General features: G+C 49.2%; 3 protein-coding genes, 4 long non-coding RNA genes and 17 other non-coding genes across 25 annotated transcripts; 11 read left to right on the top strand and 13 right to left on the bottom strand.

Moving 5' to 3' along the window:
- Positions 1-315: 315 nt before the first annotated feature.
- LOC144307149 (uncharacterized) lies at positions 316-1,301 on the bottom strand. Its single transcript, XR_013374079.1, has 2 exons — positions 933-1,301; positions 316-798 (listed from the first exon to the last, which is right to left on the bottom strand). It is a non-coding gene; the product is annotated as an uncharacterized LOC144307149 (long non-coding RNA).
- A 1,975-nt stretch (positions 1,302-3,276) lies between these two features.
- TRNAE-CUC (transfer RNA glutamic acid (anticodon CUC)) lies at positions 3,277-3,348 on the bottom strand. The gene has a single exon. It is a non-coding gene; the product is annotated as a tRNA-Glu (tRNA).
- Positions 3,349-3,667: 319 nt separating this feature from the next.
- Positions 3,668-3,739, bottom strand: TRNAG-UCC (transfer RNA glycine (anticodon UCC)). Its single transcript has one exon. It is a non-coding gene; the product is annotated as a tRNA-Gly (tRNA).
- Positions 3,740-4,507: 768 nt separating this feature from the next.
- Positions 4,508-4,579, bottom strand: TRNAD-GUC (transfer RNA aspartic acid (anticodon GUC)). The gene has a single exon. It is a non-coding gene; the product is annotated as a tRNA-Asp (tRNA).
- A 1,506-nt stretch (positions 4,580-6,085) lies between these two features.
- TRNAG-GCC (transfer RNA glycine (anticodon GCC)) lies at positions 6,086-6,156 on the bottom strand. The gene has a single exon. It is a non-coding gene; the product is annotated as a tRNA-Gly (tRNA).
- A 1,522-nt stretch (positions 6,157-7,678) lies between these two features.
- Positions 7,679-7,761, bottom strand: TRNAL-CAG (transfer RNA leucine (anticodon CAG)). The gene has a single exon. It is a non-coding gene; the product is annotated as a tRNA-Leu (tRNA).
- A 591-nt stretch (positions 7,762-8,352) lies between these two features.
- Positions 8,353-8,424, top strand: TRNAD-GUC (transfer RNA aspartic acid (anticodon GUC)). The gene has a single exon. It is a non-coding gene; the product is annotated as a tRNA-Asp (tRNA).
- Positions 8,425-9,197: 773 nt separating this feature from the next.
- On the top strand, positions 9,198-9,269 carry TRNAG-UCC (transfer RNA glycine (anticodon UCC)). The gene has a single exon. It is a non-coding gene; the product is annotated as a tRNA-Gly (tRNA).
- Positions 9,270-9,588: 319 nt separating this feature from the next.
- Positions 9,589-9,660, top strand: TRNAE-CUC (transfer RNA glutamic acid (anticodon CUC)). The gene has a single exon. It is a non-coding gene; the product is annotated as a tRNA-Glu (tRNA).
- Positions 9,661-13,447: 3,787 nt separating this feature from the next.
- TRNAG-GCC (transfer RNA glycine (anticodon GCC)) lies at positions 13,448-13,518 on the bottom strand. Its single transcript has one exon. It is a non-coding gene; the product is annotated as a tRNA-Gly (tRNA).
- Positions 13,519-15,048: 1,530 nt separating this feature from the next.
- Positions 15,049-15,131, bottom strand: TRNAL-CAG (transfer RNA leucine (anticodon CAG)). Its single transcript has one exon. It is a non-coding gene; the product is annotated as a tRNA-Leu (tRNA).
- Positions 15,132-15,752: 621 nt separating this feature from the next.
- TRNAD-GUC (transfer RNA aspartic acid (anticodon GUC)) lies at positions 15,753-15,824 on the top strand. The gene has a single exon. It is a non-coding gene; the product is annotated as a tRNA-Asp (tRNA).
- A 785-nt stretch (positions 15,825-16,609) lies between these two features.
- Positions 16,610-16,681, top strand: TRNAG-UCC (transfer RNA glycine (anticodon UCC)). The gene has a single exon. It is a non-coding gene; the product is annotated as a tRNA-Gly (tRNA).
- Positions 16,682-17,000: 319 nt separating this feature from the next.
- Positions 17,001-17,072, top strand: TRNAE-CUC (transfer RNA glutamic acid (anticodon CUC)). The gene has a single exon. It is a non-coding gene; the product is annotated as a tRNA-Glu (tRNA).
- Positions 17,073-18,906: 1,834 nt separating this feature from the next.
- TRNAN-GUU (transfer RNA asparagine (anticodon GUU)) lies at positions 18,907-18,980 on the top strand. Its single transcript has one exon. It is a non-coding gene; the product is annotated as a tRNA-Asn (tRNA).
- Positions 18,981-25,040: 6,060 nt separating this feature from the next.
- Positions 25,041-25,112, top strand: TRNAE-UUC (transfer RNA glutamic acid (anticodon UUC)). Its single transcript has one exon. It is a non-coding gene; the product is annotated as a tRNA-Glu (tRNA).
- Positions 25,113-25,693: 581 nt separating this feature from the next.
- Positions 25,694-25,765, bottom strand: TRNAE-UUC (transfer RNA glutamic acid (anticodon UUC)). The gene has a single exon. It is a non-coding gene; the product is annotated as a tRNA-Glu (tRNA).
- A 5,159-nt stretch (positions 25,766-30,924) lies between these two features.
- Positions 30,925-30,997, top strand: TRNAV-CAC (transfer RNA valine (anticodon CAC)). Its single transcript has one exon. It is a non-coding gene; the product is annotated as a tRNA-Val (tRNA).
- A 508-nt stretch (positions 30,998-31,505) lies between these two features.
- Positions 31,506-36,574, bottom strand: LOC144307277 (uncharacterized). The gene is made up of 2 exons (XR_013374184.1): positions 34,323-36,574; positions 31,506-34,101 (listed from the first exon to the last, which is right to left on the bottom strand). It is a non-coding gene; the product is annotated as an uncharacterized LOC144307277 (long non-coding RNA).
- A 1,520-nt stretch (positions 36,575-38,094) lies between these two features.
- On the bottom strand, positions 38,095-54,959 carry LOC144307429 (uncharacterized). Its single transcript, XR_013374307.1, has 3 exons — positions 54,619-54,959; positions 39,038-39,150; positions 38,095-38,704 (listed from the first exon to the last, which is right to left on the bottom strand). It is a non-coding gene; the product is annotated as an uncharacterized LOC144307429 (long non-coding RNA).
- A 6,755-nt stretch (positions 54,960-61,714) lies between these two features.
- Positions 61,715-80,581, top strand: CFAP126 (cilia and flagella associated protein 126). 2 transcript variants are annotated; one of them, XM_077886766.1, is made up of 5 exons: positions 61,715-61,860; positions 63,235-63,576; positions 64,083-64,259; positions 78,970-79,033; positions 79,550-80,581. In XM_077886766.1, exons 1-5 carry the CDS (start codon positions 61,834-61,836, stop codon positions 79,717-79,719), a joined length of 780 nt encoding a protein of 259 aa, XP_077742892.1. In that variant the 5' UTR covers positions 61,715-61,833; the 3' UTR covers positions 79,720-80,581. The 2 variants fall into 2 exon arrangements, with proteins under 2 accessions (XP_077742892.1, XP_077742893.1); XM_077886767.1 differs by lacking the exons at positions 78,970-79,033; positions 79,550-80,581 and adding an exon at positions 64,574-64,988 and having other exon boundaries at positions 61,724-61,860; positions 63,235-63,297; positions 63,496-63,576.
- SDHC (succinate dehydrogenase complex subunit C) lies at positions 66,554-104,705 on the bottom strand. The gene is made up of 6 exons (XM_077886768.1): positions 104,612-104,705; positions 97,344-97,400; positions 95,672-95,773; positions 86,801-86,862; positions 70,876-71,039; positions 66,554-67,396 (listed from the first exon to the last, which is right to left on the bottom strand). The coding sequence occupies exons 1-6, from the start codon at positions 104,629-104,631 to the stop codon at positions 67,292-67,294; spliced, it is 510 nt and encodes a 169-aa protein (XP_077742894.1). The 5' UTR covers positions 104,632-104,705; the 3' UTR covers positions 66,554-67,291.
- Positions 89,151-95,665, bottom strand: LOC144307216 (uncharacterized). Its single transcript, XR_013374147.1, has 2 exons — positions 94,938-95,665; positions 89,151-89,505 (listed from the first exon to the last, which is right to left on the bottom strand). It is a non-coding gene; the product is annotated as an uncharacterized LOC144307216 (long non-coding RNA).
- Positions 104,706-109,879: 5,174 nt separating the features above from the next.
- Positions 109,880-114,964, top strand: MPZ (myelin protein zero). The gene is made up of 6 exons (XM_077886644.1): positions 109,880-110,065; positions 112,308-112,474; positions 112,879-113,092; positions 113,298-113,433; positions 113,569-113,629; positions 113,741-114,964. Exons 1-6 carry the CDS (start codon positions 109,969-109,971, stop codon positions 113,840-113,842), a joined length of 777 nt encoding a protein of 258 aa, XP_077742770.1. The 5' UTR covers positions 109,880-109,968; the 3' UTR covers positions 113,843-114,964.
- Positions 114,965-121,896: the final 6,932 nt, after the last annotated feature.

Below are 121,896 nucleotides of genomic sequence, written 5' to 3'. Positions count from 1 at the left end.
AGTTTTCCCTTTTTAATATGGATGCTAGTCATGTTGTATTAGCAGCCCTCTCAGCTCCAGTATAGACTCCAGGAAGACCTCATCCTAAGTGATTACATAGAAAACACACATCCTATTTCTCTTTCTTTTTTTTTTTTTAATTTTTAAATATTTTATTTATTTATTCATCAGGGACACAGAGAGAGGCAGAGACACAGGCAGAGGGAGGAGCAGGCTCCATGCAGGGAGCCTGATGTGGGACTTGATCCCCAGTCTCCAGGATCATACCCTGGGCCAAAGGCAGCGCTAAACCGCTGAGCCACCCGGATTGCCCTCTTTTTTTTTTTTTTTAATATTTTATTTATTTATTTGACAGAGAAAGAGCACAAGCAGGGGCAATGGCAGGCAGAGAGGGAAAAGCAGGCTCCCTGCTGAGCGTGGAGCATGACACACAGGGTTTGATCTCAGGATCACAACCTGAGCGGAAGGCAGTCGTTCAACCAACTAACCCACCTCCGTACCCCTTTTTTTAACATACTATTTGTATTAGTTATCTTTGGATAACTTATATATTGTTACAAATGGAGTGCATGTTATATTACTCCAAAACTTAGCAGCTTAAAAGAAGAAACATTTATTCGATCGCAGTTTCCCGAGTCAGGAGTCCAGAAGCAACTTAGCTTCATGGATCTGCTTCCCAGTCCTCAGCTGCTGACCGGCCTGCAGTCATCTGAAGCTTCAACTGGAATGGAGGACCCAATTCACTTGGCTGGGTGCTCCAACACCTTTTGTTCCTCCCACTCTGGGCTACTCCATAGCCTGCAGGTGCATCATCAGAAAATGTTAACTGGCTTCCTCCAAAGAAGGTTATGAGAAAGAAACAGACACACAGACAGAGCCCAAGATTGAAGCCACAGTATTTTCTAACCTCATCTTGGAAATGACATACTTACATTTTAGCTACGTGCTGTTATTCACACGGACAAAAAAACCCCATACAGTATGTGGAAGGATTGTGGCCAGCTTTGAAACCAAGAGATGGCGATCTACAGAAAGGGTCTGACTACCACAAAAGAATAAGTGACATATATACATTTTTACTCATGTTTTTAAACAGCTATATTGTGTTATGTATGTCATAAACAGGCACATAGTAATGAATATTCGAAATACTGCTTAGTTTTCTAGAATACAAATAATAAACTAATGAACATACAATTTTTCCTGCAAAGTGCAAACATTGAGTAATAGAAATTGCTAGAGTAAAACTGTTTGACAAATAATAAAACACATTTAACATTGATCCAAATTTTTCTCTAAAAATTTTTTTTTTTTTTAAAGATTTTATTTATTTATTCATGATAGTCACAGAGAGAGAGAGAGGCAGAGACACAGGCAGAGGGAGAAGCAGGCTCCATGCACCGGGAGCCCGACGTGGGATTCGATCCCGGGTCTCCAGGATCGCGCCCTGGGCCAAAGGCAGGCGCCAAACCGCTGCACCACCCAGGGATCCCTCTAAAAATTTTTAATTATAATTTTATTCCCCAAAATTGAATGGCATGGAACATTTTATCACAATCACCACTAATACTACATTGAAATATTGCAAATAGATTATTCTCAATATACCTTTACCTTGGGAGATATTTAGGTCTCTTTTCTCCAGGTAGAGAAGGCACCTCCCACGGGAAAGTGTAACTTATTTTTTTAAGTAAAATCTATGCCCAAGGTGGGAATTGGACTCATAACATGGAGATCACTATTACATGCTTCAGGGAGCCATCAGGCATCTCAGAAAAAACAGAGAATATGTGATGAACTAAAACTATGACAAACTAGGAGGCTCTTTAATAGAACACATGATGAAAGATGAACAGTGGAGTGTTAATACTAAGACTAATATAGGTACATTATGTACTGCTTTACCCTCACTGGAATAAGAAGAGTGACACTGAGGGTCATAAAACGCGAAAAATATACATCTCATGCTTTAGACTACAACGAAATCAATTTTGATCAGGGCTTTGCTCTCCCTAAACTGTAAAAAAAAAAAAAAAATACATGAGGGCATACCGTTAACTTTTGGAGCTAAAATGAATTCTTCATTCTTGAGAGTATACATCCCAAATAGACCCAAGAGACCTTTATGCAAACTTGTATTACTCACTAAATAAAATCTACTAATTTGATTAGAACACCTATACGAGACAACGAAACGAATACAGAAGTAGAGTAGCATGCGTTGAATCCAGCCAAAGGCCTAATGGTAACACCTTCCAGCAGCATCCAGCTGGGGCGCCGGCCACGTGGGGCTGGGGCCGGGGCCGGGGCCGGGCCGGGGGCGTGGGGTGGAGGAAGCTGTGTCGGGGAACACGCCTGCCCCTCTGCCCCAGGATTCGGGGTAGCGGTCGTGCAGTTGGACTGACCCGGGGCCTCCAAGGGCACCCCGTCTGTCCCCCGGGTGCCTCCGCCCCCTCCCACCTGCCCGGCCCGCGGGTTAGCCCCACTGGCCTCCTGCATCTATCTCCCTGCTCTCTGGCCTCCACTGCCTGGTGGTCCGGCCACCGGGACACGCCCACAACCGCTTTCCAACCACCGCCTGCCCGGGCGGGGGCGGCGGGGGCCGGCGCTCTGCTCCCATCCCCGCCCAAGCCCAAGACCACCACCCACGTGCGCCGCCATCGCTGGCGGTTGCCGGGCCGACGGCCGAGAGAAGGCACCGGGGGCTCCAGCAAGTGACCCCCGACTCAGAGAGAGACAGGTGGCTCACCCTCCCCACACCCGGCCCCCTCTGCCTCGGCCCGCCGCCCCCACATGCCCCCAGCGCGGCCGCCGCCAAGTAGCACCTCACCAAGGAGCCAGCGGGGGGCCGGGGGTGGGGGCGCTGCGAGCCGCCACGACCTTTCTCCCGGCGGCAGGGGTGCTGCGGGAGAGTCCAAGCACCCACGGAGGCCCGAGGCGCCCGGCCTGTCGGTGGCCTCGGCTGGGGTCGGACGGCGTCCGGGACTGTCGGGCCTGGGGCGGAGCGAGACGGGGAGCCAGGCGAGCGTCCGGGGGAGGCGGCCGCGAGACGCCGAGACCTCCAGTCGGCCCACCTGCCGGCCAGCCAGCCAGCGAGGCCAAAAGGCTTGGGCCGGCCCGACGGAGCCCGCCAGGCAAGCCAGCCTTGGGCTCGACGGGGCGGGTGGCCTCGTGCGCACGCGCAGCCTCGGTCAGCTCGGGGCCAGGGAGACGCACGAGCGAGCTTGGGCTAAAAGGGGTGTGCGGCGGCGGTCTTGCGAGAGGAAGAAGAAAGGCTTCCCTGACCGGGAATCGAACCCGGGCCGCGGCGGTGAGAGCGCCGAATCCTAACCACTAGACCACCAGGGAGCGTCAGGCTGCGCGCCTGGCCCGTGCGCCCTGGACCCGGCGCCTCCCTCCCTACCGCCCACTCGCCTCTGCTTGGCCTCCAGGGCCCCCGCCGGGCCACGCGCAGCCGCCCGCCGGCCCCGCCGAGCCACCCGGCCGGACCGCCCGCCCGCCCGCCGCGCCGTCAAAACGCTGCGCGCCTCCTCCTCCTCCTCCTCCTCTCTCTCTCTCTCTCTCTCTCTCTCACACACACACACACGCACTCAGCGTCGCGCCCGGCTCCCGGCTCCCATCGGGCCTGAGCACCGGGGCCCTGGAGCCGCGCAAAACGTTGGCCAGCTGCGTTGGCCGGGAATCGAACCCGGGTCAACTGCTTGGAAGGCAGCTATGCTCACCACTATACCACCAACGCTGCACAGCCCGGGCCGCCCCCGGACGCCGGCCCAGGCTCCGCACCAGCGCCTCCTCGCCCTCTCGCCACCGCCTCCGCCGCCTGCCGCAGCCCTGCCCCGACGTGCCGGCCGGCCGCAGCTCTGCGCCGTCGCGGGCGCCACCAGCGGCCGCCCGGCGCCCCACCCGCGCCACCCCCACGCAGCCCTGGCTGCTCCGCAGGCACGACCGCCCGCCGCCTCCGCCGCCCGCCTCTGGGGGGCGCTCTCGCCGCCCTGCGGCTCCCGGGCCCTCGGCTGCCCGCCGGGGAGCCCCGCCCCTTGCCCCCTGCCCCCGGCGCGCGCTTCCCTTCCCTTCCCTTCCCTTCCCTCCCGCCACCCGCGCCCCGCCCCGCCCCGCCCGCACAGTCGGCCCGGCCCCCACGGCCACCTCCACGGGCAGCCCGGCAGCCGGGCAGCTATCCGTCGCGTGAGCGAGGAGCCCGTGGCGGCCAGCCTCCCGTCAGGAGGTCCCGGCTGGGCTGGGCCGAGCCCGCACGCGCCAGGGCGCCAGGGCGCCAGGGCCGACGAGGAAGGGCAGGGGGTGCGGGGGGTCGGGTCGACGGCGGGCAGGACGGGCCCCCGCGGTCGCCCCGCGCCTCTGGCCGCACGGGGCCGGGCGGAGGCACGAGGGAGGAGAAGGAGGACAAGGAGGACAAGGAGGAGAAGGAGGAGAAGGAGGGCCCTGGGGGCCGGCGTACGTTTGGGCAGCGCGGCGGCGGCGCCCGCGACCAAAAGAGGGCGTGTCTCGCCTCCCCGTCGGGGAATCGAACCCCGGTCTCCCGCGTGACAGGCGGGGATACTCACCACTATACTAACGAGGACGGCGGCGGCGGCCGCCCGGGCGCCCGACCCCTCTCCGCCCGCCCGCCCGCCCGCCGGCCTGCCTGCCTGCCCACGCCCACCCGGGCCCTCGACGTCCCGCGCGCCCGTCCTGCCAGGCGCCCGCCACGTGCCCCGGGCCACGGCCCACCCGGCCCGACCCCCCGGCCGCCGCGTCAGCGCGCACAGCAGTCCCCCGGCCCGACTCGGAGCGTCGCGCCCCCGGACCCGCCACCGCCCCCGCACAGCAGCAAGGTGCTCATGGGGGTGGGGAGGTCCCGGAAGGCCTTCGGTGCCACCGCCGGCGATGCCCATGTCCGAGCTCTGGACCCGGTCCTGCTGCTGCTGCTATCGCGGTGGTGGTGTGCTGGTGGTCCTGGGGCTTGGTGGCGACTCGGTGCTGGTGGGGTGGTGGTGAGGGAGGGTGGAGGACTTCAGGGCCGTGGGCCATGCTACCCGTGCCGGTGTGCTGATGGTGGCCTCGGTGGTGGCGGTGACCGCGGAGGACTTCAGTCTGTTGGCGATCATGCCTACGCTGGCCTGCTGGCGGTGGGCACGTCCCGCTGCTGCTGCTGCTGCTGCTGCTGCTGCTGCTGCTGGTACAACTGCTTCTGGCATGGTGGTGGTAGTCCTGGTGCTGGTGCTGGTGCTGGTGCTGGTGTGGGGATGGTGGTCCTGGGGGTTGGTGGTGGACCAAGTGCTGCGGGGGTCGTGGAGGCCGGGCGAGGGGGGGAGGTGACCTCCGTGCCCTTGGCCGTGATGCCCATGCTGGTGCGCCGCCGTTCGTGGACCCGACGTGCTGGTGACAGCCGTGGCGGTGGCGCTGTCCCTCGAGGCTGGGTGTGCTGGCGCCGGTGCTGGCTAGGGTGGATGGACCTGGTGCTCGCGGTGACTTTAGCAGTGGGGAGTGGCCCGTGTTTGAAGGAGACCGCGGCCAGGTGGCCATAGAGAGCATCCCGGGGCTGCCAACGGGAGGATGTCGGGCCGTGAAACGGGGCTCCCTGGCGCGCTCCAAGGAGTGGCTGAGGGCCCCTCCAGAGGAGGGGTGGCAAGATGGTTGGTGGTCGGTCGACGTGCAAAGAGAGGAGGGTTTGGGGAGTGTGGGTAGAATGAGCCATTGAGGGAGGGAATGTGAAAAGCATGGAGGTGGGCTGTGCCCGGGCGGGCGCGGGCGGTGCTTGGAAGCATTGCTTGAAGTGACGTGGGTGAGCGAAGCGCCGTCCGGGTCAGGGTCATGGAGAGAAAAAGGGCAAGGACAACGTGGGGCCGGGCAAGGGACCTGGGCCACGTCGGGCGGCAGGGGGCGGGCAGCCGGGTGGAGCGTGGCGGCCAGGGCTGGCGGCCACGGGCGAGAGACCAGAACAGACAAGTCGGCAGGGGGAAGCGGGGCGGGGCAGGAGGGCAGGGCCCCCGGCGTGAGCACAGCTGGTTCAGGCTCAGGCCCTGTGGCTGGAGCGCGTGCGCGAGGAAGCCGGGCGCGCGCGCGCGGCCAAAAGGGGGCGGCGCGCTGCATGGGCCGGGAATCGAACCCGGGCCTCCCGCGTGGCAGGCGAGAATTCTACCACTGAACCACCCATGCACCGGTGGCGGCGGCCACCAGACGGCTTCCCCAGCGGCGCTCGTCGGCGTCCCGGCACGGCCAGTGGTGAGCACCCGCTGCGCGGGGGCGGGCGGCGGGCCCGCGGTCTGCAAGACAGGCTCCGCGCCCGTGCAGATGCGCCGAGGGCTCGGGCTCGGGCTCGGGCTCGGGCTCGGGCCGGCGCGCGGCGCCCACGGTCCCAGCGAGGCCCCGAGGCGGACTCGGCTCACCCTGCGCCCTCTCTCCCTGGGGCGGGGCCGCCGCCAGACACTGTCCTGCCGGGAGGAGCAGCCTGGCCAAGCCTGACCCGCGCCCGATTCCCAGGCAGCGCGGGGCGTCTGTGGCCGGCGCAGCTCAGCGCGGACCTTCCCTTCCCTCCCGGCGCCCCCCCGAAGGCCCATGGGCGGATGGCTCTCCGGCCCGTGCAGTGCGCGCCGGCGGGGGCCGGCTGGGGCCCGGAGCTCGGATTGTGTGCGCTCCCGGGGTGCCGCGGGGTGGGGGGGGGGGGTGGGTGCGCGTGTGTGCGTGTCGGCGTCGGTGTCGTCGTCGGAGATGGGGGCCGCCGAGTAGCGCCCAAGCCAAGAGGCCAAAGAAAGGCGTGTGAGCTCTGCCCGCAGCTCTCCGTCGGGGCCGGCTGGGCTGCGGTGGGGGTGAGGCCGGCAGGTGCGCTTGGGCGGAGCGGCCGCCGGCTGGCTGGCTGGCGGGCGGCGCGGTGAGGGAGCGCGCTGGCGTCCTGGAGCCCCGGCCCCGCAGCGGCTTCCGGCGCGGAGGGGGCCCGGGGAGGCAGGGCTGCCTTGCGCTCAGGGCTCCCCGGAGCCACCACGGCGGGGTGGACCCCACCCCGCCCCCCCGGGCCAGGCCCAGCGAACGGGGCGGGGGTCCCGTCTCTGGCTGGCGCGCGGAGGGCTCGGCTGCCCGCCTGGCGGGCGTGTGGCCGTGGTGAGGCCTCCGGGTGGCCACGCCTCGTGGGCGCCCCGGGGACGGAGGGGGTGGAGACCACGGAATGAATGGGGGCCGGCGGAAAGGACAGGCCGTGGGGACCCCGCGCTCCCGGCGGGCGGGGGGAGGTGTAGGGCGGGGCTGGGAGAGCGAGGAGGCGAGCGAGGCGCGCCCCTCAGTGGGAGCGTGGCCCGGCCCGCGCGGGGCTGCCGGCATTTCGGCCCGCGGCTGGCCTGCAGGGGGCGGCGGCGGGAAGGAAGAGGGCAAACGGAGCCCCCGGAGAGCCGTGCCGCCGACTTGCCGAGTTGCCGAGGCCCGCGGCCGCCGTGGGATGAGGAGGAGGGAGAGGCGCGGGAGGTGGCGGGGGAGGGAGGGCGCGGGGGCGCCAAGCCTGTGGCCGGGAGGGCCGAGGCGCTGCAGCTGCGTGGGTCCCGGGCCACGTGTGCCAGGGCGCCGCCAGCCCGCAGCCCGCAGCCCGCAGCCCGCAGCCCGCAGCCCGCAGCGGCGTGTAAGGCGGGACAGACAGGGCGTCGTCCAGGCCCGGGTGCGGAGAGCCCGCGTTGGGCGGGCCAAAAGGTGGGCGTGTCAGGAGTGGGATTCGAACCCACGCCTCCAGGGGAGACTGCGACCTGAACGCAGCGCCTTAGACCGCTCGGCCATCCTGACGGCGGGCCTGGGCGCGCCGCCGCTCGCCTGGCTGGGACCCGGCGCCGACCCCGGAGCTGGCTGGCGGCCGTGTGGGTGCGCGACGGACGGACGGACGGACGGACGGGACTCGCGTCCCGGTCGACGAGGCCAACGGCCCGCCGACGGACTCTGCTGGCGCCGCCGCCCTCGCCGCGGTCCTCGCCGCCGCCCCCTCCCCCTTCCCGGGGCGCGCACCCTGCTGCCGGCGTCCGGCCCCCCGCCGCCCCCGCCGCCCGCCGCGGCCCATCCCCGGCGCGGGGCCTCCGGCTCGCTCGCGCAGCCCTGCTTGCCGTGTCGGGCGTCTTCTCCCGCCGCCATCCCCGCGCGGCTGGGCGGGGGCGGCGGCGGGTCCGGGGGCGCGACGCTCCGAGTCGGGCCGGGGGACTGCTGTGCGCGCTGACGCGGCGGCCGGGGGGTCGGGCCGGGTGGGCCGTGGCCCGGGGCACGTGGCGGGCGCCTGGCAGGACGGGCGCGCGGGACGTCGAGGGCCCGGGTGGGCGTGGGCAGGCAGGCCGGCGGGCGGGCGGGCGGGCGGAGAGGGGTCGGGCGCCCGGGCGGCCGCCGCCGCCGTCCTCGTTAGTATAGTGGTGAGTATCCCCGCCTGTCACGCGGGAGACCGGGGTTCGATTCCCCGACGGGGAGGCGAGACACGCCCTCTTTTGGTCGCGGGCGCCGCCGCCGCGCTGCCCAAACGTACGCCGGCCCCCAGGGCCCTCCTTCTCCTCCTTCTCCTCCTTGTCCTCCTTGTCCTCCTTCTCCTCCCTCGTGCCTCCGCCCGGCCCCGTGCGGCCAGAGGCGCGGGGCGACCGCGGGGGCCCGTCCTGCCCGCCGTCGACCCGACCCCCCGCACCCCCTGCCCTTCCTCGTCGGCCCTGGCGCCCTGGCGCCCTGGCGCGTGCGGGCTCGGCCCAGCCCAGCCGGGACCTCCTGACGGGAGGCTGGCCGCCACGGGCTCCTCGCTCACGCGACGGACAGCTGCCCGGCTGCCGGGCTGCCCGTGGAGGTGGCCGTGGGGGCCGGGCCGACTGTGCGGGCGGGGCGGGGCGGGGCGGGGCGGGGCGCGGGTGGCGGGAGGGAAGGGAAGGGAAGGGAAGCGCGCGCCGGGGGCAGGGGGCAAGGGGCGGGGCTCCCCGGCGGGCAGCCGAGGGCCCGGGAGCCGCAGGGCGGCGAGAGCGCCCCCCAGAGGCGGGCGGCGGAGGCGGCGGGCGGTCGTGCCTGCGGAGCAGCCAGGGCTGCGTGGGGGTGGCGCGGGTGGGGCGCCGGGCGGCCGCTGGTGGCGCCCGCGACGGCGCAGAGCTGCGGCCGGCCGGCACGTCGGGGCAGGGCTGCGGCAGGCGGCGGAGGCGGTGGCGAGAGGGCGAGGAGGCGCTGGTGCGGAGCCTGGGCCGGCGTCCGGGGGCGGCCCGGGCTGTGCAGCGTTGGTGGTATAGTGGTGAGCATAGCTGCCTTCCAAGCAGTTGACCCGGGTTCGATTCCCGGCCAACGCAGCTGGCCAACGTTTTGCGCGGCTCCAGGGCCCCGGTGCTCAGGCCCGATGGGAGCCGGGAGCCGGGCGCGACGCTGAGTGCGTGTGTGTGTGTGTGAGAGAGAGAGAGAGAGAGAGAGAGAGGAGGAGGAGGAGGAGGAGGCGCGCAGCGTTTTGACGGCGCGGCGGGCGGGCGGGCGGTCCGGCCGGGTGGCTCGGCGGGGCCGGCGGGCGGCTGCGCGTGGCCCGGCGGGGGCCCTGGAGGCCAAGCAGAGGCGAGTGGGCGGTAGGGAGGGAGGCGCCGGGTCCAGGGCGCACGGGCCAGGCGCGCAGCCTGACGCTCCCTGGTGGTCTAGTGGTTAGGATTCGGCGCTCTCACCGCCGCGGCCCGGGTTCGATTCCCGGTCAGGGAAGCCTTTCTTCTTCCTCTCGCAAGACCGCCGCCGCACACCCCTTTTAGCCCAAGCTCGCTCGTGCGTCTCCCTGGCCCCGAGCTGACCGAGGCTGCGCGTGCGCACGAGGCCACCCGCCCCGTCGAGCCCAAGGCTGGCTTGCCTGGCGGGCTCCGTCGGGCCGGCCCAAGCCTTTTGGCCTCGCTGGCTGGCTGGCCGGCAGGTGGGCCGACTGGAGGTCTCGGCGTCTCGCGGCCGCCTCCCCCGGACGCTCGCCTGGCTCCCCGTCTCGCTCCGCCCCAGGCCCGACAGTCCCGGACGCCGTCCGACCCCAGCCGAGGCCACCGACAGGCCGGGCGCCTCGGGCCTCCGTGGGTGCTTGGACTCTCCCGCAGCACCCCTGCCGCCGGGAGAAAGGTCGTGGCGGCTCGCAGCGCCCCCACCCCCGGCCCCCCGCTGGCTCCTTGGTGAGGTGCTACTTGGCGGCGGCCGCGCTGGGGGCATGTGGGGGCGGCGGGCCGAGGCAGAGGGGGCCGGGTGTGGGGAGGGTGAGCCACCTGTCTCTCTCTGAGTCGGGGGTCACTTGCTGGAGCCCCCGGTGCCTTCTCTCGGCCGTCGGCCCGGCAACCGCCAGCGATGGCGGCGCACGTGGGTGGTGGTCTTGGGCTTGGGCGGGGATGGGAGCAGAGCGCCGGCCCCCGCCGCCCCCGCCCGGGCAGGCGGTGGTTGGAAAGCGGTTGTGGGCGTGTCCCGGTGGCCGGACCACCAGGCAGTGGAGGCCAGAGAGCAGGGAGATAGATGCAGGAGGCCAGTGGGGCTAACCCGCGGGCCGGGCAGGTGGGAGGGGGCGGAGGCACCCGGGGGACAGACGGGGTGCCCTTGGAGGCCCCGGGTCAGTCCAACTGCACGACCGCTACCCCGAATCCTGGGGCAGAGGGGCAGGCGTGTTCCCCGACACAGCTTCCTCCACCCCACGCCCCCGGCCCGGCCCCGGCCCCGGCCCCAGCCCCACGTGGCCGGCGCCCCAGCTGGATGCCGCTCGGAAGGCGTTCCCCTTGGCGCCTTAGCGCCCACCTAGGCAGGAGAGCCTGCAGCCCTGTCTCCGCCCGGGTGCGGGTCTCCTGGCGCCGCTGCTCCTGCAGGTGAACCGCAGCGCCCGGCCTCCTTCCTGCCAACGCTTGCACGCCGGCCCTCCAAGGCTTTGCTGTGTGTCCAGAGACTGTCTGTCTCCGTCGGAGGCGCAGAGGCCGGCCCGCGCTCTGCGTGAGCCTTCCGCGGCTCGCTGGCTGGATTGGGCCACGGTCGGGCGGCGGTGGAGAGGAGCGCCCGTGGGCCTCCGGGTGCTTCCCGTCAGCACGGGCAGTTCCCTCAGCGCCCTCGCCTCTCCCTCTGGCTGTATGGGTGGGGGTGGGGGTGCGGGGAGTCCGCGACGGTGGGGGATAGCGCGGGACGAGGGTGTTCTCCCCCGCGCGTCGCCTCCCACGGGGGTCAGGGCACAGGCGCAAAGCGTCCCGGAAAGAGGGGAGGGCCAGGAGCGGACCGAGCCGGGCAGTGGGAGAAGGAGTACCGGGTGTGTGCGTGGAGTGAGGGCCCGGGACGTGTGGCGCCGGCGGGCACTGGCCGAGAGTGGGGCTGGCCACTGAGGCAGGGTGTCTGCGGGGGCTCGGGTGCGGCAGGGCACCCTGCCCGGCGCCTCTCCTGCACCTGTGCACCTGTGCGGGCGGGCGAGCTGTGAGGTAGGGGACGGGACACGCTGGGCGTGTGCCTGAGGAGCCTGTGGGAGACCGGGACTGCCGGCCTTGAGTGTAGGACGTGGGTGTGGGGTCCAAGGGGTCGGTGGTAGATGGAGGGTTTGAGCCTGGAGGCTGGAAGGAGCGGCACGTGGCACGTGGGGGTGGGTGGCGGTGGGGAGTGGGTCCCGGTGCCAGAGGGCTGGGAGACCCCGTGGTGGCGGTGGACGGCGGCGGGAGAGGTGCCGGGAGGCCGCTGGGCTGCGCTGGGCTGCGCTGGGCTGCGCTGGGCTGCGCTGCAGGGTGGCCGGGCAGACGAGAGCGGGTGAGCGAGCGAGCGAGCGAGCGAGCGAGGTGCAGGGGGCGGGGGTGGCAAGCAGGCAGCTGCGCGGCGGCCGGGCGCGAGGCAAAGAGAGAGAGAGAGGGAGGGAGGGAGGGACCGGGTGTCGGAGCTGTTCCCACGGGGTGAGGAATTCCACCGCCCCGGAGATGACCATTCCCCGTCATCGTCATGGGGACCACCAGCCACGTCTCAGGTGTCAGGTGTCGTCCTGGGCTTGAGATTCAGGGAGGCCAAAGGGACAGACGCAACGCACGATCATCGACAAATGAGGACTGGGAAAGGAGGGCACGGGGAGGCGGGTGACAGGGGTGGGGTCGTTCGGGCAAGAGGGGCTGCTGGGGGTGGAGGGGCCAGCGGCGCTGGTACTCGTGTTGCTGCTGCTGCCGCCGCTGCCTCCGCCGCCGCCGGTGATGGTGGTGGCGAACTTTGGCGCTGTTGGTGACGGCGTCCCCCGGGGCCCCGGTGTAACGGTGGACTCGGTGAGCGATGGGGGTCGGGGGTCCGGGAAGGCCTTCGGTGCCGCCGCCGGCGATGCCCTTGCCCGTGCGCTGGCCTCGGTCCTGCTGCTGCTGCTATCGCGGTGGTGGTGTGCTGGTGGTCCTGGGGCTTGGTGGCGACTCGGTGCTGGTGGGGTGGTGGTGAGGGAGGGTGGAGGACTTCAGGGCCGTGGGCCATGCTACCCGTGCCGGTGTGCTGATGGTGGCCTCGGTGGTGGCGGTGACCGCGGAGGACTTCAGTCTGTTGGCGATCATGCCTACGCTGGCCTGCTGGCGGTGGGCACGTCCTGCTGCTGCTGCTGCTGCTGCTGCTGCTGCTGCTGCTGCTGGTACAACTGCTTCTGGCATGGTGGTGGTAGTCCTGGTGCTGGTGCTGGTGCTGGTGCTGGTGTGGGGATGGTGGTCCTGGGGGTTGGTGGTGGACCAAGTGCTGCGGGGGTCGTGGAGGCCGGGCGAGGGGGGGAGGTGACCTCCGTGCCCTTGGCCGTGATGCCCATGCTGGTGCGCCGCCGTTCGTGGACCCGACGTGCTGGTGACAGCCGTGGCGGTGGCGCTGTCCCTCGAGGCTGGGTGTGCTGGCGCCGGTGCTGGCTAGGGTGGATGGACCTGGTGCTCGCGGTGACTTTAGCAGTGGGGAGTGGCCCGTGTTTGAAGGAGACCGCGGCCAGGTGGCCATAGAGAGCATCCCGGGGCTGCCAACGGGAGGATGTCGGGCCGTGAAACGGGGCTCCCTGGCGCGCTCCAAGGAGTGGCTGAGGGCCCCTCCAGAGGAGGGGTGGCAAGATGGTTGGTGGTCGGTCGACGTGCAAAGAGAGGAGGGTTTGGGGAGTGTGGGTAGAATGAGCCATTGAGGGAGGGAATGTGAAAAGCATGGAGGTGGGCTGTGCCCGGGCGGGCGCGGGCGGTGCTTGGAAGCATTGCTTGAAGTGACGTGGGTGAGCGAAGCGCCGTCCGGGTCAGGGTCATGGAGAGAAAAAGGGCAAGGACAACGTGGGGCCGGGCAAGGGACCTGGGCCACGTCGGGCGGCAGGGGGCGGGCAGCCGGGTGGAGCGTGGCGGCCAGGGCTGGCGGCCACGGGCGAGAGACCAGAACAGACAAGTCGGCAGGGGGAAGCGGGGCGGGGCAGGAGGGCAGGGCCCCCGGCGTGAGCACAGCTGGTTCAGGCTCAGGCCCTGTGGCTGGAGCGCGTGCGCGAGGAAGCCGGGCGCGCGCGCGCGGCCAAAAGGGGGCGGCGCGCTGCATGGGCCGGGAATCGAACCCGGGCCTCCCGCGTGGCAGGCGAGAATTCTACCACTGAACCACCCATGCACCGGTGGCGGCGGCCACCAGACGGCTTCCCCAGCGGCGCTCGTCGGCGTCCCGGCACGGCCAGTGGTGAGCACCCGCTGCGCGGGGGCGGGCGGCGGGCCCGCGGTCTGCAAGACAGGCTCCGCGCCCGTGCAGATGCGCCGAGGGCTCGGGCTCGGGCTCGGGCTCGGGCTCGGGCTCGGGCCGGCGCGCGGCGCCCACGGTCCCAGCGAGGCCCCGAGGCGGACTCGGCTCACCCTGCGCCCTCTCTCCCTGGGGCGGGGCCGCCGCCAGACACTGTCCTGCCGGGAGGAGCAGCCTGGCCAAGCCTGACCCGCGCCCGATTCCCAGGCAGCGCGGGGCGTCTGTGGCCGGCGCAGCTCAGCGCGGACCTTCCCTTCCCTCCCGGCGCCCCCCCGAAGGCCCATGGGCGGATGGCTCTCCGGCCCGTGCAGTGCGCGCCGGCGGGGGCCGGCTGGGGCCCGGAGCTCGGATTGTGTGCGCTCCCGGGGTGCCGCGGGGTGGGGGGGGGGGTGGGTGCGCGTGTGTGCGTGTCGGCGTCGGTGTCGTCGTCGGAGATGGGGGCCGCCGAGTAGCGCCCAAGCCAAGAGGCCAAAGAAGTGTGAGCTCTGCCCGCAGCTCTCCGTCGGGGCCGGCTGGGCTGCGGTGGGGGTGAGGCCGGCAGGTGCGCTTGGGCGGAGCGGCCGCCGGCTGGCTGGCTGGCGGGCGGCGCGGTGAGGGAGCGCGCTGGCGTCCTGGAGCCCCGGCCCCGCAGCGGCTTCCGGCGCGGAGGGGGCCCGGGGAGGCAGGGCTGCCTTGCGCTCAGGGCTCCCCGGAGCCACCACGGCGGGGTGGACCCCACCCCGCCCCCCCGGGCCAGGCCCAGCGAACGGGGCGGGGGTCCCGTCTCTGGCTGGCGCGCGGAGGGCTCGGCTGCCCGCCTGGCGGGCGTGTGGCCGTGGTGAGGCCTCCGGGTGGCCACGCCTCGTGGGCGCCCCGGGGACGGAGGGGGTGGAGACCACGGAATGAATGTGGGCCGGGGGCCGGCGGAAAGGACAGGCCGTGGGGACCCCGCGCTCCCGGCGGGCGGGGGGAGGTGTAGGGCGGGGCTGGGAGAGCGAGGAGGCGAGCGAGGCGCGCCCCTCAGTGGGAGCGCGGCCCGGCCCGCGCGGGGCTGCCGGCATTTCGGCCCGCGGCTGGCCTGCAGGGGGCGGCGGCGGGAAGGAAGAGGGCAAACGGAGCCCCCGGAGAGCCGTGCCGCCGACTTGCCGAGTTGCCGAGGCCCGCGGCCGCCGTGGGATGAGGAGGAGGGAGAGGCGCGGGAGGTGGCGGGGGAGGGAGGGCGCGGGGGCGCCAAGCCTGTGGCCGGGAGGGCCGAGGCGCTGCAGCTGCGTGGGTCCCGGGCCACGTGTGCCAGGGCGCCGCCAGCCCGCAGCCCGCAGCCCGCAGCCCGCAGCCCGCAGCCCGCAGCGGCGTGTAAGGCGGGACAGACAGGGCGTCGTCCAGGCCCGGGTGCGGAGAGCCCGCGTTGGGCGGGCCAAAAGGTGGGCGTGTCAGGAGTGGGATTCGAACCCACGCCTCCAGGGGAGACTGCGACCTGAACGCAGCGCCTTAGACCGCTCGGCCATCCTGACGGCGGGCCTGGGCGCGCCGCCGCTCGCCTGGCTGGGACCCGGCGCCGACCCCGGAGCTGGCTGGCGGCCGTGTGGGTGCGCGACGGACGGACGGACGGACGGACGGACGGGACTCGCGTCCCGGTCGACGAGGCCAACGGCCCGCCGACGGACTCTGCTGGCGCCGCCGCCCTCGCCGCGGTCCTCGCCGCCGCCCCCTCCCCCTTCCCGGGGCGCGCACCCTGCTGCCGGCGTCCGGCCCCCCGCCGCCCCCGCCGCCCGCGCCGCCCCCGCCGGCCGCCGCGGCCCATCCCCGGCGCGGGGCCTCCGGCTCGCTCGCGCAGCCCTGCTTGCCGTGTCGGGCGTCTTCTCCCGCCGCCATCCCCGCGCGGCTGGGCGGGGGCGGCGGCGGGTCCGGGGGCGCGACGCTCCGAGTCGGGCCGGGGGACTGCTGTGCGCGCTGACGCGGCGGCCGGGGGGTCGGGCCGGGTGGGCCGTGGCCCGGGGCACGTGGCGGGCGCCTGGCAGGACGGGCGCGCGGGACGTCGAGGGCCCGGGTGGGCGTGGGCAGGCAGGCAGGCCGGCGCGCGGGCGGGCGGGCGGGCGGAGAGGGGTCGGGCGCCCGGGCGGCCGCCGCCGCCGTCCTCGTTAGTATAGTGGTGAGTATCCCCGCCTGTCACGCGGGAGACCGGGGTTCGATTCCCCGACGGGGAGGCGAGACACGCCCTCTTTTGGTCGCGGGCGCCGCCGCCGCGCTGCCCAAACGTACGCCGGCCCCCAGGGCCCTCCTTCTCCTCCTTCTCCTCCTTCTCCTCCTTGTCCTCCTTCTCCTCCCTCGTGCCTCCGCCCGGCCCCGTGCGGCCAGAGGCGCGGGGCGACCGCGGGGGCCCGTCCTGCCCGCCGTCGACCCGACCCCCCGCACCCCCTGCCCTTCCTCGTCGGCCCTGGCGCCCTGGCGCCCTGGCGCGTGCGGGCTCGGCCCAGCCCAGCCGGGACCTCCTGACGGGAGGCTGGCCGCCACGGGCTCCTCGCTCACGCGACGGACAGCTGCCCGGCTGCCGGGCTGCCCGTGGAGGTGGCCGTGGGGGCCGGGCCGACTGTGCGGGCGGGGCGGGGCGGGGCGCGGGTGGCGGGTGGCGGGAGGGAAGGGAAGGGAAGGGAAGGGAAGGGAAGGGAAGCGCGCGCCGGGGGCAGGGGGCAAGGGGCGGGGCTCCCCGGCGGGCAGCCGAGGGCCCGGGAGCCGCAGGGCGGCGAGAGCGCCCCCCAGAGGCGGGCGGCGGAGGCGGCGGGCGGTCGTGCCTGCGGAGCAGCCAGGGCTGCGTGCGGGTGGCGCGGGTGGGGCGCCGGGCGGCCGCTGGTGGCGCCCGCGACGGCGCACAGCTGCGGCCGGCCGGCACGTCGGGGCAGGGCTGCGGCAGGCGGCGGAGGCGGTGGCGAGAGGGCGAGGAGGCGCTGGTGCGGAGCCTGGGCCGGCGTCCGGGGGCGGCCCGGGCTGTGCAGCGTTGGTGGTATAGTGGTGAGCATAGCTGCCTTCCAAGCAGTTGACCCGGGTTCGATTCCCGGCCAACGCAGCTGGCCAACGTTTTGCGCGGCTCCAGGGCCCCGGTGCTCAGGCCCGATGGGAGCCGGGAGCCGGGCGCGACGCTGAGTGCGTGCGTGTGTGTGTGTGTGTGTGTGTGTGTGTGAGAGAGAGAGACAGGAGGAGGAGGAGGCGCGCAGCGTTTTGACGGCGCGGCGGGCGGGCGGGCGGTCCGGCCGGGTGGCTCGGCGGGGCCGGCGGGCGGCTGCGCGTGGCCCGGCGGGGGCCCTGGAGGCCAAGCAGAGGCGAGTGGGCGGTAGGGAGGGAGGCGCCGGGTCCAGGGCGCACGGGCCAGGCGCGCAGCCTGACGCTCCCTGGTGGTCTAGTGGTTAGGATTCGGCGCTCTCACCGCCGCGGCCCGGGTTCGATTCCCGGTCAGGGAAGCCTTTCTTCTTCCTCTCGCAAGACGGCCGCCGCACACCCCTTTTAGCCCAAGCTCGCTCGTGCGTCTCCCTGGCCCCGAGCTGACCGAGGCTGCGCGTGCGCAGTTGGTTTATATTTGGAAGGCTATTTGGGGCTGCCGTGCACCTCCGCCAGGATATACTCCCCCTTTCTCTCACCCCTTATGCCAGTTTCCTTTGCGAGTGCTTCTCCAGCCAAATCACACACCGTCCTTTTGTGAAGTCTGCATTCCATTCAGATGTGTATTCTATTACCAGTATGTAACACGTCCATATACTAGGTTTGTCTTTCCCTCCCTTCCGTGTTCTGTCCTATATTTGACGACCTTTTGGAAGGCTACTCCCTTTGGAAGAATGCTCTTTTTTTTTCCGTATTTCACTCTACTTGTTATTTTTGTGGCCGTGCTGGCAGGAATCAAAAATTCCTGTTTTTTTAGGTGATCCTGCAGAACACTCCCCGACTGCTTAGGCATTTAGCCTCTTGTTGTGGGAATGTCCACTCTCATAGTAATACCTATCTATATTCTGAAACTAATGGGTTTCTTTAGTATAGGATGTTGATCATAAGACCCTGGTAAGAAAATGTAAAGAGAATCCAAACTCTTTTGGCCCGTGCCCAGTGGTCTGCTGTTACCCCTGTGCGTGTAACTAATTTGGTCTGTGATTTTTTTTTTTTTTTATGAAAACCTTTGATTCAACCCCAAAGGTGTCCAGGAGGAATCAATGTGTTTCAGTGTTACCTGCTTCAATGTCTAGCATAGAAACTCCGTGCTACTATGTTCTGTTTTATGAAGACGACTTTGATCAGGTTTTAGAAGCAGGATGAACTACCTTGTTTACATTTAGCAAACTGTCCATATTAAGTGTACCAGTATTGGTGTTTTTCTGAGTTTAAGCATGTGTAATGGACGATCTGGGCTTCTTTAGCCAGGCGTCTCCGAATGGCAGCATCTACCAGTGGAAATGCCAGAAGTTTTGGTAAAATGCAAATGCCCTTGCTGTTAAAAAAAAATCCTGAAAAGTTAATGTTCTTACAATGTCATAGAACCGGTCAAATTACTTTTATTACTAAAAGTTATTTCCCTGATTTAGAGTAACTTGCAGTTTGTTTTCACATTTCAGTGTAAAAATGTATGGTTATACTCATAAATTAGTAATTCTCTATGGAGTTCCAGAGCCCCTTTGGCGATGGTTTTGAATCACTATGAAGGGAGTACTGGTAGGTGTTCAATCTACCCTGTATCTCAGGTCTCCAGATGCTGTTTTGCCTCCCCACGGAATATTTAGGACTGCTCGAGAGTCACATTCAGGAGGAACTTTGGACATCACTGTCGTTTTTAAGTTAAGTATTTTAATAAATGCTGGAACAGCTGGGTTTAAAATTCACAAAGAGGTAATGTGACTGATATTCCTAAAAGCTTAGGGAAAGAAGAACATCAGGGTGGTTTCCCAACCTGGGATGTTAGTTCAAATCAGCCGCAAGCTGTTTCCCCAGCACTCCCCCTCCCTGTGCCGGTTCCTCTCCCTCCCACCATTCTCAAGTTCCTCCGGTGCTGAATTTGGTCTCCTGTGCAGGTCTCAACTTTGGGAGAAAGAAGCGGCCACTGCCTGCTGGTGCCAAGAAATTGGGAAGAAAAGAAGCAAGGACCCTAGTGTCGCACAACTGGGGTGGTTTAATGATCTGGCTTTTAGAACCACACAACTGGGATCTACTTGCAATCTCAAGGTGAAAAAAAAAAAAGGAGTCTCACAGGTAATACTAGTGTCTCATTAATAATCTATAAATACGACCTGCAAGAGCAGGCAGAAAGGCGTAGTCTCTGTGGCGCAATCGGTTAGCGCGTTCGGCTGTTAACCGAAAGGTTGGTGGTTCGATCCCACCCAGGGACGACTGAAGTTTCAGTTTTCCTTTTTTTCCTATTAAACATCAAAGTTCCACTTCTAATCCAATATTCTACGAATCAGTTAGTAAAAGAACATCTAGTAAGATGTTCTCTAGTAAGAGATATTCCCCAGGTCCTGCATCCCATGAGATCAGGAGCTATCTACGGCCAAACTAGAGACACGGTACTTCTTTTCCTTCTGGAAGCTAAACCTTTCATAGCTGTATTTCTGCAGAATTCCATAGCCAGTGGGCCTCTGCAAATGAGTGGTGCTAATACTAAAATCAGTTAAGGCTCTTTCACATCTGTTTATTCTTGCAGCGAATGCTAAGCTCCTGGAGAAATTCAATGATCCCTGGACAAGTTTAAAAGGGATTAAAGTTTAGCATTTCATGCATTGATGTGCTCTAATTTGTCCTACTACCTACTCATAGTTGGGCACTGCCCTTATACATAGGGCTACAGTGAAGGTCCTAGAAATAATCTTTTAAGGGCTTTGCCTGTGACTCCCAACTCTTTTCCTTTCGTATTACACTCTTTTGATGATCCTGTCAACTTTCAAATTTGTGTCTCCAGAACTTCTCCGAATTCTAAACCCAGCCACGCGTCCACCTGCCTGCCTCATGACCCCTTCCTTAGGGTCATCCTCTTCCTAACTGAGTCCAACTTCTCCCCAGTCCCTAGGCAGGAGTCTTTTCCAGGATTTCCACTCCTAGGGAATTGATGGCAGTGCCATCACCTTTAGGGAAAACAAGCCAGATAGCAACGAGACTTCCTTGACTTCGCCCAGCAAATCCATGGGTCATCAGGTTCTTGCTATTTTAACTTCTTTGCCTTCCCTTCCACTGCCAGTTTCCTTGGGAAGTGGACCCAGCTCAGCCTGAAAAGTCCTGGTTTAGTATGAGGTACGTGTTGCCAGAACTCGGGTTTTGGTTTGTTCCCACTCGAGGGAACTGCAGGGAGCTGGACTCCACTTCAGCCAAAGCCGACTTTTCATCCTCTCAGATGTCCTTCTTAGCTCAGGAGTCAGGACAGGAAGACCATGGAGGGGAAACTCAGTTGGCTCAGACTTTCTTCCAGAACGCTTTTAGAAGAACAAAATCCTGCCTTGTCCCTAGTCTCTGCCTATGTACCTGTTATTCATCTACTTGTTTATGCACACACGCGTTCATTCATCAAACATATGTTGACAACTGTCATGTGCCGGGCACTCTGCAAGGACCTGCAAATAAAATGATGAGCAGAAAACAGATACAGTTATCATATTTATTCAGTTCATAAACCGCTTTCTATAAGGCCTGACGACAAGAACTGTGTGATCCAGTTGTGCTCTCTGGGAGAATTTCTAGTACAAAGGGGGCTCCCTGGTCCCTGATTCTTTCTCCTGCCGTTTACAAAGCTAGGGAGGCTAGAGAGCTATGCCATCCACTTGCCCTGTATTGGCTGAAGGGAATTGGCTTGGGGGATCATCCAAACCTGTTGTGCTGCTGGTTTTCAGGCTCAGGAGAGTAGAGCAGGGCCTTTGGCTGCATAGAATCAAGCTCCCCAAAGTGCTGCAGTTACCTTGGTGCTTGGCCACAAGTCATTCAATAGGAACTGCCAGTCCATGACTCTACCCGATGTTTCTAGTGTCATGAGTTAGACTTTCTGCTCTCAGGTTGAAGCTTGGTGGTTCACAGTACCAAGTGGTTCACCCAGATTGCTGTCCTTTGAGCCACAAGCTTCGTTCCTTTGCCCCCAGAACTCCCGTGTTCTCCATTCTTTCGTAAGCTCCTTATCTCCTTTCTGAATAATTTCTGGTATACGTGAGGCTCCTTGGGCAGTTTCTTTCTGTCTGTCTGTCTTTTTTTTTTTTTTTCCTTTTTTTTTAAATCTTAAGCAGCCTCCATGCCCAACGTGGAGCCCAATGATGCGGAGCTCCAACTTATGACCCTGAGATCATGATCTGAGCTGAAATCATGAGTCAGATGCTCAACCAAATAAGCTTGAACAGTTTCTTCTTGGACAAAAGACTTTTGTTGCTCGCTTCGGCAGCACCTATACTAAAACTGCTCAAAAGACTTTTGAGTAAGAAATGCCTGGGTGACTCAGTGATTGAATGTCTGCCTTCAGCTTGGGGCGGGATCCTGGGATCCCGGAGTTCCAGAATCAAGTTCTACATCGGGCTCCCTGCAGGGAGCCCGCTTCTCCCTCTGCCTGTGTCTCTGCCTCTCTCCTCTCTCTCTCTCTCTCTCTCTCTCTCTCTCTCTTTCTCGGTGTCTCTCGTGAATAAATAAAATCTTTTTTTTTTTTTAAATGTAAAACTCAGTAACAGAAAAATATAGGAATCTCAAAGGGCTTTGTTGGGGTGGAAGGCAGACAGGATATTGTGAATATTCTGGAAAGCGAATCCAACAACCCAAGGTCTGCTGTATAGCAAGTTAATGGTCATCTATTGTCATCTAGGAATCTGCATTGCTAATGACTTAAGACTTTGTCACAGAGGGGAGAAATTTAAAGACTCAGAAAGTCTCCTTAAAAGAGAATGGTGTGATCACTTCCCTACATTTTCAATTTATGGCACAGGTTAAAATGAAGAGACTTCAGTGAAACTCCAAAAAGTGTATACAAAATTGTTCCACCTTCTTTTTAACAGTTTATTGTTTAACATACAACAACCTGCCCATATTTAAAATAGACAGTATGATGTTTTGACATAGGTACACACTAGTGAAGCCATCATTGTAATCGAAATAATGAATATATCCTTCATCCCCAGAAGTTTCCTTATAGCTTTCGATAAGGCTTCCCTTCTGACCCTCACTAAGTCATGCCCCCACTGACCTGTGCATCTTGAGCAAATACTAATCTGCTCATGGTCACTGTAGATTAGTTGGCATTTTCCTTTTTTTTTCTTTTTCCTTTTTTTTGAACATTTATATCCATTTATTTGGGATAGCTGGCATTTTCTAGAGTTTTACGTAAATGGAGCCATATAGTAAATCCTCTTTTGTTTGGCACCCTGAGACTTTTTAAACTTTCATCATTCTAGCACATGGGTAGTGTTATGTTCATACCCACTAGGATGGTTATCATTTTAAAAATAACAACAACAAAAGAAAATAAAAAGTGTGAGCAGGAAGGAGAAATTAGAACCACCAAGCATTGCTGGTGAGAATGTACATGATCCAGCAATTTCACTACAAGGTATGTGCCCAAAATAGTTAAAACCAGATACTCAAAACTAGTCCTTGCCCACGAATGTTCAGAGCTGCACTGTTCACAGCAGTCGGAAGGTGGAAACAACCCAAATGTCCATCAGTGGATGAATACATTAACAGCATGTGGCACATACATAGGGTGCAATATTATTCAGCCATAAAAAGAAATGAAGTACTGATCCATGCCACAGCTTGGATGAACTCAACAGTACACTAAGTGAAAGAAGCCAGAGACAAATCACATAGTGTGTGATTCCATGCATACGAAATATCTAGAGTTAGTTATCTCCAGAGGAACAGAAAGCAAGCTGATGGCTTCTAGGAGCTGGGAGGAGTGTGTATGAAGGATCGCTTCATGGATGCAGGGCTTTATTTTGGGATGCTGAACATGTTTTGGAACTAGACAGTTAAGGTAGTCACACAGCTTTAAGAATGTACTAAATGCCACTGAATTGTTCACTTTAAAATAGCTAAACTTAAAAAAAATAAAATTAAATAAATAAATAAATAAATAAATAAATAAATAAATAAATAAATAAAATAGCTAAACTTAGGGATGCCTGGGTGGCTCAGTGGTTGAGCATCTGCCTTCGGCTCAGGGCATGACCCTGGAGTCCTGGAATCGAGTCCCGCATCGGGCTCCCTGCATGGAGCCTGCTTCTCTCTCTATGTCTCTGCCTCTGTGTATGTGTATCTCTCATGAATAAATAAATAAATAAAATCTTTTTTAAAAATAATAAAAATAAAATAGCTAAACTTATATGCATAAGTTTAAATTTTAAAAAGATAACTCAGCATGGTCCCTGAAGTCCAGTGGTCCGCAGGTTTGATCATAAGTCAGTATATTGGTGGTTCAAGTCCCCCAGGGGAGGTGTGTTGCTAACCTACTCTTCCCCAGCCCTCCTGCTTCTCTGCCAGAAGGGACTTTTTCCTTCTTAATTCATCCCTGTTTTGTGACCAGATGAGGCATCTTTGCTTTATACCCAGTGAGGGCAAAAGCTCTGAAAAAACAATTACCCTAAACTGAAGCCTACCTAACCAAGGCGGCTTTCTCTTCTGTGTGCTTCATATAAGGAGCCGCCTTCTGGGACATTTAATTTTGTGTGTCAACTTGACTGGGTTGTGGGGTGCCCAGATATTTGGTCAAACATGATTTGGAACGTTGCTGTGAGGATGTTTTTGGCTGGGATGAACATTTAAATCAATAGATTGAATAAAGCATATTGCCCTCCCTAACGTGGGTGGGCCTCGCTCAATCAGGTGGTGGCTGGAAGAGACTAAAAATACCGCCTGCTCTCTCTCCAGTAAGAGAGAACTATCTGCTGGGTTGCCTTTGAGCAGGGACATCGGGTTCTTCCTGCTTTGGGGCTTTTCCTAGGTCTCCAGCCTGCTGGCCTTGATCTTTGGGCTTGAAATGCAGTAGCAACTCCCCTGGTGCTCAGGCCTTCAGGCTCCAACTGGAACCAAGCCATCAAACCGTCATCCCTCCTGGGTCTCCAGCTTGCCAACCCACTCTGCAGCTTGGGACTCCATAATCACGTGGTCTGCAGAGACAGCTACAGGTGTACAGTATGTCTTCTATTGGTTCCGTTTCTCTGGAGAGCTCTAAGACCCGTCCCACGCGGGTCCCCTCTTCTCCTTCCTCGCATTAAGTCCTAGCAGAAAATCTGAGGGCTCTTCAGATTACAGGAAACGGAAACAGCCTCATCATTTTTTTTTTTTTAATTGGAAACATGCTACTGAATGCAATTTTAAGGAGAAAATGCATACCTGTTAGCCCACTACCTTAAATCCACGTGGGAGCTGCTGCTAGGGCTGCTGAGGTGAAAACACTCCCCAGAGGACTTGTCCATCCTAGAGGGAAAGCCATGGAGGTTAGTACGGGAAAACTGTATGCTTAAGGAATATGCTGGGTAGGAAAAGTTCCAAGCTCATTCCCAAGGGTGCTGTGATTCAACTAGGGGTGGGGTCTGGGGAAAGGTTCCTGGTGGGTGGGATGGAGGAAGATGACTCAGTTTGGGAGAGCATGACCTTGGCTCCAAGGTGTGGGGCGAGGGCCTCTATACAGGAGTGGGCCTGGAAGCTCGGAGAAGTAGGAGCGCCTGGTATTTGTAGCTGTGGGGAATAGTACAAAGGGAAGGCCGCATACCACATTAAATAAAATTTAATATTTTAAATTTCTCAAGCTAGGAAAGAGTAAAATACAGTAAGATCTTCCCACCCACCTTGACAAAAGTAGGTCTTAAAGGACCTATGAGGCCAGATGTGTATTTAGAATCCGATGGACTCAGCTCTGTGCCTGAGCACCGGGCTGGGGGAGGACCCTCCTCTCAATTCTAGCTCCTTCCAGCAGGGAGAGTGGTCTTGCGCACCCGTACGGGCACCTCACCTCCCACTACCAGGCTCTGACCCCTGCAAGCAGCCCTTTTTTGGCCACCTGCTGATCCTTCCCAGCTCACACATGGTGGGGGTGGGGGTGGGTGAGAGGGCATCCTAACCCACCCCTGCAACACTGCCGGGGGGGGGGGGGGGGGGGGGTTGGGGGGGGGGCCACTCTAACCAAACTTCAGGCCTTTGCGAGGGTCATTCCGGGTCCCACCTAACAGCATGGCCTAGAGGAGGGGTGCAGCGAAAATGTAGGAAAAATTGTCCTCTTCCCTGGCTTGACTTGTGACAGTCTTTCTTGTGGCCTTTCTGCCACTTAAAGTCTCCTTCCAGCCCCTGACCCAAGTGGCAGTCACAGCATCCAGCACCACACCCGCCCCCTCAAAACACTTTCCAGACATTTCTAAAGATCTCCAACAGGTGCCTGCATCATTCTCAAGATCCTATTCCAAGAGACGCGGCCCTGGCGTCCCCCACACCCCTCCCTGGTGGTCTAGTGGTTAGGATTCGGCGCTTTCACCGCCGCGGCCCGGGTTCGATTCCCGGTCAGGGAAGCTTGTCCTTTTTCCGCCCCACAAGTGGGCGGGGCTCCGGATTCTCGCCCACAGGTCAAGCTCCGGTCGTATGATCTGCTATTTTAGTAGGATCGGTCCTCATCTATTTACCATAGTTCCTGTCTTACAGGTAAAGCGAACTAATTACCGTATAGAAATATATTCTGGTTTTTACAAAAGACCAAGCAGCAGAGGATCTGGTAAAATCACGTACGTTGTCTCCACCCCTGGAATGTGACTTAAGGTTTCCCTGAACGTGGGGGGGGGGGGGGGGGGACACATGCCTCCATTGCTGGGAGCCTGCCTGCACCAGCCAAACCCTAAGAGCTGTCACAGTCGTTTGACACAACTCCCTTGTGTCGGGTAGAAATGTTCTCCTAGGAAAAGAATGACTCTTATTTTCCAACAAAGGGGGGCCGAGGCAAGTTTGAATCCCCACGAGGACTTTCTCATTCTTCACAGGGCCCTTGTCCCTTCAACACCGGTGACACGACCTGAGGGCCTCGGGAAAGAGCCTCGGTTAAAACGGAGTCACTCGGAGCAACAGTAGAAGGTGGCGGGTGAGCAGGAAGAAAACAGGCTTCCCTGACCGGGAATCGAACCCGGGCCGCGGCGGTGAAAGCGCCGAATCCTAACCACTAGACCACCAGGGAGGGGTGCCTGGTGGGGTCCGGCAGCACCTTGTGACAAAGGATCTTAGGACCCAGTCAAGCCTGCGGTAGAAGCTTCAGATGTCTGAAGAGTATCCCGGAAATTTTAAGTAATCTTGAACGTGTTCCTCCTAACTGGAGTCCAGAGGGGCAGTGGAGCCTGCGTATGAGCAGAGAAGCTACTGGGAATATTCGTGAACACCGTCCTTGCTGCCATTTGCATGTAGCGTTTGCTAGTTGGTTGCACACAGAATTCCAGAAGGACCCGGGAGGCAGGCAGTGGGCGTCCCAAGACTTGGTGGAGCATGAAGTGAGCCCCTGGCCTCCGTGAGGACCTGCCGGCCCAGAGGCCACACTGGCCAACCCACGCAGAATTTGCTTCCAAGGCAAAAAGGAAAGGCCTTCTAAGAAAAACCAAGGCCAAGGAATGCTCTCCCAGCCTGTCTCAGTGACTTCCCGGGTTAGCCAGCCGCTGGGGGGCGGGGGGGGGGGGGGGGGGCAATGACACAGGAGGAAAAGCAAAGTGAGCACAGGCCAGTGTCTTCTCCTTTCCGTCCTTCCTTCCTTCCTTAGCAGCAAGCCCAAGGGAGGAAACGGCGTAGAACGTGCCCGCTTAGAAGTAAACCAAACCCAGTGGGTCAGCTCTGCGCCTCGGCCCGGCCGGTCTGGTCGGGACAACCACCCCTGCGGCCCCAGCGGCTGTGAGACGGGGACTGCGTGGTTCAGTGGTGCTGCCTGAGTTGAACGCTTTTATATGTGACCTGTCAACTAAACACAAATCCAGACTTAGAAAAGGAGAGACTTCTCGAAAAGGAGGGCATGGCCCCAGCTCAGAAATCTGCAAATGTCTCAAATCAAACAGCACAGGGTGATTCTTTCGCAGGGAAGGGGAAGCAGAGCTTAGCAGAAACTTTTAGGGGGAAGTTGAGGCAGTGGGGGAGAGAACAGAGCGTGATGAGAGCAGCTTCCCAGGAAATGGGTTTCGCTTCGGTCAACGGAGAGTCACAATAAGCTAGTAAATGGGACACGCTCTGCATATTTGCTGGATCTTGGGGACACGCCACGGCCCGAGGGCCTGTGGGGAGGAGAGAAGCTCCACGACGGTTAACTCAAGCTAAGGCAGAGGCTGAGAAATGGGCCCTGCCCTTCTGATGAGAACTGGTAAAATCCACGCTAATTATTTTAATGTTTCTTTACATAGAACGACATTAAATAGCAAATAAAAAGCCACCCCGACGAGCTGGGAGGGAAGGCTCAGGAAGGGGAGAAGCTTTACGTTTCACTGCCCCTAGCAGCACATTTCTGCTGACGGGCTCGTCTCCCACTGAGCCCCACAGCGCTTGTCCTTGTCGCTGATCCGAGGACCAGATGGTAAGTTGAGTACAAATACATTTGCATTTTCATGGTTTGAGGCTTCTTTCTCAAGCGTCCCAGCTGGAGTGGGAGGCTCGGTTTGGTTGGCCATCCTCCCCGTCCTGCGTCTCGAGCAAGCGGCCGAAGACCTGCGGACACCCGGGCTGCACCTGCCAGGCAGGCCTCGGCTGTCCCCCAGGTGATTTTGCCTGTGGGACAGGGGACAGACGTCCACAGACGGTCGGTTCTCACGATGGCCTGCTGCCCTCTCCTCCGGCGGGAGCCCAGCAGGGCAGGCCTCGCTCCAGAGCCTGCAGTTGGATTTTGCTGCCCCGTTGCTTCTGCAAGGCCGAGCCTCACCCCTGCTCGCCCACTCCCACGCGGGGCCCGGCAGCCTCACCCCTCCCAGCAACCTCTGCATCCACGGTGGGAAGAGGGGCTGGCTATGACCCCCAACCACAACCCTGGGGGCGCAGGTGGCCTGGGCGGGGGAGGGGCGGAAAGCCAGCGATGTTTCTGACGTTCTCCTCCACCTGTCACGGGGGCGGTAGCCTGGAGCTGGGGCACAAGAGCAACCAAAGCCCTGTAGCTCGTTGGTCTCCTTCCTCATTAGCGAGCGTAGTGGTGACTCATTCCCATCTTATTCCCATAAGAGACCAGGGTTTAGTAACTCCCGGCCACTGAACTGATTTGTTACGTCACTGCTTCTGCTTACTCCTCTTATTTCCAAGCTTACACGTAAAATCAAGCAGTTAGTTACCATATAGGAATACACCCCTGTTTTACAAGAAATCCAAAGGGATGAAGAGTGGCATTCTGATCCTGCAAGCCCGGTGGGGTATTTGCCTGGCTCTGGACTTGCCTGCCAGGTGCCAGCCACCAGGGGGAAGACCGAAAGGATAAAATTCCTGGGCCGCCTAGAACTCCAATTTTAACCATTTTAAGGATTTCAAAGTGAGAGAGTTTCATAGTTACTTATACTGTGCTTCCATTGACATAGATATGGACCTAAACCTTTCTAGATTTAGCAGATATCTGAATTGCTGTGCATGTTTCCGAGTGAAAGTGTAATAACAGCTCAGTGACTTTCCGGGGAGGAGGAGCATTCTGGAATCACTGGAAGGACATCTTAAGTCTCCACAGCCTGCCTGGACCTCAGGTGCTGATCAGCCCAGCAACCGGGTGTTTGACTCTGCCCTTTGTCTCTCTTGAGAATCACAGCTAGAAGGACTCACATTCTTTTTTTTAACATTTTATGTATTAAAAAATTTTCTTAAATAAGAAAAAAAGATGTTATGTATCTATTCATGAGAGACACAAGCAGGCTCCACTGCAGGGAGCCCGATGCAGGACTCGATCCCAGGACCCCAGGATCATGCCCTGAACTGAAGGCAGACACTGAACCACTGAACCACCCAGGCTTCCTATGAACTCACATTCTTAATTCACACCTTTGAGTAAAGGATCAGCATTCTTACTTTTAAAATATATTTCAAAAGAAATGAAATATATAATATATAATGAAATATATTAAAAAGAAATGAAACGGGCTCGCAGGAGAGGTTGCAGAGAGGCTGTTGACATCAGGCTAAGGTGCTCGCGGATGGGAGCCCCCACTGCACCCCACCCTGACTGCCCCCTCCCTCAGCCCAAGGGTCCCTCCAGCCAGCCCAGAGTCCACTTTAATTTTTTAAGACTTTATTTATTTGACAGAGAGAGGAAGAGAGAGCCAGAGAGCACAAGCAGGGGGAACAGCAGAGGGAGAGGGAGAAGCAGGCTCCCTGCTGGGCTGGGAGCCCAGGCCCGGGGATCATGACCTGAGCCAAAGGCAACCGCTCCACCGACCGAGCACCCAGGCGCCCCTCAGGGTCCCCTTTAATTCTTGACTCAGGGCTCGACTCGGGGTGAAGGAAGCAGTGGCCTTCCCTCCGGCTGGAGCGGGGCTTTGGGAGAGATGAAGCAAAGTTCTGGGCTCCCGAAGTGGCGGTGGTGATTTCCGAGTCTGGCTTCTGGAATCACCCACGGCCGACCTGCTACAAGGCTCGGGATCACAGCGCTGGGGCCGGGGCGGTGGCAAGCTGGGTGCTGGGCCCAGCAGGTGGCCAGCACCTGGGTGAGACTCACCTGGGAAGCGGAGCAGGCGAGCACCTGGGGTGCGGCTGGTTGGCCGCCTTCGCCTTTTATCCAGCGCTCGTTGGTGCCATCCTAGCCCCGGAAGACCTTTCCTGAGCCGAGTGTCCTGCTGAGCTCTGCGCTTTGGAGTGACTTCACCGTTCTCCAACTTTCTAAGCCTTAGTTGGGTCTCCGCTGAGAGCCCCAACTCCTCCGCACCCCCCCCCCCCAGAGCCCCCGCATAGGTAATATGATCTTGTGATTTAACAAGAAACGCACACCTGGGTCTTCATGCCAGGCCGGCGGCCAGGACTCCTAAAACCTCTAATTTCCTAAGAAATTACACCTAAGGAGAGGTGCTAGGACGCTCTTTTGTCCTAACATTGGTTCTTAGACCTGGCTCCTGGCACAGAGCTCCGAACCCCGCGGAATTTCCTGGGTGGGCGCGTGTTCTTTTCTGACGAGGGGACTCCTGGGGGCCCCTGGAGAGCTTCAGGATGGGGCCTAGTCCCCAGAAAAACCATGATGGTTGGAAGCTTGGAAATGTCAGCGACAGCCCCCCTCCTCTGGAGAGAGGATAATGGATCGTTCCTACCTGATGAGGCCTCCCCAGAAACAGTCCCTTAGGTAGGGGCTTGGCGGGGCTCCGCGGTTGGGGACCACAGGGCGGTGCTGGGGTGGGGGTGGCCCACACGGAAAGCCCGTGCCCCCCCCCCCCCCCAGGCACCCGACCCAGGCCTCCCTCCAGGCCCTTCCCGAGTCGCCACCGGTATCAGCCCCAGCAGGCGGCCGAGGGAACCTGCGCGGCCCAGCTGGTCCGGCAGGCGCAGGTGCACCTGTGGGGCCGACGCCGGCGGCTCCAGGGTCAGCACCGCGCTGCCGGCAGGGCCAGGGCGCCGGGGCCCAGGCGGGACCCCCCACGTCTGGGGCGCAGACACCGAGCGTGAGGCGTGAAGGGGACTCGCGGGGGAAAGACACGGGAGGCGGGACGGAGGCGTCCTCCGCAAGGGCCAACACCCAGTGTTCTCCTTGTCTCGGACGGAAGCCGCTTTTCCGCACCCGGCGGAGCCGGCGCCGGCCCCCTGCTTCCCCCCTCACCCCCGCCCCCCGCCCCCCGACCCGGGGCGCAGCCGCGGGGCCCGGCGAGGAGCGCCGTGACGGCCGAGGCTGCCTGCAGGGGGCGCCGGCGGTCAGGCCCGCGGCCCCCAGCGCCCCGCAGCGCCCCGCTCCCAGCACCGCCCCCCAGCGCCCCGCGGCTCCCAGCGGCCCCAGCGCCCCCCGCAGCCCCCAGCGCCCCGCGGCTCCCAGCGCCCCCCAGAACCCCCCGCAGCCCCCAGCGCCCCGCGGCTCCCAGCGCCCCCCAGAACCCCCCGCAGCCCCCAGCGCCCCGCGGCTCCCAGCGGCCCCCAGAACCCCCCGCAGCCCCCAGCGCCCCGCGGCTCCCAGCGCCCCCCAGCGCCCCCCGCAGCCCCCAGCGTCCCGCCCCCAGCGCCCCGCGGCTCCCAGCGGCCCCCAGCGCCCCCCGCAGCCCCCAGCGCCCCGCGGCTTCCAGCGCCCCCCAGAGCGCCCCGCTCTCAGCGCCCCCTCCAGCACCCCGGCCCCCCCGCGCCCCGCTCCCAGCACCCCGCGGCTCCCAGCGCCCCGCGGCCCCCAGCCGCCCCAGCCAAGGCCGCTGCGCAGGCGCCCGCTGCCGGCCGGTTTCCGTAGTGTAGTGGTTATCACGTTCGCCTCACACGCGAAAGGTCCCCGGTTCGAAACCGGGCGGAAACACGCGTATGTTTTGGCCGCGACGCGTCCTTTTCCGGCCCCGGAGAGCGAACGCACGCTGGCCGCGCAGAGAACGAGCCCCCGCTTGCAGCCGGACCCCCGACGGCCGGGTTCCCGGTCAGACTCCGCCCGGTGCCGGTCCCTTCGGCGGGGGCCGCGGCGGACGCGCCTCCTCCGGGGAGTCGGCCGGGCTGGCTTTCCCCGAGGACGGCCCGCAGGACAGAGGAGCCCTGCCGCCCCCTCCCCCCGCCCCCACCTGCCTTTACTGGTTTCTCTTCTCCGTCTGAGCTTCCACCCGCCCCCGGTCCGGGTCCCGGTCCCCAGCGGTGATGGCCCTTCTCGGTCTCCGCGGCCTCTCCCCACGGGGACTCCGTACGCCGTCGGCTCTCGGTCAGGTGGATGCAATAGGGTTTCCTCTAATTAGTCATTGTCACTATCCAACCCCGTCCTCCCCCCAAATGGGCAGTTTGCACACACACGTCACCAAAGAAGACAGATGAGAGGCAAAGGATCACACGAAAGGTGTTCACCATCGTTTATTAGGGGAGCACAAAGTTCAAACACGCTGGACACGGCCAGGCGGGGGGACAAGGGCTGCCCCACCCGGGAGCTGCTCCCGGAGCCTGCAGGGGAAGCCGCGCTCCTGCCCTGCTGCTGTGAATGCAAAATCCACTTGCAGCTTCTTTACAAGTTAAACTCCTACCATAGGTCTCAGCCATTCTAATTCTTGGTATTTACCAAGTGGAAAGAGAGCACCAGGCACAACCCAAAGGCCATTTAACAGGTGACAGTGAACTGTGGTGTCCCCTGCGACAGAGTGCCGGTGACCCTCCGCCCCCAGAAAAGGGAATGAACCCTTGACACACCATGGCTCTTGAAATAATTATGCTGGGTGAAAACCCAACCAAAACCAGAGCGCTGTGTGACTCCATTCATATAAAACTCTAGAAAATGAAAACTATAAAGACAGAAGCAGATCCAAGGTGGCTCGGAGAGTGGGAGGTAAATGTCAGGTGATGAATTAAAAGGGGCCCAAGGAAATTTTAAGGGGGGAAGTGATGAGTATGTTCATTGTCTTAATTGTGGCTAGCCTGTGGCTCACTGACCATCATGGGTCACTTCCTTCATAAAAAAATATTTTTAAATATTAAAAGCCTTTAAAAATATGCCAATATAGGGATGCCCGAGTGGCTCAGTGGTTGAGCATCTGCCTTTGGCTCAGGATGTGACCCCGGGGTCCTGGGATCGAGTCCTGTGTCGGGCTCCCTGCATGGAGCCTGCTTCTCCCTCTGCCCATGTCTCTGCCTCTATCTCTATGTCTATCATGAATAAATAAAATCTTTAAAGAAAAAAAAAAGAGAGAGAGAAAGAGAGCAGCACATGAAATGGGGGAGGGGCAGCAGGAGAGGGAGAAGCAGATTTCAGGCAGAGCAGGGACCCTCACTAGGGCTCCATCCCAGGACCCTGGGATCATGACCCCAGCCCAAGGCAGACACTTAACTGACTGAACGATCCCCCCCAGCGCCCCCCCAGTGCTAATTTTTTAATACATTAAAAAATTAATGTATTTTAATACATTTAAAATATGTATTTTAAAGTTTTTTTATTAAAAAAGTTTGTACAAGGGGTGCCTGGCTGGCTCTGCTGGTAGAGCATGTGATGCTTGATCTTGAGGTTATGAGTTTGAGCCCCACACTGGGAGCAGAGATTACTTAAAACAATTTTTTTGGAATTAAAAAAGATCTTTTTAAAAAGCTTGTATGAAACAAAAATATATATTCACAACATTAAATAATTTTTGAGTGGACCTCAGGTACAGTGCTAATCTCATTTCGCTGTGCTCTATCCACCTGGATGGGTACAAAACTTTATTTTTCTTTTCTCTTAATTTTTTTTTGCTTATCTCTATTCCCTCTGCCCAGCCCCACTGTTTGATATGTATCTTGGATTTGTACGTATCCTTGTAAAATGTGCAGTGGTTCTGTGTGTAATTTCTGCACCGGGCACTGTGACTTTATGACCTACTCATGTTGCTGTCTGTACATTTAGACTTTTGTTTCTAACTGCTGTAAATATTTTTATAGTGGGCATCCGCCCATTTTACTTTCCTTTCCCCCATGCACTCCCTGCTATGACAACCAACACTGTCATATGTCCTCTAGTAAACGCAGATTTATAGAGTGCCTGGGTGCCAGGTATTTTTCTAACCTTTGGGGATTCAGTCACGCCAAAAAGAGAGACAAAAACAAATCCCTGACAGCATGGAGTTTACGTCTTAGTGGGTGAGACTGAGAATAAAAAAGATAAAGTATATAGTATATTCAGTGATGATAAGGAGTGAGGGGGACTAGAGAGCAGCAGGATGGGACACTGGTGGGGTGCATGGGTGTGGGGGGTGGTGTATGGCAAGTTTTAGATACATGGCCAAGGAAGGGCCCCTGGGAAAGTGACTTTTGAATTAAAACCTGAAAGAAGGGGCACCTGAGCAGCTTGGTCAGTTAAGTGTCTGCCTTTGGCTCACGTCATGATCTCAGGGTCCCAGGATCAAGCCCCTGAAGCCCTGTATACCTGCTCCTCAGGGAGCCTGCTTCTCCCTCTCCCTCCGCCTGCTGCTCTCCCTGCTTGCGCTCATGCTTGCTCACTCTCTCTGTGTCAAATACAGTAAAATAAAATGTCAAAACCTGAAAAAAGTGACGAAACTAGCCCAGATAGGTGGGTGCCCAGCTTCCAGGCTGAGGGGCAGGAAGTGCAAAGGTCCTATGGCAGGAGCTGCTGCATTCCAGGAGAAGCAAAAAGACCCCTGGGACTGTATCAAGAGAGAGCTAGAGGGCAGTAGAACGCCTTGTAAGATGTGAGAAATTTGGCTTTCGCTTTGCAAGAGGTGAGAGCAGGGGGAAATCCATATCCCTGCGAGGCACAGCAGGGCAGAGAGAAGGGATCCGAGAAAAACATAAACTACAGCCAACCAGCAGTAGGCAAGGAGTAACTGCAGCTCCTCCGGTGGCCCTGCTTCAGTCTTACCAGGAGTCCCAGGTGGCTGACGGCTCTCCCTCAGCCTTGCTCCAGACCAGCTGCTCTGGCACTGCTGGGTGACCACTAGCTCCTTTCTGACCAGATGCCAGAAGGTTGGGGAAGAGAAGGGGGCGCATCAGAGCTTTGCGGACCTTGAACGGACTCCCTCCCTGCTGCTCAGAATATTTCAGGGCTTTATGGAGAGTACGAAGAGTTAGTAGGGTGACAGGCCTGCACCACCCCGACTGGCCAGGAGCTTCCAAAGCCTGATCCTTGGTGGGACGCAAAAGGGAAATCCAGGGACAGGGAGACAGACCTGGTACCCGGGAGCAAACGAGTCCGTGACTTCCCAGGGGGGTTGGAGGTAAGCTCATAGCACTGTGGTCTTCTCACCCTGCTCCCTTCTCGGCTGTCATGTGGGGCCCAGGCTGCTGTCACCCCAGGTCCGAGGAAAGTAGGATGAGCCTTCTGAAGCGTTTCAGGATAGAATCAGCAAGGCTTGCCTAAGAAATAAGGAAATGCCTGGGTCACAGGCGTTTGGGGCCTGAGCGCAGTAGTCGGCATGTTAGGCTCTAACAGGAGACCTAGAAGCCAGCAAGGAGGAAGCCACCTTTCACTACACAGCTATGGGAAGGTCACAGGCCTGTCCTGGAGCCCTCCACAGGAAGCCGGATCAAGCCAGCCGGGCCTACAGTGGAGGATGCCACTGATGAGGGAGCAGAGGGAGCTGAGGACAAAGCGGAGGCTGACCCCCCCATCCCCGCAGGTGGGGTGTGTGGGACAATCCCCAGGCACTCCGGGCTGCCCTAAGCATTTTAGCCATAACCTGGCTCCAGAAGGAAACGCAGATAGATACCCTTAAATGTCCCAATCACCTGCAGCCCAGGGGCAGAGACTTGAAGGGGCAGAAGGCCGCGTTTCTCCGGGAAGAACCCAACTGTCCTGAGGCTAAGGCCTGGCTAGAGGGAAAGTCAACCTTAACAATAGCAAGGCCTCCAGGGTCCTGTAGGTCCTCTTTACCATATGAAAATCCCTTTGAAGCCTCCCCTTTCCTTACCTCCCCCAACTCCCAAGTGTGTCACCAGCCTAGCTCATCACAGCAGGTGGCAGCTCTCTGTGCCCAGTGGGACCTGTCCCCCTGCTTTCATAAAACCACCGCCACTGAGCACCAAAGACGTCTCAAGCTTTCCTTCTTGGTTGTCGGGACCTCACCCCACCACACCTCACCTCTGTTCCCAAACTACATCACTATGACTGAAACCCCTGACCAACTTCGGAAGAAAAAGGGGAGAACCCTGCTTCCCACCCCAAGTAATGCATATTCCATCCCCTAGTTAACAACTGTCAACAAAAGATAGGAACCCAACCACCAGGGCATGCAGCGTGCTCTCTCTCTCTCTCTCTCTCTCCCTCTCCCTCTCCCTCGAGCTTGGCCGCTCTCATATCTCGAGAATGTACTTCTCACTTTAATAAGTTTTCCTGCTTGTGTTATCCGTCCACTGTGCTGTGTGTCTGTCCTTGAATATGTTGTTGTGACAACACCAAGAACCTTTGACAACGCCTTCAGGTCTGGCTGGGTGGAGGTCTCAGGGCCCAGGGGCTCCCAGTTCACCTGCAACATGCACCACTGTGACCTATTCACGGGGGCCCCAGGGATCTCCCACTGATGCAAAAGCAGCGTTGGCTTTCCGAGAGGCCACTCTACCCAGGCCAGTAATCCTACTCAAGCTTCGGGACTTCGGGCAAGAGCTTCACACGCTGCTGGGAAATGGGCTCTATCTGGCCAAGTCAGGAGTGTCAGGCATCACCATCCTGCCCAACTCCAGTTAGAAGACGAGACAAGCCTCTCCCTTTAGTTTAGAAACAGCCCATGCATAGCGAAGGCCAGGAATGCACCTGTAATTCCCATAGTTGGGCCTTCTGCCTCAACTGTCAAAAAGCTAGAAGTACCTTGAAGGCCAACCACAGAACTCTGCATAGCACCTAGCTTTTGGACTCCTTCAGGGGCTCCAAGTTATGTTAATTCTAAAAGACTTGGGTGTAGGGTACGTGGGTGAGGGAAAATGGAGAATATATAATAAGTATGTGATGTGGAGAACAAAGGCAAAAAGAAATGTAGATAAAATTAAGTTTCCTTACAACCTGCAGCCCATTGACAAATCCTGGACCGAGGCAGTGTAACAGTCTCCCAAGAACACCCAAACTTAATGTTAAGGCCTTGTTGGGGTGGGGGGGACCTCCTTACCTTGACAATAGCCAGGCCTCCAGGATCCAGTGAGTCTTCTTTAACATAGGAAAAATCCTTTTGGAAACCTCCCCCAATCCCAAAGTATAAAATGATTGCTGCTCACAATCCCACAGCAGCTCTTTCTGCCCATGGGTCCTATTCTGTGTTAGAATAAAACCACCTTTTTACCCCAAAAATGTCTCCAGAATTCTTTCTTGCTGGTTGGCTCCCAAGCCCTCCTTCGAGCCACAGCACGCACATGTAAACATCCACATGTATGAATCACCCACCAAGTACCTACAGGAAACTGATTAACTGTGGTTGCTTCTGGAGAGGGGACGGGGCGGGGCGGGGCGGGGGCAGAGCCGGAAAGGAGACTTACTTTTCGTGCATATACGTCGAGGTTTGGACTTTTTTTTTTTAAAGATTTTACTTATTTATTCATGAGAGAGAGAGAGAGAGAGAGAGAGGCAGAGACACAGGCAGAGGGAGCAGCAGGCTCCATGCAGGCAGCCCGCCGAGGGCCTCCATCCCGGGACCTGGGGTCACGCCCTGGGCCGAAGGCGGCGCTCCACCGCTGAGCCCCCCGGGATCCCCTGGACTTGCTTTATTACGTTCACATAGTAGCTACTAGAGAATGTTAAAGTGTTTTTAAAAATAGAGGAGGGGGGATCCCGGGGGTTGGGTGGGGGGCTCAGCGGCTTGGAGCCCGCCTTTGGCCCGGGGCGTGACCCTGGGGACCCAGGATCGAGTCCCGCGTCGGGCTCCCTGCATGGAGCCTGCTTCTCCCTCTGCCTGTGTCTCTGCCTCTCTCTCTGTCTCTCTCATGAATAAATAAAATCTTTAAAGCAAAACAAAAAAAAAAAACCATTAAATATCTTTAAAAAATAATAGAGGACAGGGCAGTGCAACACAAACTTCAAGTACGGTAAAAAGACGCGAGACGTCATGAAGAATGAGCAGCCTCGTCAGGTCAGGGTGACAGGGGTCACCTTTCACCACAAAGACAAACCGGGGCACGTTAACGTTAACTCGTGACGCGGGGATTCGCCTTCCTGGCCCGGGACGCGGCCCTGCACCGGAGCCAAGCCCGCCAGCCTACCCGGACATCTCGGAAACTCCAAACCCGAGGTGCAACGCTTCAGGTTCCGGAAAGAGGCGAGCCGGGGCGCCCCGTTAGTCCGCGAAGAACCAACGACCGCGGGCCCCGCCTCCCCCGCCTCCCCCGCCTCCCCCGCCTCCCCCGCCTCCCCCGCCTCCCCCGCCTGCGGATGTCCCGCCTCCCTCACCTCCAGTTACGACCGGCCCCGCCTCCCGTCTGCGGATGCTCCGCCTCCTGATAGGTCCGGGCCCGCCCGCGCAGGCGGATGTCCCGCCTCCTGTTAGGTCCGGCCCCGCCTCCGCCGGCGGAAGTCCCGCCTCCCGTCAGGCCGGCCCCGCCCCCGCCGGAGGAGGCCCCCGCGCCCGCTCGGTTGCCCGCGCCAGAGGTTGGGAGGCTTCCCGTCAGTGAGGCTGAGTCACGACCGGAAGGCGGGAAGAGCTGGTGTCGGTTCCCGGCAGCGAGGGCCTGGTGACGCGGTACGGGCAGCGCGGCGCGGAAGGGAAGCAGAGCGGAGCCGGGCTGTCGCGGGCGGGGAAGAGGGCGCATCCTGACCCGCCGCCCGCAGCCGCTCGCAGGTGCCCGCAGGTGCTCGCAACCGCCCGTGGCTCCGGCGCCGGCCCCCGGCCTGCGGAAGACCAGAACCGCTCGGACCCCCTGTGTGTGCTCCCTGGGACTCTAGGGTAGGACGGCGCCGCGGTTCGCCACAGCTGGGAGGGTCTTGAATTGGCCAATACGCTTTTTTTAGTCATAATAATTAATTTTTGTTTTATTTTGTATCGGATTATGATTTACAACGTCATTTAATCATTTTAACAATGTGAGGAGATAATCACCATCAAAATGCAACAGATGAAGAAATAAAGTTGTGACCCGTACCTGAGATTCCATTCTAGATGCAAACCCAGGTCATTTGTAGATTGTCCACAAGTCCCTTTTTATTTTTTATTTTTAAAGATTTTACTTATTCATGAGAGAGAGAGAGAGGCAGAGACACAGGCAGAGGGAGAAGCAGGCTCCGTGCGGGGAGCCGGATGTGGGACTCGATCCCAGGACCTCAGGGTCACCTGAGCTGAAGGCAGACTCCGAACCACTGAGCCACCCGGGGCCCCACAAATCCCTTTTTAAATTGGATCATCACGGCCCTGCAGGGAGCCTGCTTCTCCCTCTGCCTGTGTCTCCGCCTTCTCTGTTTCTCATGAATAAATAAAATCTTAAAAAAAAAAAAAATAGTTGAGAAAAGGGAGAACACCCAGCCATCCAGGGAATCCAGCCACACTGGGAGTTTGGAGGAGGAGGAAGAGAAGAATGGATTCTGAAGAGACTGAACCATCACCTTCCAAGGAAAGGCGCTGGGACCAGACAACGCCTTCTGTAAACAAGGGAAGGAGAGAATGAGACAAAGCAGCCCGTTGGGCAGGGCCTGAAACTAGAGGAAAAGACTAGACAGCAGCTAGGTCCCAGGGGTCAGCCACAGGCCCTGAGCTTGCCTCCCTCCCTCTGCTCCCATGACCGCTCCTCATGCACCTAGATTCCGCCTTGAGGGTGTTGACCCAGTGTTGTGATTACTGCTGCGCAAGGAGCCACTCCAGGGTCAAGAATCGGGAAAGAATAGAATGGGGACAGTTTCTCTTCGGAAATCTCTGGGACTTCGGCTGGAAGACAGAGCCTTAGAGATGATTTGACAGGCTGGCGCTGGCATTACCTGCAGTCATTCACGGGCTCGGAGGTTATTCTGGCTGTGGGCTGGGATCCACGTGGCCTCTCCATAGGTCTGCTTCCTCACATCAGGGCGGCTGGATTCCAAGGGAGAGCATCCTAAGAGATGGCAGAGGAGAACATCTTTTTTTTTTTTTTTTTTTTTAACTTTGTGTTACTTCCATCTTAGTCACAGACCCACCCAAATTCAAGAGGAGAGAATATAGGGATCCCTGGGTGGCGCAGCGGTTTAGCGCCTGCCTTTGGCCCAGGGCGCGATCCTGGAGACCCGGGATCGAATCCCACGTTGGGCTTCCGGTGCATGGAGCCTGCTTCTCCCTCTGCCTATGTCTCTGCCTCTCTCTCTGTGACTATCATAAATAAATAAAAATTAAAAAAAAAAAAAGAGGAGAGAATATAGATTCCACCCCACATTGGGAGGAATGTCAACATCACATTTAAGAAGAGCATGTGGAAAAAAAAAAAAAAAAAAAGCATGTGGGGGGATCCCTGGGTGGCTCAGCGTTTTAGTGCCGCCTGGAGCTCAGGGTGTGATCCCGGAGACCCGGATCGACTCCCACAGCAGGCTCCTTGCATGGAGCCTGCTTCTCCCTTTGCCTGTGTCTCTGCCTCTGTGTGTGTGTGTGTGTGTGTGTGTGTGTCTCATGAATAAATAAATAAAATCTTTAAAAAAAAAAAAGAATCTCGGGGTCAGCTCGGCTGGTTTTTGTTTTGTTTTGTTTTCTTTTTTAAGCTGGGCAGTTCTGATGGGAGTTTGGCTTGAGCTGTAACAATCAAGATAGCTTTAGGCCTCTCTCCATGGCGGCCTCTGTCTCTGGCAAGGTGACTAGACCTCTTATATGCAACGGACTTCCAGGAGAAATGTTCCAACCAAGGCAGACAGGAGCCACAAATCTGTTAAGGCTTGTACCCCAGAAGCTACATATGAGGGCTTCCATCCCATTCTAACAGGTAATCAGGGCCAACTCTGTTTCAAAGGGAAAGGAAATAGACTCCACCTCTTCAAGGGTGGATGCCCAGCTCACATTGCAAAACAGTTCCTGGGATGGGAGATATTGATGTGGTCTCTTTGGAAATACAATCACCACTACTATGCAAAACAGGAAGGAACTGAGAGATCTTAAATTAGGTAGTTAGATTTTCCCCTGTTTCTCCCCATCTTGTGGGACAGAGGCTTAGGAACAAGGTTGGACCAGTTATAAAATATGCTACCTTCCCCCCACACAGATATATTTGAGGATAAAGAGTAAATTGTGAGCCAGTACATATGTCGAAATATTAGCCTGCACTAGAAAGAGCCTTGGTATTAAGAAATAAAATTGAAGGGACACTTGGGTGGTGGCTCCATCGGTTAAGCGTCTGCCTTCAGCTCAGGTCATGATCCTGGGGTTCTGGAATGGATCCCTGCATTTAGGCTCCCTGCTCCACCAGAAGCCTGCTTCTCTCTCTGCCCCTCCCTCAGCTTGCGCTCTCTCTCTCTCAAATAAATAAAAATCTTTTATTAATAAAAATCTTTTAAAAAAGAAAATTGGAGAACAAATTTGGATCAGGATGGGAAATAAATTTTGGTTTTGCTACTAAAGCTTTTGTACCTGTATCTATCCATCATATCAGCGCTTTCTGTGACTTAACAAACACCTCAACATGGACCAAATGATCAGGTGAGACTGAAGCCTAATTCACTGTTTGTTTCCTTTGCTCTCATCCTGGTTCAATCCACCACCATCCCTCACCTAAGCCACTGCGGACGACTCCAAATGAGTGTCCGTGCATGTACAGTTGTCCTCTTCCAACCCATTCTCCATTTACATATCTTTAAGATACATAGTTAAGCACTCGATCCTAAGAATATACTTTTAATGCAAAAAGAAAAAATTCACATAACTTTCTTGTTCGGGCTTTCGCTGTAATATTTTCAGATCCTTATAGCAGGAAGAAACCTTAGAGACCAACTCTTATTTTAAGAATGAGGAAAGTGAACCTTACAGAAACTAAACAAGCAGCTCAGAGGCACAGCGCTTAGTAATTGGCACAAGATGGAACATGACTCTTTTTACTCATCACATTACCTTTCAAGTAAAGAGGGAAAACACATGATAGTAATAATACCTTATATTTTTATTTTGTTTAAGTTTTATTTAAGTAATCTCTACACCTCACGTGGGGCTTGAACTCATGACCCTGAAATCGAGTGGCACACCCCACCGACGGAGCCAACCAGGTACCCCAATACCTTATACTTTTCTAACCCATATTTATACTTTTCAAAACTCTTTTAAAATCTGATTTTATCTTTACAGCGACCCTGTGACATCAGCAGGGCAGGTGGTTTTATCCTCTACTTGTAAAACTAAGACAGGGAGATACTGAGAGATTCGGTGACTTGTCTGAGCCTCTAGGTTGGTAATAGATTTGGACCTAAAAATACTGGTTTTCATCATACTCTTTCATGGTCTTTAGATTTTTTTCCTTAAAAAAAGTGTTTTGTTTTTAAATGTGCTTATTGTAACCAGTCAACACAGAAATGTATGGTGAAACTTTCTTAAGCAAGAATAACAAAACAAAAAGAGAAATCATAAGGGAAAAGACATATTTAGCTACCTTTAAAAAATTAAGACTAGGGATCCCTGCGTGGCTCAGCAGTTTATCACCTGCCTTCGGCCCGGGGGCATGATTCTGGAGACCCGGGATCGAGTCCCACATTGGCCTGCTTCTCCCTCTGCCTGTGTCTCTGCCTCTCTCTCTCTCTCTCTCTGTTTCTTTCACAAATAAATAAATAAAATTAAAAAAAATTTAAGACTAAAGATAGCATACCATAGAGAAAAAAAAAACTAGAAACACACTCTGAGAAATTTTCCAACACGTATGACTAATAGAGTATCTCTAATACACAGAGTACCTACAAATTGATAAGAAAAAGGAAGAAAATGAAAGAAAAATGAGGAAAGGATATGAATAGGTAATTTGTAAAAAAAGGAACTCCAGGTGGCTAATAAACATGTGAAAAGGTGCTAGTAGCCAAGAGACCAGAAATTAAAAGAATACTGATGTCATTTTTCTTTTTATTTTCCCTGATATATCATTTTTCACTCATCAGACTAATAAAAAGAAACGAGTGATAATATTCAGAAACTTGAAGGATGGAATAAGGCACTTCGTTGTGGGTGGGACTGTAAGTTACTATACTATATTTTTAAAAAAGTAATCTGGCAGTAAATACTCAACATAGACATATTCACTTTTGTCCAGCTACGCCACCCTTAAGAACCTAGCTTACTGAGACAAAATCATAAGTACGTGAGGCCAAATGTAGAAAGATATGTTACAACACTGTAGTAGCAAAAAAGTGGAAATATCATGAATGCCCATCAGCAGGGCAATGACTGAGTTCCAGTATGTCTTCCCGCAGAATATTAGACAGTTATTTCGAAGAATGGGACAAATCTATATATACCTGTCGTTCTATCTTACTGAGCATCTGTGATCCCCTTTGGCTCTTGAGCCTCTGAACCTACTTCCTATGTTTGGAGGACTCCCACCCACTTCCTCCTTAGAAGATACAGTTCCCTCCCACCGTAAAATACTCGATATTCATATTTCTAGTTCCCACTGCAGCTGGAAACTCTGCAGTTTAGATGCTGCGGTCCCGCATCTTGAATTGGGAACAGGTGAGGAGAAGCAGCAGGGAAGACGGGGAGTGATTCCTGATCAGGGTTATCCAGTCTCTAGAGGGGACAGTGACAGTGGCCTGATGAGCAGCGTGCAGTGTCCAGCACCCGGTGCTGACTACGTGACTTGGATGGCCCAGTGCAAAATGAAAATGCAGTGCCCCTTGTTCAAACATTCTTGGGAATTTCAGGATGGAAACCGCAGAGCATCAAACCGAGAGCATGGCCTTCCTAAGTGCAGGGTCACAGGTGACTGCACAGCTCACACGTCCCTGGAGCCAGTGGGGAGAGTATCAGAGTCAGACATGCAAGCCGCACTGGTTGTGCCCAGTGACAGTGGCAGTTCAGGGCACCAATTCTGCAGGATAATCAGGAACAACTTAAAATTGGGGCGCCTGGGTGGCTCAGCCGTGAAGCGGCTGCCTTCAGCGCAGTTCAAGGCTCCCTGCTCAGCAGGGGGCCTGCTTCTCCCTCTCCCTCTGCCCTCCCCCCTGCTTGTGCTCTCTCTCTCCCAAATAAATAAATAAAATCTTTAAAAAATAGAATTACAATATCATTTAGTAATTCACTTCCCGGTATTTATCCAAAGAAAACACAAACACTTATCTCGAAAAGATGTTTGTACTTTCATGTTCACTGCAGTATTATTCACGATAGTCAAGATATGAAAACAACTGAAGTCCCCAGTGATGGATGAGTGGATAAAGAAGATGTGGGGTGTGTGTGTGTGTCTATAATGGGATACTACTCATAGAAAAGAATTAAATCTTGCCATTTGTGACAACAAGGATGGGCCTTGAGAACATTATGGTCAGTGAAATGAGTCAGAGAAAGGCAAATACCATATGACAGCACTTATATGTGGAGTCTAAAAAACTAAGCTCATAGCAGATTGGTGGTTGCCAGAGGCAGAGGTTGGGGGTGGGCAAAAAGGGTTAAGGAGATCAAGGGGACAAACTTTCCATTATAAAATAAGTTCTAGGGATGTGATGTACAGTGTGGTGACTGGACTTAATAATATTGTATCGTCTATTTGAAAGTTCCTAAGAAAGTAGACCTTAAAGGTCCATACAAGAAAAAAATTGGGGGGCACCTGGGTGGCTCAGCGGCTGAGCGCCTGCCTTCAGCTCAGGTCATAATCCTGGGGTCCTGGGATCAAGTCCCACATCAGGCTCCCCACAGGGATCCTGCTTCTCCCTCGCCTATGTCTCTGCCTCTCTCTCTCTCATGAATGAATAAATAAAACCTTAAAAATTTTTTTTTTTCTGTAACTACATATGGGGATGGATTTTAACTAAATATTGTGGTGATCGTTTCACAATAAACAAATACTGAATCATTATGTTGTTCAACTGAAACTAATGTAATGTTATATGTGAACTTAAAATCTAAAATGTCGCTCTTGTCCTTTTCCAACTACTTTAAAAGAGTATATAAATTATTTTCTTTCATTTAGAAAAATGTAAAAGTTGAGAGAGTGAGAAACTTAATAATTTGTGTAAGGCCATAACCAGTTAATTTTGGAGATTAGAATTTAGGTCTTCTGGCCATAATTTCAGGGGTCTTTTTTTTTAAGTTAAAATTTTTTTTTAATTATAGAAGGAAATATTCAGGCCAGGAAATACAGTTTTTATTCTGAGAAGTTATATGCCCAATTAAAAAGTATATTAATCTAGAAGTGGCAGGGGGGTGGATTATATCAGGGAACTGTTTCTGAAACCAAATAATCATTGTTTTAAAGTTGCACCTAGCTGTGCTGCTGTGGACAAATTGTTTGACTTTCCTGGGTTTCAGTTTTCTCCTGTGTAAAATGTACTAATACTATCCTCGTTTTGCTGTGAGCTCGTCTAGCATGATGGTCAAGAAAGAATTCTGGAGACATTTGACGGCTGCAACTTAGTAAGTTTATTTGGGTGGCACCGGGACAGGACCCATGGGCAGAAGGGCTGAGCTGTGGCTGTGAAGCTGGCGGTCACAAGCCTAGTGCTCCCGGGGGAGGGGACGTGCAGGGGGCGTCAGATCCTAAGGGTTTCTTTGAATGTCTACTTGGTGAAACTCCTTTCGCAAGGTTTCTCTGGTGCCTGTCGCTCAGCCTGGTATTAGCCATCAGTGAAACGTGCGGGCAGTGGTGAGGCCCTGGTATATTTTAATGGCTCGAAAAATGATGCAAATGATCAAAGTAGTCTGATCCAGACTTTTTAAGGAAATGACTGACCCTGTGCCTGGTTCCTGACGAGAGGAAAAGGAAGGGGTAAAATTCAGGAGCGCTTCGAGGCCTGAATGATGACTGCGTGATGTGATGTCCGATGCAGAAGGAAGAACCTGGAAGCTCAGAGAGGGGCTCAGGGCAGGGCCGGGGGCTAGAGGCTCTGGCTGCAGGGTCCCGGCCCGGCTCCCTCCCTGGTGGCCCTCAGCCAAGTGCACAGCACGCACGACTTGTTTTTCCTCAATTTTGTGTTGCGGTGAAATACACAGAACGTAAAACTTACCATCTGGGCCCTTGTGACCCGTACAGTCCCGCGGTATTAGTGATGAGGGAGCAGAGGGAGTTGAGGACAAAGTGAGGCTGACTCCCCTCCCCGCAGGTGGGGTGTGTGGGACAATCCCCAGGCACTCCGGGCTGCCCTAAGCGTTTTTAGCCATAACCTGGCTCCAGAAGGAAACGCAGGCACCCTTAAATGTCCCGATCACCTGCAGCCCAGGGGCGGAGACTTGAAGGGGCAGAGGGCCCGTTCCTCTGGGAAGCTCCCGACTGTCCTGATGTTAACGCCTGGCTAGAGGGAAAAGGACCGTAAGGTGACAATAGCAAGGCCTCCAGGGTCCCGTAGGTCTTCTTAGCCACATGAAAATCCCTTTGAAGCCTCCCCCTTCCTTTCCTCCCCCAACTCCCCAGAACGTCACCAGCCGTCACCAGGCGGCAGCTCTCTGTGCCCGTGGGACCTGTCCCCTGTCCCCAGGCTTTCATAAAACCACCACCACTGAGCACAAAAGACGTCTCTGGGGTCGTCTGCTCAGGACACCACACCTCACCTATATTCCAAAAGGACATCATTAACTACGTCCATACAATTGAATAACCGTCACACAGAGGGGGGCGGGCAGGGGGAGCGGGAACCCTAAGGAGGCTCCGCGCCCAGCCTGGGCCCCACACGGGGCTTGATCTCATGCCCCTGAGATCCCAGCCTGAGCCACCATCAAGAGTCGGATATCTAACTGCCACCCAGGCGCCCCCGCCACCAGCCTTCTGCTTCCCGCTCAGGATTTTGACTGAGCACTCACCGATGCCATCATTCCCGGCCTGTTTCACCAGGTGGCCTGTCCTCAGGGCTCACCCACGTTGCGACAAACACCAAACACCCGCCTTTTTAAGGCTGAGTAACACTCCACTGTATAAGGTTCAGAAGACTTTTTGTTATATTAAAAAGTACGATCTGAAAAAAAATCGTGATCTGGGGGCGGCCCCCTGCGAGGCGTCTTTCCACCCGCTTCCTCCATCAGGGTGCTCCCCGCTGATGGGCTCCGAGAGAATATGTTGCATTTTGCACCCGGGAAGGGCTACCACAGCTAGTGAGCCCAGGGTCTTCCCTACAGAATTGTCTGGAAATTCATCTTTTATTTATTGTTGAAATTCACCTTTTAAAGAGAAGTGAAGGCAGGACAAAGAAAGGTGTGGGGGGATCCCTGGGTGGCTCAGCGGTTGAGTGCCTGCCTTTGGCCCAGGGCATGATCCTGGAGTCCAGGGATCAAGTCCCATGTGCATGGAGCCTGCTTCTCTCTCTCCCTGTGTCTCTCATGAATAAATAAATACAATCTTTAAAAAAAAAGAAAGGTGTGGGGATGGGTGGAACTAATTATTCCAGGGTGCAGCTGCCTGGACGCATTCTGCAGCTAGCTAGGGCCAAAGAGTGAATTCAGGAGTTAGATGTTACAGGACCAGAAAACGAACTTAGGAAACCTGCCTGTTTTTAGTGTTTATTTCTTTTGGATTCCTATTGAAAACTGGAAAGAGGATTGGAGATGCACGCTGAGGCGGCCGCTCCCAAGCTTCTCACCCAAGGGCGAGGCCAGAGTGACGGGGTGGGGAAGGAGCCTTCCACCCTTAGAGACCCGACTCCAGAGGGGGGAGTTGGCTGCTGAGTAAGTTCCCAGGAGGTGAGGTCAGAGGAGACCTGAGAGTGGCCAGGACGCGGGGATCCGCCCATCGTTGCCCCCAGGGGCCACTTTCACAGTGGCCGAGGCCCGGCCCTCCCCACCAGGGGCCCAAGCGGCCGTGCCAGGGCCTTTCCCCGGCCCAGGCTCTGGGAAGACCAGGCTTTCGCGCATCTGATCACAGCATCTAACCCGACGTCAGCGCGGCTGCGGGCTCCCGGCCAGCACACCTCACCAGGTTCCCCAGAACCCCTATCGTCCCCTGCACTCCTCCCCAGGGCTTCTCCCCAGGTGACGTCAGCGTGTTAATCACCTCCTTCAGCCGCAGGCGGCGGGCACCCTCCACCCACAGGAAGCCCAAGTTCCTCCCCTAAGTCTTCCAGGCTCGGCGCCTCCCGGGTTTCCCGTCCCTCTTCCTCCCCAACTTCTAGAACCTGACCCTGACCCTTTGCTCTCCCATTGCTCAGAATCTTCCATCCCACCCTCTGCTGGGGACCCCACTCCCTACGTAGTCTAAGGCGGGAGGCGGGAGGCGGGAGACCCCGCGCGGCGCAGGGCGTCGGGGCCGCAGAGCCAGCCTCCGCCAGGGGGCGACCTCGTCTCGCGAAAGGCGAGGGCCCTAAGCTCGAGAGCAAGCCGAGGCGCTAACTCCGTTATGTAGCTTCTGCCTTGTAGCCAACTCGCTCTCGCTCTCTCTTTTTTAAAAAAGATTTTACTTATTCAGGAGAGACACAGAGAGAGGCAGAGACCGAGGCAGAGGGAGAAGCAGGCTCCACACGGGGAGCCCGATGCGGGACTCGATCCTGGGACCCCGGGGTCACGCCCTGAGCCCAAGGCAGAGGCTCCACCGCTGAGCCAGCCGGGTGTCCTAAGTCTCCTTTTTTAGATAAACGAGAGCATACTTTTCATAGTCTACACCTCACTTTATTCACTTGAAAGTTTTCTCTTGATTTTGAAAGTTATTATTATTTTTTAAGGATTTTATTTATTTATTCATGAGAGACACAGAGTGGCAGAGGGAGAAGCAGGCTCCATGCAGGGAGCCCTATGCGGGGCTCCATTCCCGGTCTCCAGGATCATGCCCCGGGGCTGAAGGCAGGCGTCAAACCGCTGAACCACTCAGGGATCCCATGAAAGTTATTTCTTTTTTTTTTTTAATTTTTATTTATTTATGATAGTCACAGAGAGAGACAGAGAGAGAGAGAGAGAGAGAGAGAGAGAGAGGCAGAGACATAGGCAGAGGGAGAAGCAGGCTCCATGCACCGGGAGCCCGACGTGGGATTCGATCCCGGGTCTCCAGGATCGCGCCCTGGGCCAAAGGCAGGCGCCAAACCAATGCGCCACCCAGGGATCCCGAAAGTTATTTCTTGATGATCATTCCATAGTAGCATATTCCTCATTGCCTTTTTTTTTTTTTTTTTTTTTGGAAGTCGGCTCTATGCCAAGGTGGGGCTTGAACTCAAAACCCTGAGATTGAGAGTCTCATGCTCTCCCGACTGAGCCAGCCAGGCACCCCCTCACTGCTTTCTACAGTTGCATAATACTCCCTTGTGTGGAGGTACCATAGTCTTATTGACAGAAGTTTAGGTTGTTTCCAGCTATTACCGTGCTACATTTAGTAACATTCATTCCTTTGTGTCTGTCTGTGTGTGTGTGTGTATATGTGTGTGTACACACATATATCTATTTTATATATATATATATATATATATATATATATATATATATATATATATAATTTTTTTGGAGTATCTTTGGGATAGATTTCTAGAAGTGGAATTGATGTGAGAAGCAAAGACGAAAGAGAATTTTTCTTACTGGGCGCCTGGGTGGCTTAGTGGTTGAGTGTCTGCCTCCAGCTCAGGTCGTGACCCTGGGGTGCTGGTATGGACTCCCGCATCCGGCTCCTTGCATGGAGCCTGCTTCTCCCTCTGCCTGTGTCTCTGCCTCTCTCTCTGTCTGTATCTCTCATGAATAAATAAATACAATCTTTAAAAAAAAAAAGAAAAGAACATTTTTGTTACTACTTACAACCCTTTGACAAGTCCTTGAAACAGGCAGTATGACCTGCTGGGGACTCAATTGTCTCCAAGTTAATACTTTGCTAAAGGCAAAATGTAATCTTAGCTTAACATTATCTCTCCCACCCCCCAAGATTTTGTAAGTCTTCTTTAAACATACAAAAATTCCTTTGGAAACTTCCTTTATCTCCACCTTCCGAGACATATGTTGGCGATCATCCCCCAAGCATATGACCCACTGATAGACATCTGCAGGGTCTCCTGACTAGTGTTTTATTAGACGGTAATAAATTGCCTTCTCCTAACAACAGCTAACTCCCTTGGGATCCTGGAAATCTTGCTTCCAAAATTCCTTAGAGACTTTCATTATCCCTAAGCCCCTCCCCACTCGCAATATAGTCGGGTCACTCCTCTGGACCCTGGTGCAGCTCTTTCTGCCCCGTAGGTCCTATCCCCTTGCTTTAATGAAACCACTATTTTGCCAGGCGCCTGGGTGACTCAGTCAGTTAAGCATCTGCCTTTGGCTCCGGTCATGATCCCAGGTCCTGGGATCTGGCCCCTAGTTGGGCTTCCTGCTCCCTTCTTCTTCTCCCCCTGCCCTTCCTCCCACTTCATGAACTCTCTGTCTCTCAAATAAATAAAATCTTAAAATAAAAAAAAATTTTAAACCACCATTTTGGACTGATGTCTCAAGAATTCTTTCTTGGCCATTGGCTCCAAACCCCAACCATTTCCTACAACAGAATTGCTTAATAAAAAGGTAATAAAATGGTATTGCTGGTTGGGCCAGCTGGATATTGCCAAATCCCTGTGGTAGAAGTTGTACTCGTTGCATTTCCACACTCAGCATATCAGAGTGCCTGCTTCCTCACAGCCAGGCCAACAGAGTGTGCTATCAACAGTTTAGATGTACGCCAATCTCAAGGGTGAGATACATATCTTCATGTCATTTTATTTTATTTTATTTTAAAGATTTTATTTATTTATCCATATAGACACAGAGAGAGAGAGGCAGAGACACAGGCAGAGGGAGAAGCAGGCTCCATGCAGAGAGCCTGACGTGGGACTCGATCCAGGGACTCCAGGATCACGCCCTGGGCTGCAGGCAGCGCTAAACCACTGCGCCACCGGGGCTGCCCCTTCATGTCATTTTAATGTGCATTTTTTTAAAGTTATGAACAATGTTGTACATTTTCATATCGTTAACAGCAATTTATTTCTTTTCCTGAGATATGCCTGATGATAACGCTAGCCCAGTTTCTTTTTTTTTTTAAGATATGCTATTTTTTTAAAGATTTTATTTATTCATTCATAAGAGACACAGAGAGAGACAGAGACACAGGCAGAGGGAGAAGCAGGCTCCATGCAGGGAGCCCGATGTGGGACTCGATCCCAGACCCCAGGATCACATCCTGAGCTGAAGGCAGAGGCTAAACCACTGAGTCACCCAGGTGGCTCATAGCCCAGTTTTCTATAAGGTTTATTAGGTTGTTTTCTTCTGTATTTTTATTTTTTAAAGATTTTATTTATTTATTCATGAGAGAGACACAGGCAGAGGGAGAAGCAGGCTTCCCCCCCCCCCAACCGCCCCGCCGCAAGGAGCTGGATGTGGGGCTCCATCCTGGGACTCTAGGATCATGCCCTGGGCTGAAGGCGGCGCTAAACCACTGAGCCACCAGGGCTGCCCTAAATTGGAGTTTTCTACAAAATTATTCATTTAATGTAATTTTTCAAATATATTTACATGGAATATCTTTAAAATTTCCTCTTCTGGAACACCTGGATGGCTCAACGGTTGAGCATCTGCCTTTGGCCTAGGGCGTGATCCTGGAGTCCTGGGATGGAGCCCCACATCGGGCTTTCTGCGTGGAGCCTGCTTCTCCCTCTGCTTTGTCTGTCCCTCTCTATCTGTGTCACTCATGAATAGATAAATAAAATCTTTAAATTTTTAAAAAAAATTTCCTCTTCTGTGTCTCTTCACTTCTAATTTCATGTATTTGTGCCATTTCCCTTTTTCTCGAGTAGTTTAGCAATAAGTTAATTTTATTTTTCAAAGAAATGGGTTTGGAATTTATTAGTGTTACTTTTTTTCCCCCCTCCCAAAAAATACTTTTATTAAAAGAAAAAAAAAGTCATTACAAACAACCAAAAAACAAAAACAAAACCCACCACAAAACCTGCCTTTCTTTTAAATAACTCGGCATAGAGCGGTTTGGTTTCCACCCTATTGCACGTGGTCCAGACTGGTTATGAATCAGGAGACTGCTGGGACTGGGATCTTGCCAAAGACGCGGGGGCTCGACCTTAGACCTTTGGGGGATGGAGGGGAGGAGGCCAGCCCCTCCTGCCCCCTTGAGGTGCAAGAGGCAAAGTCTGAGTCCCCATAGCAACCAGGCTGCATATCCCAGTCATCATCTGATATTACTGTTATTTTTGTTGCTGTTTTCAAACCCATTGATCTCTGCCTTTCTTTTTACTCATTCCTTCCCTCCGTGGTCACTGGCTTAACCTTTTTTTCCTAGTTTCTTGAGTTGTAATATTTATTCATTTTTACTTTAATTCATATAGATATTTAATATCGTAAATATTTCTCTGATAGCTGTTTTAACTTTTCTCATAGATTCCAGTTTTCATTATTACTATTTTCAAAAAATTCTACAATTTGTGTTGCATTTCTCCTTTGAGCCAGGAGTGGTTTAACAGCATGTTTTTACATTTCCTGTTAGAAGAGCCCTTTCGGTTTGTTGTTGTTAATACCCAGTTATATTACATTGTGGCCAGAGAATACTATTCATTTTATTATTTTTTTTCCCCTTGGAATATACTGAGACTTTTTTTGAGGCCTAAAATGTGAATGTGCTATGTTCTTGTGATTTTGTGAATGCTTTAAAATGCATTTGGAAAAAAAAAAGCATATTCAGAGTTTAATACACACTAAATTCATCTTATTTATTATGTCGTTTAGGTTTGCTATATACCCTGATTTCTTTTTTTTTAAAGATTTATTTATTTATTTATGACAGACATAGAGAGAGAGGGAGAGGCAGAGACACAGGATGAGGGAGAAGCAGGCTCCATGCCGGGAGCCCGACGTGGGACTTGATCCCTGGACTCCAGGATTGCGCCCTAGGCCAAAGGCAAGTGCTAAACCACTGAGCCACCCAGGGATCCCTATACCCTGATTTCATGTTCACTTCATCTTTCTAGATCTGAGGAATCTGTTACAGTCTCCAGTTACTGGTGTGCTTCTATTTCTCCTCGAATTAGATTTAATTTTCTCTTCTTTCTTAAAATTGCAGCAAAAGTTTTTCTCTTAAAAACTTTTGGTCAGAATTATCCTTTCTTAGATCATTAAAATTGCAATCCCTGCTTCAGTTAAAAGCAACAACAACAAAAAGACTCTCTGGTACATTTTTATTTCAGTCATTTATTTTTAGCTTTCCCGATTCTTCTCATTTCAGATGTGTTTCATCTACACAGCACACTGCTGGGTTTTGCTTTGTCAGTCGATGTGAAAGCCATTAACAGGCGTAGTAAGAGTCCTTAAGATATTTATTGATGGAATCAATGTTTGACCTCAGATCTGCCTGTTTCGTGTTATATTTTTATTTTATTGTTTTAAAGATTTTATTTATTCATGAGAGACAGAGGCAGAGACACAGGCAGAGGGAGAAGCAGGCTCCATGCAGGGAGCCCGACGTGGGACTCCATCCCGGGACTCCAGGATCACACCCTGGGCTGAAGGAGGCGCTAAACCGCTGAGCCACCCAGGATGCCCTATTTTTTAAAAGATTTTGTTTATTTATTTGAAAGCGAGAGAGAACCCAAGCAAGGGGGGAGCTGCAGAGGCAGAGGGAGAAGCCCCTGACAAGGGGCTCAATCCCAGGATCTGGGGACCATGACCTGAGCCAAAGGCAGATGCTTAACTGACTGAGCCACCCAGGCGCCTCCTGTTATATTTTTATATATTAAGGTCTTTCACCATGTGATCTATTTCATTTGTTTCCTCCTCTCCCCTCCCCCCCTTTTTAACATACCCTCTGGCACTTAGGAAGAGTTTGTATTTTTGGTTAGTGGTTACTGTCAGGTTTAATCGGATCGGTAGTGAAATGGAATAGAGAGGCCAGGCAGAAGTAGGTCGAAACAGGCTTTTAGTGGGACGCCTCTCGGGCGCAGTTCCGCGGCCCCCAGGGGAGGGAGAGAGCGAGAAGCCACGGGCCGGGCAAGTCGCACCCAGGCAAACCGCAGGGTCTGTGAAGAGTTTTCAGCGGGAAGATGGGGGCAGGGCGGCATTCTGATTAGGGCAAGGGTTACAGGTCTTGTAAGCCAAGTTAGGGTAGGGCAGCAAGGCAGCGTAGGCGGGAAGATGTTGGGGCGGCAAGGCAGCGTTATTGGGAGGTTGCTGGCCTGGGGTCGGCCGTTTTGAGGTCCCCAGTCCCACCAGCCCAACAGTTACCTTTATCCTAGGACTTTTATACAATACATAAGTTCTCTTTTACTATTGTATGTGTGAGCATGTGAGAAGATAGATAATATGTATACTGGTCTCTGCCCCTCCCATCCCTGTTCCTGGCAGAGATCCTAAAACCCTTGTAATTTCTTAGTGAGAAGAACACCAGGAGTGCCTTTTGCTCTGATCTTTGGTCGCTGGCCCTAGTTCCAGACACAGGGCTCCTAAATCCTTTGGAATTTCCCAGGTAATAGGAGTGTCTTTTGTTCTGAGGCAACTCTAGGTGGGCTCCTGGATGGGGTCTGGTCACCTGATTAGAGGACTGGAATTTCCAGCCCTACCCCACCCCCCACCCCGTTCTCTGGAGAGGAGGGGCTGGAAATGGAGTTAATGATTGATCACGCCTCTGTTGTATTTGGGATGCCTGTATCCTTCATCTTATCCTTTTATAATAAACTGGGAAACTGAAAGTAAACTCAAACTCCTCCTTGAGTTTGATTAATTGGCTTGAGTGGCTCACAGAACTCAGGAGGGAATCATAAGAACCTCTCACTTACAGGTAGCAGTCTGAAGCACAGGTCACAATCTGGACTTAGCAATTGACACTGGAACTGGGGGTGGTTGACGGGGGACAGCCTTGTGGGAATGAGCCCTTCGCCTCAGGGACCTGACACGATCATCTCTAGGTGGACTGTGTCAGAAATGAGCTAAATTGTTGGACGCCCAGGTGGAATCACACAACTGCTTGGTGTGGAACCCACACACACATCTGGTGTCGGCAGTGCTGTGAATGTGGTAGCAGTGTGTTTGCAAAACTCCTAATATGGAGAAACAGCAGACCAATCTAGGAATCTCTCTCTCTCTTTTTAAAATATTTTATTTATTTATTCATGAGAGACACACACACACACACAGAGAGGCAGACACAGGCAGAGGGAGAAGCAGGCTCCATGCAGGGAGCCCGATGTGGGACTGGATCTTGGGACTCCAGGATCACACCCTGGGCAGAAGGCAGCCGCTCAACCACTGAGCCACCCAGGCGTCCCTCTCTTTTTTTTTTTTAATGTCTTGCTGAATACTTTTTATAACCTTTAAAGTGGGCTCTATGTTCAACTTGGGGCTTGAACTCACAACCCCAGGACAAGAGTCACATGGTCTAGCAGCCAGGCACCCCAATCTAGGAGTCTCTTAATCCTCCTCTTCTTGCTCTCCTCCCGAGCAAATCCCTTCTAGTCTTAGTTAACATCTGTACCTGACAATGAAGTCTTAGTCTACTCACATACTCTCCCTGAACTCTCCTCACCGCTGTACTAGATTTCAGGGTTGCCAAGAAACCTGGGAACATAAAAGAATACATATTAATGGTTTCTGGAGATTCTATTTCAATACACGATAAAATAATAGTATCGTTTTTCAGACTTTATGGCCACCCTCCATGTTGTCCAAGCACCCAGGTATCATGTTACAGTTTCCATGACAGCCCTCGTTTATTCTTAGTTATGCAAATAAATATAAATTTAATTATCACCACTAGTGAGATACTGAAGTCTCTCTAGTCATTTTGGTTGTATACAACTCATTCTAGGTTCTGCAGGAAGGGTTCTGATCTAGAATATTCTTCTTTTAAGCTGTGTGTGTGGGAGATATAATAGCAGTTCCCAATAGAGGGGAAGAAAATAGAATCAGAAATTCACAATAAAAAAAAAAAGGAAATTCGTAATCTCTAGAGAAGTTTTGAAGTAGTTTCTGTACTTGCAGCCATCCATCTCTTTCCTGCTTGCTGGGTACAGAACTGTACTGTGTGTAGAACTCTAAGGGAATATACAGAAGCCACGGAACAGGGATTGTTCAGAGTTGGGCTAGTAACTTGGTCAGAAGTACATGTTGCTGACTTTTGGCTGTTACAAATTAGAAAGCACCAAATAATGTGGTTTTTTTAACAATGCAAATTTTGAGGGAGAAGTTGTTCTAGAACCCTTTATTTATTTATTTATTTTATTTTATTTATTTATGACAGATACAGAGAGAGAGAGAGGCAGAGACACAACACAGGCAGAGGGAGAAGCAGGCTCCATGCACCGGGAGCCCGATGTGGGATTCGATCCCGGGTCTCCAGGATCACGCCCTGGGCCAAAGGCAGGCGCCAAACCGCTGCGCCACCCAGGGATCCCTAGAACCCTTTAATATCTGGGAAGGAGTATGGGCTGAAAGCAAACAACTTAGAGATCTAATTGACTCTATCAAGACTCCGAAACTTGCCAGAGAATTTGACACGTGGCTGGCGGGGTTGTAACCTCTTTGGACGACAACTGGGAAATGTCTATGAAAATGCAGCACCTGGGCAGCCCGCGTGGCTCAGCGGTTTAGCACCACCTTCAGCCCAGTGCATGATCCTGGGGATTGAATCCCACTTCAGGCTCCCTGTGTGGAGCCTGCTTCTCCCTCTGCCTGTGTCTCTGCCTCTCTCTCTCTCTCTCCCTGTGTCTCTCATGAATAAATAAATAAAATCTAAAAAAAAAAAAAAAATGCAGCATCCTTTGGGTGCCTGGCTGGCTCAGAGGATGGAGTGCACAACTCTAGACTTCAGGGTTGTAAGTTCAACCCCCATGTTGGGTGTAGAGGTAACTTAAAAATGTAATACCCTTTGTATAATTTTATTTCTACAAATTTATCCCACAAGTATGCTCACAAAGATGCAAAACAACACATGTACAAAGTTATTCATCTCTGCATGGTTTCAACAACTAAATGTTCAACAACAGGATACTGATTAAAGTGTAACACACTAAAAAACAAAACAAAACAAAAAAGTCTAACATATCATCTGCATAATACTACCCAGCTATAAGAAGGCTTTTTACTCACTAATATGTAATGCTATTCAATATATATGTGTGTGTGTGTGTGTGTGTGTATATATATATATATATATTTTTTTTTTTTTAAGATTTTAAGTAATCTCTACACACAATGTGGAGCTCAAACTTACAGCCCTGAAATTCAGAGTCACATGCTCTGACCAAGCCAGTCAGGTGCTCCCAAAATATATCTCTTAATCTTAATGTAAGTAGCATGGTATGTTATAATTTGTGTAAAAGGTAACAGGGATGAATAAAATATATGTTTCTATTTATTATTTCTATTTCTTGTATAGGCATACAACCTTTGAAAAAATACACAAAAACTGGTAACTGGTTGTTGGAAAGTTATTACTTTTTTTTTTTTTTTTTAAAGATCCACTGGTTCAAAGCAAAAGCAGGAAATCTTTATCTTCTATGGTCTTTCTCCACTCAAACTGACCAATATTCTTTTCCTCCTTCTCATTCTCTATGACATTAGTAAGACTGACTAGTTTGCAAAAAAAAGTACAAGCCCAACTTAGATATCCAAGGGTGATGGTTGCCAGCTAGGAAACAAATCATGCTGGCTGGCTTGCAGAGAATAAAACACTCCAGTGAAAAACAGATGGAAAAAAAAAAATGTCTATTCCTGACCACATTCTACCTTCCACATTGTAGGAACCTGTAAGGCCCAAACTATACTTACTTTTGGGATCTGTTATAAATCTCCTATATCTTTATAATAAATTCCCCCTTTTCTGTTTAAGATAACCTGAGTAAGTACCCCTTTTTACTGGGTGGTCTTGAGTGATGCCAAAAGTACTGAGCACTCACTATGCCTCGGTATCCTCTGGGGCATGTCACAAATGTTTAAGGCTCACAGACAACTAAGACTATCCCCATTTCACACCCTAAGGGAATTGAGACGAGAGACATTAAGTCACTTGTCCAAGGTCACACATTTCAGCAGAGCTAGAATTTAAACCAGGCAGTCTGACTCCTAAGTTCATGCAGGTGGTTGCCCTCGATGAGGTACAATTTATACACTACCTATAGGTAACAAAGTACACTTGTAATTCAATGCAGATGATCATAATCCAAAAACAAGATTTCCTGAGGTCTAATTTCAGGCATCAGAGAACTGAAGCCAAAGATGAGAATATCTTGAGGCATGTTTTGTGAATGGGACCTTTATGAGGCTTTCCAACTTTGAAAAGGTTGAATCTGGTCTAATGAAAGACCATCATCACCATCATCACTGGTGCCTGAAGGCAACCAATCTAAAGAAAGACTAAACTTGAATACAGTTTTATTAGAAGCTTGAAATCGTCTGTTATTATGATCTACAATTTCCTAGTGTTTATGAAATTCTAACTAAAGAATTCACACAGGACCAAGCCAGGATTGGATTTTAAAGAGACAACCTAAAATAAGCACCTCTCTCCCAAGAACAATGGGTTAGAGGATCCAGAAACAGATCCAAATAAATTTTTTTTAAAGATTTTTACTTATTTATTCATGAGACATAGAGAGAAAGAGAGGCAGAGACACAGGCAGAGGGAGAAGCAGGCTCCATGCAGGGAGCCTGACGTGGGATTCGATCCCGGGACTCCAGGATCAGGCCCTGGGCTGAAGGCTGCACTAAACCACTGAACCACCCAGGGATCCCGCAGATCCAGATAAACTAAGGAATAATTACATTGAAGGTGGCATTTCAAGTCAGAGGGGAGTAGATGGTTTATTCCATGAATGATGCTCAGACAACTAGTTAGGCATCTGGAGCCTGATCTCAGTCTAGTCACCAAAATAAATTCTAGGGGGAACAAAAATTTAAATATAAAAACAAACTGCATGCATTATTATTATTATTTTTTTTAAACTTGTGTTTTTTCTTTTTTTTAAGATTTTATTTATTGATTGATGAGAGACACAGGCAGAGGGAGAAGCAGGCTCCATGCAGGGAGCCCGACGTGGGACTCGATCCCGGGTCTCCAGGATCACGCCCCTGGCTGAAGGTGGCCCTAAACCTCTGAGCCACCGGGGCTGCCCATGAATTATTTTTTTAAACATTGGAATTTACAAAAAGCCATTCAGGGACACCTGGGTGGCTCAGCGATTGGGCGTCTGTCTTTGGCTCAGGTCATGATCCCGGGATCCTGGGATCAAGTCCTGCATCAGGCTCTCTGCATAGAGCCGGTTTCTCGCCCTGCCTGTGTGTCTGCCTCTCTCATTGTGTCTCTCATGAATAAATAAATAAATAAATTTTATCTAAATAAAATCTTAAAACAAAAACAAAACCCAAAAAGCCATTCAAAGGATAAGATCCTGAAGCAAAGAAAGAAAGAGCAATAAATTTGACTACATAAATATTAAAGACATGTCCATGGTGGAAGAAAAAAAAAAAAAGGCCACAAACAAACAAAAAAATTAAATGACAGATACACTGGCAGGAAATGTTTGCAACATGTTTGACAAAAGTACTAATTTCCAAAAAAAAAAAAAAAAAAAAAAAGTACTAATTTCCTGAATATACAAAGAGTTCAATGAACAGATTAGCAAAAACAATCAACAGCCCAAAAGCAAATGGCAATAGACAGAGAAGGTTATTTTTAGGGGAAAAAAAAAAAAGAAATAAAAAAGCTCATAAACATATGCAAAATAATAAAAAACCCACAGAACTTAAAAAATGCACGTTTATTTTTTTATTTTTATTTTTTTAAAGATTTTATTTATTTATTTATGAGAGACAGAGAGAGACAGAGACAGAGACAGAAGCAGAGGGAGAAGCAGGCTCCATGCACGGAGCCTGATGTGGGACTCGATCCCAGGACTCTAGGATCATGCCCTGAGCCAAAGGTAGATGCTCAACCACTGAGCCACCCAGGCGTCCCCAAGAAATGCAAGTTTAAAACAATGCTACACCATATTTTACCTCCAACATAACAGACAATATAGTGTAATGCTTAAAACCGAAGGCTCTAGAGTCAGAATACTTAGGATTAAATCCTCACTCTACTCCTGTGTATGTTCTAAAGTTTCCTTGCCTAGAGTGGTCATGAGAGCCAAATGAGAAAATGTAATAAAAACCAATTAGAACCGTGGCTGGCATATAGTAACTATGTTCATTCTTATTCAGATTGACAGAAATAGTAAAAACAGGAGTAGTGGTGGAAACAGAATAGAGGACCAGGCCTTCTCATATACTGTCAGAAGATGTATAGCCTGGCACAGTGTCTTTGGCAACTTGACACTGTCTACTTGCATTCTAAATTCCCTTTTAGAAATGTATCCTATCGATCACATATGTTCCTAAAATTATATACATATCAGGCAGCCTGGGTGGCTCAGCGGTTTAGTGCCACCTTCAGCCCAGGGCGTGATCCTGGGGACCCGGGATTGAGTTCCATGTTGGGCTCCCTGTATGGAGCCTGCTTCTCCCTCTGCCTGTGCTCTGCCTCTCTCTGTCTTTCATGAATAAATCAATAAAATCTTTAAAAAAATTATATATCTATATCTATTAATAAAGATATACATGCATATATAGTTTTTCACTGCAAGAATGTCTGTAACAGAGGTGCCTGGGTGGCTCAGTCCATTAAGTGTCCTACTCAATTTTGGCTTAGGTCATGATCTCAGTTTCAGGAGATCAAGCCCAGTGATGAGCTCCCCACTCAGCAGAATCTGTCTCCCCTCTCTCTTGTTCTGCCTTCCCCCACCGCAGCTCATGCACACACTCTCTCTCAGATAAATAAATCTTAAAAATAAAGAGAGAGAGAATGTCTATAACAGCAAAAGACTGGAGATACCCTAAATGGCCATCCAAATGGCCATTATTTATAATACAAATAAATACACGATAGTGCATCCTAAAATGGAAATGGAATAATATACTACCATGAAAAAATTTCCCAAGACAGTCAAAAAAGCAGTCATAAAACAATGTGGATATCCTGCCAGTGTTAGTGTTAGAATGCATGGAATACTTCTGGAAAGCGACATAAGAACATAGTAAAAGTAGTTACTATAGGAACAGCAATTAGCAATCGCCCCTGAGGGGCAAGACTGGGAGCTGAAGTCAGAGATTTGCTTTTTATTAAACATCCTTCCATAAAAGTACAACTATCCCCTCCCCACCCGATGTACATTACTTTTTCCACTAAACAAAAACTAGGTGATCTTATTTATTTTTAAAAGATTTATTTATTTATTCATGAGAGACGGCGGGGGGGCAGAGATACAGGTGGAGGGAGAAGCAGGCTCCATGCAGGGAGCCTGATGTGGGACTCGATCCTGGGACTCAATCCTGGGACTCCAGGACCACACCCTGGGCCAAAGGCAGGCGCCAAACCGCTGAGCCACCAAGGGATCCCAAAACTAGGTGATTTTAAAAAATAAAAATGCAGTCACCAGGTAATGTTACAACTCTATCAGAAAAGCACACCAGCTGAAGACAGAAGTTCCGAGAGAAATGCTGGTTGCCTGACTATCCCTGTAGCTTTGAGGACCACAATGAATACCCTAGAGCAGAGTCCTCGGGTCTGCAGGCTATCACTGTAGAGTGCCGAGAACCACAAGGAGGAAGCACACAAGTCCTGTTTCCAGATCTCGCATCTGTTATCCCGATGTTAACTACCAGGGCCTCCAGAACAAGCGTATGCAGGTGTATGGAGTGTCTGAGCGCTGAAGTGTAGGAGTGTTCTTATACTTGGTGTGTGTTGGGATGATGACTTTGAGGGGAAAGGAAGGTAGAGGGACTAACTATCCCTTGTGACGGTCTGTTGGTTCTCAATTATTTCTTTGAACAACTTATTTGTTTTTTCCTTTCACCTTAACATCTCATGTATAAATAGATTTGCAACTCATAAAGTAGTTTCACTTTCTCATTAATTCTGACAATCCAGGATATGGATACAATAATGCCATTTTAGAGGAGTCTTGGAGGGGTGGCCCAGTCCCATGAATACTAGGTTTGTGTCCTGGCACCACCACTTGACTCTCCAAATCAGGAGCTTTCCATACCATGGCTTCTCCATCCCTGCCCGATCTCTCGCCACTAGATCCTACTACTACCTCATCCCTGCCAACACCAAAGCAGTAAAGCCTATAAATTGAGTCTCACTATACTAAGTACCCACTATGCAATGGTATGGACTAGACAGCTCACACTTTATCTCCTTTACCCTGTAAAGACAGGCTCTATTATCTTCACAATCTAAATGTGTCCACAGAAGTTAGAAGGGGAGCCAACTGTTTAATGTCACACAGCTCCTATGTTACTATGCCGAGTGAGGACTCAAACCCCAGCGTCTGGCTCTAAAGTCCGCTATACATGAAAGCACACTGCCCCAGAAACAGCTCTTAGTGTTCCATAGTTTGTTGAGATGGTTAAAGACCACAGTCAAAGACAATCTGTAAGTTCCTAAGTAGGGTAAGTTATGCTATTAAAAAGACAAGGCTGCTCTTCAGCTAATTTTCTCCTGTTGATTTACTTTGTCTTTCACATCTCTGAAATGAAAACAAACCTAAATTTCAAGGGAAAGGTTGGGGCAGTGCCATCCAGGAAAGTGAGACAAGTAAAGGGCCGGGCAGCCCCGGAAGGCCCGCCTTCTGCGGTTGCCAGGCAACAGAGGAAAACAGCAAAAAGTGGCAGGATCATGGCCACGAACTACAGTGCCAACCAGGTAAGTCCTTTTTCCATCTCTAACGTTCAGTTTTGCCTTTTAGATTTTACCTTTGGACTTCCCTTCCCAGAAGATTCTGATTATTGAATGAATAGCTGAAAGTGGGGTGAGATAATATTTTTCACGTCCTTAGCTCCTCAGGGTAGAGAGGGCCCACGGACAAATGAAAGGTATCTCACGGTTAAGTTTGTAGGATGGAAACGAGAAACCAGCAGAGTTTTTTCCGTAAAGGGCCAAAGGATAAGTATTTTATTTTTAGGGCCAAGTGACAAAATTAGAGATGTAGGTACAGCAAGAGAAAATATTTTTCCAAAAAATTGACAAAATTCAAAATAGCATAATTGTAATTTTTTGTAATACTAATGAAAAAAAAAAAGAATTCTTTTGGGATGAGAAAACACTTCACTTTATTGGGATACAAAGCTACTGTTCTGGGCAGCCCCAGTGGCGCAGTGGTTTAGTGCCGCCTGCAGCCCAGGGAGTGATCCTGGAGACCCCGGATCAAGTCTGTCAGGCTCTCTGTATGATGCCTGCTTCTCTCTCTGCCTCTCTCTCTCTCTCTCTCTCTATGAATAAATAAATAAAATCTTAAAAAAAAAAAAAGCTACTGTTCCTTTTTATCAAATCAGTTGCAAATATTCATCTATAAAAACCATTCTTTGCTTTCTCAAGTCATCCCAAGACAGACAGGAGGATGGATGTGGCCCATGGGCCACAGTCTGCAGACCCGTAGTCTACACCAGGGCTGCCCAACAAAAAGATAATGAGAGTCATAAATGTAATTTAAAATTTTCTAGTAGCTACATAAAAAAAATTAATTCTAATAATATATTTAACGCAGTAAGTCTAAAATATTACTTCAATCTTTAATCAATATTTAAAAAGTTATAAAAAAGATGTTTACATTTTTTTTGTATTAACTCTCCAAAATTACAAAGCACCTCCATTGGGACTAGTCACATTTCAAAAATTTTTTTTTTTTAGGTATTTATTTATTTATTTATGATAGTCACAGAGAGAGAGAGAGGCAGAGACACAGGCAGAGGGAGAAGCAGGCCCCATGCACCGGGAGCCTGACGTGGGATTCGATCCCGGGTCTCCAGGATCGCGCCCTGGGCCAAAGGCAGGCGCCAAACCGCTGCGCCATCCAGGGATCCCAGGGACTAGTCACATTTCAAATGTCCAACAGCCACACGTGACAAGTGGTGCCATGTTGAACAGCATACATTTAGGCCAAAAAATTACATCCCTTCTATAGTGAGTTAAAGTCTAGCTTGGCTCTATAGGCCTTTTGGTCCTCAACTCTAAAGAACTGTGCCTCGTCATCATTTCCTGGGTATGAGGCCTTTGAACGTCACATCTTTCTCTCCACAGTATGAAAAAGCTTTCTCTCCCAAGTATCTGCAGAACTGGTCTCCGGCCAAGCCAACAAAAGAGGTATTGCATGTGCTCCTGCGGAGCCAGTATCTGATTCTTCCCACCATATCTGTAACTCACTGGCACCTAATTTCTTTAGCCTCCTCTAAATTCCCATATCCTTCTCTCCCTCAGCCCTTAGCTCAAATCCCTTGGACACCTATTCTCTCCTTTCTATTCCATTTTTCACAAGCACTTCTCTCCTCACCTCCTCCTCAGAGAATTTCTTCCCAAGAAGGCTACACTCAGATTATCGCCAATGATCGTGGTCATCTGTTGCCTTCAGTGCCCCGGTCCAAGGTGAGATACTGATCCCCATTCCTACTGGGGAAGGTAAAGAACTAGGGCACAGAATGGGAGTAACTGAGATGGAAGGTCTGCAATTTAGCGCAGCCACTATCCGGAAATTAAAGTTCAGTCTCATTCCCATTACAACGTGACTGCTCCTAAACTTCCAGCCAGTTTATCCAATATAATAAAGTTGCGCTTAGCACCCAGAATTCTTCAAACTGATGAATGAACACCTTCACATGATGATAAGACTTCTGCAGGGGGCACGCTGCCAGACTTAGCCTAGGGACACAGAATTTAAGTGAAGCCAGCAGAGCTAATGTGATGCAGAAATTAGAGTGATCTAAATGAGGAAGGGGGTAAAGGATGAGTGGGGAGACTGGGAGCCCGTTTTCAGTCTGATTTCAGCACCACACATCACAAGGTCGAAGGGTGGGAGGAAGAGAACACATCTGCCAATAGGTCAGCACTGGGAGTGAGATGCTGGGTGAAGAACCTCGTCGTCTTCCTTTTAGGAGAGTCCCTGGGGATCTTTCATGGGCACCTGGCAAATGCCTCTGAAGGTACCCCCTGCTCGGGTGACCCTGACCTCCCGTTCAGTTGCTGGTGCTGCCTCCCTCACCAAATGGATACAGAAAAATCCAGATTTGCTCAAGGCCTCCAATGGGCTGCGTCCTGAAATCTTCGGCAAGGTAAGTATTCCTCCCACCTAACCTCAAATCCTATTATCTGCATTTCTTTTCAACCTCAGAAATGCCTCTGGTTATGCCACCACTATTCCAGCAGGGGGAACCTCTACCCAGCTCTGTCTCACCTTGCCTAGTCCCCATCCGCTGACCCAAAGAGATGAGCTAAGGACCTATTTCCCTCACAGCACAAAAATGACTGGATCTGTCCTTTTGTCCATGGATGGTACAGGGAGATAGGGAATTGGAATTCTAAGATGGACTGGAAATGATCTAGGCCGGACCAGAAACATGATAGTCTCTTCCACTCTACCCAACAGCCTCATGATCCAGACGGTCAGAGGAAACTTGGGAAGTCTCTTACAAAGACGGTACAACAAGCACCAAGTCCAATCATAATTCCAAGCTCTCCAGCTGCAAACCTCAACTCCCCAGACCAACCCCAAAGCTCACACCCCTCTGCAGGTCACACTCCAGGTCCCCAAAGCCCAGTTAGCTCTCTTAAAACCCCACCTGGATGCCCGTGTACGCCAGAACACTGGGCAAACCCTAGTTCAGCTGAGGTCCAGAGATACAAACTTGGAGCTCCAGAAGCACCGCAGGACCACACTGAGAAAAAGCTGTCTAGAGACTGAGTGAAGTCGGCCAGACCTCCCCGTGAGGAATGTAGAACAGGGAAAGTATAGGGTGGGAATAAAGGCAAACTTGGAAAATAAACATCATTTGTTGAATCTATTACTGATTGGAATGTTCTCCTCCTGTTACGGCTGCCTCTTACAACCCATGACTAGGAGGTGGGTTGGGGTAAATAAAGTAGGAAAAAGATCATGATGGGGGCTCAAGGTGGAACATGTTTTTACAAGGACTGAGTCAGTTTTGCTCCAAAAGTGACCAAGACTAAAACTATAGCAAAAGAAACCTCCCAAAGAACCAGTTTCTTACTCTCAACCCCTCATTTTTCATCCTGAGCATGCACAACTACAACTTCCAAGTCAGAAATACAATTGCTTATTAGAGTATGCATGTCTGGAAAAGATGCGGGAAGAGGAGGTATGGAAAGTCAGCACAAAAGACACTACCCTCATCTCTGACTTCACAGCTGATGACAGAACAGAGGGCAGACCAACTAGAGTTATGAAAGTAAAACTCAAGCAAAAGTACCTATGTATGTAGTTTGAAAACTGAAGATACAGAAGGGATTAGAAGAAAACCAGAGAGAGATAGTAAGTAGTTATTCAGGGCAGAATAACAACTATGAGGACCACTCTACCCCAACCCCAATCACCCAAATGGTAAGAAGCCGCCAAAAAGGTAAGAAGTTCCCCAACCACTTCCCAGCTTCCAACATCTGCTTATCATTCTCCTATTCTGTGTCTTCCTCGCGCTGGCTGTTCAACTGCATGCCCTTGCCAAGCTTTTCCCAGCTCCAATGCCAAAGTGTTCCCTTGCGAACACTTGTCCCCTACTCCAAGGAGAGGCACGGAGGACTTAGGGTTTAAGCTGGAAGAAGGCTACAAAGGCTTCCCAGGGCTAGTCTAGCAGAAAGGGAGAAGTGATCATCATGTAAAGCCAAAGACCACTTGGGGGCCGTTGAGGAAGACGGCTGAGGTAGCAGGTCCCCATGGCCTTAGCTTTCAGGAGGTCTTCTTGTCCAACTGCCACTAATTACAGTCATCATTCCTCCTCTCTAACCCACAGCTCTAACCGGTTTCCCAACAACTCCAGACAAGATCCATCTGTTACCCTTGAGATTCCAAAGACTATCAAAGCAGCACTCCTGCCAAGGTAGTTAGGGATTTAAGAGGCTGGCCCACGGGGGTTTTAAAAGCAGCAAGTTTCTCCATCAAATTACAGATTTTTGCCAGGTCTTCAACATCCCTCCTCTCTTATCTCGGCTCTCCTTTCTCTTCCAGCCTATATACTTAGCTCATCATCCCTTAGCTGCTACCTCCACTGGTCCTCTGGCTCCCTTACTGGATCATCATTTGCTGGACTCTACCCTGAGGTCTATGAGCTGTTCTCACTGGGATTCAGGACCCTGTGATAATGCAAAGCTTTCCACATGCTTAACCTCCTTTCTCTTGCTCCTTCCTTCTGAGGCTTCTGCACAATATTCAATCTCTGGTTACTTGCATTTGATTCCCTAAAAATTGTTCCAGTGGTCAGCTGCAGGACAAGCTGTTTCCCTCCTGAGAAAGGTCAGAGTGGGAGATGAAAATGCTTAGGACCAGAGGAAAAAGGGAGGAAACTGGCTCCTCCCCAACCACGATTCTCTTGGTTTCTCTAGATTTCAAGGAGAGTCAAAGACAAAATGAGTATTTTAATTCAGTTTCAGAAACAGATGTCACATGAATTTGGATTAGAAAAGAGCCTTGTTTTTCCAGAAATGCAGGGGGAAAAAATAACCCTTAATAGATTCAATATAATTTTCTGGATCTTCCCTTTGCTCTAAAAGCTATATATCTTCTCCCCAAACCTGCTTTAAGAGTCAACTGACCCTCCTGATCTCCCTCTAGCTGGGACAGGGTCATTCCCCTCCACCCCCATCCCTCTTCTTTCAGCCACACTGTGTGGGTGCTGAAGACCCTGACCAATGAACAGAACTGTCCTTTAAGCTAGCAACCCACAGGCAGTGGCACCCACAGCCCCACTCCCAGTCCCCACGGCAGAGGCCACAGAGCTGGCATTGTTTCCACTGTCACAGGAAGAAGGAGCCAAAAGCTGACTGTCAGCACAAATCAAGGCCCAATATGGAGAGAAAATGAGGGCTTCGAGGCCCAGAGTAGGCTGCAAGCTAGGGGCAGGAAAAGGGAAGTTTTGAGTCATTCCATCTTCAGAAACAAGGGAGCAAAACTGGACCCTTTCCCGCTGCTATAGTTCTATTAGGTACTGTTTCCCTAAGCTCCAAGGGAATATGCAAGCACAAAAGGGTCTAAATAAATCAGGAGAATTTTGCCTTGGCTGGAGAAGAGAGTGACAAACAGGAAGATAGGTCAGTGAATCATTTATGGGAAGACAATGCTGGGAACTCCAGCTCTTTACATGGCTGCCAGCCCTACAGAGGACAGCACAGTAAGAACCAAGACAGCCACTCCAGACTGGTACAGCTGGGGAATCTTCAGGCCTTTCCCTAGGTCCCATATCTGCAGAAAAAAGAAAAGAAAAAAAAAAGGAAGAATTTCAGCAATCAGCATCCAGGGTACTCTCCTTTCTAAGAAAGGAGCTCCACCTCACGGAACGGGCCACTCCTCCCTGAGTGGTTCTAGGGAACAGCACTTCAGCACCCACCTTCACCTTTCCCAAAACCCACAACACGGTACCCACCACCCTCACAGTGACAGGAAAAGGTATACATACAAAATATAGCCCATACATATAAAAGCTTCCAGACCTAAGAGATAAAATTCCCTCATGATAACACAACCAAATCAATGCTTCCCTAAGTGTATTCCTCCACAAACTAGTTCCTCAGAATGCTAAAGGTGTTATATGGGGGAGAAAAGCTTCAAGGTCAAATAGATTTAGTAAACATTTAGCTGGGATCCCTGGGTGGCACAGCGGTTTAGCGCCTGCCTTTGGCCCAGGGCGCGATCTTGGAGACCCGGGATCGAGTCCCACGTCAGGCTCCCTGCATGGAGCCTGCTTCTCCCTCTGCCTGTGTCTCTGCCTCTCTCTCTCTCTCTGTGTGTGACTATCATAAATAAATAAAAAATTAAAAAAAAAAAAAACATTTAGCTGCAAGACAGGAATATAAGATACATGATGATTTCTCAGATACAGTCAGGCACAGACCTCCCCTCCCACCACTTGAGAAGTAAGAGCTATCAGAGAACTAATATTCTAAAAACAAAAACAACAACAACAACAACAACAACAACAAAAACCCCTCTGGGATCTATAACACTAATTCCCAATTTTGTTTGACAGTGTATTTATAGCAAAAGTTCATGAAAGAATAAGCAATATTTGCCATTAGTATGTGTGCTGCATTCTACATATTATATGCTATTAAATTTCCGGGGTGTGTGTGTGTTTTAAAGTAAGCTCTACGCCAAATGTGGGGCTTAAACTCATGACCTCAAGATCAAGAGTCATATCTCTACCAACTCTACCAGCCAGCCAGGGGCCCCTAAATTCCTGGTTTTGTTGATAACAACCCACTAAAAATTGATTTTTTTTTCTACCCACTACATCAAAACCAGGGTTTTAAAAACACTGATCTAGCTTCTCTTGTGCTCCACGGATACTAATGTATTATACTCTAAGTCATTAAAAGATCCCCTAAGGCAAAAGTAGAATTTTTAGGTTCTATGCTTTCCACACTTGACTGCCCCAATACAACACAAATGCCCACACTTCGTGTTTTTGTTTTTTTTTTTTTAAGATTTTATTTATTTATTCATGAGTCACAGAAAGAAGTAAGAGACAGGCAGAGGGAGAAACAGGCTCCCCGGGGTAGCCCAATGTGAGACTGGATCCTAGGACCCCAGGATCCCACCCCAGCACACTTTGAACATTAAACTAAAGGAGTAATTAAGAGAAAAGTTAAGAGGGCAACCCGGGTGGCTCAGCGGTTTAGCGCCACCTTCAGCCCAGGGCGTGATCCTGGAGTCCCGGGATCAAATCCCACATCAGGCTCCCTGCGTGGAGCCTGCTTCTCCCTCTGCCTATGTCTCTGTCTCTTTCTCTCATGAATAAATAAAATCTTTTTTTTTAAAAAAAAAAAAAGAGAAAAGTTAAGAGCTAGAGGGAACGAGGATGGGGGAGTAAGGAATAAGCCTCTACTTAAGTTTAGATTAGGAGTCTAGGAGATTCCACTATAGAGCTATTTGGCTTATACAGGCACAGTGTTTTACCAAAAAAAATCAAGTCCTACTGCCTGGTGGTGATGGGGAGGTACTGTCTAGAATGCCAGGGACCCTGTCACTTCCCACTCCTCTATATCAATTCTGACCAAGTTCAGAGGGGCAAAAGCTAGGACTGTCTATCATGGAGAACAGATCAAATCCTGTCCCACACTCAGAGCCAGTACTTGCTACAAGAAAAAATAAAAGCAGATTCAAGGGCTTAAGAAAAGCCTTTAGGCTCCTCACTCTTCTCAACAAAGAGATTGCCATGACAGGCAGGAACCCAGGCAGAAAACCTTGAGTGAGTTCTGAGATTTTGCAAAACCTCTTCCCCTCCCCGCCCCCTCCCTTCATACCGAGACAAAAGCAAATATATGGCCAGCCCCACTAGAGCCAGGATGTGAACAGAGGAAGCTGATCAGCTGATTTTCATTAGAGGATTTGTTCTGTGGAATAAGATGTCATTAATGGAAATGCCCTCCCTCTCCATCCCCTCCCGGAGGGAAGTGAAGTCATTGTGAATCAAACTGAACATTGCCCCAGGGAACAGCTATAGATACACTTAATTAAATAGGTCATTTCATCTCTCACTTTTCTGATTCCATTAAACTGTTTATTGGACCAGAATGAAATTCCGAAAGTGCTTGTCTCTGGATTCTGATGTGGAAGTTATAAAGGTCAGATTAAGGCAACAGTATCCACCTCCCAGATGGCTCATGTTAGGAAGGGACTGAAGACAAGACAGAATGGAATCATAACTCTGTTCTTGGGAAAGAAAGCAAGACTAAGGGTAGGGAGACCACAAAACATGAAATCTTAAAATGCTGGAGGAGGGACTGATCTCTAACCTGGGGTAGGCATGACTGAGCTTTAATTCCTTTTTAAAGAGAAGGAAGGGCCCCTGACTCTGACTCTTGGTGATCAGGATCTCAGGGTCCTGGGGTCCAGCCCTGTCTAGGCTCTGCACTCAGGACACTCATCTGCCTGTCCCCATCTCTCTGTTCCTCCCCACGTGCACAGGCGCCACATACACATGTACACACTCTCAATCTCTCTCTCTAATAAATAAAATTTAAAACAAATAATAACAATTTTTTTAAAAGAGAGAGAAAAGGAGACACTAGTTTTGAATTGACCCAAAAGTCACATAGGAGGCAGCACGGACAGTTTTCAGGCCAGTGTTTTTACTTTATCCTTTATCCAAATACTCCTTACCCCCAATATTAAAGTCTGGGATCCTAGGTACCCAGTTGCTGATAAAATTGGCCCCATTCTCTCCAAGAGTTCAACAAAACCCAAAAGCAGTTAACACAATCCAATGTCAAGATGACAAAAGTTAATATATATGGCTCCAGCTGCACTTGTCACTCTGGGTTGACAGGAATGTTATACTGAAAGCAGTGACCACCTAGCTCAGAAGCCCAGGGGCTAGCATAGAGCCTGACACATAGTAGGTACAAATTAATTATCTAGTCAATATGCCTTCTATGTCAGTGGGATGACCTGGCTTCAGGGGTCTCTTTTAGTCTCTTAAAAACGGGACAGTTCAAACTGAGACCTTGCAGGTAATGACCAGACCTACACCCAGAGCTCAGCTGGACACCAGCAGGGCTGTCAAGAAGCGCACATGGGTCTAGTTTAGCTTTCCCCAACAGGCCCCTGAGCAAAGGTCCAGACAACAATAGGGGCAGCATAAACCCAGGCAATGAAGGAGAGAATCCTACACCCCCCTATACCCCCTTCGCCCAGAAAATGTATATCCACAATTAACTTACCAAATGTCGGATCCCATTCCAGGTGTGATACATGAGAGGGAAGACAAGTGCAAACTTGGCTGTGTAGATCAGAGATGGCCCCAGGCACAGGGACTTCACAAGTTCCAAATGAGACTCAAAGTTTCCAGGGACCAACAGGGCAGACAAGCCAAAAAGAGAGACCCCTGAGGAGAAAACCAAGTAAGCCCATTATAGCTGTCCACCAGCTACTACTACTAGGACACAAAACTGGGTTTTATAGGGCAGCCCTGGTGGCGCAGCGGTTTGGCGCCGCCTGCAGCCTGAGGTGTGATCCTGGAGACGGGGATCGAGTCCCACATCGGGCTCCCTGCGTGGAGCCTGCTTCTCCCTCTGTTTGTGTCTCTGCCCCTCTCTCTCTTTGTCTATGAATAAGTAAATAAAATCATTAAAAGAAAGAAAAAACTGGGTTCTATGACGTGCCCTGGCACCTCATAGGATTCTGACCCATGTATCTTACATTTGCCATACATATTAGCAGAATATTCTTCCTTTCATCAATTCCTCTCTACAAAGACTTCACCTGCCACTTTAGAAGCCACCTTCTGACTGTACCTACATTATCATCTCAGTAAGAAAAAGTAAAAACAGTATATTCAGTCCAAGGTAAAGACTGAGAAAAAATTTTAAATCATTCAAATCTCTACCACATACACAAAAAACGTAACTCAAAATGGATCAAAGACCTAAACGCAAGAGCTAAAACAATAGAACTCTGAGAAGAAACCATAGGAGTAAAATCTTCAGGACCCTAGATTAGACACTGGCTTCTTGGATATGTTGCCAAAACCATCGTGACAATAGAATAAATTGGACTTTAACAAAGTCAAAATTTTTCGTGCCGCAAACAATGTCATTAAGAACGTAAAAAATGAATAAAAGGCAGCAGAGGGACCACAGTCGATGGTAGTGTAACAGTAGGCATGGTGACAGATGGTGGTTGCAACTGTGCTGGGCACAGCATAACTTACAGAGAAGCTAAATCAGTATGTCCTACACCTGAAACCAACGTAACATTGTGTATCAACTATACTCAGACTGTGTGGTAAAAAGACAACACAAAGTGAGAGAAAATATTGCAGATCATATGTCTGTAAGGGATGTGCATCCAGAATATACTAAAGACTTTTTCAATTCAAAGATAAAAAGACGGCAGCCCGAGTGGCTCAGCGGTTTAGCGCTGCCTTCGGCCCAGGGTGTGATCCTGGAGACCCGGGATCGAGTCCCGCATCGGGCTCCCTGCATGGAGCCTGCTTCTCCCTCTGCCTGGGTCTCTGCCTCTCTCTCTGTGTGTCTCTCATGAATAAATATTTTTTAAAATAAATAAATAAAATTAAAAAAACAAAGATAAAAAGACAACCCAATTTAAAAATGGGCAAGGATTTTAAATAGGTATCTCTCCAAAGATAAATAAATAAATAAATAAATAAATGGCCAATAAGTATATGAAAAGATGCTCAACATCATTAGCTATTAGGGAAATCAAATCAAAACCATGATGAAAAGTTACTTCACACCTACTAGGATGTTATATCTAAACATAAAATTATGTGTACTTATATGAGATACATACATTTATATAAATATCAAATGTGTTTAATATTTTTTTTAGACAGAGAGAGAAAGAGAGAGAGAGAGACCAAGCCATTTTGGAAAGCAATCTGGCAGTTTCTCAAAACATTAATAGAATTAGGGTGCCTGGGTGGCTCAGTTGGTGAAGCGTCTGCCTTCAGCTCAGGTCATGATCCCAGGGTCATGATCCATGGGCTCCCTGCTCAGTGGGGAGCCTGCTTCTCCCTCACCTCTATCCCTTTCTGCATGGCGTTTACTCTCTTGCTCTCTCAAATAAATGAATAACGTAAAAAAAAGAAAAATTTAATAGAATTGACATATGACCTAGCAAATGGACTTCTAGGTATATACGCAAAAGAAATGAAACATAAGTCTACACAAAACCTGTACACAAATATTAATAACAGCATTATTCACAATAGCCAAAAATGGAAACAACTCAAATACCCATCAATTTATGAGTGGTTAATTAACTGTGGGACAGCTGTCCAATGGAATATTATTCAGCAGTAAAAAGAAATGAATACTAACACATGCTACATACAACATGGATGAACTTCAAAAACATAATGCTAATGGGATGCCTGGGTGGCTCAGCAGTTGAGCGTCTGCCTTCAGCTCAGGTGGTGACCCCGGGGTCCTGGTATCAAGTCCCACATCAGGCTCCCTGCGGGGTGCCTGCTTCTCCCTCTGCCTGTGTCTCTGCCTCTCTCTCTCTCTCTCTGTGCGACTATCATAAATAAATAAAAATTAAAAAAAACAAAACAAAACAAAAAAACAAAAAAAAAAACAAAACAAAACATGATGCTAAGTAAAACACACCAGTCACGGAAAACCACATACTGCAGAATCTGCTTACATGAAATGTTCAGCCCAGACAAGTCTCAGAGACAAAGTAGGTAAGTGGTTGCCTTGGGCAAGAGGATTGGGAGGAAAATGGGGAGTGAATGCTAATGGATATGGGGTTTCCCTTTGCAATGATTAGAATGTTCCAAATCTTATTGTGGTAACTGTTGTGCAACTCTGTGAATATACTAAAAAACCACTGAATTATACACTTCACTCAAGAAATTTTTTTTTTTTGAGAGAGAGAAAGAGAGGGAAACATGAATGGGGGAGGGGCAGAGGGAGAGAATCTCAAGCAGGCTCCATGCCCAGTGCAGAGTCCCACACGTAGCTCGATCTCACCACCGTGAGATCATAACCTGAGCCAAAATCAAGAGTCAGATGCTTAACTGACTGAGCGACCCAGACACCCTGAATTATATACTTTAAATAAGTGAATTGCATGGTAGGTGAATCATGTCACAAAGAACTGTTAAAGAAACAATCTTTACCACAATGACTGCTACCTAGTTTCCACCTCTACACATTTCTACCAGTAAGTGTGGCTCATTACAGAGCAATTCTGAACAGCAGGGTGAAGAGCATGGCTTTTGAAATATACAGGATTATTTTAACAAGTATCTAATTTTCCATTTCCTCTCAAGGCAGCAGAGTGATCAAATTGTGACAGCTCAACACTCCAAGGAATTTGTTGAAAGTCAGGTTATTGAGATGGCTATGCAAACTCTTTCCAAGATCCTAAAGAACATGAACTATTTATAGTAGTAGTAGAGGGTGGAAAACAGCATGCACAGAGTATAACTTCTAGAGGTCCGTTCAGTTCTACTGCCGTCCAGTGAGGCAACCATGCACTCCTGTATTTCTTTCACAGGGATTTACTGAAAGCATTCTTTGTACTAAATCTGTACGGAATCTGTGGAAGGGAAAATGAAGACCTGGTCTTTGCCCTTGAGGAGCTTACAGTTTAGTAGGAGAGACACTTAAGTAAATCAATTACAGTCCAAGGTAAGGTGCTAGAGGGTACTAGCACCATAACAAAGCCCTGTAACAAAGGCATATGTGTGCACAGGGTGCTGGAGAACAGAAAGTAGTAGAACAAGCAAAATCCATATGGTAGGAGGGGAGAGTATTCTGAAAAGCTTTTTCTCAGGGGTGTACTTTAGTTAAGTTTTGAGAAAAGGGATTATGGGGTAAGGAAATGGGGAGTGGCAGGACACATCAAAGAGGGCCTTATATGCTAAACTACAGAGTTTAAACTTGATCCTACCAGTCAAGGATGACAGATTTCATCCTGGTGCCAAACAGCTCATCTCAGTACCAACCCATATCAATTAATAATAGCTATCTAAAGTATTCTGAGACATCCAGATGGCCAACGGATACATGGAAAGATGCACAATATCACTAATCATCAGGGAAATGCAAATCAAAACCACCATGACATATCATATCACATTAGTCAGAATGGCTAGTATCAAAAAGAGAAGAAAGACCAAGTGTTGACAAGGATGTGGAGAAAAAAGAAACCTTGCACACTAAGAATGGGAATGTATGTAGTATGGAGGTTCCTCAAAAAAATTAAAAATAGGGGATCCCTGGGTGGCTCCCCGGTTTAGTGCCTGCCTTTGGCCCAGGACGCGATCCTGGGGTCCCGGGATCGAGTCCCACGTTGGGCTCCCGGCATGGAGCCTGCTTCTCCCTCTCCCTGTGTCTCTGCCTCTCTCTCTCTATCATAAATAAATAAATAAATCTTTAAAAAGAAAAAAAAAGGAATAAATTTGAGACTGGAATCCAGCCTAACCTATAAAAAAAAAATTAAAAACAGAAACACCATATGATCTGAAAATTCAACTACTGGATATTTACCCAAAGAAAACAAAAACACTAATTTGGGATGCCAGGCTGGCTCAGTTGGAGGACTCTTGATATCAGGATCGTGAGTTAAGCCCCATGTTGGTTGTAGAGATTGCTAAAAAAAAATAAATAAACTTTAAAAATCCCACTAATCCCTTATATTTATGGAAACATTATTTATAATGGCCAAGTGTCCATCAGTGGATGAATGGACAAAGAATATGTGGGAGTGAAGGTGGTAGGGGGAACAGGTGAAACAGATAAAGGGGATTAAGAGATACAAACTTCCAGTTATAAAATAAATAAATCACAGAGATGAAAAGTATAGTACAGGGAATACAGTTGGTAATACTGCAATGACACTACATGGTGACAGGTAGTGACTTCACTTATCCTAAACACTGACTAATATATAGAGTTGTTAAATCAATACTGTACACCTGAAATTAAAAAAAAAAAAAGTGTTACAGTGGGAAGGATTCTTAGACTGCATCATACATAGAAACAATGGCCTGCCCTGGCCTCAGGAGGGGATGGTTACTTGGGTCAAAAGTGGCATTCCTAATGGGACTGGTAAGTCATCAAGAGTTTTATTTATTTACTTATTAAGATTTTATTTATTTATTCATGAGAGACAGAGAGAGAAGCAGAGACACAGGGAGAGGGAGAAGCAGGCTCCCTGCAGAGAGCCCGATGTGGGACTTGATCCCAGGACCCCGGGGTCACGACCTGAGCCAAAGGCAGACTCTACTCAACCACTGAGCCACCCAGGTGTTCCTCACGTCCAGTGTAACACTTTTTTTTTTAAGATTTTATTTATTTATTCATAGAGATGCAGAGAGAGAGAGAGAGAGGCAGAGACACAGGCAGAGGGAGAAGCAGGCTCCATGCAGAGAGCCTGACGTGGGACTCGATCCCGGGTTTCCAGGATCACGCCCTGGGCTGCAGGCGGCGCTAAACCACTGCGCCACCGGGGCTGCCCCAGTGTAACACTCCTGATGAGGGACTAAATTAAAAAAATTAATGAAATAAACAAAATCTTAAAAAAAAAAAAAACAACTGGACAGTCATATGGTCAGATATGCCCTTTGTAAAGGTCAGCCTGGCAGCAACAGGGGAATAGGTGAGAGGAGTCAGTGGAGGCAGAAAGTCTGAATAGGATGCTGTAATAATTCCAAGTCTCCAGCGGATGAAGGTGATGGCTTGACTGAAGATAGTAACAGGGAGAATAGAGAATGGAAAATTCAGTACAATTTGAGGATATGGGGTAAATGAACTAAGTCAAAGACTGTGGTTTTGCATGGGCTACTAACGAGATAATGCCCTTCACCTATACAGGGAATGAAGGAAATGCAGGCTGTTTTTAGTTTCATTCAGTTTAGATTTGTCTGAGGACTGATGTTGATCACTGTACAGTATCGCTAGGCTGGAGGGACCCAAGGAACATCACGTGAGGATATGCAATACGCAGCTGGCTAAAGATGTAAAGCTAGCTGGGCTCTGGCTCCTGCATGTGAGCAATGAGTGAGGTTTAAAGCATGGATGGGGCAACCAGGGAGGCAAATCCACTTGACTATGAAGTCCTCAAGGGCAAGGGCCATGACTCACTCATTTCTGTAACCAATAACCACAGCATTTCACACAGTGAGCAGCACAAAGCCAATTCTCAAGTCTACTGGGTCGAGGAGTACAGCTGGCAACGTGGGACTTGCGACTTGAGACTGAAGTGGGGGCCACCTGTGGTGTCTGTGCTAACTCTGAGTAGTGAGTATCAGCACCACATGGAATTGGAGACATCCAGCTGCTGTCTGGAGAACTGGAAAATCTGTTGTTAAACAAATGTTGAGAAACATGCATTTAAGAGATGCTCAGTGGCTCAGTGGTTGAACATCTTTGGCTCAGGTCGTGATCCTGGGGTCCTGGGATTGAGTTCTGCATCAGGCCCCCCGCAGGGAGCTGCTTCTCCCTCTGATTTAGGTCTCTGCCTCTCTCTGTGTCTCTCGTGAATAAATAAATAAAATTTTTTAAAAAAAGGAAAAACATGCATTTGGTGTCAGAAGTGTTGTGAATAAAATCAGTTCAGGAAAGAGCCTTTTTTGAAAGAACAGAGAGGCAGCCAGCCAATAAGGTCTCTCTTGTAATTACGTCTGGATTAGAATTTGTGTAATGATCCCCAGATCTCCTTGACCCCCCAGAGACATCATTCATTTATTTTTTCCTGACTACAAAAACATTGCAAAGAACTAAACATACAGAAACATATGGTTTAGAAAAGTTCCCCATAATCTCACTGCTCAGAAATAACCATTTTGTGTATATCCAGAGACACTGTCATTTTATTTATTTTAGTACCCAACTCATCAGAAAAATACACCTCTTTCAAATGTAGTTATTGCTACAGCCATCGTTTACTTAAAATTTAAGTAATTAATCTTCATAACAATCTGAAAAATTAGTACCACCTTCGTTTCACTAACAGCTGAAAAAAAATGAAGTTCAGAAACATTAAGAAGTGTATCCAAGTGTACTGAGCATTAAGTGAAGGGGCAAGGATTCGAACACAAAACCCAGATTCTTTCCACTAACACTTTTTTCTTAAGCGCATATAAACTCCTGACTCATAACTGTTCTTTTAGACTTGCTGGTGCTTCCATCAAAAAAATACTGATCTTGAAAAAACTGGCTTGGGATTATACAGTAGAATGGTGTTGAGAACAGCTTTTTTTTTTTTTTTTTAAACATTTTATTTATTTATTCATGAGAGACACACAGAGAGAGGCAGAGACACAGGCAGAGGGAGAAGCAGGCTTGCTGCGAGGAGCCTGATATGGGACTTGATCCCAGGACCCAGGGATCATGATCTGAGCCAAAGGCAGCTGCTCAACCACTGAGCCACCCAGGCCCCCAGTGTTGAGAACATCTGATTTATTTTGAGACATTCTTTTGCTTTTGAATGGATTTAACTAATTGACAAAATTCTGTAACATTCATTGAAGCAAAGGCTGAAGACACTGCTGTTCACATCCTGGGATTTCCATTAGTTCTGACTCTGGGAGGTTATCTGACAGTAGGTGGTATTATTCTAAGATGAGGCAGTCCTATCAGCCTGGCCTTCCAGAGGTTAGGGTTGCTCTGAGGGTCTATTCCTGGGTCTCAGTGGTCACACTGCAGTCACATTGGGTGCCCAGATCAAGGCTGACTCTGTGTGCACATCTAAGGCACGTGTGTGGCTGCTGAAGTTTCAGAGCTGGAGGTTTTGCCCTGAAATTCAAAGAACAGTAGAGGGGCTCCTGGGATCTTCTAACTTTCTATCTGTCCAATTGTCAAAGATCCTTGAATCCTCTCAGGTCATATCTTCTTCCCAAATCTTCTCAAACTATCTTAGTTCATAGTATCTCAGTGTTCTCAGTAATGTATTTCAGGGTGCCCCTAAGCTAAAAGATATACCTAACAGTTTTGTTTCTTAAGTAATCGATTCAAGCAACTCAGATGTATGCCGTGCTGGGTACAGAACAACATATCCAACCTTGGGTATCAGACTGGACAGGAGCATCATCATTTCCTGTTCCACACTGACCTCCAGGCTGAAGAATCAGCCCTTCAGTGTGAGCCTGTTTGAATGCATAGGCAAACCTACCGCTCAGGCAGTCAGCTTCTTTCCTGGAAAAGCCAAAGCCTTACATACAGACTTAATAAGTAATTACTAGAACGCTGAAGTGGCTGTTTTTTTTTCCTCCTGGGCTTTTCGTGAGATGGGCCATTAGTCACTAATTCTCAAAATGTGATGTGTTATGTATCCCTTAGGAATCGTGGTCACTGAGGGAGGATAGAGGAAGTAGCAAGAATACAACCTCTGGGGCCAGGCAATGTGAGTTCAGTCCCCACTCTGACACTAACCAGCTACTATAGCCTCACTTCCTCTTCTGCTTATATTACTACCCCTTTTAGATTATGAGAATTAAGTACTAGATATGAAGTTCCTAATACAGGCCTGGTGGTGATTATTATTTAATGCTTGGATATTTAATTCCATGCCATTTAGAAAAATATCATTTGTAGTTGGAAATCTCATTCTCAGCCTGTCCTACTTCGCACTGCTACACCTCTGCCCTTGCACTACACTAAGATGAAGCTGCCAGAACCCACGGTCGCCAGAAGAGAAAATGCTTCTCAGAAACATTTTACTTCTTCTCAAGGGAGGAACGCTCCTAACCCTGCCCCACTCCAGAGGCTTCGGGGAAGCCACTAACTCGACTTAACATGATGAGATTACTGCAAGGACACTTCAGATATAAGAGCAATTGGGTATTGTCACCCAGAATTTGAATCATTACTTGGACAGCTCCACCAAGGCTCTTTCACATGTTTTCATTTTCATTTGCAGTGACATCTGCAGGGGCTTGCTGGGAAGAAGTGCCTGAAAGAGCTCATGATGGCTCCTGGAAGTGGCTGCAGGATATCCTGACCGTCTGCCCCGTTCTGTATACAGCACTTTACTGCAGTGGAGCAGGCTGGAGCTGGTCCTGGCAGCCAAGTGAAGAAAGCCCCATTTAATTTGAGCAATTAGATAGAACAGCTTCAGTGGCTTTATATTCCCGAATTATACTGCTTAGCTGTTAGAGGGTCCCTCCTCAGGCTCTGTGGTTCTAGGAGGAGAGGCTATTGCCCGCTTCCCGGTATCCTAGATATTAATTTGGTTTCCTCTCATAAATTTTTCACTTGTAATGAGGAAAGCTTTGGCCAGTCACTTTTGATTACATTAACTGATTGGTATTCCTTGTTCAAAGATGTGATTCGATAAGAAAATATATATTTGTTTTTTTCCCCCAGTTCCAGGCACATAGATCCTGAAAGCTTTGGAACCTCTAGAGTGATTAAGTATCTTTACTATGCTGGTGACATATGACAATGACTGGTGGCTGGGGGCCTCTAGATAGCTTCAGGATGAGGGCCTGTTGACAGAAAGATCAAGGCAAGATTGAGGGTTAGAACTTTCATCCCTATCTCCCCATCCCCACCCCTCACATATCTGCAAAGGAGTGGCTGGTGATTGAGCTAATGGCCAACAATTTAATCAATCTTGCCTAGGTGATGAAACCTCCATAAAAGCTCCTGAACTATAGGGTTTGGACAGCATTCAGGCTGCTGAACACATGAGGTACTGACAGGGTGGTGTTAAAAAAACAACAAAAAAAAGAACCCCAAAAAACCACAGGCCTAACATGACACTTAGGCCAAATCAGCAAACCTAACTTAATGTCTAACTTAACTGCAGTTTCAACTCTCCAGGAGTGTAACCTTTAACCAGTCAACAAGGAAATTCCTGGTCAATACTAGGACATTTACTGATATATACCTTCCACTCGCCTTAGGAGGGTAACCTTGCCTAAACAATGCATTCCTTGTTAATAAATAAATTAAAAATAAATAAATAAATCCCTCCCTTTCTAAAGATTTTATTTTTAATTAATTGCTATACCCAACATGAGGCTCAAACTCACAATCCCAAGATCAAGAGCCTCCTGCTCCACTGACTGAGCCAGCCGGGAGTCCCTGTTTGTTTTTCAAGATTTTATTTATTTATTCATGAGAGACACAGAGACAGAGGCAGAGACAGAGGCAGAGGCAGAGGGAGAAGCAGGCTTCCTGAGGGGAGCCTGATGTGGGATTCACTTCTAGGACCCTGGGATCACACCCTGAGCTGAAGACAGACGCTCAACCACTGAGCCACCCAGGCGTCCCTGTTTTTGTTTTTTTAAAGATTTATTTATTCATAAGAGACACAGAGAGAGAGAGACAGGCAGAGACACAGGCAGAAGGAGAAGCAGGCTCCGATCCCAGGACTCCAGGATCATGCCCTTGGCCAAAGGCAGGCGCTAAACCGCAGTCACCCAGGGATCCCCCCATTTTTGTTTTATAAAGCCTTCTCTCTACCTTTAAAAACTTTGTCTAGCTCAGCTGAGCATCTCCTTGCTAGATGGGATGCTGCCCAATTCATGAATCAATGAATAAAACCAATTAGATCTTCATATTTACTCAGCTGCATTTTGGTGTTATCTAACACCAGAAAGGGCACGGAAGCTCCATGCACACTCCCCGCTCTCCTCCCTTATACCTTGCCCTACATTTCTCTTCCATTTGGCTGTTTTGAGTTGCTCTGGTGAGCTATTCTAGCAAATTATCGAGGAACCTGAGGAAGTGGTCATGAAAACTCTGATTTATAGCCAGAATTAGATCTAGTATTTAATTTCTCATGATCTTTTTTTTTAAGGTTTTATTTATTTATTCATGAGAGACACAGAGAGAGAGAGAGAGAGAGAGAGAGAGGCAGAGACACAGAGAGAGGAAGAAGCATTCTGGACCGTTCTTATACCCACCAGAGGATACTATATACTTCACTCATAGCTGCATTCCTCTAAAATGTCTGCTACTTAGCATCCATCTGTTCTTCTTCTAAACTCCTTATTTTTATTGTTGTATGTCCTACACCTTGGTCATTGCCCTCCTCCCCACTCCTTCCCACCAGCCTCACTCACGCTACAGCTTAGCCTAGCCCCCTCCCATTCTCAAGGTATTTACCTGGTTTCATCTAGATTGCTACAATATTAGTCACTGTAGAAAATCATGAGTATTTTAATCCCTACAGCATCCAAGCAATGGACGAGTGTTACTGGCCTTACCTTTCTATGTTTTATTTATTTTTTATTTTTAAACAATATTTATTTACTTAGTTGAGAGAGAGAAGAGAGCACAAGCAAGGGAAGAGGGGGAAGCAGGCTTCCCATTGAGCAGGAAGCCCAGTGCAGAACTCCATCCCAGGACCCTGGGATCATGACCTGAGCCAAAGGCAGATGCTAAACCAACTGAACCACCCAGGCTCAGTTTTAAAGAATTGTTTATAAAGTTCTATTTCTGTTTTTCCCCTTTTTTAAGGTGGGGAGAGGGGCAGAGGGTGAGAGAGAATCTCCAACAGACTCCACACCCAGAATGGAGCCTGACCAGGGGCTGGATCTCACAACCCTGAGATCATGATCTGAGCCAAAACTGAGAGTCAGATACTTAATTGACTGAGCTACCCAGGCAGCCCTATAAAGTTCTTCATTAATAAATTCTTTTTTTTTTTAAGATTTATTTATTCATGAGAGACAGAGAGAGAGAGAGAGAGAGAGAGAGAGAGGCAGACACAGGCAGAAGGAGAAGCAGGCTCCATGCAGGGAGCCTGACGTGGGACTCAACCCCAGGTCTCCAGGATCACGCCCTGGGCCGAAGGCAGGCGCTAAACTGCTGAGCCACCCAGAGATCCCCAATAAATTCTATTTTAAAGTCAAACTAGTGTCATCAAACTTTTTGGTTCATTATGTTTTTTAGGATTTATATACTGGCTACAAAATCTCTATAGTTGGAATAAATACCTTATCATGGATTTGTCCTGGCAGCTTAATTTATTACTGGAACAAATGAGAACAGGAACTTTTTTTTTTTTTTTAATGTAAGCTGTATGTCCAATGTGGGCTTGAACCCACAACCCCAAGATCAAGAGTCATGTGCTCTACTGACTTAGCCAGCCAGGCACCCTGAGAACAGGAACCTTTTATGACTTCCAACAGTCTACAGTCAAGTTCCAACCTCCCTATGTGGCAAAGTTCTTCACTGTCTGGCACACTCTCAGCCTAACCTTCTGCTACCTCTCCCATAGACACTATTCTCAACATCAGACCCAGTCATCACTATCTGGTAACTCTGGATCCTTCCCAACGCCTAGGCCTCTGCATAAGGTAGTTTCTCTGTTGAATGCCTTCCTCTACCTCCTCTTCATGAGCTCTTAACTCATCCTTTCAAGCTCTCCAACTGCTCCAGAAATGACCTCTCCTCAGGGATCCCATAACTCTATTAAAAAGTTACCACAGGGGTACCTGAGTGGTACAGTCGGTTGAGTGTCCAATTCTTGGTTTCAACTCAGGTTGTGATCTCAGTGTCATGGGCTGGGGTCATTGGGCTCCATGCTCAGTGTGGAGTCTGCTCTCTCCCCCTCTCCCTCTGCCCCTCCCCACCATGCTCTCTCTCATTCTCTCCTCCCCCTAAAATAAATAAATAAATATTAAAAAAATAGTTTTTCTTACTCCTTAGATTCTTCTGCCCTTGATGGTAGAGGCTATTACAATCACTATCTAATTTCTAATGCATAGCAGGAGATTAATTAGAAGGCAGGAAGAATGAACAGTTCTGAAATGATCACCATGAGCAAAATGATTTACGTGGGCATATTCATTTAGTAAACAGAGATCCAAGCACCTATTGAGTGCTCACTAGAGGGTACAAAGGGGGAAGAAGACAGATGCAGTCCCCACTCTGTGAAGAGTTTGCAGTCTCATAAAAGAGACAGATTTAGGTGGCTCAGTTGGTTAAGAGGCTGCCTTTGGCTCGGGCCATGATCTAAGGGTCCTGGGATCGAGCCCCACATTGGACTTCCTGCTCAGCGGGGAGTCTGCTTCTCCCTCTCCCTCTGCTCCTCCTTCTGCTTGCGCTGTCTCTCTAGCTCTCTCTTTCATGAATAAATAAAATCTTTAAAAAAAGACAGATTTATAAAAAGTAAGCAGACAAAATAATTACAAATATGTAATAAAAGGGTAGCCCGGGTAGCTCAGCGGTTTAGCGCTGCCTTCAACCCAGGGCCTGATCCTGGAGACCCTGGATAGAGTCCCACATCAGGCTCCCTGCATGGAGCCTGCTTCTCCCTCTGCCTGTGTCTCTGCCCCTCTCTCTCTCTGTGTCCCTCATGAATAAATAAATAAAATCTTAAAAAAAAAAAAAAAGAACTAGAAGCAGAAGCTCCTTTTTCAGAGATGGTGGTAAGCAAAGTACTGTTTAAGTTGACAATTCTGTTCCAATCTAAAGGATAAAAAGGAACTAACCATGCCCATTGCAGAAAAGGGTAGGGGCAGACATTTCAGATTAAGGGAACAAAACATGCAATGGCTCTGAGGTGAAAAAGAGTTTTGTTCGTTCAAAGGAATTCAAAGACCAGGGCAGCCAGAGCACAGTAAGCAAGAGGCGACAAGGCAGACATGAGCTTGGCAAGGCCAGATCATGCAGCACACTTTTGGCCATGGTGGAGATGTGAATTTTAATCTAAGTGCCAAGGCAAATACAGTAATAGGATGAATCTAAGTGTGAGGTGATTCAATTTATTTTCAAAAGGTTTTTGTTTCTCCTGCTGTTATGTGAAAAAGAGATTGGAGGAGAGCCCTAAGAATGCAAAGATCACAGGTGCTGGGATTGACTTCATTTCAGGCCAAATGATCCAATTCTTCTCACCATTTGGTCCAGTGCATATCATCTTCTAAGAGATTGTTGCCATTCAATTTATCATGCTTCTTATCCCTATTTTCATAAGTCAACATTCAGAGTATACTTTCTTGAAATTCCATCAATTCTGATATAGGCATTATTAATATGCTTATATTAAAAGGAATAAACCAAGGTTTAAAGAGTTGACTAAGTTGCCTACATCATCCAATCTAGCAAAAACCGGTTCCCTTCCAGTTTTGAATAGATCTTTGGGGGCGCCTGGGTGGCTTGGTTGGTTAATTGCCTGCCTTCGGCTCAGGTCAGGATCCTGTAGTCCAGGGATCGAGCTCCACAAACTGGGGAGCCTGCTTCTCCCTCTACCTCCCCTTCACCCCACCACAGCTCATGCCCTCTCTCTCTCATTCTTTCTTTAATAAATAAAAAAAGAATCTTAAAAATATATGAACAGACCTTCAGCATTTGAGGGAAACATGAAAACTACTACCATATGTAAACAACAGACACTACATTCCATCATAGAATTAGGGGACAAGGTTAGGGAAAAACTGGATAAATATCGATGAATACAAGGTCATTCAAGCAGGTCAGATAGAAAAAATAAATAATTATTAAGTACACTTGTAAAAGAAAATATATTAACTTTAGCTATGTTTGGCAAACTAATACTTTGTCATTATAGTCTATTTAAGAGTCAACATCTTTTTTATCACTCAATGGTGATAAATACATGGAAATAAAAAGGGAATCAATCAATTGGACTTATAAATAAAGTGCTCCTGTTCTTCCAATGGTTTTTAGGATTAAATTTGCTCATCAATACCACCAAAATAAGCATAAAGTATCCATCTAACAATTATAAAATTCTAAGCAAGCAGAAATAAAGTAATAATGAGGGGCAGCCCCGGTGGCGCAGCAGTTTAGCGACGCCTGCAGCCTAGGGCGTGATCCTGGAGACCCTGGATCGAGACCCACGTCAGGTTCCCTGCATGGAGCCTGCTTCTCCCTCTGCCTGTGTCTCTGCCTCTCTCTCTCTGTGTCTCTATGGATAAATAAATAAATAATCTTAAAAATAAATAAATAAATAAATAAATAAATAAATAAATAAAGTAATAATGAATTTACAGCTAGAAGAGCCTGATCTTGAAATGTATTGTATTGGGATGCCTGGGTGGCTTAGCAGCTGAACATCTGCCTTCTGCTCAGGGAGTGATCCCAGGGTCCGAAATTGAGTCCCACACTGGGCTCCTTGTGGGGAGCCTACTTCTCACTCTGCCTATGTCTCTGCCTCTCTGTGTCTCTCATGAATAAATAAATAAAATCTTAAAAAAAAAAAAAAAAAAGAAACAAAGAAAGAAATGGGCAGCCCGGGTGAGCGGTTTAGCGCTGCCTTCGGCTCAGGGCATAATCCTGGAGACCCGGGATCAAGTCCCACATTGGGCTCCCTGCATGGAGCCTACTTCTCCCTCTGCTTGTGTCTCTCATGAATAAATAAAATCTTAAAAAAAAAAAAAAGAAATGTATCAGATTATTTCATTCCAAGTGGGTTTCAAACCAGAAACTATACACAGATTCCCAGGCAAAAGCATTCTTTTTTTAAAAAAAATTTTTTATTTATTTATGATAGTCACAGAGAGAGAAAGAGAGAGAGAGGCAGAGACATAGGCAGAGGGAGAAGCAGGCTCCATGCACCGGGAGCCTGATGTGGGATTCGATCCCAGGTCTCCAGGATCGCACCCTGGGCCAAAGGCAGGTGCAAAACCGCTGCGCCACCCAGGGATCCCCAAAAGCAATCATTCTTATACCTGGATTCCATCATCTCTTTACCAACCAAAGGAATGATAATATAGGAATGATAACATCAGACCTTAGATAGGAGTTCCTACTCCTACTAGATTATCTTATCAATAAAACAAATCTGATTTTGAATGGTAAAGACATGGTCTAGATAATTTCTGACAATGTCTCAGCAGCAGCTCCCTAAATACAGGGTCCCTACACTTGAGCCACCAGTCCTGCTGATGACCACTTCAGTAAAAACACTGTCTACAGGACCCCAGGGGGACCCTGAAGAATAGTATACAAAACAAAAATATGTCCACATTTCCAGTACAAGCCAAGAAAAAAATTTAAATATGGCCGATCCTCTCATTGTGGAAAGATGCATCAGATCCCAAAACCTGATTATAATCTGCATACTTACTACCTGTTTTAAACTCTACTACTGAAATGGATGTACTAAGACCAGCATACAATTCATACATTAAGTAAATAGACATTTATGTCTGTGTGTGTGCACACGCACAAAAATAAATACACATGTACATACCTGCACTCAAGGCCACACCAGTACCACGGTGGCAAATGGACATTGCCATGGGAAGAGACCAACTGCAAAGAAATACACAAAGGCAATTAAAGAAAGGAAAATATGACACCACAATAGAGAGTCACGAAAAGAACATAAATCACTTTGGAAATAGGCACGATTTACACATAAAAACAAAAATAGGTTTTGCATTCTTGTGTTTCCACTTTGTAGTCTGAATATATTAAAATTGATTTATTTCCAGAGAAGCACCCCACCCTTTAACCAGAAGGAATCAATCACAACTAAAACTCCTCCTTTGCCAAGAATTAACATGGGTGGGTCAAAGACACCAAGTAAAGTTACATCTAGTTAGAAAATAATAGAATACAACCACTTGTGTCCTTCCTTGCTCCTGTCATATGACTTAAGTAAAAGGAAAACGAAGTGAGTTTTGTCAATCTAATTTCATAGAATAAATAGTCACCCTTGAATTCTTTCTTATTATGTGCCCATAAATATTCACAGTGAGCACACCGTTTATTCCCTAATAAACTACCTATACCAAACTTTTAAACCCAATTTTCCTGGGTTTATTAGTAAATGTTTCTTAATCCACGGTAGTTTCAAAATACTTTGTCATCAAACCCCTTTCTAAATCATGTTCTGAATCATTAATTTGCCAAAGCATTTCCATAGAAGGACAACTAACACTGCTATATTCTGGACCTAGTTCTCATGCTCGAGAGGATTGGTTAGTGAAATGGAAAGAACGAGAGTCTTTGGATAAAGTTAACACTCATCCTGGAAAGTCAGCTTAGATAGGAAATGCTGAGCATAATCAGACCATATTTTCAAACACTCTAAAGCAAAGCTACTCAAGTAGGTTGAAAAAAAATCTCAAAAAGAAATTCTAACTATGAAACGAAAATGGTCACAGTAAGAAAGGAGTAATGTCCAAAGAAACCAAAAAAAACTGGCTAGACACCACTCTGCTTAACTCAGACTTAACAGGATAAATATAAAAGGCGGAAGAAGACCCAGATAACAAAGGACAAGCAGAGAACAATGACATAATTTGGTTAGATAAATCAGGAGACTAAAACCCAGAATGAGCTGAGGCTTGCAAAAATGTCAAGGACAACAAAAAGGGGCTTTTAAAATTGTATTCAGGGAAAGAAAGCCTCCTAACCGGGATGGACAATTTTATGTTAATAGATGACAGAGTACAAAGCAGATTGCTCAACTATTTTATTTGTCAAAGAGAATGATTATCAGACTGAAAAAGAGAGAACAAATATTGATTTGAGAGAACTGAAAAAAACAGAGGTGGGGAAATCGTAAGACATTGCTTAGCATTCCAAATGGACTTAGGGCTCGTGGCCAGCGAATGAAATCCCATGACTGGAAGAGCTACCAGATGAAGCGTGTGCACTGCTCTGGCATTTAGAAATACTGAAGTGGAAAATGGGGTTGAGACAAGAAACCGCTGGAGTCAAACATGACCCTAATTTTCAAAAATGGTTACAACCACAGCCTTGGGTCAGCTGAGTGCTGAGTAAGGTAAAGGAGATTTTATTTCCTAAACAACCACAGTACTATTTCTAGTCCTCCATGACCTTCCAGAGTCTTGTCACTCTTTATCAGGCAGGTAAGTATTTAGCCTTCATGATTGATTGCCTCAAGAAAGAATGTAACAGAACTGACACCGCATGACTTCCAAATCATACTGTCTCAGGCTGTGAGGAAGCCCAAATAGCCCTATGAAGAGCACTTAGGTAGCAAGGTTCAGGCGGAGAGAAAAGGATGGTGCCCCTAACAGCCAGGCTCAAACCCAAGTCATGTGAGTAAATGGATCTTCATAAATTCAGCCCCAGCCGTCATGTTTTCTAGCTGAGACCTCGACATTACAAAGCAAAGACAAATAATTCCCACTATTTCTTGTTCGACATTAGGTAAGAGTCTAGTATAGAGGGCAGCCCCGGTGGCGCAGCGGTTTAGAGCCGCCTGCAGCCCGGGGTGTGATCCTGGGGACATGGGATTGAGTCCCACGTGGGGCTTCCTGCAGGGAGCCTGCTTCTCCCCCTCTGCCTGTGTCTCTGCCTCTCTCTCTCTCTCTCTCTCTCTATGAATGAATGAATGAATAAATAAATAAATCTTAAAAAAAAGAGTCTAGTATAGAAAATCAAGACTGTTTTAATTCACTTACAGAAAAGAATCACTAAGAACCACCAAAATCTTTCCTCAGGAAAAAAGATTTTTCAGGACATAATGAGATCCCTTTGAACACAGATTAGATCTTACTCAACTCTGTATTTCCAACTCCTAAAAGAGTATCAAACACACTATGAGCAATCAACAGATACACTGATTTGAAATATATTAATTTTATTCCCTTTTTTGATTGTCAGTAGAATGTTAAAGAAAAGCTAGAGATATACGACATATGAATTTAAGCAAGTGATTTAACCATATTGCAAATGATACCATCAACAAAGTAAAAAGCATTTCTCCAGGGAAGATATACAAATGGCCAGTTAGTTGACAAAAAGATGCTCATCATCACTAATGATTACAGAGGTGCAAATCAAAACTACAATGAGATACTTCTTCATATCCATTAGGATGGCTATTATTTAAAAAAATAATAATAATAACAAATATTGAGGAGGAGGTAGAGAAATTAGAACCCTTGTGCTCTGCTGGAACATAAAACAACACAGCTCCTATGGAAAAAAGGATGACAGGTTACTCAGAAAATTAAATAAAGAAAACTCCTATATGATCCCACAGTTCAGTTCCACTTCTAGGTATATACTCAAAAGAACTGAAAGCAGGGACTCAAAGAAGTATTTGTACACCGATGCTCACTGCAGCATTATTCACAATAGTGGAAAGGTGGAAGCAACACAAATGTCCACGGACTCATGAATGGATAAGCAAAATGTAGTATACACATACAACAGGGTATTTATTCAGCCTTAGAAAGGAATGGAATTCCAACACATTCTACAACATGGATGAATCTTTGAGGACATTGTGCCAAGTGAAGTAAGCCAGACACAAAAGGACAAGCATTGTATGGTTTCATTTTATGAGGTACCCAGAGTAGTCAAATTTATTAAGAGAGAAAATCAAATGGTTAGGGGCTGGATCTGGGGGCAGAGGAGAATGGGAATTATTGCTTAATGAGTACAGAGTTTCAGTTTAGGAATATAAAAGGGGGATCCCTGGGTGGCGCAGCAGTTTAGTGCCTGCCTTTGGCCCAGGGTGCGATCCTGGAGACCCAGGATCGAATCCCGCGTCGGGCTCCCGGTGCATGGAACCTGCTTCTCCCTCTGCCTGTGTCTCTGCCTCTGTGTGTGTGTGTGTGACTATCATAAATAAATAAATAAATAAATAAATAAATAAATAAATAGGAATATAAAAGGATCTGGCGATGGATAGTGGTGATGGTTTATATAGGTGAATATACTTAATGCTACTGAACTGTGTGTGCACTTAAAAATGGTTAAAATGGCAAGTTTTATAGTTTTATATTATGCATGTTTTACCATTAATAAAAAATGTTAAAAAAAAAAAAAAAAAAGAAGTAAAAAGACAGCCCAATTTAAAAAATGAGCATAGGGGGTGCCTGGGTGGCTCATTCGGTTAAGCATCTGCCTTCGGCTCAGGTCATGATCTCAGAGTCCTGGCATGGAGCCCCATGTCAGGCTCACTCCTTAGCGGAGAGTCTGCTTCTCTTGCTCCTGGTCTGTGCTCTTTCTCTCACTATCTCTGTATCAAATAAATAAATCAAATCTTCAAAAAAAAAATGAATAAAGTAAAATAAGCATTATTTAAAAAAATTAAAAATAGGGCAGCCCCGGTGGTGCAGCGGTTTAGTGCCGCCTGCAGCCCGGAGCGTGATCCTGGAGACCCTGGATCGAGTCCCATGTCAGGCTCTCTGCATGGAGCCTGCTTCTCCCTCTGCCTGTGTCTCTACCTCTCATTCTCTCTTTGTGTCTCTATGAATAAATAAAATCTTAAAAAAAAATTAAAAATAAAAAAATGAGCATAGGATTTGAATATTCCTTTCTCCAAAGAAGATATGCAAATGGCCAATAAGTACATGCAACGATATTCAAAATCAATACATGTCAGAGATTCAGTGTGCTTAGATTTATTTTATATGATTCAAGGTAAAACTAGAGCCATTGGATAGAAGATGGAAGTTGCAGCAACTTAATAAAAGAAGAGTCTTTCTGATGATAAGAGCAGTTCCCAAACGGGAGATGGGGTAGTGAGTTTCTTGTACACTGGAGGTGTACAAGCCTCGGCAGACAACCACATGAAAATACTGTAGAAGATATTCGCTTATTTGGCACAACAGTGGCTTTTAACCTTTTTTTTTTTTTTTTTTTTTTTTTTTGGTGAGCAGCACCTTTAAATGCAAAAACGCAATATATAAAACAGATCAAAGAAACTCTGGTGACCCAAGCAGGGGTGCCTACAGTGCCATCTGCGTGTTAGCCAGCCCCACACAGCTACCCACAAAAGCTTAGTGGACTATGCAAAGCCCCAAGGAGCACTCAAAACCAATGAGATTGATGATGAAATTAAGTTTTATGGACCCTTCCAACTCCAAGTTTAAAAAAGTTTTTTTATTTTTTTTTAAGATTTTATTTATTTATTCATGAAAGACACACACACACACACAGAGAGAGACAGAGACACAGGCAGAGGGAGAAGCAGGCTCCATGCAGGGAGCGTGACGTGGGACTCAATCCCGGGTCTCCAGGATGATGACCTGCGCCGAAGGCAGGCACTAAACTGCTAAGCCACCCAGGGATTCCCTAAAAAAGTTTTTTAACATCCTTTTCAGTGGCTCTTGTTTTCCTGATAACTTAAACCCTGCACTATATGTTTGCTTTGATAAACTGACTCAATTTATTGAGAGAAAAGAGTATTTCAGAAGGTGCTAACTTACCCATTTATTTTCATGCCTCTTCCAAACAACTTTAAAAGTTAGTAATAGAAAATATGATTCCATAAAACATTAATCAGACATCTTTCCTGGATATATGACCTTGGAAACAGCTCTGTGTTCCCTGATGCTATAAGTGTGTCTAGAGTCTCATTACTCCAAGAGCAAAGAAGGTAGTGTGGAAGACTCAAGCCCACCATCTTATTACCATTCATTATGTGACCCAAGAAAAAAGGACCGGGCTTTAAATATAGATTCAGAATAACATAATAGTAAGTTCACCATTATCATACTCCCCCAAATCTTTTCTCTCTTAAAGAAAGTTTTATCATGAAGTTGCAAGGATTAAGGTCACTTAATTAGTCTCCTGTTTTAGTAGAATGTCCAATTTCTGCAATCAGAATTATTTCTGGAATCTGGCTTGGAAAATATCTAAAGGGTTGTGGTATTTGTGGAGGTGGTTAAAAAATGGCCAGCCTCCCTGGCCAGAACCCAAGGAAAGAGGGTAGTGGAGCTTAAGGAGCAGCTCAAGAGGGGTTTTTCTTTGCAAACACCAGCACAGCAGCTATCAATGCTACTTCTGAGGACAACAGATAAGCAGCTACAGATGCATCTATGCACCTGTATATACTTGCATACACATACATCTTAGATCTACTGAAAAGGCCTGGAAGCAATGACATCCGGGTAGCAATGAACACATCCAGCGCCCAGATCTTTTTTTTTTAATTTGGGCTTTTTTTTTTCTTTTATTTATTATTTATGATAGTCACAGAGAGAGAGAGAGAGAGAGAGGCAGAGACATAGGCAGAGGGAGAAGCAGGCTCCAAGCACCGGGAGCCCGACATGGGATTTGATCCCAGGTCTCCAGGATCGCGCCCTGGGCCAAAGGCAGGCGCCAAACCGCTGCGCCACCCAGGGATCCCTAGCGCCCAGATCTTGATTTCACAGGAGTCTTCTTGAAGAATTCCTACTGGCTAAGTGTGGGACAAATTGAACATCAAAATAAAGGAGAGTTACAGTGTAACTCCTTGGGCAAATAGGAACTATGAAATAATAAGTATGTATATACATTGTCTCTGTTCCTGGTTCCTGACACAGAGCTCCTAAAACCCTTATAATCTCCTGAGTGATAGGGAGTGCTAGGAACATCTTTTGTCCTAATATTTGGTCTTTGACCCTGATTCCTGACACACAGTTCCTAAATCCTTTTGAATTTCCTGGGTATTAAGAGCGTCCTTTGTTCTACTGAGGTGAATGTGGATGGAGGCTGGTTACCAGAAAGACTGAGTCACGATTAGAAACTTGGAAATTTCAGATCCACTCCCTCTTTGTCCAGGGAGAGAAGAGGGGCTAGAGATTGAGTTAATAATCAATCCTGCCTCCCTGATGAAGCCTCCATAAAAATCCCAAAAGTAATGGATTCAGAGTTTCCAAGTTGGTAGATAAACCCACATGTCAAGAGGGTGGTACAGCCCAACTCCATGGGGATAGAAGCTCCTGTGCTTGGAACTACTCCAGACACAGAGGCACCTAAATAGGTACCTGGTTGTTTATCAGTATCATCTATAATATCCTTATAATCAACTAGTAAAAATAAGTAAACGTTTCCAAGTTCTATGAGCAATTCCAACAAATTATTGAACCTGAGGAGGGGGTAGAGAGAACCCTTGATTTATAGCTGGTCAGTCAAAAGCACAGGGCCTGCAAACTGGCATCTAGAGTGGGGGCCAGTCTGGCAGGACTGGCCTGTGGGGTCTGCACGGACTCCAGATAGTAAGTGTCATAAATGGATTACTAGACACTCAACTAGTGTCTGGAGAGTTGGAAAACTGGTTGGTGTGGGAAGAAAACCTCCACATATTTGAAGTCAGAAGTATTGAAAGCAGAGAGGAAACAATCCTGTTTTTCCTTTAGTTGGTGTCATAAGAGTAGAAATGAGTTTTTCCTTTTAGGAATCTTTGAGTCTATGCTGATAAAGAAAGCAAATTTTATCCTATTTATTTGTTTGTTTGTTTATAAATAAATCTAGAAGGTATGATGGGATTAGGAGAATTATAATCTGGCAACCAACATAGTAATAACTGACTCCTAGTAACAACTAATAAACATTGATGGTAAGTATCATCAATAGATGGGGGAGTAGAAATCTCACCACAAAATAATTAACAATTAATAAACACACTATCTTTGTTCATTAACTTTATAGATGGAGAAACCTAAGTAGACATTTTAACTAATGATAAAAGTCAATGTTGCCAGGAATGGGATAAATCACTCCCATATGCAGTTCCTCCCAACCCATGCGCTGAAAAGAGCATACCTCTGCTTCAGAGATAGTACTGCCCAACATGCATGAATCACAAGAAAATGTCAGGCAAACCCAAACAGGAACATTCTAAAAATGTTAAGGTCATGAAAGATAAAAAGACTGTTCCACGCTGAAGGAGATCAAAGAGTTAAAGAGACAACTAAATGCAATACATGATCCTGGGTCGGATCCTGGACCTAGAAAAGACATTTATGAGGACAAATGACATGTGAATGGGATCTGAGGATTAGATGGTAACAATGGGCCAAAGTTAATTCTCTGATAGTGATGGCTGTACTCTAGAGTGCCCTTGAATTTTTTTTTTTTTTTTTTTTTTTAATAGAGGGAAGGGGCGAGGAGAGGGAGAAGATGAGAAAAAATCCCAAGTAGCCTCCAAATCCAGCACAGAGCCCAATTCAGGGTTCAATCTCATGACCTTGAGATCAGGACCTAAGCCAAAATCAGGAGTCAGATTTTTAAACAACTAAAACACCCAGGTGCCCCTAGAGTGTCCTTGAATTTAAGAAACATGCACTCAGGTATTAAGAGTTTGTAGGGATCCCTGGGTGGCACAGTGGTTTGGCGCCGGCCTTTGGCCCAGGGCGTGATCCTAGAGTCCCAGGATCGAATCCCACGTCGGGCTCCTGGTGCATGGAGCCTGCTTCTCCCTCTGCCTGTGTCTCTGCCTCTCTCTCTCTCTCTCTGTGTGACTATCATAAATAAATAAAAATTAAAAAAAAAAAAAAAAAGAGTTTGTGGTAGGCAGAGTAACAGCCTCCCTAAAGATGTGCACAGGAATGTGGAACCTTTGAGTATTTTACCTTAAATGGCAAAGTGGAATTTAAAGTTGCAGACAAAATTAAGTTTGCTAATAAGCTCACCTTAACCCAAGGAGACTATCCTGGATTATCTGGATGGTCCCAAATAATCACAAAGGTCCTTAAAAGTGAGAGAGGCTGGTAGAAAGAGGGAATCAGAGAAGAAATGTGACAAACTGGGTCGAAGTGGTGGGAGGGAGAATGTCACTCAACATTGCTGATGGGGAAAAGAAGCCACAATCCAAGGAACTCAGAGTAACCTCTAGAAGCTGCAAGAGGCAAAGAAAAAGATTCTTCCCTTGAGCCTCCAGACGGGAATGCAACCCTACCAACACCTTAATTTTAACCCGGTGAGACTTGGGTCAGACTTCTGAACTATGGACCTGTAAGACAATAAATGTGTTGTTCGAAGCCACAAAGTTTGTGATAACTTGTTTACAGCAGCATTACAGGAGTCATGGAATATCATCTCTGCACTTGATCTTAAATCATTTGGACATGTTAACAAATTGGGAATGTGCATAAAGACATATAAGAATTCTGTGTATTGTTTTTATAACATTTATGTACATTTGAAATTGTTTCAAAATAATTTTTTTCAATTGATAGGAAGTACATTTTGACCCACCAGCATTTTCCAAATGGCACTTCTGCAGGATGAATTACCCTCTAAGGCCAGAAGACAGAAAAAAGTCTTCTTATAAAAAAGGCCTAAGGGAAATAATCAGGGAGGCAATGGTCCAGCTTCCAGAACCTTCAACTATTACTTCTAAACTCCCTGGTTCCAGAGACCTTACCTGTAGATAGTGATATGGGGAGACAGAGGACGGTTTAAATCAGTGTTCTTATTCCAGAACCTCTCCATCTCTTCCTTGGCTGTGGTTCCCAAAGGAACAGCACTAAAATAAAACCAGAAGACTTTAAAATGATTAAAAGTAAACTTGGCCGAAGTTTTTACATAACAAAAAGTTAAATAAAATAAGCTAAGCTCTAAGCTGGGCTGGATGAACCCACCGCATAAGGAAAACATGTTCATCTACTCCCCTTGTCTGTATGCCAAGTCTGACTCGTTATTAATAACCTCAATCACCCAGTGAGGTCATACCAGAGGAGAACTCTTCTTTCCAACCCCCAACATACAAGGCCTGAAACAGAAGCTCAACTTCTTTCATACTGCACTGCAGAGCAACTACAATATTTCAGAATCATTTACATAAATGGATCACTCTTTCCCAGACCACAGGTGCTGTGCTGTCTCATACATCACCACCTGCTCTCATCTGTTTTGTCAAGACTCCCTTTCAGGTTCTCAAAAACCAAGAACCGGATCAGCTCAGTACTTCTGAACAGTTTCTTGGTTTCCCTGGATTGAAGCCAAGTGTTGAACATAGCTGTTCAACAATTCATTAGCTGTCTGTATTAAATGTGATTCCATCCCCCTCCAGAAAATATAACCTACTCAGAGTTTACTTATTAATTACAGAAAGAAAAAAAAACCAGTAACTTCATAGTGGGAAAAATACCTAGCAGATATTCCTTTATTCAAATGATCACATGCCCCCTGATATGACTATAACAGAGAATATAACATCACATATTACTCCTGCTGAAAAGAGGTAACTTGACTCTAATTATAGGGAATGGTCAGACAAACCCAAGTTGAGAGATATTCTACAAAATAACTGGCCTGTATTCTTCAAAAATGTCAGTGTCATAAAAGACAAAGGGAAGTTACAAAGCAGTTCCAGCTTAAATGATACTGAAGAAACATGACAAGTAAAAACAATGTGTGAACCTAATTAGCTCCTGGATGGGGAACTGTATTTCTATAAAGGACTGTATTTCTATAAAGTACATTATTTGGGACAAATGGAAAATCTGAAACTAAATGTATGCTGGATAAGAGTATATCAATGTTAATTTTCCTGAATTTGATAACTGTGTTTGTGTAATTATATGGTTATAAGATAATGTTCATGTTCTTAGAACAAGTATTTAGAAGTAAAGCATCATGGTGTCTGCAACTTAATCTCAAAGAATTCAGAGAAAATACTAACAATAATTAAATATACATCAGCCTGGACTACACTAAACTGTCAATATTAGACCAGGTGTCTAAAATAATCTAACATACAAACACAACCTAAAATACATGGAACTATAGGTAAACACAGCAAAATATTAACAACCAATGAATTTAGGTGAAAAGTATATAGAACTCCATTGTACTATTCTTTCAACTTTTCTGAAAGTATAAAATATTTCCCAAATTTAAAGTTTACTATTCTTATCCTTCCTTCTACTACTACCAGATGAGAAAAATAGTGACCACAATCACTAAATTTCTAGCCAACCATCTACAATTTCCTTTCATAAATATCCCCAAAATCTAAACCAACAACCCACTGCTGTTCCCTGAGGGAAATAAAAGTTAAGTCCTAATAACACTCCACAAGTTTAGAAACTTACTTTCTGATACAGAGCTGAGGACTAAGGTGGGCACGGAGGCAATGACGGCCAACATGTCTGCAAGGTAAGAGAATAAAGAGTCAATGGGGGGGAGGGGACACCTGCCTGGCTTAGTGGGTGAATGGGTGAAGCCCGAGATCCTGGATCTCCAGGGTTGTGAGTTCAAGCCCCACGTTGGGTGTAGAGATTACTTAAAAATAAGGTCTTTTTAAAAAAAAAGAGAATTGAAACCAATGATGTACTATATGTTGGCTAATTGAATTTAAATTTTAAAAATTAGGGATCCCTGGGTGGCGCAGCGGTTTGGCGCCTGCCTTTGGCCCAGGGCCGGATCCGGGAGACCCTGGATCGATTCCCACGTCGGGCTCCCGGTGCATGGAGCCTGCTTCTCCCTCTGCCTGTGTCTCTGCCTCTCTCTCTCTCTCTCTCTCTGTGACTATCATAAATAAATAAAAATAAAAAAAAAAAAATAAATAAAATAAATAAATAAATTTTAAAAATTAAAATTAAAATTAGAAAAAGAGAGAATAAAGAATCAACACACATTTAGAGATCAATTTCAGTTTATCAACTTCTCTATTTTTGTACCATATTAGATTTAGGAGTAGAGGAAAAAATTAATAACACGATAACAAGGGCAGTATCAATGTCCCTGAGATTATTTTTTAGTTGGAAAGCTACAACTTTAAATAACTGGAGAACAATCACATATATAATCTACAAAGGCAAAATAAAGTTTTAGCTGAACACAAATAATACATGGTAAAAGAATAATCAGGGTTTGTAATGTTCAACAGCGCAATGCAGAATGCAATTTTTTTTTAAAGATTTTTTTTTTTTTTTTTTTTAGATTTTATTTATTCATGAGAGACACAGGCAGAGGGAGAAGCAGGCTCCTTGAGGGGAGCCCAATGTGGGACTCGATCCTGGGACCCTGGGATCATGCCCTGAGCCGAAGGCAGATGCTCAACCGCTGAGCCACCCAGGCATCCCATGTGATTTTTTTTTTTTTTTAAGGTTTATTTATTTAGGGATCCCTGGGTGGCGCAGCGGTTTGGCACCTGCCTTTGGCCCAGGGCGCGATCCTGGAGACCCGGGATCGAATCCCACGTCGGGCTCCCGGTGAATGGAGCCTGCTTCTCCCTCTGCCTGTGTCTCTGCCTCTCTCTCTCTCTCTCTCTCTGTGTGACTATCATAAAAAAAAACTTTTTAAAAAGATTTATTTATTTATTTATGATAGACAGAGAGAGAGGGAGAGAGAGAGGCAGAGACACAGGCAGAGGGAGAAGCAGGCTCCATGCCGGGAGCCCGATGCAGGCCTCGATCCCGGAACTCTAGGATCACGCCCTGGGCCAAAGGCAGGCGCGAAACCGCTGAGCCACCCAGGGATCCCCGATTATTTTTTTAAAGTTAGGTCTTAAAGGAAGTGACTTAAGGGTAAGTAAGAATGAGAATGAGAATACATCTTATTCACTGTTGCCAAAGGATGAATGAAGAAGGTTGAAGAATAAGAGGTTTGTGGCAGAAGGATCCTAAATATTAAGCTATCATTTTAGGAATTACCATTAAGTTCCAGACAAGCTAGATGAACTTCAAGTCAAAAAGTCTCTAATTGGGCAAAAAGTGTGGAAATGCAAAGATTTCTCTAACCACGTGAAGAATTACATGAGGAGTGTACACAAGTTTTCTACTAAAAAGTTGCTACTTCTACTAAAAAGTATATATCAGTACCAGAACTGCTTTTCAAGTCTAAAACCAAGATGTGTCCAGGCAGTCTATGTAAAGTGAACTTCACTGATCCACAGTTCACATGGTATTATGAAAAACATGGCCACTATGTCTCTTTTTTTACATTATTATATCAAATCTTTCCAAAAGTATTTAAGAAAGTTATCGGAGTGAATTTCTGGGACTAAAATTAAAAATACATTGATCTTTCAGAAGTTTGTCATATATCTACTCTATATAAGGCATTGTGGGGATAAAAAAATCTCCTTGAGATCCAATGATCTTCTAAAAAAGCTCATGGTGTCCCTGACACCATTGTATTAGATGCATAAAGAGTTCAAAATCCCTATGCTAAAAAAAAAAAAAAAAAAAAAAAAAAAAATTCCCTATGCTTTACACCAGGGCAGAAGAAGGTCCACTACTTGAAGGCAAAATAATCCAATCAACACTTCCTTCAGCTCTTCCTTCTTTCCAGCTTTGGAGGCAAGAGGTGAATACAGACATTGTATACCCAAGGCTCTCAGAAAGAAGTGGGAACAAATGTCTTCAATCAATTGAAGTAATTGTGGCTCTGAAGTTGCAGGGCATGCATTCCTTACACCAGGCTAGGTCCTGTCACTCAGCTACCCGGCAAGAGTTTGCAGATGTGGGTTGGAATCTACAGCACTCTCTGTCTAGTGCTATTGTTTCCCAGACAAATACCAACATAAGCTTTCCACAAGGCTCTCACAGAAACTAGCTATACAAACTCAATAACCTTACTTGAAATATGACAAAAGTAGGTATCTATCCTTGCCTTTCATGTGAAATCAGGAACTCTGAAAAGTCCTACCAAGAATTGTGCACTATACGTTATAGCTAAAAATAGTACTTTTTTTTTTTTAAGATTCTATATATTTATTTGAGAGAGAGAGAGCATGAGCAAGAACAGTAGGCAGAGGGAGAAGGAGAAGCAGGCTCCCCACTGAGCAGGGAGCCTGACACAGGACTCAATCCCAGGACCCAAGGATCACGATACAAGTTGAAGGCAGACGCTTGACTGACAGAGCCACCCAGGTACCCAAAAAGACATAGTACTTTATTTTTAATTAACAAACCAGAATGTATCCTTCTGGTTAGTATTGTTCCCTTCTAAATACATTATACATGTCTACCCAAAAATGTAATCATTGCTCACATCATTTTTGAAACTCTTCTCTGGGTTAGGGTAACAACAGTGATGCAGAAAGAATATTAAAAAAAAAAAGGGGATCCCTGGGTGGTGCAGCGGTTAGCGCCTGCCTTTGGCCCAGGGCACGATCCTGGAGACCCGGGATCGAATCCCACATCGGGCTCCCGGTGCATGGAGCCTGCTTCTCCCTCTGCCTGTGTCTCTGCCTCTTTCTCTCTCTCACTGTGTGCCTATCATTAATAAGTAAAATAAAATAAAAAATTAAAAAAAAAAAAAACACTGGAGTTCTAGTTCTGCGTGTTGTGTAATTTTATGGAATCACTGAGCTGCAGCTTTTTCATTTGTGAAATGGGATTGGTAAGACTAAGACCTACCTTATTGGTTGCTGGTTGGATTATATAAGAAAATGTACAGAAAAGCATTCTCAAAACTGTAACATTGTCCATATATATATATATATTACTAATATTTCATTGGTCTCCGCAAGGTCTTTAGAATTCACATCACATTCTTTTTAAAACCTTCAGCGGTGGTAAAAATATTCATTTGCTGAAAATGGATTTGGCTTTTGGGAAAAAAAAAAAACAAAAGTTACTCAAAGCCAACTCTGTTTGATCAAACTAAATAAAATCATTTTTGGTCTAAAATAAGATGTGACTATTATATAATGAATTTCTCTTACATGACCTCTAAACATGATCTGATGGCATGCCAAAAAGTTTCAGAAATATCTGGGGTAAGAGCAACACTAAAATAGATGTATAGATGGATAACTTTGAATGACAAGATGAAGAACAATCATTCTATACAAAAGTTGTCATTAATGGCTATTAGCACTCAAAGTGCCCCAAGTTACAACAGAAGTTACCCTTCATCTCTTATTATCTCTCAGCTGCACATACGTGCAAGGCATCACCTGATATTATCCAGGAAACTTTGGTCCTTTTAGCCCTTATCCTTTTCATTGCTTGCAAAGAGGATGATAAGAGGAGCTCCTGAACTGCTCTCCCTAGCATCATTCTATTCCCTATCATTCAATATTACCAAAGCTAACTTACTGAAAAAGCTCATTTCATTGCTCTTCTGCCCCAAAGTCTTTTAACAGTTCCCTGTTGCTTATGGTATAAGGTCTAGATGATAGCCAAACCAACTCTCTGGACCCATTCTCCCACTGATGCCCTTCAGTCCCTTATACATCTACCACACCGAATATTACACCACACCCAGACACAACAAGCCGTCTAGAAGCACATGCCTTTTTGCTCGTGCTGCTCTTTGAGTGGAATCTCCCTCACACTCAGATAAACTAATCCTTCAAAACCCAACAACTCCTGGATGGCGACTTCACCGTTTCTTTAGCCTTACTTGCTGCACCTGTCGTGCCTCTACACCATCTCTTCACATCTCTATATCAACACATATTATGTTGCTTAATAATTAATCTATTTACTTATCTCCTCTGCTAGACTGAACTCTTTAAGGAAAGGACTGGAACGCTTGGTGTCCAGAACACCTATAATGTCTGACACACCGAAGAGGCACAAAACAATGGTTTGGAAATGAATATGCTTATTTTAGAGAGCAATCTTATATATTTAAATCTTATTTTTAGAGGTGTTTCACATGTAGCATTTTATATAATGAGCGATGTGCAGACAGTGACTCCTGGTGACTTTGTGCATAAGCAGCATGAACTTTAGACAGGAGCCTAGCTGTTCTTAGCTTAGTTCTCTATCTCCATCTTGGCTTTGGCAAGTCATTCCTCGACTGAGTGCCAAAGGAGCACACATCACTCAGCTGGTTATTCATTCCTGGCTAGTCTGTGAACCATTTAGGGAGTATACAAAATATAGAGCACTACTCAAAAGCCATGACGTACGGTACTCTGAGAACTAATAATCTTTAACCAGCATTAGAAATGTTTAATCAATAGTTCTTTTTAAGTGGGCCCAAGTTATTGCTATTTTCATTCACAAATGAGGAAACTGCAATCATGGAACTAGTCACCTTGACTTACACAAAATAAATGGAATTTGTGACAATACTAGAAATAGAAACCAGCTCCTAGAATTTCTTAGAAGGTATTTTCCTCTGGGGCACCTGGGTGGCTCAGTGGTTGAGCATCTGCCTTTGGCTCAGGGTGTGATCCCAAGGGTCCTGGGATTGAGTCCCGCATCAGGCTCCCCACAGGGGGCCTGCTTCTCCCTCTGCCTCTCATGAATAAAATCTTTTTTAAAAATTCATAATTTAAGAAAAAAAAAGAAGATATTTTTCTTTGAGACTATATCAAACAGTTCCAAATCCCTGCAGTGAAATGGAATTTGACTCAGAACTTCAATTAGAAAAAAAAAGGGGGGGTGGTGGTGCATGGGTGGTTCAATGGGTTGAGCCTCCAACCTCATTTCAGCTTAGATCATGATCTCAGTGTTGTGAGACTGAGCCCTGGAACTATAACTGGCTCTGTGCTTGCTCAGTGAGGAGTCTGCTTGAGATTCTCTCCCCCTCCCATGCATATGCTCTCTCTAAAATAAATAAATAAATCTTTTAAAAAAAAAAAATTTTTTTTTTTTTTTAATTCTCTATGTCCTCTTTTAAGAAAGCCCTTGTGAGGGCAACCCCAGTGGCCTAGTGGTTTAGTGCTGCCTTCAGCCCAGGGCATGATCCTGGAGACCCAGGATAGAGTCCCATGTCAGGCTCCTTGCAATGGAGCCTGCTTCTCCCTCTGCCTGTGTCTCTGCCTCTCTCTCTCTGTGTGTCTCTCATAAGTAAATAAATAATCTTTAAAAAAAAGAAAAAAGATTAAAAAAATATTTTAAAAAAAGCCCTTGTGAGAAAAGGAGAGAGATGCCCTTCCCATGAGCTCCAGATTACTACTAATGAAAAAGAAGTCTATTTCTTAGCATCTGAATACTAGTGGTGACAGTCCTACACATTTCAAAAATGATACTGTCTGGACATACTTAATGAGTGTGATAATTATCAGCCTCCAAACAACAATCCTAAAACTCTTAAAATGAACTGTTCAGAACCAATATGACCATTTCAAGCTGAATGCTAATTCTACCAAAAGTCCCTGACATCTACTAAAATATGACATACCAAAGAATTCAAAAATCATCCAATTATGGTAAAACTACCTGGAATAAAGAACGCAGTTCTGGTAAGACTGGAGTTGGCACACCTTGGGGTGGGGGGGGGGGGGGGGAGATACATTTGGAAATAGGCAGGGAGAAAAATGATGGATTAAGATAACCCAGTCCTGGGCAGCCCAGCTCAGCGGTTTAGCTGTGCCTTCAGCCCAGGTTGTCATTCTGGGGTCCTGGAATTGGGTCCCATGACGGGCTCCCTGCATGGAGCCTGCTTCTCCCTCTGCCTGTATCTCTGCCTTTCTCTCTGTGTCTTTCACGAATAAATAAATAAAATCTTAAAAAAAAAAAAAAAGTAACTCAGTCCTGATCTCCACTCCAAGAGGAATTGTTTTGTCACCGAGCAAAACTAAATAAAGTCCCTCTATTTTTATACTGGGTCACTGAAGTGGAAAGAGAAATGAGAGGATATTTGGGGAAATCAGGAATTAAATCTCAACAACATTAAGACTAACTTTCCATAACAAATAGTTTCCAAAAATAGGCCTGGCACGACAGTGTGCTGGCACTTGTACCAGGAGTGTCTGAAGTCACTGCAGCCGCTGCGTCCAGAAAGGCTCGGAGTACAGAATGAAGCCTAGAAAGAGGACAGCTCGGAATGGAAGAAAATCTGGGGTACCTCGTACTGAAAAACTGAGACACCCACTCCCCCCTCGCCCCACCCCAAATAAAAAGATGAATTAAAACTGAATTCCCCAGGCTGCTTTGGGGCAGCGCAGTAGGGGGCCAAGCCTCCCGCCCCCTCCTCCAGGGGCCGGTCCCGGGGCCCACCCCCTGCCAGCAACTAGTGTTTGCAGGAGTTACACGCGAAGTTTGCACCAAGATGCCTCCCCCCGAGGCCCAATCGCTAGACAAGACGTCGAGGTCGTAGGGGATGATCCGCTGACCTCGAGGTCCTAACTGTTACTGCCCCGGGGCCCGGCTCTGGGTGCGGCCCAAGCGCAGTCTGAGAATCAAGTACTGGAGGCGGGGGAAGTGGAAGGGGCGACAGCCGCGCGACCCGTCGGTAGGGAGTAGGGACCGGGTAACGGGCCGGTGACCCCGCGTCACCGGAGCGCCTGGGGGATGCGACGGGCCCTAGGGTGCCACGGCGCGCGCGGCACGCACGCCCACGGGCCCTCTCCCTGCCCAGGCTCGGGCGGACAGCCGTCAGCCAGACGTCAGGGCGCTGCGGGCCTCCCGAGGGCCGCGGCCACCGACTCCCAGCCCCAGGCTAAAGTCACCTCGACAAGAGCGCAGCCATCTTGAGTTCCGGCCTGGACGGAAGTGACGTCCAACGTCTCCGCCGTCTGGGGGGGCGGGGTTTCTGTCACGTGACAGCGCCAGCTCTTTAAAAGGATCCGGAGCTGTTGCCTTGCAGGGCTCTTCGGAGTGGAGTTCCCCGTGCGTGTGGCTTCCCCGCCCGGTGTCCCGGCGGGAGGTTAGGGACGAACGGCGCTGACCCAGACTCCGCAGTCGGCGGCGTACCTGCGAACCTAACTCATTCTGTTTTCGCTCTGCTGAACGTCAGACTCGCCCTGATTCTTCTCCAGCATCTCCGCCGCCGCTCGTCCCCGGGGAGGGGGGGGGGCGCCCAAGGCACCGGGGAAACGGGCTTCGTCCCATTTTAATGAGAAGCTTCTGCTGTGCGAGGAAGGAGCGCGAGGCCTACGCAGACCGCCGTCCCGGGAACGGGGCACCTGCCCTAGCCCCGTGCCCCTCGGTCCCTGGGCTGGAGCCGCCGCCGGCGCTGGACGCCCACGAGCCGCGCACAGCGCTCCTTTGTGCCTTGTCTCAAGCTGTGTGGGTGACACCCACGGCCAGAGGCAGCCGGGCCGGGGGACAACTCGCTTTGATTTCTATGCACACACGCGGGGGGGGGGGGGTTATATATATATAATATATATATATATATATAATATATATACTCTTATATATATATATATATTCTTTTTTTATATATATATTATTTCTTTTTTTTTTTTTGAGGGACCCAAACAGCAATCAATTGCACAGCCCTTGTGACTTAAAAGTGAGTGCGAAAAAAAAAGAAAAAAAGAAAAAGAAAAAAAGTGAGTGCGGAAGGAATAGGAAAGTGAAAAAGTTCTTGGGTCTCTCTTGCGGGCAGAGCCCAGGGCAACTTCTATTCTGCAATAGAACATTCCGCGACGTTAATATTCAGATCTCATTTATATTTAGCACTCCTGCACTTCTTTGAGGCTTTAAATAGCACAAATTCACTTACTTCTTCATCAAACGAAAATAACGTTTTGCATTTCTGTAGTACTTGACAAAGAAAGCGCTTTTAGGGATCCCTGGGTGGCGCAGCGGTTTGGTGCCTGCCTTTGGCCCAGGGCGCGATCCTGGAGACCCGGGATCGAATCCCACGTCGGGCTCCCGGTGCATGGAGCCTGCTTCTCCCTCTGCCTGCGTCTCTGCCTCTCTCTCTCTCTGTGACTATCATAAATAAATAAAAATTAAAAAAAAAAAAAAAAGAAAGCGCTTTTATAGACTCTGGGACTGGAAGAGACCTTATTTTTTTTTTTTTTTAAGATTTCATTTATTTATTCATGAAAGACACAGAGGAGAGAGAGAGGCAGAGACGCAGGCAGAGGGAGAAGCAGGCTCCATGCAGGGAGCCCGATGTGCGTCTCGATTTTGGGACTCTTAAGATCACGCCCTGGAACAACGCAGGCGCTAAACCGCTGGGCCTCCCAGGGATTCCCTGGAAGAGACCGTATTAGAGGCTCTGGTTTTCCATCCAGCGCAGGTATCTCCTCTGCAGCATTGATGGCCACTGGTTTTCAAGACTCTGCTCTAACACATTCGGTAATGGTTACCTCAAAACACAAGTTTCATTTAATCATTAATCATTAGAAAGTTGTTTTGGTAAAATACAGTTTTCAGGGCTCTTGGGTGGCTCAGTGGGTTAATCGTCTGCCTTCTGCTCAGGTTACGATCTCAAGGTGCTGGGATCTAGCACCTGCATGGGGCTCCCTGCACAGCATGGAGGCTGCTTCCTCCTCTCCCTCTGACTCTAGTCCCCACTTGTGCTCTCTCTCTCTTTCTCTCTCTCTCATTCACTCTGTCTCAAATAAATAAAATCTTTTTTAAAAAAATACAGTTTTGGGGCACCTGGCTGACTCACTTTGTGGAACATATGACCCTTGATCTTAGTGTTATGAGTTGGAGGCCCACATTGGATGTAGAGATTATTTACAAATAAAATCTTCAATAAAATAATAGGTTTTTTAAAAAGTTTATTTACACAGGCAGAGGGAGAAGCAGGCTCCCTGTGGGGAGCCCAACGCAGCACTCGATCCCAGAACCCCGGGATCATGACCTGAGCCAAAGGCAGATGCTCAACCGCTGAGGCACCCGGGCATCCCTAAAATAATAGTTCTCTGCTGTTGAACTTCAGTCATTGATCCTACTTTGGCCTTCTGGCACTTCACATTAACAGGTCTAAACAATGTCTCTTTCACTTAGCTCTTTAAATTGTTTCATATATATATATAAACTTTTTGCCAGAGTTTGTGAAAGTACTTCAGAGAATTCAAAGATACAAACATGTAATTGTCCTCAAGAAACGTATAGCCTTAGCAGGATTAGTGAGTAAATAAACACAGCAACGAAAGTAGCAATCCCATGAAAGAGGTATAGGTAAAAGGGGTGGGTGGGTGAAAGCAGAAAATGATTATTTGCAGCTGGGGAGGTGGGGTTAGAGAGGTGGATCAAGTCCTGTGTTTAGAGTCCCACAATCCAAACCCAATACTAATCACAGAAACCACCATCTCCTGTGTAAGGTGAAGACAGGTAGTTACCAGGAGCCTGTGGCTTTACAGATGAACCTGTAGTGGTCCCACTGACAGAACAACAGTGGCCTCTCTCCTCAAATTACCCTTTCGGGTCCATAATTAATAGAAATTAGTCATGCTGAAATTCAAACAAGACATTAAGTCAAGCCCCTTATCACCAGGGTTTATCTCAAAAATAAGCAGGAGGGGGGATCCCTGAGTGGCTCAGCGGTTTAGCGCTTGCCTTTGACCCAGGGCGCGATCCTGGAGACCCGGGATCGAATCCCACGTCGGGCTCCCGGTGCATGGAGCCTGCTTCTCCCTCTGCCTGTGTCTCTGCCTCTCTCTCTCTCTCTCTCTCTCATGAATAAATAAATAAAATATTAAAAAAAAATAAGCAGGAGGGGAAAAGCAGGAGCTAGCCAAGGCCTGACAACAGAGAAAGGGGGAGAAAGAAGGGAAAGCATTTCAAATGGAATATGAGAGGTCCCGTGAAAAACAAAATCATTTCAGATAATCTCAGGGAGGAAAACAAAGGAGGCAACAATCAGGAGAGCCTTGGTCTGAATGATTTTTTGGGGGTGGGGGGGCTGGATTTGTCTTAAAACTCAGCTCTGATCATGTAGACACTCCCATTCCTAACCCCATCCATACATCACCCCAAAACCTTCAGGAAATTCTTATCATTAGGATTGAGTTGGACAGTTAGGTGGTGAGGGCTAGGGTCCCCAACAAGAAAATACGGAGTCAGGACAGCTGAAATAGAACAGCACTGACATCCTGTTTTGTAGCTGAGACAGGACCACACTAGCATTCTGCTTTGCAGCCTTTGAGGCACTGACTTCTGTAAAATGTCCTAAAATAAGGCAGTTAACCACAAGGCATTGGTCACATCACGGACAAGGGGCTGTTAAGACACAAGCCCCTGGGTGTCAGCCAAGAAAGACCATCCGCACAGAGACACTAACCTACTACGTAGACACATATGTGACCAACTCATATGGTCACATATGACCCGACTCAGCACACCCTGATGGCTTGGGAGACTTCCACACAAGAGCTCATAAGACCCCTAGACCAGACAACTCTGGGGGCAATCCTCTTGGGCCCCCCTCCCTGGTCGGGAGCTTTATACGACTGCTCAATAAACTCTGCTTTCCTGCCCCCTGCTCGTCCTCTGGCCCACTCTTCATTCTTTGAAGTGGGGCGACCAAGAACCGAGGCCGCTAAGGGAACAAAAATCCTGTAACCCTATGATGTACAGTTAAACCCCCCTCCTTCGTCTGCCACTTACTGCCCTTTTCCAACTGGCTTCAACTTTCCTGTACAGATTTGTTTTTAATGACCCCGTTCAAGCTCCCCCAAGTCAAGTCAAAGTGCACAGCACAAGATCTGCCTTGAATGTGCTCAGTACTCCACAGACCTCCCCAACACACTTGCACACACGCACACGGACACACACGCACACACACGTATCTTCCTACCCTCTTTGTTTTTGCTTTTGCTGCTCTATCTGCCTGGATACCTTCACTACCCATTCCTTCTAGACACAACTTCACCTTCCTCCCTCTGAACTTCATTTATTTTATTTATTTAGCTATTTATTAAGTAGGCTCCACACCCAGCATGGTGCCCAGTGTGGGGCTTGAACTCGCAACCCTGAGATCAAGACCTGAGCTGAGATTGAGAATCGGACGCCTAACCGACTGAGCCACCCAGGCACCCCAGTTCATTTTTGTTTTTAATCTCTGTTGCAAACCTGATGTTTGTGAAGTCTCGGGCTTATTCAAGCAGATCTGGTTGTGTCCACCTCGGTGCTCTCAGCACTTCGTTCATCTCTCTGCCACGGCAAACATCGTGGTTTATTATATTGGGTTATTGGTGGGTTTGTTCTCTGATCCTCCCCCTGTCTGCACACACCCCCGACTAGATTGTAAACTCCTTCAAGGAGAAACTTATTTTTTATTCCTCTTTCTGTTATCCACATACCCATACTTTGCGTGTGGCTGGCACTCAATACGATGTTGTCACCTTGTTCTAGATTGAAATGGGCTTAAACTGCAGCATGAGGCATTGAAACGTTCTCTGATGATGAGGGAAAGGCCCTGGGATTCTTGCATGGATATTTTTCTTTTTCTTTCTTTCTTTTTTTTTTTTTTTTGGCCTGGATATTTTCCAATGGAGTAAAGCTCTATCAGGGAAGAATCACCCAGGATGTAGGGAGAGGAAAAAAAACAAAAAGGACTCCCAAGTGACCTGGTCATCTGAAGAAGCCTGTAATGCAGCCTATAGTCATATAAACAAACAAACAAACAAACAAATAAATAAAAAATAAATAAATAAATAAATAAATAAATAAATAAAGGATATCCCATTTCCAGGTGTTCCAGGGGAGCCACTCTCTGGGAAGGAAACTACCAAGGAATTCCTTCTCGTGGCCTTAGGATTCAGGTTCCCCTGGCCATCTATCCCTTAGAGAAGTGTGTTTATGGCCCTTTGCTGTCCCTCTCCTTCACCGCCCCCCCCACCCAGCATTCCAGCCCAGGACAGGAGGAGGCCAGCAGACACAAAGCCCTCTGTGTATGGGGTGGTATGTGTCCCCCCCACCCCGCCACCCAGAGGACACAATGCCCCTTCTGCTCCCTGTGCTCTGCCCCCCTCCCCACCACCTCTCAACGGCACATGCCAGGCTGCAATTGGTTACTGGCTCAGGACAGCCCCCTCATCCTGGGGCCCCAGGGGATTTTAAGCAGATTCCAGGAACCCCCGCTCAGTCCTTGTCCCCCACTCTGCCAACCCCGCAGATGCTCCGGGCCCCAGCCCCTGGCCCAGCTATGGCTCCTGGGGCTCCCTCGTCCAGCTCCAGTCCTGTCCTGGCTGTGCTGCTCTTCTCTTCTTTGGGTAAGTGGAGCCACCCCAGCCTGGACGCCCTGGGGCTCAAGACACCTCTCAGCAGCCTTCTCACTGCCTTCGTTTACTCCCCGCTGTACCCAAAGAGCGAGCACGAAGGGGATACTCTATTCAGAGGAAAAAATCTATATCGTTCAGAGGGAGGCAATAATCAGAGAACTTCCCTGAGGTGGGCCTGACTGGGCCCAGGTTGGAAAGCTGTAACATGCCTCCAGAGCCAGGCTGAGGGCCTGGTGGGAAGCAGTGTTGTCGCATGGTAGGAAACGGAATCAGACTCCTGGGTTCTGGTCCCTACTCGTTCCCTAGTAGTGTGTGAGGTGCTTAACCTTAGTTCCCTAAGTAGAAAAGTCAGGAAACATGATCTAAGGAGTCCAGGGTTTGTGATCCCAACTCCTCAAATCCTTTGTCTCTTTGTGCCTCAGTTTCTCTCTGTGGATCCATTGTCTGTTATGTGGGTGAACGGAGTAGAAGGGAGATTCTAAGACATTCTAAGATCCTGTCCATCTAAAGCTGGCTTCCTTCATAAGTTGACTAACCCCATTCCTTACCCCATGGTAGGTGCTCGGTGAGCAAGACAAGGTCAAAGTATGATTATTTGAACAGATTCTTTGCTTCTCCAAGCTGCCTGCAAACTAGTACAAGAGATGAGCAGTAGGCAAATTGTGGGTGAGAAGGAGAACTGCTCAGAACATCCAAGGTTCTCTGCTGGCAGCTCTTTGAGTCCTAAACCCAGAACCCATACTCTTCTGGGTGCTGTACTGGACTATTCTGGGACACCCAGAGAACATGTTAAAGATAGGGAGTTGAAGAAGGTCATGGTGAGGGACATGGTGGGAGGGAATCTTGGAGAATAAGGAAGAGAGTTCTGTCCCAGAACCTGTCCCACCCATAGAACCATCGAGCAGAACTGAAGAGCAGTGGTTGATATTAGAACAGAAGGAAGAGAAGTTAGGTGCTTTAGGGAGAAGCGAGTCACTCATATCGCATATTGAGGTGGGAGATTTGAGACTGTGGAGCAGGAGTGGGGAGGGTGTTTAGGGGTGAGGGGGGTGAAGGGGTGGCAAAAGCCCCCAACACTGGTCGGACAATGGGTCTCTGTTTGTTTGGTTGCTTCCTCCTCCACCCATAGAACAAAAGGGTCTGCAGTTGCCCCCACCCAGGGCCAGCCCACACACATAATCTCCCTGGAATGGCCTTCCTTGTGTGGGTGAGTCTTGGGAGGGGCGCGGGGCCAGAATGGCCAAGAGGAGGGTGACGGGGGTCAGACCACAGCAGGCTCACCCACAGACTCATCAGAGCTCTGGGCCCGGGAGTCTTCCTCTGTACCCAGCTTCCCATGAGAGGGGTACGAGGTCCTTTCCACCCTGGCCTCCCAGCCGATAGCAAGCCCTGTGGCAACCAGGGGTTCAGCAGTGAGGACCGCTGAGCTGGCGAAAAACATTATTTCGTATTTTCATTTTTCTTTTTCCTGCAAGAAATTTGAGTTTGTGATGCTGTGAAATACTATATGGCTGTTAACAATCAGATTGATTTCTCTGAATCCACATGGGTAGCTCCCCGAGCTATGTATATATCTCCTTAAGTGAAAAAACCCGCAGAGAATATGATGCAATGTATGTCAAAAGAAAAGAAAACTCCACAAAACAAAGCTATTTCACAGAAGCCCAGGTACCTCTTGAGTTTGTTGAGTCCATATTGCACTTGTTACATAGGAAAAGGTTACACGCTGCACTGGTAACAGTGGCCACCTCTGGGAGGGACTGCAGGAAAGGACTTGGTGGGGAGATGTCGAGAGGAACGCTCGCTTTATCTCTATGGTTTGAGTGGTTTATAAACAGAATGCGATATGTATTACCATATGACTTGTAATAAATTTTATTTTTTATTTTTTTAACTTAAAATTAAAAAAAATTTTTAATGTTAAGCCTGCATCCCAGGGGGTAACTTAAGAGTTAAATATTGACCCAAAGGGAAAGGGAGACCGAGAGACAGACTCCAGCTTCTGGAAGTCCTCGAGAGAGCTGTTACTGCTGTTCACTGTCTTTAATGGACGTGCTGAAGAGCTTGCTCCAGCACAGCGTCGCCCCCCAACGCCTCAGTTAGCCCGGACAGAGTTGGGCTTGAGGGTCGATCGTTGCTGCCCCAGCTTTCACTCAGCCTTGACCCCTGGTCTCACCTCCTCCTCGCCCCCCTTGGGTACACCTGCGCATCTGAGGCCCCTTTCTGCTTGCAGTGCTGCCCCCCGCCCAGGCCATCGTGGTTTACACGGACAGGGAGGTCCACGGTGCCGTGGGCTCCCGGGTGACCCTGCACTGCTCCTTCTGGTCCAGCGAGTGGGTCTCGGATGACCTCTCCTTTACCTGGCGCTACCAGCCCGAAGGAGGCCGCGACGCCATCTCGGTGAGTGCGGGGTGGGGGGGAGAGGGGGGTCCTGGCATTGGATAACTAAGCAGGGCTTAGAAGAACAATAGAGGGACACTGGGGGACTTGGTGGTTGAGCATCTGGCTAGGGCTCAGTTCAGCATCGGACTCCCTGCAGGGAGCCTGCTTCTCCCTCTGCCTGTGTCTCTGCCTCTCTCTCTCTGTCTCTCATGAATAAATAAACAAAATTAAATAAAAAAGAAGAACAATAGAAAAGAGAACTTGGGCAAAGGAGGGGAAATCCATGACCCTAACTTGGGCAAGGTAAGCGGCAATCTGACCAGGGCCTGTCTACACTGTCTCCCCCACCCCCGACCACCCTCTCCAGCCCAGGATCCCTTACCCTGAGGCTAGACCCACAAGCTTCCCCTCATTCCTCATAGATCTTCCACTATGCCAAGGGACAACCCTACATTGACGAGGTGGGAACCTTCAAAGAGCGCATCCAGTGGGTAGGGGACCCTCGCTGGAAGGATGGCTCTATTGTCATACACAACCTGGACTACAGTGACAACGGCACTTTCACCTGCGACGTCAAAAACCCACCAGACATAGTGGGCAAGACTTCTCAGGTCACACTCTACGTCTTTGAGAAAGGTGTGAGGGGCTCTGGGAATATGGGGTGGGGGGTACTGGGGAGACCTGGGGGGCTGGGGGAAGAAGCTGTGGGCCTGGATCTTGCCCTTCAGGCTCTGGGAGGCGGGGAGCCGCTCACCCCCAGCAGCAGGGAGCAAACATGGGGCTAAGGACCAAAGGTGCAGGACCCTGCTCACTCCTGTCCTTCTCTTCCCTCCCCTCCTAGTGCCAACTAGGTACGGGGTGGTACTGGGAGCCGTGATCGGGGGTGTCATCGGGGTGGTGCTCCTGCTGCTGTTGCTGTTCTATCTGATTCGGTACTGCTGGCTGCGCAGACAGGCAGCCCTGCAGAGGAGGCTCAGGTAAGGGGAGTCTGGCTCCCTCTCTGCACCCCCACCTGCCCGCGGAGCCAAAGGGAAGAGGGCCCTCAGCGGCTCGGGAGGGGGCTCTGCCCTGGGGAGGGGCATAGCGACAGCCACCCCTTTTCCCCCCCGCAGTGCCATGGAGAAGGGGAAATTGCACAAGGCCGGCAAGGACACGTCCAAGCGCGGCCGCCAGGTTAGCGGGACTTGGGACCTGGACAAGCTGTGGGGCCCCGGGACAGCCCCCGGGGGGGGCGGGGAACAGGCCCACCAGGCCGGCTAACGGATGGGTGACCCCTGCCCGCAGACGCCAGTGCTGTATGCCATGCTGGATCACAGCAGAAGCACCAAGGCTGCCAGCGAAAAGAAGTCCAAGGGGCTGGGGGAGTCTCGCAAGGATAAGAAATAGCGGTTAGCGGGCCGGGCGGGGGGTCGGGGGCCAGGGGCGGAGCCCAGCAAGGGCTCCCAGGTGGTGGTCATTGAGATGGAGCTACGAAAGGACGAGCAGAGCTCGGAACTCCGGCCTGCGGTCAAGTCCCCCAGCAGAACCAGCCTCAAGAACGCCCTCAAGAACATGATGGGTCTGGACTCAGACAAGTGACCACCCCCAGGCCCGCCAGAGCCGGGGACCTAGGCTCCGTCACCCGGCAGGTGCTCCCCTTCTTAGCCCCAGCCCCGCCCTGCCCTCAGCGCCCTGAGATGTAAGTTTCATTCCAAGGTTCATTGCCAGACGCTTCCTGCTCGCCCCCCCCCCGCTTGGCTCCGCCTTATGGGAGCCCAGGGCTGACTCTACCTACCCTCCCCGGCCCCAAGGACTGTGTGTTTGGTGCCTGTCCCTCCGGCACCGAGAAGAAAGGGACCTTGATACCCCGCGCCTCAGCCCCAGGCCACCTGGCCACGCCATCCCTTGCACCGCCCAGCCTGTCCCCCGTCCCTACTGCTTTTCTTTCTGACCCGCCCTGTCCCTCCCCTCCATCAGGTGGCCCGGCCCCATACTGTGTTCTCCCGGCTAACACCCAGATCATCCACATCAGACTCTCCTTCAGGGTTTATTTAGGTTGTTAGTTATTTTTTATTTTTTAATCCATCCTTTGTTGTTTGTGTACCTGTGTCCTCCCCCCATGACTGAGTACCAATGACGTCATGTGGTTTTTGCAATCCCCCCCCCCATTTAATCCTTGATGGAGAGCCAGCCCAAGCAGAGGGGCCCCTGATCTTCAATCCTCAACTATAGGATTGATGCCCCTGACCACTTTGGAGCAGTGTACTGAGACTCAAGGTCATGGGGAAGGACAGACAGAGAGAGACAAAGAATCCTCACAGGTCAGGGGATCAAGGAAGGGACAAATAAGCCTTAAGAAATGGCTTTTAAGCAACCAAACAGAAAGGAAAAACTAATGGGAAATGGGGGGGGAGGGGAGAGGCTGCACTCCCAGCCACAGGGGATTGTTAGGATTTTTCTACATTCTGTATATTTCTTCTCAAACCCCCAATGTCCTTAAATGTTTAATAAACACTGACATTTCCAGAAGTACTGCCTCCAGCTCCAGTTTCCTCAGTCTCCTGGGAATATCCCTGCCCCAGTTTCCATCCCCAACCTCCTGCTTTCTCCCACTCCTCTCCCTCAGCAACTGGTTTCAGTTCAGACTTTGGCTCTATGGTATGGACTTCCGTGGTGTAGTGGAAAGAACTCTGAAATAGCTGACGAGTCATTGAACAAAAATCCAGCGAGCTTATACTCTGGGCTAAACTGTGTGTCAGGCTCCGCATTTACGTGAGTTAAAACAGAGACTCCCTCTTTACCAGGATCTGAATTTTGAAAATATGTCAGCCACTCACTCGCTGTGTGACCCAGGGCTAGTTATTTGACTTTGCTAAGCCTGTTTCTGTATTTATAAACTCCGATGATACTTGTCCTGCTTAATCCCCAGGATTTTTATGAGACCCAAATGAGATCCTGTATACGGAAGCCTTTGTAAATGATAAATTGATGTGCAACTAAGATATTAAGGATCAGTCCTTTAGAGATATTTCTATGTCTTGCTGAAAGGATTACACTTTACGAACTAGTATAAATTCCATTCGGCCCTAGAAAGACACACACACACAACTTCAGTTGGTTCACTATTTTAGCTGTGCTGTTATACCTCATTATCTAGTTTGTTGGTATGCGGATTTAGGTACACCGTTAATATCCTTGAAATACTTAGGTGATTGTGGATGGACGTACACACATATCATTTTCCTGGGGTGGTGGGGAGGGTCATTGATGGCAAAAAAAGCCCCAAGAGTCCTACAACTCATTTCTTTGCCTTGTTCAGAGGTTAAAGATAAGATTTTAAACACCAGCTTTGCCAAAAACCAGAGTCCTGTCATTTATTTCAAGGGGTATCTTTCACTTTTTTAAAAAGAAGAATTAGCCCAAATTCATTCTAATATAAAAGCTAATAGATTCCCCTGGGTAAATGCAAATCAAAACTACAATGAGATACCACTTCACACCCATTAGGATGGCTACTCTCGAAAAAACAAAACAAAACAAGTGTTGGAGAAGACGTGGAAAAATTAGAACCTTTGTACACTGCTGGTGGGAATGTAAAATGTTACAGCTCTTGCAGAAAACAGTAAGGAGGTTCCTGAAAAAAATAAATACAAAATTACATCATTCAGAAGTTTTTTTTTTTTTTTTTAAGATTTCATCCATTCATTTGAGAGAGAGAGAGAGTGGGAGCACTCACAAGTTGGGGAAGGGGCAGAGGAAGAGGGAGAAGCAGACTCCGCACTAAGCGGGGAGCTGATCCCTGGACCCCGGAATCATGACCTGAGCCTAGGGAGGATGCTTCACTGACTGAGCCACCCAGATGCTCCTGTATTTGTTTATTTAAAAAAAAAAAAATATATATATATATATATTTTAGATTGTATTTATTCATGAGAGACAGAGAGAGGCAGAGACATAGGCAGAGGGAGAGGCAGAGGGAGAGGCTCCATGCGGGGACACTCAACCACTGAGCCACCCAGGCGTCCCTATTTATTTAAATTAAAGCTGCATTTGATTGTCACAGGGCAACAACCGTCTTAAGCTGAATGTTGTTTCCCCCTCCCGGGTGAGGCCCACAGTCACACTATTCATTTCCTTACCTGCCTGACCAGTCTTAATGTGTGAATTTGCTACCCTGCTTCAAAACACCTAAGAAATTGGGCAAATATTTATGTGTGGGAGTGAGGCTGGGGTAGGGAGGCTGCAGGCAGCCTCCACACACAGAGCTCTCCACGATTCCTCAAACAGGCCACCAGTCACAGTGCTTGCCTCCAGCGAGGTACTCCTCAAAGTCACCCATTGTCCCACTGAATCTTCTGTTACCTAAAGACTAAATTGTAAAGGTAACATCTAACAACTTATATGATAACATAAAACGAGAAGAAAGAGTTGAATTAGACGGTTAACTTAGACAAGTAAATATCTAAAACAAGCAAATAAAAAATAAGTCAAGTCACTATCGTCCTCGTTTCCATAATTGGTCAGGAGGACATAACTGATATTTATGAATTGCTTCCTCCACTCATTCTATATTTCCCCTTCCTCAGCCAGAACCTCAAATAGTCGGGGTTCTTCACCTGGTAAAGTGACCACTTTATCACTCCACTGCTGACTCAAGATCTGAGTGCTCAATTGTCCTGTTTTTTTTGTTTGTTTGTTTGTTTGTTTGTTTGTTTGTTTTTTGGTTGCTACATTTTTCTATTAACCTTTACTATCAGACATGGTAGTAGTGGTGCCCAGAGAATCCCCTGGGTTCCAGAAATAGCTCCCTGCTCCCAGTGTGCACCAGCAACCCAAATGTCCCCTAGGTTATCAGGATCAATCACATCAGCCAGCTGAGTAATTCCTGATCCTCTTGGTTCGGTGGTATATAGACTCTCAAGTGACCAGGTGACTGTCTCAGCTTCCAGGTCAATGGAACCATTGTGTTCACTGGTAGAAACACTCTCCCTCTGGAGACTAAGTCTTTCAAACCAGCAGAACTCAAAGTTGCCGAGAGAAACAGAAATTCTGTGGGAGGGTTATTAGGTGTGATAGTGGAAGAGCCACCCTGCTTCCCTGACCTCTGGATCCTATATGCTGGCTCTGGGGAAGACAACACCATACGGTGGTCTCTGATTCAAAGCATATATTGCATCTTCTGAGACAGAATTCCATTCTTTCAGTATTGTCTCCCAAGTGTTGCTATGAGTAGTTTTCAGGAAGCCCTTCCACACTTCAAATAGGCACCTGCCTCCAGGTGATGGGGTAGGTATAGGGTAAGACCACTTAATCCCATGAGCACAAGCCCATTATTGCACTTTCTTTGCCATGAAGTAGCTCCTTCGTTAGACTCGATGCTTTAGGGGATGCTACAATCCTGGGTAAGGCACCGTGTGAACCCACCGGTGGTGGTGCTGCAGAAGCATTACGAGCAAAGAAGGCAAATCCATGTCCAGAATATGATTATTCCAGCGAGGACAAGTCCATACACCCTCTCTGTGATGAAAGAGATCCAATATAATTAACCTGCCATCAGATGTGTGGCTGGCTGCCCCAGGGAATAATACATACCAGGGACCCAGCGTTGGTCTCTGCTGTTGACAGATTAGCATTCAGCAATAGTATTAACCAGATTGGCCTTGATAAGGAGGAATTCTACATTGTTGAGCTCGTTGGTAGCTTCCGGGCCTACCAACACCGCCACTTTGTTCAAGAGACCATTGGGCAAGCACCAGGGTGAGCACGGAAGGGGCCTTTGGTGGGCATTCACAGCCCATTCTCAGCATTCCATTTGCACATCTCTTCCCCAGACTTCCTTGCCACCAATCTTCCAATCCTGTTCTTTCTGGTCTCTGACCACCCAACCAGTTACCATTAGTAACTGCCCTTGAATCAGGGTAGATCTGTCCCTCTGGCCATCGCTCACGCCAGATACCAGATAGTAGATGGCTACTGCTCACCAAGGCTAGTCTTTTTCCTTCACTAAGAGAATTTCCCTTCACCATTGTCCTTCAGTGTCAGTCTTGAGGGAGCTATCATGATATAGCTCTTCACTTTTGAAGATTTGTTTGTTTAAAAATCTTTTTTAAAAAAATAATTTATTTATTTATTCCTGAGAGACACAAAGAGACAGGCAGAGACACAGGCAGAGGGAGAAGCAGGCTCCCTGTGGGGAACCTGATGTGGAACTTGATCCCAGGACCCCAAGATCACATCCTGAGCCAAAAGCAGATGCTCAACCACTAAGCCACCCAGGTGTCCCCAAAGAATTTTTTTTTAAGTGGGTTCCACACTGGGCTGGATCTCATGACCCTGAGATCAAGACCTGAGCTGAGATCAAGAGTCAAATGTTTAACTGACTGAGCCACGCAGGCACCCCTGATTTAATGTATTTTTGTCTTAGAAAAATGAAATCAACAAAACAACTATTAAGAAATTAAACTGGGGGGATCCCTGGGTGGCGCAGCGGTTTGGCGCCTGCCTTTGGCCCAGGGCGTGATCCTGGAGACCCGGGATCGAATCCCACATCAGGCTCCCGGTGCATGGAGCCTGCTTCTCCCTCTGCCTGTGTCTCTGTCTCTCTCTCTCTCTCTCTCTCTGTGACTATCATAAATAAATAAATAATTAAAAAAAAAAGAATATAGTAGTTGCTCAAAAAATCATTAAAAAAAAAAAAGAAATTAAACTGGGGGGCAGCCCCAGTGGCTCAGTGGTTTAGTGCTGCCTTCAGCCCAGGGCATGATCCTGGAGACCCGGGATCAAGTCCCACGTCGGGCTCCCTGCACGGAGCCTGCTTCTCCCTCTGTCTGTGTCTCTGCCTCTCTCTTGCTCTCTCTGTGTCTCTCATGAATAAATAAATAAAATTTTAAAAAAAGAAAGAAATTAAACTGGGGGGGTGGGAGTAGGCAGGTGGCCAGTCAGTTAAGCATCAGACTCTCAACCTAGGCTCAGGGTCTTGGTATTAAGATTGTGAGTTCAAGCCTCGAGCTGGGCTCCATGCTGCATAAGGAGCCTACTTAAAAAAAGAATGATACCAATATAAAATTAACAAGTTTGGGGATCTAATGTACAGCATGGTTAATAGCTAATAATACTGTATCACATGCTTGAATCTTGCTAAGAGAGCAGTTGTTAAATGTTACCACAAAGAAGAAATGGTAACTATTCGATGAGATGGGGACGGTAGCTAATACTATGTTGCTCACCACTTTGTCATGTATCAAATCAACAGGTTGTATACTCTTAAACTTATAAAATGTTATGGGTCAATTACATCTCAAAAAAAGCTGGGAAAAAAAAAGCTATATAAACATCTATGTTCTATATTCCTTCCCAGAAGACAGTTTTCGTGCATTGAAATAAAGGGAACATGCAATGCTTGCAAAAGTCCTTGTGAGAAATTACAGCTAAAGAGCAGCGTCCTGTCCGTTAGGCCAGGCTCCATCAAGTTAGCAGGTTTTACTGGATTTCCTCACTCCTGGTTAGCCGTGCTCAGGAAATAAAAGGAATCAGAACATCTCTATGGGACGCAGTTACCCAGTGTGGATGAAGCCACACGGGTGTGCTTCCCTCACAAGAGTGGGAAGTCTGGGTGTGAGCAATGGGGTCTGTAGACACACACGCAGACACACACAGTGAGACACAGGGCAACCTCACAAGCAGAGGGTGATTCTAGTGTGAACGTTGTTCACTATTGCTTTAGGGTAGAATAAACCACTCAACAGAATCCGACTCACTTAAATCTCTGTTATTCTAAGAGAAGCACAAGTTAGGAACAGTCTGGAGAAGGAACTCAGCCCTGCTTTGGGCAAGACCTCAAACAGGCATCGAACCAGACCAGGTTGTTATTCCTGCTGTAGCTCTCTGTGACCTGGCCCAGATCACCTGACTTCAAAACCTTGGTTTTGTTAGGTTAATACCTATCCGACGGTGCATTTCCAGGAAGACGTTGATAATATATGTAAACCACGTCACTAGGCACTTGGCATAGCGTCGAAGTCCTAGCCATGCTAGTGCCTCGTCATTCTCTACCGCCCTCTCTTTTCCTCTCCTTTCAGTTCAAGTGGGTGAACCCCCACCATGCTGTCCTCGGGTCTGGATCTCAGTCTAGCACTGCTTCACAATTCAGACACCCTCCCAGCACAGCCCCGATCCTTTTGTCCTGCAAAGGGGCTTTCCTTTCTAGGCACTAAGGGTCGCTATTCATCTTGTGGTCCCTCTCCCAATGCCCAGCCCATGGTAAACACTTAGAACTTGGCTGGAAAAAAAAAAAAAAAAAGAACTTGGCTGGAAGCTTTGGGGGGTCTCTTTTGGAGAGAAAACAGTCTCGAATCTTCAGGCTGCTGCTGGGCTTTCCAAAGGCTCAGGGCATTACTTCCCAACCCCTCAGTCTGCTGCCCTTTTATTCTTCCAAACAATATTCGTATGCAATATGAACTATATACCTACTTTCAAAAAAGCAAATCTAATACTATCTCAAACTATACTATAAAGGTGAAATAAAAGATGAATTTATAATAAAATGGAAAATACCTTAATCTGTAATGTCAGGCATGACTATACCTATAATATAGGATCCTGGTGAGTGTAACAGCAAAAGATGCACACGGAGAGGTATCAGTAGTTCAGATACTGCAAGTAGCAGTTTCTTTGATGACACGGACTTCTTTTTTTTTTTTTAAGATTTTATTCATGTATTTGACAGAGAGAGAGTGAGAGAGCACAAGCAGGGGGAGGGGCAGAGAGAGAGGGAGAAGCAGTCTCCCCGCTGAGCAGGGAGCCTGACATGGGGCTCCACCCCAGGACCACAGGATCATGACCTGAGCCGAAGGTAGATGCTTAACCCACCGAGCCACCCAGGAGCCCCAGTGGCGAGGATTTCTGAAATGGTAAGCAACTCTTGGTAAGAGTTCTGAACAAAGCCAAATATAAGTTGCTTCAATCTAGGCAGTAGTTGCATTTCTGGGAAATTCGGTGTTTAACATGGTCCAAAAAATACCTTGTATTCAGGGCAGTCTGGGTGGCTCAGTGGTTTAGCACCTGCCTTTGGCTCAGGGTGTGATCCTGGGGTCCTGGGATCAAGTCCCACATCGGGCTCCCTGCATGGAGCCTGCTTTTCCCTCTGCCTGTGTCTCTGCCCCTCTCTCTCTCTCTGTGTGTCTTTCATGAATAAATAAATAAAATCTTTTTAAAAAATACTTTGTGTTCATATGTAAAATGAAGCTGAGTCCTAGACTCCCTCAGATAATAAGTTTTTCACCTACATTCGTACCCAGTGGGACTTTTCAAAGTCATGTGGGATGTGGGACATTTTGTGCAGCACCGTCCCGGTCATTGCAGTATGCCTAGCATCTCTGGCCCCCAGAACCAGATAACAGCAGGAGACCCTCCTCCATGCCCACCAGCCCCCCAACATTAAAGATAACCAAAAAAGACCCTCA

Source organism: Canis aureus, chromosome 38, assembly GCF_053574225.1.
Source record: "Canis aureus isolate CA01 chromosome 38, VMU_Caureus_v.1.0, whole genome shotgun sequence".
NCBI lineage: Eukaryota > Metazoa > Chordata > Mammalia > Carnivora > Canidae > Canis > Canis aureus.
This window is presented reverse-complemented; position numbering and strand designations above follow the sequence as displayed.

Coding starts and splice junctions, on each gene's coding strand:
- CFAP126 (XM_077886766.1), top strand. CDS start 61,834: ATGGCCACGAACTACAGTGCCAACCAG. Junction 61,861..63,234: donor CGAACTACAGTGCCAACCAG/GTAAGTCCTTTT, acceptor TTCTCTCCACAG/TATGAAAAAGCTTTCTCTCC. Junction 64,260..78,969: donor GTCCTGAAATCTTCGGCAAG/GTAAGTATTCCT, acceptor TGTATCCCTTAG/GAATCGTGGTCACTGAGGGA.
- MPZ (XM_077886644.1), top strand. CDS start 109,969: ATGCTCCGGGCCCCAGCCCCTGGCCCAGCTATGGCTCCTGGGGCTCCC. Junction 112,475..112,878: donor GAGGCCGCGACGCCATCTCG/GTGAGTGCGGGG, acceptor CATTCCTCATAG/ATCTTCCACTATGCCAAGGG. Junction 113,630..113,740: donor CGTCCAAGCGCGGCCGCCAG/GTTAGCGGGACT, acceptor CCCTGCCCGCAG/ACGCCAGTGCTGTATGCCAT.
- SDHC (XM_077886768.1), bottom strand. CDS start 104,631: ATGGCTGCGCTCTTGTCGAG. Junction 71,040..86,800: donor TGGTGTGGCCTTGAGTGCAG/GTATGTACATGT, acceptor TTTTCTCCTCAG/GGGTCTCTCTTTTTGGCTTG. Junction 67,397..70,875: donor GGAATGGGATCCGACATTTG/GTAAGTTAATTG, acceptor TTTTTTCTGCAG/ATATGGGACCTAGGGAAAGG.